The sequence below is a fragment of the Choloepus didactylus genome, chromosome 15 (assembly GCF_015220235.1).
Source record: "Choloepus didactylus isolate mChoDid1 chromosome 15, mChoDid1.pri, whole genome shotgun sequence".
Lineage (NCBI taxonomy): Eukaryota > Metazoa > Chordata > Mammalia > Pilosa > Megalonychidae > Choloepus > Choloepus didactylus.
Window position 1 is genome coordinate 5,164,680 of NC_051321.1, and position 124,043 is coordinate 5,288,722.

Below are 124,043 nucleotides of genomic sequence, written 5' to 3' on the forward strand. Positions count from 1 at the left end.
ACAACTCATTCAAGATTCAATGTAAGACAAAAATGAGTTCTTTAAGGCGGTGACAAAATATCCTATAAATGATCACCACTGCCTAATGCCTGGTTAGTAGGAAAATGTTTCCTTAATCACACTTCCCTTGACTTTTACTCCAAAAGGGGAGCCTTGCTTTGAAAAGGAACCACCAGATCCAATCCCTGCCCCTATCGTATGTACTGCGATATTTCCCAACTGCAAATGAATTTCTACATAAAATTTTTCTACTGAAGTTGAAATGAATGAAAATTTAAAAAAAATCACTCCCGTGAAATCCAATGATCTGCTCATTTTGACTGCTAAAGGAAAAAATCTTGGAAATTTTAGTTGTTCAAAGGATAAATTATTCTTACGGCTTTTAACAAATAGCTAGGCTTCTTTGTGATTACTGGAAAAAATCCTGGAGGAGGTTTTCATGAGCAAACACTTCCCCTGAAAATTGAAACACCAACTAATCAAACTTTTAGTAACAACTGTCTGTGCATTTAAGAAAATGCTGTGCACATATTTCATGCCCAAGAAACACTTATGGGGAAGATGAAGGTCTCAAATGGAAAAAAGGGGAATGCACCAATCCCTGCTTTTTAAAGAAATGAGCCTGTGTTAAATTCCTTCAGACAAGGGTTTTACTTTACTTGTTGCCATCAGAAGCTGGGCCATGTTTTAACCTCAATTTTCTTCCAACCTTTATTTCATTACAAACAAAGGTGCTAATATAGAACTGGGGATAATAAAGGTCTTCATAACGCCAAGAGAGAAAATTAAAACAATTATGAAAGTAGTTTCTCATCGTGGTCAATGATGTACAGCTCCAATTTAACTGCTGTCCTATTAAGAAGTGGCATTTATAACTTACCCTTTATTTTCATTTTGTTGAATAAAAAAACTTTTACAGTTTATGTAAGTTAAAACAAGAAGAAAGTTCTGCCTCGAGAGAGCCTTTCCTTGTGGGTGATGGTCAGGAGGTCAGAGGGTGCTCCCACGGCATCTGGGCCCAGATCTCTGGGATCTGTTCTGATTCCTTGCAGATGTCCCCACCACAAGGACTCCAGGTGGCTTTCCAAACCCATAAAGAAGCCACAGGTTCTCGGAGTTCTGGAGCACGAGAATGGCTTGAGAGCCTGTCAACATGCAGATGCAGAGATGGGCAGAGTCAGTTCCCAGGAGCTCCTAGGCAAGGGGACAGACGGGCGAGTGGACAATCGCACTGCCGTAAGCTCTGGGCTGTAATGGAGGTGTCCACGTGCTCAGAGGGGGCATGAGGTGTCAGAGGAGCCACAGAAATTTCCACCAGGAGGGAACTTATGAGCTCAAGCTAAAAGGACAGCAGAAGCTTGTCACTGGCCAGGGAGTGAAATGTAAGCCACGAAAGCCAAAGGCCACCCATACTAAGGCAGCACTGACCGTGTCTTTCCACACAGCGATTCCCAGCACAGGTGGCTGCAGCCCTCACTGGGAGGAAGCCACTCGTGGTCTCTGGATGTCAATGAGCAAGTTCTGGGCTGGCATCTGTGACCCGGGTCCCCGGCTGTCTAAAATCTGCTTCTCCTTAGAAGGAACAAGATGATAATGCAACCTCCTGGCCATGTGGATCCACCACGGAAGCATCTCTGATAAGCTCAGAAATAGAAAGTAAGAATCTGGGCACCAGTTGTACTTGCCGTGGTGGCTTTCCAGGTGTCCCAGCGAAGCATTAGCCACAGAGTGTCCAAAGGAGGACTTGCGGAGGGCACGCTTGATGGAGAGCCAACGTTCTCAGTACGAGACGCTTGCACTCCCTGACCTGGACAACGGGACACTTTGGAAAATATATTGGATACTACTCATATTTATTGGTGCCTACTCTGAGCTAATTCCAAGTGAGTGGGATGTATCAATGTACAAAACCATCTTAAAAAAGACAAATAACCCTGTCCTCAGGGAGCTTAACTTCTAATACGGGGCTCTATCAAATCTGGAAAGGTCTTTTGTTGGTTGGTTGGATGTTAGTTACAGCACCTGTTGTTCACAAGGATTCTGTGAAACAGGCACACTCGTTGCTGATGGGGGTAGAGGTTTTGAAGATGTACATGGCAATCCACACCCAATGTATTAGTAACATTTGCAATCTCTGACCCAACGATTTCATTTCTGGTCTTCTTCTTAAAGAATATCCCTAAATACGGAAAGGTTTTTCCACAAAAAAGATATACATTATCATGTTATTTGGATTAGGAAAACATTGACAAGAATTTGTATCCAATAAAGGAGATAGGGCTAGTTAAGTAAATTACGGAAACACCACTTAATGAAATACTTGTAAGAAGACTGTTCAAGCTATTTACAACATTAAATAAAACAGCAGGGTAAAAAGTTGTATATAGGTAGCATATGATCACAAGTGTGTAAAGGGAAAATTATTTTGACAAAGATTTGGAAAAATACACCAAAATATTTACTACCGCCGGGGGGGGGGGTGCGGTGCTATGGGTGATATTTTCTTCTTACTACTGTCCCAAAGTTTTAAATTTTTCTATAGTGAGCACATGCTTTAAATGGGAAAAAATAGTAAACCAGAAAGAAGAAAATCTGCAGGGAGGGAAGGAAGGCGCAATGGAAGAAGCAAGGGAGGGAGGAAAGAGGGGTTGGGTGGGCAAACACTGGGACATGCAAATACTCCGTGGAGCCATCATCGCCGGAAATTCCATTAAAATGCAGCTAAAACCAAACTCTCTCACGGGTGTTGCCCATGGAGCTTGCCAATGAGTTCCCACTCTTCCAGTTGCTTAAATACCACTTGGGGATTATGACACAAGGACACTGCTTGCACCAGCCGTGGTACTTCCCTACAGAGAAAATCCTTATCAAAAAAGAGAGAAACTTCTTAATCAGGGCCATTCTTTCAGGCCTGGGGAATTTGACAGTGACAGCTGAGGCTTTAGGCAACTTTTCTTGTTCTTTCTGCTGTTTTTGTTTGTTTGTTTGTTTTGATTTCTTAGTCCTCAGGCTGGAGGATAATCTCGTGGAGTCTTTTCTAATCATCACAAAGAGTCTCCCCAAATCCTACTCTCTGGCTCGAGCACCACTTTTCTGACGCTCCACTCCCACCCCACAGAGTGATTCACTTCCAATCTGGTGGCCCTTGGTTACTACACACAATTTTAAGCATTTCTTTAAGAACTGCGTCCCCAATAGGCTGTGACACTGAGAGGATGGGGACCATGCCTTGCGGGTGTCTGAGCTTGTACCTCAACTTACCAGGCCTGGGCCAGGGGACCTGATATCACCCCCTGGGGAGGGTAGTAGGTACGGGCGTGAGTGCCCTCTGCAGCCCCCCCGAGCCTGGGGAGCGAGGTCAGGGCAGCTCCCTTTTCCTCACCCAAAATGCCACTGGCAGGGGAGGCTTGCCGGAGGAAACCGCCTTTCTCCCAACTGCCCTTTCCCCACTTCCTTATCTTACCCACTCACTCCCTGGTGCCAAGGCCACTCCTGCCACCGCCAGCGCGCATGCCCGTGGCCAGAACTACCCCCGCCCCGCTGCAACGGCTCCGGCGCTCTCAGAACCAATCCTAGCCCCTATCCCTTCAATATTGCCATTTAAGGCTACTTCACCTCCTTTCCAGCCCTGCCCTTCTTACCAGCCTATATAACCTGTAATCACCCCTGAATAAATCTCTTTGGCGCATACTCCTACTGGATGAAGAGTGTCTTGTCCCTATCGCCGCCCTCCTTGCACGCCTCTCGCCGAGGACCCCGGCCACGTCCTCCGCCTCGCCCTCGCCTCCGGGAAAGAGCCCCCGCCGCCGGTACCCCTTGAGCAGCCCCGAGAGCTGAGGGCTCGGCTACCGGCCGCCTCTCCCCCTAGAAGTAGTAACCGCGACCGCAATGCCTCGGTCATCAGAAGGAATGTTGAAGAAAGGAATGGGTACATGAGAAAAAAAAGAAAAATGGACAAATGATTCTCTTTCCTGAGATTCAAATCTTTGTTGCTAGTTGCTGTTAGTCCTTCTTGAATGTTTAAGTCAACAAATATGAAACAAATACATAAATGAGACTTAAATTTGAATGCACAAAGATTTTTCATGATGATATTAGTTTCCGTTTTCCATTAAGCAAAGTGAGCATTGAGTTAAAACATCCCTCTAAGACTTTCCAGCTGGAGCAGTGGGCATCCCATCTGCAAAGGGGCCATTGCTTCTGTAGGTTCCAGTCTTGAGACATTTCCTTTTAACCAAACCTTATTCTAAACATTGGAGGGTGAACACAGATACCAGCTTCAGGTGGTTTTCCCTGATTCAGTCATATGTATGGTCAGAATGAAGAGGATGCCATTCCTGGGGATGGGGAAAGAGGATACCATTCTTGGAGGATGGAGCTGGAAATCACCCATGCGATGTTGCTTTCTATTCAGAAAATACAAAATGACCATTTGCTTAAAGTATGGCCCATTCCACGGTTGTCTCGTTGAGTTGATGAGTCGTCATTGCCAGCCTGGTTTGGTTCATGGTAATTGAATCCTTAGCCTATCCATGAAAGAAAGAATATGGTCTGTTCTTAAAATCATCTTTGTTTCTTTGTTGCATTTTTGTTTTTGTTTTGGAAATGGTTTGAGCAGGTGAATCCTTACACAATCCAAGATGAATTTTGTAACATTTTAATATGTAATAAATCATGTTATCGATGCGCAGTGCAATTACAATGGCTATTTTGAATAAATTTCTAGTGCAAATATTTAATTAATTTTTGCTGAAACATTTCTTTTCTCAGAGTCCTAAGTGTAAATAATTTATTACCATTTTCCCACTAACTTCCTCAGAGCTACTGATTATCTGGTACCATGCAAAAAGTAGTAATATTTTCTATTAGGCTATATTCAAATAAAAAAAATTTAAAAAAAAAAGAACTCGTATGTCAGTATTCAATTAGAAATGCACATATTTGAGCTGAAATCCTGCTCTCATAATGAGGCTCTGAGTTTAACACAGGGGTAGCCAGGGATGACTTTTTGAGCAAGACAGACTAAAACAGACAGCTGTAATAGCTGCTTGCTTGAGCCCTGTGCCCACTGTCCTCTGAGAGTGGGGGCCCCTACTGTCCCATTTTAGAGACAGGGACACTGAGGCTCAGGAACACTAAATAACTTGTCCAAGGTCACTTCTGATTCTAGAACCACCTCCCCCCTTTGAACTCCTCCTCCACACAGCTAGGCTGAGAATACACCAAACTGAGCGTTTGGGAGGCGTTTCCTTCCCGTTATCGAAAGAGGCTAGAGGATGAGAACAAATCCCCCTTCAAAGCCACTGAAACACCGAGAACTCCGTTCCTTGGAGAAGTCGGCGATCAATCGTCCTCATGGTACCTCAGATAAAAGTGTGTGCCCGGACCCTCCACCACCTGCTCATCTGTTTTAAATGTCACCAGCCTCTTCTCTCATAACTGAACAAACTTGTCCTGTTTCTGGTATCGCGTCGACTTGCAGACTCCCCTGCTTTTATCTGTCCCTGCGGCCATGTGCAGGGTGCTGCTGTGTGTCTTGGCATCTGGGATGCGTCTCCTCCCGCTGGTGACCCACTGGTCCGTGGAGAGCCATGCTGAGTGCAGCTGCACCCTCGCCCAGGCCCACCAGCAGCAGAGGGGCTGAGCCGGAGGTGTGGGCATCAGCGACAGGAGAGCCAGCAGGGGCAGATTCGGGATGGGCACCGGTCCGTGGCGGGCACACTGCAGAAACGGTCCCCTTGGCAAGTGGGAGGCAGGAGGCCGGAATCCGGAGAACCGTCCCGGGCCCATGGTCGCCCACCCAGCGGTGCTGGGGCCGGGGGAGACGGGGACCCTGCCAGTGGTCTGCCCAGGAACAGCGTGCAGTCACATCCCCCTCTGCCTCGGTGGGACAGACCAGAAAGGGGGGCTGCGAGGCTCCCAGCCTGCTCCCTCTTCCTCCTGGGGTGAGGCCTCTTCCCTACCCCAGAGCAAAACACCTGCCTTGCCCTCATGCTGCCACCCCCAGCCCACTCTGCTTGCTCGAGGTGAGTGACGGAAAGACAGCTTTCTGCAGCTGTGCAGCGCCCCAGCCCCTGCCTTTACCCACAGGCATGGGACCTCGGGAAAACGGTCATTATTTATAGTATTATTTATAGTATTTACAATATTTATAAAAATATTAGTATGTAAAGTAGCATTACAAAATGTTAATATTATTATTCTGTAACACAGATTAAAATACTGTTATCCTTCCAAAGAGGTAGAAAGGGAGGAGGGGACTTTAAAAAACAACCAGGCATTTACGCCGTTAAAATGGGGTCTCTTTCTAATGGGGCGGATGGAACAGAATAGCCTGGAAAGGCAGCACGGGTGCCCCAGAGGCTCCCTGGGACTGGAGTAGTAGGAGGTGAGGAAGTGGACAGCGAGCAGGGACCACTGTTTAAGACCTTGACCCAGATTGGAGGGGAAACGGGAAAGGGCAGCGCCTGAAAGGAGAGTAAGTGTGTGTGTGTGTCTGTGTGTGCATGTCTGGGTCTGTGTGTGTCTGTGTGTGCATGTCTGAGTGTGTGTGTCTGTGTGTGTGTGTGTGTGTGTGTTGAAGAAGGGAGAAGCTAGAGCCTGTAGAAATGCTGCTGGGGGTATCTGGAAAAGACGGAGAAGAACTGGGCTGGAGCATCTGTTGGAATGGGCTCGAGGGCGCAGGGGGAGGCTGGCCCAGGGGTCCCCGAGGCCACGCTGCCCCAGGGCGGTGGGCCACAGCCAGGAGGGGAGTGAGAAGTGCGCGTGTGTCCGTCAGAGCGGTCCGTGGCCGAGAACAAGGCTGCTTCCAGGACCGTGCTCGTGGGGACAAGACTGTCACATGGCTCTTTTGTTCCTGTTCCCCAGCAGGGCTTTCAAGAGCCATCACGGGGCAGGCTTCCATAGGGCAGGTGAAATCCCGCAGACGAGAACCCAACATGCCTGGGTGACTGAGCCCACCCCCCTGCCCTGGCATCTCCCCTCCCCGGGGGTCTGCCAGAGGGGGAAACGCAGACGACGTGGCCTCGGCGAGAAGGCGATGGGCCTTCCAGGAGGCACCCGGCTGCCCTTCCCTCGCCGGCCTGAGCACTGCTAAGATGGGGACACAGTTGTGCTCTGGGTTGCCTGCAGCTGGCCCTTGAGACAGACAAAAGCAATAACTTCCTTCTTCAGAAACACCAGTGAGACCCTGTTCCACTCAGGTGGGAAAGGATCCACTCTGGGGGAGGGGGCCCCCAACCAGAGACTGTGAAGGTGTAGCCGCCCCGACACCTCCCCCGTGCAGGTGCAGCCGCCCCGACACCTCCCCAGCCGCTGTCTGGGACCTCCCATAGCCCTGACCTGCTCCAGGAGGAAAGAACCCTGGGCTCCCTGTCCAGGGCAGGCCTAGGAAAAACTCCAGGCACGCAGGGCAAGCATCGCTCCAATTGATCCTCCCTTGGGGCTTGAAATTCCTGCCTTTCTTTAGTCCCTCTGGTCAACGCATCCACCACTCTCTGCTGAACTTCAAATAAAGTAACAGAAAAAGCTCTTGTCACAAATAGGCTTGAATAGGTTTATCAGCTCCATGCGCAGTCCCCGGTGGAGACGGGAAGGAATGGACGCAGGGCCGGGAGGAGGCCCAGGATGCAGGTGCTGCCTGGGAGGGGCCCAGAGACCATGGAGGGAGGGATGGAGGGGCAGGATCCTAACTGGGGAGCGCTCGGGGGGGTGGCTGCTTCAAGGGAGGCAGCCAAGGGGCGCTGTCTGCTCCCCTCCTGTGGCTGAGAAGTGGGCGCCGTCTGCGTCTGCACGAGATCGCGGGCTGGTCCCGGAACTGCACCCAGGGTCGTGCTCACGGCCAGCCCCAACAGCTGCGATGCTGAGTTTTGTTTCTGCCATACAAGCAGTGGAACTGAGCAGTCATTTGCTGAAACACCGCTAAGCTCTTCTTTATGGGTGAAAATGGTGGATTTTTTTTTTCTGAGCTCACCTTTTGGCCCAAGCAGGGAGATTAAAGAATTTAGGTCCAACAATTTGAAGGGTTTTCTGGCTTAAAAAGTAGAAAATACATCTGTAAGCCTGATTTTAAACATCATAATCTTCTTATTTCAGATCATCAAAAGCACATAAAATACGCACGGGCAGATAACCAAGCTATTTACCTTAGTCACCTTTTTTTTTCCCATTGCATTGCCAAAAAGATTAAATCCTAAAATGTGGGCAGACAGACTTTTTCCACTTGAAATTTAAAGTATTCAAACAAAAGCTACCACCCTGCATGTTAAAAAGCAGGCCCTTCTTTACTGTACCCCTTTTCTATAGGGTTAACCACTGGATGACCAAACTATTGCCCCAAAACACAGAATTAGAGTTTATTTGTTTTAATTCCCCCATTCTGAGACATAGATATAGACAGATGTGTGTGGATGTGGATGTGTGTATAGTCCCCATTAGCAAGCTAATTGCCAGATAATTGGGTATGTCCCGTTCAGAAGCTGTCATCTTCAGCCTTTCCCACCTGGTTCAAGCCACACGAATAAGCCAATCCATCTTTTATTACCCATCGCCACAAATCTGTAATTCGTGATTCCCTCTTAAGCATCCCTGGTGACTTGGCACTGATGACAGTTTGTCTAAGACAGATACTCCCTGCAGGGTCCTTTGGCCGGGCCCCCGTGTCAGCAGGCCGGAGGGGATGACTCCCACCCCGTTGGGTTATTTGTGAAGGAGGGTGGTCTTGACAAGCGGTCATGCGGGTCCACAAGGGCCGGCCCGGGCCGAGGCGGGGCAGCTGGTGGACGGCACCCCGGCATTGTGGCCGCCCATCTCACTGTTCCCTGGCTGATGGGTGTGGGGCGCTGAGCACCCGGCCTGGCAAACAGGATGGCATCTACCCTGACCGGTGGGGACAAAAGGAGGCCTCCTGCTTGCCCTCGCGGAGCACAGACAGCTGTTATCAATCCCCACGGGCAGGCCAGAGGAGGGAGAACTCCCTGGGGGGCACAGCCGAGCCCACTTGATGGTAGCACAGGTCTTGAAAGACGTGGTTTTAGCATTCCTCGTTGGGGACATGGTGCCAAACACCGCGCACTTGCTCTTCTACCATCTGTGTTAGGTAGGGGCACTGTGCTCTAAACTCCCTGCAAAAGGAAAAATGCATTTTATGCTCATTTTCCTTTCCCTCAGCTCAGGCAAGGGTTGGGGGCTCCCCAGACCCCATCCAGCCCTCCCACCCAGAGCCAGGCCCACGACGGCTGCCCGGGCCAGCGCTTCCCCCCTCAACAGATTGCTTTTTGCCATATAAAGATGGCAAAACCTTCACATAGAACAGGCTGATGAAGAAACCTTGAGAGCACTGTATTGAGTGAAATAAGACAGACACATAAGGACAAATATTGCAGGGTCTCACTGATATGAACTAATTATAACATGTAAACTCATAGACATGAAATATAAGTTACCAGGATATAGAACAAGGCTAAAGAATGGGGAGCGGTTGCTTATTTTGAGCAGAATGTTCAACTAGGGGGAACTTAAACATTTGGAAATGGACAGGGGTGATGGTAGCACATTGTGAGAATAACCAACAGTGCTGAAAGGCGTGTGAATGTGGTGGAAAGGATAAGCTCAGAGTCACGTACGTCACCAGAAGGAAAGTTGGATGTTAGAAGATGGGAATGTATAAAACAGTGAATCTTGTGGTGGACAATGTCCCTGCTTAACTGTACAAATATTAGAAATCCCTTTCATCAACCAGAACAAATGTATGACACTATAACTAGAAGCTAGTAATAGAGGGGCACGTAGGGGGAAAATATACCTGTTGCAAACTATATAATACAGTTAGTAATATTTTAACATTCTATCATCAATAGTAACAAATGTACTATACCAATACTATGAGTCAATTACGGGGAGGGGTGGTTAGGGGTTTGGGAGGGTTTGAGTTTTCTTTTTTGTTTTTATTTCTTTTCTGGAGTGATGAAAATGTTCTAAAAATTGAAAAAGAAATTAATCGTGGTGTTGGGTGCACAGCTGTGTGATGGTACCACGGGCAATTGATTGTGCACTTTGGAAGATGGTATGGTATGTAAACAACCTCAATAAAATTGAATTTAAAAAAAAAACCACATAGAAACTAAAAAACACAAAGGTCCAATGAGGCCAGGATGATGTTCCTAAATCAGCCTGCATGGAGAAAGTATCTTTTGAGTATGATTTTTTTAAAAGCAAAACCCAGTGCATTTTACAGCAGAACAACACGAGGCAGGAATTTTGTGACAAAGACATGCATTTAATGTTGTTACTACATATTAGCATAGGTTTGCGTCTTCCTAATAAAACCACATGCGCAAGCTCACACACACAGAAAGAGAGAAGATGTTAGAAAAGTAGCATAAACATCACGGGACCAGGAAATTTTTGACATGTTAGTAATTTTTAATAAGACGCCCGGTAAAGCTGGAAATGGATTCATAATGAATGAGACCACGGAGAAATGAGAAGCCAGTTTCCAAGTTTACCTACACCCTTTTAAACGGGCTTCCCCAACCCTCACGGACTCTGCCTCACAAGCCGTGGTGACAGTAAATTAAAGGTGGGCAGTTCACCAAATCCGAGCTTTCCTTCTCCTCTGCAGGCTGCATGCCCCTTGGACAGAGAGGATCACCTGCACCTCCTGCTTGTCTTCTGTCTTCTATTCTTCATTACACAGCAGATGACCTACCTGGTAGACGGCTCCCCTCCTACAGCTTCCCTGTGGCCAGCCTTCAGTGAGAATAAAGCTGGCAGCCCTTTTTCTCTTCATTCTGCCGCCGTTTCCGTCCTTCCCCTCGCTCGCTCTCTCTTTTTTTCCTAAAGATCGTTTGCCAGCGATGCTTGCTCAGTCGTACCCAGTAGAACAAGCAGTGTCTTCTGAACTGACAGTTCTGACTTTTTGCTGCTTGTGATTTTTCTGAAGCATGACAACTCCTTGCACAAAGACATGGTGAACCTTTTCAGATAAGGAAGGCAGCAAAAAGAAATGCCTTTCCAGAAACAGACGCAGTTACTGCGGGAGCTGAACAAAACCAGTCTCTTATGTATTCATTTAATTTGGCCATAACTTTTGGGTGGCAAGAGAAATTAGAGTCAGGCCATCCCTGAGTGTGTGTCTGTGTGCGTGTTTCAAAAGAGCATTTCATTTGGACAGACATTAAGAAAGCTCACATTAGCAATGTAAAGCCAGAGGATTTTACCTAGTCCGTATTTATACATATGCCAGACAGTAATTTTTTTATATTCATTGGAAATCACGTGCCTATGCCAAAGCAAAGGGAAAGTTTCTTTTCAGCATAATTCTTAATAAAAGTGTATCCTCCTGCAAAACAGATCAAGTCTAAATGTTGCTCTTTCCCCATGAGCCATACCTGGGGACCCTGCAGAGCCCTGTCCAAAACTCTAGAGGTTGGTAAGACCCTGCACTATAGTCAGAAAGACCGGGGATCAAATCTCACCTTGGCCCCTTAGTTGTGCGGCCTTGGCCGTCTCTCCAAACTACCATCTCTTCACCTGGAAAAGGACAATAAGCCCTCCGATGACATGATGTCAGTGCAACCTTACCTGAGTCGAGGCTCAGGTAACTCTGGCCACTGTTATCACCAACATCCTTGCACCCCTAGGCCCTCAGCCTCCCCAAGCCAAGAAACACGCCCCATAGGTTCCAGAAGCTTGGACTGCAGAGCAGAGAGCCCAGTCTGGGATCAGGGAAAAGCAGGTGTGCCCAGAAGTGGGGTGGCGGGGGTCAGACTGTAGGGTGCATGTAAGGATGAGGGCACCCAGCACCCAGGGAGAGAGGAGGAAAGCCAAGGTGGAGATTGAGGTGGGAAAACCAGCCCCTGCAGTTTAGAAATCCAGGGGACACCAGCCCACAAAGAGGGCCCAGCCACTCTTCCAAAGTGGCCAGAGGTGATCAGTGGCTACAATTCCAGAATTCTTTACATCATTGATGTTGGTTTTGAAATCAGCTTGAGTCCCAGGGCACAGTTAAATGTGTGTGCTGAGCATGGGGGATGCCTTCTCTATATTCCCACCCAGCCCGACACCCCCGCCAGCTGGCAAAGCTTGAAGGGGGCTCGGCCTGGGGGCACAGCTTCAGGGTCCCACGTCCAGGGCGGACCCACTGACCTGCCGAGCCAATGTCCCCTCCTGAGCTCAAAGGAAGGCAAGAACATCCTGGGACGCCCTGAACTACATAAAGGGCACCCAACAACGCCATAAACAGCACCCAGTCAGCAGGAATCAGAGTCGGATCGTGCTTCGGGCAGGAAGATATTTCACAGAGAACACCATTTGTGTTTGTTGTCATCAGACAGCATCAGCTGTGGTCCTGCACATTAGCAATTGCAACACGGGTCTTAGCCTAAAATTCACAGTGAAAAAGGGCTCCTCCAAGACACGCCAACCTCCTCCAACTCCAGACGACCTTGTAGAGGCTGCCTTGGTCGTGGCCCCATCCTACTCTGCTGGAGGAAGCCAATGGCTGTTTCCCTTCTCTTGCTCTCAAGCCCACCCTCTCTCCACCTCTTTCTGCACTGCAGGTATGTGTACACGTGTGTGTGCATGCAGGTGCGTGTGCCCCTATGCATTGTGTGTGTGTCTCTGTGTGCCTTGTGTGCATGTGTGTTCATGTGTCTGCATGTGTGTGTTTATGTATGTGTGGGTGTGTCTGTGCATATGCACGTGTACATGTGTGTGTGTCTTTGTGTGCATGTGTATGTGTATCGTGTGTTCATGAGCACATGTCTCTGTGTATGCATGTGTGCCTATACATGTGCATGTGTGTCTGTGTGTGTGCCTCTGTGCATGTAGGTGCATGTCAGTGTGTGCATGTGTGTCTGTGTATGCATTGTGTGCATGCTTGTGCACATATTGTATGCGAGCATGTGTGCTCATGAAAGTGTATATGTGTGCATGTGTGTGCACGTGTGTGTGTGCACGTCTATGTGTGCATGTGTAGCTGTGTCTATAGGTGTGCATTTATGTGTTGTGCATGTGTATCTACATGGTGCCTGTTTGTGTGTCTGTGTGTGCACCTTGTGTGTGCATGTCTGGGCATGTGTGTTTGTGTGCCCATGCATGGACATGTGTGTGCATGCATGTGTACCTGTGTGTGCATGTGTATGCCTGCATGTGTGCCTCTGTGTGTGTCTGTATGTGTACACATTGTGGGTGCATGTGTCTCTGTGCTCATGTACGCATGCATGTGTGTGCACATGTGTGTGCGCATTCACATGCTTTCCTTCCTCCTCTCTGTGTGTCCTCCTCCTCCTGTCATTATAAGGGTCTCTGCACCTGCTCGAACCCAGACTCAGGAGCCCCGCATGTGCCCCGTGTAGGCAAACCAGGCGCCCACTCCCAGATCCTGAGTCTCACCCACAGTGGGGACAGTCAGAGTCATCAGGAAGGGTGGTGGGCACCTAACACTCCTCGTAAAGCAAAACGGGCTTTGCAGCCTCTGGGCAGCCTGGGCTTGTCTGCAGGCTCGTCGGGGCAGGGCTGACACTACACAACCGCAAGGGTCCAAACTGGCCAGACTGCATTAGGCCTCCGGGGGAGTGACACTCGGATTAAAAATAACAGTAAAGCGAGGGTCTCCAGAATTAAAAAACAAGGGAATCGTCTTGCATGACTTTCTCTTAAATGTTTCCTGAGCCTGTGGCTTTGACACAGGCAGGTCCGGCCAGTCAGCTGCTCACTGTCCTTGGTGTGACCCCCAGTGCCAGCCCGTCCCGTGGACACAGAGGGTCGGAGGGTCCCGGCCCAGCAGCCCCGCTCTCCGACAGGCACACTCGGAGCAGTAACAGGGGAGCTCAGGGTTATTTTGTCTCCTCAAAGCATGTTATTTTTCTACTTTAAGTTTTTAATACCAGAAGCCAAACCAGCACAATTTCAGATGACGGGGTCAAAGAAACGGGAGAGAGAAGCTTTTTGAAGGTACACTGAGCTGAGTTTCAGATTTCCTGGTTCTGTGCTAGCTCCCTCCTTTCTGTGTTATCAAGCGCAAATTACTTACCCTCTCTGGACCTCACTTCCGTCACCTGTAAAATGGGGATAATAACATCACCTATCCCATGGGGTCGTGTGACAGATCAATGAGCTCATGCACGTGGGGTCCTTCAAACCAAGCCTGGCACCCAGACACTCTCGCTGAATGCTAGTCCCGAAAATTAAAGTTATTTAATGTTGCCTCAAATTTTCCAGCCTTAATGGTAATGTCTAGAATCATAAATGAAAGCTTCCAGGGCACTGAAAATGCTGGTGGAGTCACAGCATTAGCAGGAGCTCTCAAACAACTAGCTGTTCTTTACAGTGAATCGGGTTTGGATCAGAACCTTGCCAAGTTCACAGGCACTGGCTGTTCCTCAATGGCCCCTGCCCAGGGCACAGGGAACGGGGCACCACACCCCAAGGCCTAGCTGGCAGGTGCCTGTCGCCCTCTTTGGACACCTTCTGCCGTGGACCTTTTTCTCCCCCTAGTTCATCCCTCAGATCAATTTAAAGATAGTTGGAAATGTCTTCACCCCAACGTTCACTTTCCAAGCACGTAAACCAACCTACATCGTGTCCAGGAAGGTCTGGGCTACATCACACCCATAAAACCTCCGAAGGGCCTGGGAGCTGCCGTCTGCAATAGGCAAGAGCTGCACCAACAATAACACAAATTAACCAAGAATGTGCTGAGCTCACCCAGCGGGAGCCACAGGCCTGCCTTCCTCACTTTCCCAGGACCCGTGCCAGCAGCTCAGGGGCTGCAAGTAATTCGAGCTTAAGGCCCCCTGACCTGAGGAGCTCAGCAACCCCTCCTTTGGGGGAGGCAGGAAAACAAAGGGTGAAGTCAGAGGCTCCCAAGGGCCACAGGGCCTGAAATCAGAAACTCCCTGGGCGCCCAAGGAAGCCTGAAAAGGAACCAAAAGAAAGTCTCCAGATTCCCCGTGGTCCCCCTCAACGTCAGCCCTCTCCCCTGCCCCTCTCCTCCAGGCCCCCCAGGCTGGCCGCTTCCATGTCTGCTCCAAATACCGACTTGCTTGTTTCCGTGGCTCCCCAACCAGCAGGAAGCAGGAATGTGGCTGGTCCCCACTGCCCAAGTAGCATCTGATGGCCCCAGGAGCCAGGCATCTGACACCCATGTGCGCTGTGTCGCAGTAAAAGGAAAAAAAAAGGTTTTCATTCTCTCTCTTTCAATTTCCAGCCAGTTTTAAGGTGGTTAGTAAATTTTCTTCACCGAGCTTCTATGTGTTAAGGACCTGGGACAAGTTGTCTCATGTTCAAAATCTAGTTATATCCTACCTGTGATTTCTGCCCCAAATACACTTATGCCTGATAAGAAAGAACCTGAACTCAATGTGCAGGGTCAAGGTAGCGGGCAGCCCCCAGCACCCTAGCCAGCAAGCACCACCTTCTATGCAGGGAACCCCCTCTCCTGCTCCCCCTTCAGCCAACAAGCCACAGGACTCATGAATTCTTTCTCCAGAATAGTCTTTGAACATCCCTATAACTGCCTCACCTCAAGGTCTCGCTGTACCTTTAAGGTAAACCGTCACTTACCTGCTCAGCTCCCTAGTCCCCAGAAATCTCCCTCCGCCCACATCCACCTGCACTCACCCCAGCTCCCATGGTGGACAACATGCCCCTGCCTGGAGACTTCTGCTGATCTCCGGTCACCATCCTAAGGATAGCACCCAAACTCCCCAGCATGGCACTCGAAGGGCTTCTCTGTCTGGTGGCACCCACGTTTCCAGCCTCATCTCTCACCGCTGTCCACACCCATTCACCCGCACTCAGAGCTGCACAGGTGTGGTCTCACCTCCCTGCCTGGAAAGCCTACCACCCCCACCCACCCCCGGCAGAGAGTGATACAAGCAGAGGCTTGATAAGGACTTGCAAGTGGGGACTAAAGAGGTCCAGGACACCACTGGAGACCCAGGGGAAGACCACATGAAGAGCCACCTGGAAAGGAGATGCCCAAACCACGTGTCGCCAGAGAGACCCAGGCAGCCCACCAGCCCAGCTGAGTCTCCTGCTGACCCCAGGCCCAGTCGTGATTGTTAGGTTCAGAGCCGTTCAAGAATCCACACAACACAGCGAGTTAAAGTTTAAGTATAAAGTTTAAGATTTATTGGACGAAGAAAGCAGGTGGGAGCCAGCAGAAAAGAAGAAAAAGATAATGGCTCCAGCTCTCTATCTGAGAGCAGCGTTTTCTAACGAAAAAAGGAACCCACGTTGGGTAGGGTGTCCACTGTGATGTTCTGCACCTCGATTGGGTGAGTGCCTATCTAGTTTGGGGCTGATTGGTTGGTAGAATTCTGAGACAATATTCTTTTTAGGAAAGCAGCTGCGTTATCTAGCTAGGGAGGGCAGGCCTTCTTGGTTGTTCTCTTATGGGCATATCTGACTTTGCCTTACCCGCCTTTGAGGCGCTACTGTGGCTGGGAACGGCCGTGAACAGCTTTGAACAGCCTTCATTCTTTAGTTTATGGGGCACCTGTTTTCTTGTGAGATAAGCTGTGGGGCCCCTGGGTTAGAAACTCCTTCTACATGTTAGTTTCTTCTTCTGGGGTCTAACAGTGATCTAAGTGTGAGACCTCAAGTGGAACCAGCAGGAGAACTGCCCAGCTGAGCCTCATGACCCCAGAGAACGTGGGAGAGAACAAAACAGTTGTAGTAAGGCATGAAGATCTGAGATGGCTCGTTATGCAGCAAGAGATAACCCAAAACAGTCTGCGATCACTCAGTTCAGCTCAGAATTCAATGAACGTTTGAGAGCTATTGTGACTCTTCTGTGCTTCTTGGTATTGTAAAGGATTAGGTAAAAAGGGAACACAGGCTACTTCTTTGAGGAGGTCACCATCTTTTCAACAAACACTATTTTGAGCACCTGCTGTGCGTGAGCCCCAGTGAAGTTCTCTTGCCTCCACTCACTTGGCTTCCCCTCTGCCAGTTGCTTCCAGGGCCAAAACCAGCTGCTCCTCCAGAAGGAATGTGCCCCCAGCTCTCCCTGGAAGCCCAAAGCTGGAAACTCTCAGGGAAGACTGTGGGGTCTCAGAACATCATGTCTGTCGGGGCAAGTGACACTATTTGTGGTAGAATCAACACCACCTCAAGGGATGACAAACGCTCTCCCTCAAATCATTTGGGTGGGAAAGGAAGACATTTCTGCTCAGTTTCTGGAGATCCATTCATTTTTACAGGTTACAGAAATAAGGGGTCCAGAAAGAAAATCCCAGCCCAAAGCCTGAGCTGCAATGTTGTCCATTAGCAGGACACACAGCACTGGGTACAGGCTCGTGCTCCCCAGAAATCTCTTCAGTGTCTAAAGGACACAGCTGGATGGTTTCCTTATGGCTTCAGGTGGGAAATGCCCCTTCCCAACTTCTTCCTTATGTCTGCAGAGGAGCTGATGTCCCTAAGCCACAAGCATGACTGCCAAAAAATCACTCACTCTTCTAGGTTTCAGTGTCCTTAACTATGAAACTGAAAATTATACAAGACTGTTTTTGATGCGCTCACAAGTCTCAGCATCAGGTATTATCAGTCGAGTCTAGGTCAAAGACGCACATTAGGGTTAGTGTGGGTTTCTGAGTGGAGTTAAAACAACCAGAAGTTCATTTCCAAACACAAATGAGCACTGGCCTGGGATTCAGGGACACAGGTCTGGTCCCAGCCCTGCTCCAGCTGGCTGTGTGAACCCAGACAAGTCACTGGTGTCCTTGGGCCTTGGGTGTATAATAGCCTCAGCAACTGATTCTCAAACAGCAGCTACCTGCGGAGCACAGAGCTGGGAGATGGGAGGGAGGAGCCTTCCCAAGGAAGGAAGCTTCTGGGCTCCCAGCTCACACCAATCAATGGACGGCTCTATGGCTTCATTGAGCAAATAGCCCCAAGGCTAAAAAGAAAATCAACCAGTGTTGTCACAGACTGTTTCCTAGAGAAAGAATAAAAGTATACAATCCAGTTTCAATAGTAATTACCTAAGTATTCTTTCATTAATTCATTAAAGACCTGACTATCTACTCATTGCAAGAACAATACCAAGGAAAGTGAGAGCGGCAGACAAGGGTACTGAAAGGACATGCCCAAAGGAGCTGACAGGGGAAGCAAGACACAGAAGAAGGACCAAATGCAGAAGCCAAAGAAATGTACAACAATTGAGCTACAAAGACCTATGGAAAGTCAGAGATGACATAGAACATCCAGCTGGTGCCCATGGAGAACTGCCTGGAGGAGGCAGTGTGTCAGTGAGACTGCTTTCCATAAGATGGTAACAGAAAGCCAACCCAACAAGCCTTCAGTGTAAGGACACCTGGTGGCTCACACAATTAGAAGTTGAGTGGTATGTGGGCTTCAGGTTTGGTTTGATCCAGTGCCTCCAACATTATCCCTTTAGTTCTCTGGGTAATGCCCTCCTCATCATTTGGTGGTGAAATGGCTCACATCCATGCAAAAATCCAAAAGGAAAAAGCACATCTATTCATGATAAAACCCTCAACAAAGAATGGAAAGGAACTTCCTCAACTTGATAAATAGCATTTATGAAAATCTACAGCTAGTATCCACTTAATGATGAAATATTGAATTCTTACCCCTTAAGATCAGGAAAGATCCCCTCCTGTTACATACGTTTAGCACTTTACTGGACATAGTAGTCAGTGCAATCAGACAAGGAAACAAGATAAAAGGCATCCAGATCGGAAAGAAAGAAAGAAGTAAAATTATTTTATTTACAGACAACATAATCTTGAATGTAAAAAATCCTAAGAAATCCACCCAAAAAATATTTTAGTTGGTAGACAAGTTCAGCTAGGTTATAGGATATAAGATCAACATATAAAAAGCAATGTATTTGTACACCAGCAATGAAAAATACAAAAATAAAATTAAGAAAGAATTATATTCTCAATAACATCAAAAAGAATAAAATCTTAAAGATCTAAATAAATGGAGAGAAAATCCATGTTCATAGATTGGAAGAATCAACATTATTAAGAAGGCAATTCTCCCCAAATTGATCTATAGATTTAGCATAATCTTTATCAAATTTCCAATTTGTGCTTTTTTTTTTTTTTTTTTTTCAGAAACTGGCAAGCTGACTCTAAGATTCATATGGAAATGCAAAGGACTCAGAATAGCCAAAACAATCTTGAAAACAAAGAATGAAATTGGAAGATTTACACATCCCAATTTCAAAACTTACCACAAAGCTTCAGGAATCAGGCAGTATAGCCCTGGCATAAGGACAGAAATATAGACTGATGGAACAGAACTGAGAGTCCAAAAATAAACCCTTGGGTGATAGCTAATTGATTTTTGACAAAGATACCAGAGTAATTCTATGGGTAAAGGATATTCTTTAAAAGAAGTGGTCCTTGGAGTATTGGATATCCATGTGCAAAAAGATCACATGATACCCCAGAATTAACTCAGAATAACCTGCATGGAAAAATTAAAACTATGAAACTCTTCTATGAAAACAGAGGAGTAAAACTTCGTGACTTTTATTTGGCAAAGATTTTTTTTTTTTAACAGATACAGCACGAAAAGTACAAGTGGTACAAGAAAAAATAATAAATTGGACTTGATCAATGTTAAAATCTTTTGTATTTCAACAGATGCCATTGATAAAATAAAAGGACACACTACAGACTGGGGAAAAATATTTTCAAATCATATATCAGATAAGGGACTTGCATCCCTGATATATAAAGAACTCTTACAACTCAATTATGAGAAGACAACCCAATTTAAAAATGGGCAAAGAATTTGAACAGATGTTTCACCAGAGCAACTACATGATGGCCAATGAGCATGTGAAAAGATGCTCAGCATCATTAGCCATCGAAAAATGCAAATTAAAGCCACGCCACACTACCACTCCACATTCCCTAAAACGGCTACAATCGAAAGGACAGACGATAGCAAGTGTTGCTGAGGCTGTGAAGCAACTGGAGTCTTCACACCTCCCTGGGGAATGTAAAATTGTGCAGCCTCTTTGGAAACAGTTTCGCAGTTTCTTAAAATGTTAAACATAGATTTACCATATAACCCTGAGAGAAATAAAAATACACGTGCACATGAAGACTTGTACACAATTGTTCATAGCAGCATTATTCCTAACAGGAAAAAGTTGAAACAATCCAAATGTCCATCAACTGAATGGATAAACAAAATGCCTTGGAAAACATTATTGAGGTAAGTGAAAGAAGCCAGTCACAGAAAGACCACATCCTGTGTAATTCCATTTATGTGCAATGTCCAGAAAAGACAAACCATAGAAAGTTGCTTAGCAGTTACTTGGGGCCGAGGGCAGAAACAGGGAGAGACTGCAGGTGGGTGCCAGGTTTCTTTTTGGGGTGATGGAAATGTTATAAAATTAGATTATGGTGCTGGTTGCAAAACTCTGTAAATTTACTGAAAGTCATTGAATTATACACATAAATCCAGTCAATTTTATGATACATAAAGTACACCTCAATAAAGCTATTAACAAAAAATTCAAATAGAGAAAGATTACTTTTTAAGATTTTTCAGAGGAGCATAAAACATTTTCCTGGGAGCAAACTTCTTTGGCCTGATTTGGGGTGCAAGCCCATCCCTGAACTGTCAGACTCAAGGATTCATATGGAGTCCTGGACCAGTCAGGGCCATCCTTGGAGCTGGATGTGTGTGGGTGCCACTTAGATTGGGTAGCAAGGAGAGAACACCTGAGAAGTTTGGGGTTCTGTTAAGAGGGAGCCAGAGAGGACACTGAAGGATGTATTCAACCTTCAGTGTCCACTCTAGTGGCATTTGTGGTCCAGCTGCCCAGCCCTTGCACCTCCCTTAGAATGCCAGTTTCCCCTGAGGCTCTGGCAAAAAGAGTAGCATAGCCTGGGAGGGGTTTAAAATGGAAACACGGGCTGCAATGCACAGGGCAGGCAGCAGCTGGCTCCCTCTTTCCATTTGGAAGAGAAACACTTTGGACGAGGGTCAGGTGGTGGGGATGGGTGAAGAGAAGCCAGAAGAGATCAAGCGAAGTCTCCAAGGGGACAGACAGCACGACAGGTGGCTCTTTACTTCCCAGCCTGGTGCTGGGAGAACCAAGATTCCCTGTAGAGAGGAAGTGAGGAAGTTTGCTTTTATTGAGTTTCCGTGGAGAATGGGAGAGAGACGAGCAGCCCCATTGGGATATTCGGGGTTTGAAGTATCAATGGGTCATCGACTGATGTCAGAAAGGGTGGCCCTGAGCAGAAAAGAAGTCGTATTGAGTCCTTTCCCCTTTGAACCACTGAGCATCTTGCTGATACACTGATTGCTAATGTCATGTGACCTCCCAATACTTTTGGGACCCTGCTGGCTCCTGACCCTTGAGTCACTACCTAATGGCTCCCGGCTTTCCTTGCAGCCCTATTTCAGCCACCCTGTACCAGCAGCTTCTGCCCTGGACAGGCCATCCATCCCCCTCATATTTCCACATATTTCCACCTGTGCCCTGCACAGCCACCCTGACTCCCTGCTGCCCCGTCTCATTGGAGAAGTTTCGTGGGCTCACTCCAGCACCTGTTTGTTCAAGTTTTCAGACCTGTGCAACCTGTCCACGTTCTCTAACATGTGTATGGATGCATGGGTGCAAGGGTGCTGTGTGATGTGTGCTTGGGTGCATGCGTGCTGTGTGCACAGGTGCATGGGTGCTGTATGCAGGGGTTCACAGGTGCATGGTTGCATGGGTGCTGTGTACATTTGTGAATGGTGCATGGGAGCACGGGTGCTGCATGCACGTGTGCATAGATGCATGGGTGCATGGATGCAAGTTTGTCATAGGAGCTCCAGATTCAGAAAATGAATAGAATGAACTCAAACTGAATTATCTGAAATATTTATGACTTACATGATCTTTTTGGTGATTTTGCACTTATATCAAATAGCTGCGTTCTTATTACTAGTGTGGTAATTAGCCTTCATTTTTGTCATTCTTGGAAATAGGATCATTTGATAAGTGAACGTCTAAGAACATAATTGAATTCCATTGCCTGTGAACGTATGAAATGTCATTTTTATGTTCCCTTCCCGGAAGGGATACTCTGTCCCCACCACCACGCCCAGTCCCTCCGGGACCTCCCCTGACTCCCCTGCCTCCCCACTCCTGCTCCCCGCGGACTCATGCAGAGGAAAAAAGAGAAAGCCTTCCAGGTCGGTCCCTCCATCTTCCCCTGAACCACTGCCGTCAGCCGGCACTTCATCGCCGTCTTTAATGGCTCACAAGTGGCTCCTTCTGGAGCTGATGGCAGAGCCATCCACCGCTCAGCCAGGGGGGATGCGAGGCAGCAGCACTGGCATGTTCTGCTGGAAAGAGGACCAAATGCTCGCTTCTGAGACACGCTAAGTGCCCACTGGCCTGGAATCTGAGATCTGCGCTCGGGCTGCCTCTCAGCCGGGCCGTCTGCTGCCAAGTCTCAATTAGGTGGCCTGTAATACAGTTGGTTCTGGCACAAGCACCGAGAAAAATAAATCAAAGGATTTTCCCAAATAGGAGTGAGTCCCTGACCACACGATTTGGAGAAGCTGGGAGTAGCCCACTGCCCCTCGCTGAGGGCCGTTAGCACAAAAGCCCGTTGTAATGCCGTGCCCTCGACTGGCATTTCCAAAATGTGTTCAGGATCTGGATTAGACGCTGTCTAACACGTGCAAATTGCAGTGATGAAAGAATCCAAACAAAAGAGGCTTTCCAAGGGCATCAGCACAAATCCTTGCTGTGCGCACAGCATTCCAGGGAGGAAGGGGACTCTTGGATGCCCAAGCAGGGGCGAAGTGGTCTCAGAAGCTCAGGCCATGCCAGCTCCCACTCTCAACACTGCTCATTCAGAGACTTTATTGGACTGCGTCTGTTAGGAAGATGATTCACTTTTAAGCTCAGGGTCAGAGGGAGACTTGGGACAGAGCATGTTGCTTTCTTCCCAGTAGCTCTTGCAATTCATATCACTGCCAGCTTAACCTCTGTGTACCATTTTAAAGGTTTTCATTCAAGGCTCACTGCAAAAAGGAAGCAATCTAATACACTCCAGGGTAGAGGTTACTGGGCAAAAATCCCACTGCTTTTGTTTAAAAAAAAAAAAAATAGGAAGACGGTTGAAACCTACATAACCTATTTTAAAGGGTTTCAGTCTAATGACATTTTCTCTATTTCAGGAACAGTGCCACCAGTGTCACCTGCATTTCTAAGAAATCCAAAGAAATGGAGGGGGGGGGAGGCAGGAGAACCAAAGTGGAAGGATGGCCCACTCGAGACATCACCTCTAGATTCGTACGTCACATGGCACGTGATTAAATCAGCATTCGGGGGCTTTCAGGAGAGATGATTTTTTGAGGGCTGTTCCTGGGGGCATGTGTGACAACAGCTGTACCCTAAAAAGGCAAAGACTCCCACTCGGTGTGCAGTGATGCTCAGGGACATCTCACAGCCACGTCCTGGCCATACAGGGCATGAGGCAAGTCAGTTGGATCTGTCTGTAAAGAAAGTCGCCTCCTAGAGAAACGATCAGCTCGTTGACTGAAGGGTGGCCGTGAGAGCCGAGGGCACGGCTCCACATCAGGTGGCTGCATTCACATCCTCCCTTGTCCGTCCTGTCTGAGACTCGGCATGTGAACCCTTCAGAGCTTTAACGCCACTGGAAAAATGGAGATTTTCACAGAACTGGGATGGCACCCAAGAGAAAGCACAGAGAAAGATTTTCTAGGCCACAAAGCAGCCTATGCATCTTGGTGTACGTTGATTAATTCTAACAAATATTATCAAGACTAATAATACAACAGTCTCCAACTGGTAAAATATAACATTTAGAATTCCATAAGACCTCCTTATTCCTAGCTAACAAAACTTTTCCTCTTTCTTTCTTCCTTCCTTATTTACTTTCTTCCTTCCTTCCTTCCTTCCTTTCTTTTCCTCTCTCTCTCTTTCCTTCAATGACTCTATACTAGCCTGTGATGAGATAGCACTTTATACACTTCTAGGAAAACATACAAATTGGTGAATCTTTCTGAAAATAAAATAACAAATATTACCCTAGGGTATTATGTAACTGTTAACATTATATTCAAAAATAACCTTCATCAACAGGAGAAAACTTACTCAGAATAGCATTAATCATCCATGTTCAATGTTACACATGTGTGAACAGCTTCATCAGGGGTCAGCAAACTACATCCTGTGGGCCAGCTCCACCCCATGGCAGGTTTTCATAAAGACACCTGCTGAGCCTAAAGGATGTACTACCTGGCCCCCTATTAAAAAAAGTTTTCTGACCCCCAATCTATATATATATATATACACACACAGGGAAAAGACTGGGAAATACTCCCCATTGTTAACCAAGGTCTGAGTATGCAGTGGTAAGGCACAATACACATATGCACACACACATTTTAAAAATGGTGCTGGGGTTGGGAGGCATGTAGCTGGGTGGACGGAGACACGGGAAAGTCTGATGTTTGAAGACTGAGCAGAGGCGAGCCAAACGGGTCACACCGAGGACAGCACGGGGACTGGGATGAGGGAGAACCGGAGAGCCTGGCTGGGGCTGGGCCACTGGAGACTTCCTCGCGAGTGGTGTCACTAATGCAGTCAGGATGGGAAGAGAATGCAGATGTCCAGGAGAGCGGGGGAGGAAATGGGAGCAATATTTGTGGGCCATTTGGGAGAAAAAGTTTGTGAAAAAAAAATTAAAGACAAGGAACAGACGTGTCTAAGATGCGTTCCCCTCGGGGAGGAAGAGGCCCAAGCAAGGTTTGAAGGTGTAACAGTGAAAACGCAGAGGAGAGCAGTGCTGACGCATCCCACTAGCAAAAGGATTCAATCCTGTTTAAAACTGAAATCAGCTTTCCATGTAAATCTACTTGTGTGCTCTCGCATCTCAGATTTATTTCTGGCAATATCTTTTGTTTCTTCAGTTCTTTAAAAATGCGATTTAAACAAACAAGCCTATATTTCTCAATAAAGAGACCAAATAGCAATTCTTTTTCTTGACAAAATTTAGTCCTTTCCGGATGATAAGCATGAAACAACCCCAAACAAATGGGCTGTTCAGAAAAGGAAGCTATTATATAAGGGCATGTTGTGAATTTTTTTAGCATGTGAAAATATACACTTTAATTTCACAAGTTAGTAATTAGTATAGTAGGATAAAGTCATAATCCAAAACAATAATCTTTATTACCAAAATAGAGATTAAACACAATTAAAATGAGCAATATTAGCAGCCATAATTGCTAATCAATTAGCTGAGAAGTTGTATTACTGTAATTTTCCTAGTCCTCAACTTGCCCTTTGTATATTTTTTTGCTTTTTGTAATATAATATGGAAACAAGTTCAATGAATCTATCTGCAAAGCCCCTTTTTAATTATATAGCTGCTGTATCCAGCTACCTTGTCGTGGTTCACCAGGTATGTGAAAGCGACCACTTGAAACTTCACCACTGAAGGCTGAGGCTGGTTTCTCCAGGCATTTTCCAACTGCACTTAGTCAATCACTTTCATTAGTGTCTATTTCCCCAAATGCCCTTGAGTTTTCCTACTTAAAACAGCAACAGTCTGAAAGAACCACACCCAAGTACCATGTGCACAGCCTGTTTCATGAAGACTGTGATGTGATATAGCTTGAGAATAATGACTTGATTTTCACCACCAAAAACAAGCTGTAGGAAATTAACCCAGAGGGCCTATTAACCAAGAACTCAAACTTGCATGTTGAGTTTGTTTTGCACATTAAATTTCTCTCAATGTTAAAAAATAGCTTCAGAACCCATACCAAAAAGAATATTTCAAAAATCAATGGTCATGTCCTAGCTTATTTTTCTTTAAATGCGGCTAAAAATAATTTCCGCAGTCTGCCTCCTGTCTGTGCGTGCAGGTGGGATGGAGCTGTGAAGAGCTGGGTGTAACCTCGGTATTACTAGCCGAGGGACCAGCCTGGTTGACTGTTGAGTCTGGTCAGTACAGAGGGCCCACGTGGGGAGGGAAGGTCCCTGCTGCAGAGAGAAGCACTGAGGGGAGGGAGGGGGGAGGATGCAGAGGGTCTCGGAGAGCCCTTCCAATGGCATTCTGTGGGTCTGTGAAGATCAGCCTGGGGACAGGACAAAAGCAGGCACCAAGAACAGACTGGCCCTCAGAACTCATATGTCCCCTTCTCTTCTAGCTCCCAGAGAAAATGCATTCAAGTGTGGGTCATCTTTTGTTCCCTAATGTCGGCCACTACAGGTATAATGCAATGGGTCGCCATCCCTCTTCCCAGCTCCCAAGTCCCGCAGGGGTGGGCAGCACTGGGGGCCAAACCTCAGGACCCGTGTGGGGCGAGAACGGTCAGGAGACAGATGTCAGCTGGCAAGCAGCCTCTCTGCCTGGTGCTTGCTGGTTTTGTACAAGGTTTCCTTAACTGGTTGCCAAGTCCCCAAGGAGCTCTAGTCCCAGCCTGGTCCAATCTTAGAGCTGGCACGATGTGCCTTGCAGTGAGAAGTCCAGTGAGTTACAAAGGGGAAACTGAGGCTTGGAAAGAAATGGGCTTGCCCAAGACCACTTGGCAGGTGAGTGGAAGGACGAGACCCTGGCCTCTCCCTGTGGATCCGCTGCCCGCATCTCCCTGCCACCCTCTGTCATCACACAGGGGTCCCATCATCCCTGCTCGCTCCCTCCCCCTCCTCACCACCTCGGCCCCACTCTCCTCCACTGCCCGTGCACAGACGAAGGGGTCTGCAGCGGCCACAGGCCCTGCCAGAAGGTTCTTCCTCTAGTTTGGGCCCCACCCTCAGCCCGGAACACCATCCCCAACCCAGGCTTTCAGGGCCACAGGTCCGGCCATTCTGGGAGAACCTCTCAGAACATCCCCCACCTGGACCCAGACCAGGGGAAAGGAAAGGGCTGGGGTTTGAACCAGGGCTGGAGTGGAGGGCTGAGCAGGCAGGACCAACGCATAACCGTCAGCTCTGAAGGCCTCATAATTCTATTTATTCAGGGAAGGGAGGGAGCTGAAGATCAGACTTCCCATCAAAGTCAAACCAGAAGATTCACTCTGTCTCTGCCGTGGGTTGAACTGGGTCTCCCAAAAAGACCTGTTCAAGTACCAATCCCCAGTGCCACAAATGCGACCTTATTTGTTAACAGGGTCTTCCAAAATGTAATTAGCTAAGATGAGGCCAAACTGAATTCGGTCAGGCCTTGAACCAACATGACCCACATCCCTACAAGAAGAGGGACATTTGGACACAGAGACAGACAGACCCACAGGAGGAAGGAGCCAAGTGAGACAGAGGCAGAGACTGGAGTGATGCGGCTACAAGCCAAGGAGCACCAGGGATGGCCCGAGAGGCAAGGAGAAGAGGCTGCCCTACAGATGTCAGAGGGAGCACGGCCCACTGGCCCCGGGATCTCAGCCTCCAGCTTCTGGAACTGTGAGGCACAAACGTCTGCTGCTTTAGGCACCTGGTTTGCAGCACTTTGCTACGAAAGCCCCAGCTAACCAGGGCTGTCTCCCAGGGCTGCCTTTTCCTGTGAAGTTCAAAACCAACCAGCCACCCATCAGGAACGCGAGGAGTAAGGCGTGGGAGTAACGTGCTACGGTCCCGCCAACCCTGAGGGCAGATGCTTTGGGACAAGCAGCTCATCTGAAGCATTTGACTGTATTTTCATAAGAAGCATTTTGTCAGTGTTTAAATTCCATCTCAGCATTCATTGGATCCTGGACACTGGTTGGTTGCCAGTCCTATAAAGAGGAGGAGGCCAAATTCTCTTAAGGGGAAATATTATCTAAGGGCTTGGAAGGCTGTGGGGCCCAGGTAGTGAGAGCTGGATAAGTAGAAAATATTCAATATGATTCTTTAGCTGGAAAATGCTCAGTATAATCTTCAATAGCCAGTAGAGAAAAAAAAAAAAAGCTATTTATTAAGATCACTTCACTCAAGCAGCCTTGAGTTATTCTAAGCATAAAAAACCCTTGTTAAAATAACTTGCTATTGTTCTCATCTCAACATCAAAAAAATCTTATTCTCTGTCCCCAGGAACTTTCCCAGCATTGCCCGCAGTAGGATACAAGGGATGTAACCATGTGGTCTCATAATCAGGACCTTCTTGAAAAGCCTGAATGAGGGGAGGGCTTCGGGATGACAGAAGATGCTAACCAAAAGCTTTCTCTCTCCTATTTTTTCCCCTTCTGCTTTCTTCTGGATTCTGGCCATTTCTTTGTCTGTTTGGGGTTATAGAAGCCCGAACAACTCTTCTCAGTCAGAACTGGTCTTGGAAAGCTTTATTTTCCTCATTGATGCATCTTCAATAAGCTCACCTTTTCACTAAAGCAAAGAGACTTATTTCTCTGTCTGATGTGGGATCAGGTGGGCCTGACTATTCAGAACCGTGTTTTCTGATGGTATCAGTAGGACCCGACATGAAATAACTGGCTGAACTGCTCTGTTATTTTTTTAATTTGACCCTCTGCCACATCTCCTGGGACCACCATATCTGAGCTCAAGGTCTTTCCGGTGGACCTCAGGGATGATGCAGAGGGAGAAGGGAGGAGCATGACCTCTGACCCCCAGTGACCCCCAAGACCTCCCTGTCCCAGGGCCAGGCTCAGGGGCCATCCTGCAAACAGGAGGCTCCCACGGAATTCTCTTCCCAGCACCCTGCAAGAGGCCCACCTTGAGGACAGGTGCAGGTGCCAGCTGGGAAAGGGGGAGAGAGCCAGAGGACTGAAAACTTTGCTCATAGATATTCTTGCAGCGAGGTTTAATACCAGCCCCTTTGTTTGTTCGACAATGGATCTTATCTCGCGGTGAGGGCTGTGTTCCCGACTATTATTGCCCTATATAAAAGGCTCCCAGGCTTTCTTCCTGCCTGTTCAGCGGCGCGGGGTGGCGCGGCAAATTTAATCGAACAACCAGCTCCAGGGAGAGTCTTTGGAGACCCTCCCCTTTCTCCGAAAGCTGTTATCTCCCCTTCCTTGTGTCTGGAAGGCATAAAAATCACAAAAAAGTCATTCTGAGTATATTCTTCCTGATAATTATTGTCGGTCTCGGAGATAAGTACCCTACGTGATGTAAGGGGTGTCCGACTGGGCCCTCTGAATGCAAATCTCACCGCCGTTGCGGTGCCAGACAATGGCCACCCACGTCGCTGGGGCCACGCGTTTTGCCGCAGACAAGAGAGTGTTTTGATTTTTTGTGTTTTGATAAGGCGCAATCTGGGGGCCTTTATCTCGACTGTTATATTTAAAGATGACATTCTAGCCCCGCCGCCTCCCCTATTGTTTTGAACCTGATTATCTCCAAATGTTGTTGTTTAGTCAAACTCACCGGCTTAATGAAAGGCCTGCTCCCAATTTAAGGAAAATTATTTAAATGCAGAGTATCCTATACACTGTGGCTTCCAAAAGAACTAGGTGGTTAATCAAAAGTTAATTGTATAATTCTCATGCAGATGAGGGCCTCTTGCAAATGAATCCCAGGTCGTGAGAATTAAAAAAAGGAGAAAGTGCCGGAGCAACCACAGGGACCTCCAGCCTGGTAAATAATCAGCCACGGTTTAATTTGTGGTAAACAAAGTGATGATACACTAGGGGTCTCCAAAGGAGAAAAAAAGGTGAAAATAAATTAAAGCGCAACCTACAGATATGATCTTTTTGTTTGAGGCCATCTTTCAGAAACCTAAGCTAAATGAATAAAAAGCGACCCATTGATATTTACTGGAAGCCCCAAATTATACAAAGACCGGTGAGGCCGTAATTATTCTGCAGTTTGAGGAGGAGCCTGGGGGCGGCTGGTGGCTGCTCTCCTCCGCCACAGCACCTGCCCCTGCGGCCCCCCTTGCAGAAGGTGACCGAGGGGCTCCCCCTCGCTGAGGGCCGGAGGTGACGCACCTCACTACCTGGCTTTGTCTTCGCAGCGAATGTCCAGTCGCCCACCCTGCCCTGGGGGTGCCTGGCGGTAGAGAGTTTGGCCACCAATCGGAAATTAGCAACAGGGACCATTCTAGGCTCCTGGGAGAGGTGGGGCACAGTGTTTGCAACCAGCTGAGAACCCGCTACAGTGTGGCTTCTGATCAGGAAAAAGAAAAGAAAGGACATGAGCGTCTTCCTTTGGCGCCCAGCAGCCAGCTTCCCCCGTCACCTGGTCCAGCGGAGCCAGAACCGCACACCAGTCTGGGGACGCAGCCTGGGCTTGCCCCGTGCCGAGGCCCAGAGCAGAAGCCGGGGGCCCCACGCCTCTCCTGGGTTTTCAGCAGCGTGTCTGTCAAAGACGGCCGCCCCTGGGGAGGGGGAGGCTCCAGCCATCTCTGTTCAGCAGAGTGAGAGGAGGGGCACAGACCCCCGTGCACCTGTCTCTGCCCCCTTTTCCTTTTCCTTCGTCCCTTTCATTCCATCACAGGACTTGATGACAGGACCACAGAATAGGTTTGCAGCGTTATCTGCCAAGACAAGTGGTCAAGATCAGCTGGGTTCTCAGGACTTGCTGCCTTAGTTCAGAAGTTTCCGGGCCCCCAGTTTCTAACAGTCTCCCCACTCAGAAGAAATAATTCTGAAAAACATGAATAAAGAGAAGGTCCCTGCACTTACAAGGGTCACTCTGGCCAGCTCTTTCTCCTACCTTCCAGGAAACGACTCCTCGTTCCCTACCACCGCCACTCCAGCCTGGCCAGGCCAGCCACGGAACCATCACTCCCAGCTCAGGAAGCTGCAGTGCCTCTGATTTCTACAACTGGCAGTGGAGGGAGGCCAAGGCCCACCCAGGACCTGGGAAACAGCTCGTCTCTGCAGCAAACCACACAGAGGTTTTCCCAGAGGGCAGGCCACCCTGCCCTTACCTGTACAGCACTGTAGCTTGCATGCCCCCATTTTATGACTTTCTTGATTCCTATCTCGCATGCCATCCTCTGCTCTGCTGGACCTTTGCATGCAACCTACACCACCCCCAAAAAAGCCCTTTGGAGCTCCAAGACATAGCTCCAGCAGGATGGAGGAAGGTGTCAGCCAGGGTTGGGTTGGAGGCACCGGATGGGGGGGCCATGAAAGCAATCCCTCCAAGATGCCAGGCTTCAGAAGGGCAGTTTCACTTCCTTGTTTGAAATTACTTCCGGACCAAGCTAGCCCACCCACCCCTGCAAAATGAGGGTTAGAGGACCAGGAGCCAGGAACCCCCTTCTCCCTCCTTGGGAAGCGCGGCTTGGCTTTCTGCAGCCTCTGCACTGCGCCATCTGGTGGCCATGTCCGGAACCACACCTCATTATTTACTGCTCCGGCTGAATTAACTACCATTTATTTCCCACTGCCCCCGTGAAATGCTCAGCCACCTCTGGAGTAATGGAAAGCGTAACCCACAAACTGATTTTTCAAACTAGTCACCCTCTCCCTCTCAGGCAACATTACGCAGCTGTTAATTCATGCAGAGCAAATCACTGCGTCTTAATAACAAGCAGAGACGCACCCCGCTCACAGAGGAGATTGTGGGAGGCAGGAAACAGTGGCCAGAGCCACAATTTTATTCTTCGGGACTTTCACAAGCACTCAATCACACCGGGCGGCAACCTCATAAATCTTAATAAATCTTACATTAGGGAGAAACCTTTGAAACTAAATTGTCCAGTAATACACATTTTCCAATCAAAACACATGGGAGTCTTTAAATATTTACTGCACATAAATAAAATATGTTATCTATCTGATGCTTTTTATCACCTACACATACCACATATTAATTGACACCAAATGTCGATACTGATGTATGAATAATAATCTTAAGCACAAAGATAGCAAGTTTTAGCGAGCTCTAATCATCCTGGCTTGGGTCTGTTGGAATGAAACATTTCTCAGGGCCGTTTCTGCAGGTGGGATATTTGTCTCCCCATCATCTCTCTCCCCCAGGCCGTGATCACCTGCCTGCTTGATCATGTGGGAATGGGGACCGGGGCTGGGGTGCAGGGAAATGAAATGGCTCAGGAACCAGGAGCAATGTGTAAAGAGGGTGCCTGCTTCTCCCGTGGGCCTGGGAGAGACGGGGGCAGAAGGCGAGCTGGGGCGGAGGGGTTTCCCCACCCCCATGACAGGCAGAGCCGGACCACGCCCTGGCCGCCTGCTCCACGCTTCTCAGCCACACGGCGCGAGCCACTGGCCACTCTGGGTGCGGGGACCTGGGAGAGGAAGGTGAGAAGAATTCTGCAGTTTTTTTTTCTGAGATCACCTGGCGCAGCATAGGTGAGCAAGAAGCTGACTTCCCTGCCTCCGCTTCCACGTTCGCTGCTGCAGCTCCCCCGGGCACTCTTGTTCTGAGGCTGTGGACAGGAGGAAATGCAGAGCTGCCTGTGGCATGGCCTGGGCACCCATGACTTCTGGGGAGGAGCAGCACCCTCTGGGAATTTCCATCTCATAAATCAGTCTCCAGTTGGGGAGAGGCTGCAGAGGAGCTTCCCCTCGGAAGGAGAAAGGCAAGCAGAGGAGAAGGTGCAGAGAGGCTTTCACAGGAGGACACAAGTCAGGGAGTTTTCCCTACTTTCTTGGAACAGAAATGGGACCCAGTTCCAGGAGGGTCACAGCACAAAACACTTGCCTTCGGAGAGGAGCCAGGAAAACTCTACTTCTCTGTAAATGTGATGAATATTACTCCTTTGGCTTAAAGAGTGGGAATTATCTCTTAAAATGCCTTGTGGGAAGGACAGCCCATAGGGCCGTGGACCCCCGTGAGGGAGAGAAGCTACAGCAGGACCCCCACAGGGAGGTCTTGGAAGCCATGGCGGGGCGGGGAGTCCTGGGGACAGGTCACCCGGGGCCACACGAGGCCACCTGCAGAGCGGCCTGCTGCAAGAGGAGCTCCATGGGCAGGGAAGTGACCAGAAAGCAGGCTCTCTCTTCTTGGCCATCTTGCCAACAAAAACGTAGCCCAGCAGTCCCCACCTCACCAGTGAGGAAACTGAGGCACAGAAAGAAAGGTCACGAGCTAGCCCACAAGGAGTAGCAGCATTGAGGCTCACAGGCAGGGCTCTTCTCCCCATGAAGTCCACTGCCCCTGGGGGATGGAGACGGGGACATTTGGGTAGCACGGCCATCCCTGTGCAGACACGGTGGCAGGGGGTGGGCAGTGAGGTGCAGGAGGGTCACAGAGCTCCCGGCCCAGGAGTGGTGTGAGCCCAGAGAGGGGGCCAGATGGGAAGGAGGGTCCCCACACACCCTGGGCCGTAGCAGAGCCATGTCCTCCCTGCAGCCCGGGAGGTGGGTGCATGCCCTCCCTTGTGTGTGGGCAGCAGAGCCCCAGAGGGGGCACCTTGCTCCAGAAGAGGGAGGGCAAAACCCACCCAGGGCCGGGCCCCCACCCTGGCGGTCAGTCACCGGCCCAAGGGCACCAGCCAAGCGCACTGCCCACCCCCGGTGGCTGACATTGAAATGGACACGGCCCACCTTGCGGGGGCCACGCTTCATCGTCCCCATCAATAAAACTGAACAAAGTCAACCGGGACATATTTTTAAATGTCGCTTCTGGGTTGCTATGGCAACTGGAAAAATTGTTAAACCCAATGTGTGATTAAGCTTCTCATTGTTTCATATTAATTCAGAAAAGAAAACAACTTCATTTCCACTTTTTCACACTCTGGCTTTTTGGTACTTGTATTTTCAGGGTTTCAACAAGTAGCGCAGCTCTCCTCCAACTCGAGGTCCCAGTGGGTCTGTGTGGGCAGCAGTAGGACCGGAACAACAAATTCCCGGTCAGCTTTTGACGTGATGAACTGGTCTTGAAGAAATTAGCCTCCCTCTTCACTACTCAGACCCTCCAAACAGTGGGCAGTTACCACTGAGAGAAGGTTCTGGAGCCTGGCCACCTTGCTTTGATCCTGGCTCAGCCATCTGCTTGCCTTGGGGCCTTGGGCAGAATCTGCTACCTGTCTGTGCTCAAGCCCTCATCTGCAGAAGGCTGCAAAACCCCAAAGATTACCTGGAGAATTAGAAGAGAGAATAGACAGAAGGCACTTCTTAAAATTTTATTTTATAATTTTTTTACTTATAATAGCTTCAGATTTATGGATAAGTTGCAAAGAGAGAATATACCCTTCACCTATTCCCCCTATTGTTAGCATCTTATGTTAGTACCACACTTTTGCCACAGCTAAGGAACCAATATTGATACAATATGAGCCAAATCAATAATTTATTCCAATTTCTTTAGCTTTTACTTAATGTTCTTTTTCTGTCCAAGGATCCCATCCAGACTAACATATTATGTGTAACCTTCGTGTTCTTAGAGACCTCTCTTGGCTGTGACAGTTTCTCAGAGTTTGCTCGTTTTTGATGACCTTGACAGTTTTAAGGAATGATCAGGTAGTTTTCAGAATGTCTGAAGGTTTTCTCATGATTGGACTGGGCTTGTGGGCTTTGGTGAGGCCCACAGAGGTGAAGTGTCATATCAAGGGGCTGTGCGATCACTGTTGATGTTGACTCGATCACCTGGCTGTGATAGTGCCTGTGCGGTGTCTCCACTGTAAGATTATTCCTTCCGCCCTTTTCACTCTGTGCTCTTTGGAAGGAAGCAACTATGTACAGCCTAGACTTAAGGAGCGGAGAGTTTTATGTTCCACCTCCTTGAATATAGAGTACCTACAAAAGTTATTTGTAAGTCTTGTGCATGGGAAATTTATCATCCCCCATTTATTTATATTGTCAGTCATTTATTTATATCCTTATGGAATCGTGGACTTTTACTTAATACTTTGGGCTATAATTCAATATTATGTAATTTATTTTTTGCTCATATTGTTCCAGCTTTGGCCATTGGGACCTCTTTCTGTTGGTTCCTGTGTCCATTTGATTGCACTCTTTTTATTTTGCTTTTTGAGCACCTCCTTACTTTCAGACCCTATAAGATGCTCCAGGCTCATTTTACATGTTCCCTGCCCAGTGATAGAATAAGCCATTTCTCCAAGGAGCCCCCGTTCTTCTGACTGGAAAACGAGACTGGGAACCAAGATCCAGGTGCCTGGTATGCTCGTCAGTACTAGGATGTCATTGCTTCGAGAGACACTTTTAAAAATCTGACACACAGTGACCAATAATTACCAGTTGTTAATATTAGAATTATATACCAGACACTGTGCTAAATGCACGTGACATCAGTCCTCAGCAGGCTTATAACCATCCTCCCAATGGCAAAGGTCCATTCATGAAAAATTACAAAGCACTGTGAGAAAGACTTGGATGGATGAACAAGGCATAAGGGGCACAGCAGGCAGTGTTTGGAAAGACACCACCACCCACACATCCATGGCTGAGTGATTTTTCAACAAGGGACTGAGACCATTCAAAAGAGAAACCATAGTTTCTTCAACAAACAGTGCTGGGTCAACTGATCTCCACAGGCAAAAGAATGAAGATGAATCCCTACCTCACACCATGCAAAAAATTAACTCAAAATGGATCAGCAATCTAAATATGAGTTAAATCCAAAAACTCTTGGAAGAAAACATAAGGTAAATCTTCATGACCTTGGCTTTGGCACTGATTCTTAGATGTGACACCAAAAGCATGAGCAACAAAAGACAAATAGATAAATTGATATGTGAATATATTTCAACTAAAAAAAATTTTTAACAAGTAAATGAGAGGAGAGGAGGGATATGGGATGTTTTGAGTGTTCTCTTTTACTTTTATTTTTATTCTTATTTTCATTTTTTTTTGGAGTAGTGAAAATGTTCAAAAATTGATTGTGGTTGTTGAATGCACAACTATATGATGAAACTGTGAACAATTGTACACTTTGGATGACTGTACAGTATGTGAATATATTTCAATAAAATTATACTAAAAAAGATAATTTGTACTTTATCAAAATTAAAAGCTTTTGTGCATTATAGAATGTTAACAAGAAAATGAAAAGACAGTCCATGGAATGGGAGAAAATATTAGCAAATCATATATCTGATAAGGGTCTAATATCCACATATGTACAAAGCACTTACAACTCACCAACAAAAAGACAGACAACCCAATTAAAAATTAGGCAAAGGACTCAAATAGACATTTATTCAAAGAAGATATAAAAAAGGCCAACAGCACATGAAAAAACCATAATATTAGGAAAATGCAAATCAAAACCACAGTGCAATACCACTTCCCACCCACTACGATGGATATATATATATATATATATATATATATATATATATATATATATTTTTTTTTTAATGGAAAATAACAAGTGTTGAAGAGGGTATGGAGAAATTGGAACTCTAATACATTGTTTGTAGGAATGAAAATTGTTAGCCACTATGGAAAAGAGTCTGGTGGTTCCTCAAAAAGTTAAAATGTAGAATTACCATATGACTCAGGAATTCCACTTCTAGGTATATACCCAAAAGAATTGAAAATTGGTGCTCAAACACATAAATGCATTTTCATAGCAGCACTGGACAGCCCAAATGTCCACCCGCGGATGAATGGATAAACAAATTGTGACATATGAAAAGAACGGAATATTACTCATCTATAAAAAGGCATGAAGTTTTGGTACATGCTACACCTGGTTGAACTTTGAAAACAGTACAATAAATGAAAAAAGCCAGATACAAAAGGTCACATATCGTATGACTCCATTTATATTAAATCTCCAAGATAGTTAAATCCATAGAGACAGACAGCAGGTCGGCGGTTGCCAGGGGCAGGGGGAGGGAGGAAGGGAGCGACAGCTTAATGGGGACACGGTTTCCTTTTGGGGTGATGAAAATTTTTTGGAACTAGGTAGGGGTGGTGGTTGCACAACAGTGTGAATGTACTAAATGCCACTGAATAGTTCATTTTAAAATGGTTATTTTTATGTTTTGTGAATCTTACCTCAATTTTACAAAGGCTAAAAATGTAATGCCACAGAAAAGTATTTCATGTAAATATCACCTACTGTACTGTAAGTGAAAATTACACACTAAATAGCTTGAATCGTACAATTCCACATTTGTTATGTGAGTACACACACATTCACTTATACACATAGCTATACACATGTATAAATTCTTGTACATATTACATTAGGTATTTATTCTTATTTGTGCTTATTTAAATTTTCTAAGATAAACTCATTACTTTGGTTAAAAATTGTTAAAGAAGGTTTGGGAGCTAGGAGAAGAGAAGAGCATGCGGTGGTCCCAGGGGTACCTCGGACGGAAAGCGGGGACGTGACACCTACACGGGGCCGGGCGCAGTGGGAGAGGCCAGCAGTGTCCAGTGAGTGGGGGGCTGCTGGTCTTTGGAGGTGGGAATGCTGAGGGTCCAAAGGGCGGTGGGTTTGCTGTTTTGTTAGGAGCTCACAACATTTCTTTGAATGAGTTTATTTGAGAAACGCTGAAATGCCGATACTGAGAATGCTCATAATCAAAACTCAAAATTTTACTTTCAGGCCAAGGGGGCTGCCCTCAATCTCCTTTCATTGACCCCCATCTGAAGTGGGTTCTCTGGGTCCGAGCCCAGTGCTCTCCATTCAGTCTGGCATCCTGGGCACTAAGCTCAGCAGCACTGTTCTTGGAAGTCTAGAGGGTCTTGGGCATTGCATAAATTTGTAGATGCTAAGGGGAAGCTGCCTGAGCTTGTCTCCTGCTCCTTCCATGGTTGTTCCCTCTGTACCAACCACACACTCAGGGAAAGAACACCCCTGAGCTCAGTGCCTGGGCCCCAGCTGGACTCCCCCAGGGCAAAGAGAGAGCAGAGAGTGGCCAGGCCTGGAGATCAGGGTCCACCTCTCCTCCAGCCATGGCCAGACTCCAAGGGGGCCTAATTTGGAGGCAGGGGTGAGGACAGGAGCTGGGCAGAGCCCGATGGTCTGAAGGAGAGGGAGGGCAGGGGCAGGAGGTCTCATGCAGGGCACATGGATGGGTGACTCATGTTGGCAACGAGATGGGAGACAAGGATGGGGTACCCTTGGGAATCACACAATTTCGTGGGCTCCAGAGCTAGAGGCAAGAGTAATTCCCGAGCCCAAGGAGGTATAAGGATGTCCCCCACTGGGGTGGGGCACCCTGAGCTCACTGGATGGGGGTCTGCAGGGCAGCCAGGCCAGGACAAGGCCTCAGGCTGATCCACGTGGGTGCAGAAGGACAGCGTTGGGGGACTGGCCTGTGCCCACTGGGGACAAACACCCAAAGTGTAAGGAGGCACTGGCCCAGAGCCCTGCCCCTTTGTAGGGCATTTTGGCATCCACAGTAATGACACTTCAGTCTCTTGCTGTTCCCCACCTGCTTGTCCTGCCATCTTGCCCCTTTGGATCTGTCTTGGTTCACCAGAGCCACCATGACACACACCACACATTGAGTTGGCTTAAAACAGCAGCACCTATTGTCTCAAAGTCCAAAGTCAAGGCATCTTCAAGGCCCTGCTTTCTCCTGGAGCCTGCTGTGTTCTGGCTCTGATTTGCCACTATCCTTGGGGCTCCTTGGCTTGACCTCAGCCCCCGTCACAAGGCCACCTCTTTCTCCTTGTGTCTTCTCTTTTGGTTTCCACTGACTTCTGGTTCTCTCTGTGGCCTTCTCTTGAGAAGGCCTCCAGTGACAGGGATTGAGGCCCACCCTGATTCAGGCCACACCTTAAGGAGACCTCAGAAGACAAACGAGCCCACACATTAGCACCTGCAAAAGGCTCCTGTTTGCAAATGGGTTCACATCCACAGGAATGAGGAGTAAGATTAAGAACGTGTCATTCCTTGGGATACGTGATATAATCCACCCAGGATTCCAGAGGGGAAATCCTTTAGAATTCACTCCACCTGAGGACGAAGTGCGTCCGCGCAGTGTGGCTGCCATCCACATCCACTTTGCACAGAATCCACAAGGCACCAGAGCGAGGCCCGCTGCCCGGGTGAGAATGCAGCCTGGAACCTCCAGATTCCACCTCGGTCCACTGCTCCAAGGCTCGCTCACCGTTGCTCTAAAGCTCACTATCCGAGCTGTGTGCTTAAACTGCGATTTCTTCTACCTTTTCTACACTTGATTTTTCTGATTGCTAAAGGCAGTAACTCACATGCATGTGGAAAAAAAATTTTTTTTTCACATTTGTGGTTTGCATCTAATTTTGCTTGTTGTTCTTGAGGTACAGAAGTTCAAAAATTTTGGTAGCTAAATCTGTTGAACTTTTTCTTTATGATTTCTTTTATTACACAGAGATTCAACTCTCCCTTGGGAAAAAAGTAATAAAATTATATTCCCTCCCTCATATCATAGACATAAATTAATTCTAGGGGAATTCATAAACTAATTTTTTTAAAAACTAATCAGTAGAAAACAAAAATATTGGGAAACATTTATATTGTCTTGGGCTGGAGAAGTTCTTTAAAAATAAATAAGAACTCATAGAGAAAAAAAAATCTCATCACAAAAATTTCTAAATGGTGGAAGGCGCTCTACATACGTACATTACCAACCACCCATTAATATCTACTCTGCAGAAAGCATCTTAACACATCAACAAGAAAAAGGGGTAAGTAAAGGATAGAGATAGACAATTCACAGAAGAAACTTAACTGGACTCAAGTGTTCAGTCTTACAAGTTAATGAGAAGAAAATTGCAATTTATTACAAAAATATGATAACACTTTTTCATCTATCAGTTGGCAAAAGTAATTGAGAATGCCTTTTGTGATCAAAACTGTGAAGAAATGGGTTATACTGATGGGCATTTAAATTGATGTCACCTTTTTAGAGAAATTTGCAAGAGCTATTAATATTTTAAAGCTACACATCCTTTGACCCAGGAATTACACAATTAGAAGCGTCAAAAGTTACCTTCTTGAAATACTCACGTGTCACATGAGATTATCTAACAGGATGCTCGCTGCAACACTACTTGTAATTGAGAAAACATGGCAGTGACATAAATGTATGTTCTTACGGAGCTGGTTTAAATAATCTATAATACTACATGTTAGGATATCCTAGCACTAACCAAAGGAATAAGGTATATCCACATGCTCTAAAGAGGAAAGATATTTATGATGGGTTAAATGGGGGGAAAAAAGCAAGTTGTAGAATACCTACGATTGTGTGAGATTTCTTTTAACCTTGTATGTGTACTTCACAGTCTTCATTCTTGTTAGTTAAAGAAAGTTTTAAGGGTGTGCACTGACCTCTGCTTTCCACGTTGGCAGACACCAACATATTTTGATGCCTAAGATTCTCATTTCAATTATTTATAAATTTTCTATGTCTAACTGCATTCTTATTTTCTCTTTGGTGCAAGTTGTATATGAGAGAGCGGTTTTTAATGTTCTGATTACAGGTTGGAACAATTTTTGTTTGTTCAAACACTTATCCATAATTACCAGTTTCATTGAATCCTGATCAGAGAATGCCACCTGGTCAATTTCCACTTGTGGGAACCTTCTGAGATTTTCTTTGAGTGCTGGTTTACAGTGTTGTGCATGTGCTACGAACACTTGAAAACATGACAAGACTTCTTGTAAATGTTACACATTGCTGTAGTGAGGCTGCGGGGAAACAGGCAGTCTTGTAATTGCTGGTAAGAATGAAAATTGGTGCAAACCTTGTGTAGGTGGAGTACGGCAATAACTAACAAAGCTCATATGTGTTTCCCTTTTTTTCAGCAATCCCACTTCTATGAATCTTCTCTAAAGATACTCCTCCAACAGTACGAAAATGCATAGAAACAAGGTTATTTACTGCAGCATTGTTTGTAGTTGAAAAATGTGGGAAAGAGCCTAAATATCCATATAAACAGGAGTGCTTGAACATCATCTGATGTCTCCACTCAATAGAGTCCCATGCAGGTGTGAAAAAGAAGGAGGGGAACCCTATGAACTAGAGTGACACTCAGACACACTATCAAGGGAAAAAAAGGAACATGCAAAAAGTATCTATACTCTTGTGTAAGAAAAAGGAGAAATTAGAAAATGTGTACACCTACTCATTTGTGCAAAAAGAAATGCATGAAGGATCAACCAGAAACTAACAAGATTGGTAACTACAGCGAGAGGGAAGGAAAGAAGGAGAGGGACAAAGGGGTGAGAACAAGGTAGAAAGGATGGGGCTAGGGACACTTCACTAAGCATAATATTTGCATAGCTCTGACTTGTAGAATGACATTAGTGTTTCATATACTCAAAAGAATTCAACAATAGTGGGGGAAATGGAATATAAACTATAAACAGAAACAAATGAACCGACTGTATCTCAAATCAACAACATAACCATACTGAAGATAGAGGGGGGGAGAAAGAACTAACCCATGTAACTTCTGAACCCAGTGTTGTGCTGACACTTTAGCACCCAGGATTTTCACTGCTGGAAAACGGAGTTACAAAAGTGTGAAGGAGAAAAGCTAGAATGGACCCTGCAGTTTGGGGTTGGGATTGGAACTCTCAGTATGATCTCAACATTTTTACATAGATAGATAGATGAAGATAGATAATAGATAGATAGATAGATATTATAGACAGACAGATAGATGAGATAGAGACAGATGATAGAAAAATAGATGATAGAGAAACAGTAACACACACACACACACACACACACACACACACACACACATTTCCTAGCTCTGGCAGCAGAGACAACCTAGATGAAAGCAGCTGCAATAAGCATACCCAGACCCTAGATCTTGGTTCTAGATACCATTTTCCAATAAAAGGAGCCAGAGCTCCTTGGACAAATGATTGATTTCAAGGATGGTGCAGGGAAATTATATGATGAGCCTGGAATATCTCGTTGCCCCAGGAATTAAGGAAGTGTACAAAGAATGACAGCTACCTGTCAAAGGTACACAGAAGCCAGCTTGAAGGGATCCCAATGACCAAATCTAGGACAATTTGAGCATCAAAAAAAAAATTAATGGCAGTAATGGATTGTAACCCTTGGAAAGAAATAAGAATCCATGTGTCTATACAGATTCAGATAAATAAATTAAAAAACAATAAATGGGAGAAGGAAAAACTCTTCCCTCCAGTAGAATTCTATCTAAATGTAGATGGAATGATGGGATTCTTTAAAAATCACCATTGGGCAACCATTATAATAATTGTTTTAGGTAGGAATCATCAATGTGGGCTAAAACTATTAGGTGAAAATTTCATGAGATAAAGATCATTACAAGGTTTCAAAAAATCACTCCCCAGATACTTATTAACTATGAAGGGAAAATAGTATTTTTACATTGGAGAAACCTGGCAGATACCCCTTTTAACCAAGTAAAAGATAACGTCACCAGTAATGGGACAAATAAGACATTTGTTTCCTGATATGATGCCCTGAAAAGAACAGATCATATCTACAGCTTTCTTGTCAAAAATGCATAACCTGAATTTCATCAAAAGGAAGCTGCAGACAAACCCAGATTGAGGGACATTCTATGTACAAACTGGCCTGTCCTCTTCAAAATTGTCAAGGTCATGGAAAATGAAGAGAAACCAAGGAACTGTCCAAGGTTAAAGGAGACTAAAGAGACATGACAACTAAATACAGTGGATAATTCTAGAATGGCTCGTGGAAGAAAGCGGTGGGAGGAAGGGTTTGCAATAAAAGACATTAGCAGGATAACTGGTGAAATTTGAACAAGATCTGTAGATTAGTATTATTGTATTGATGCTAATTTCTTTATTTGGATCATAACACTATGGTTCTATAAGAAAATGTCCTTATTTTTATAAAATACTCACTGAAGTATTTATTTAGAGATAAAGTAGCATTGTGTCTATTATTTACTTTCTAACAAAAATGCTATTAAAAAAGGGAGAGAATCATAAAGAAAATATGGTAAAATATCATTATTTGGGGATTACAGGTGAAGGGATCTTTTGTTCTACTTTTTGCAACTCTTCTATTCTGAAGTTACTTCCCAAAGAAATTTCTTTTAAATGCAAGTATCTCTGCTTGTGGTGCATAGGAACTCACACCCTGTAGGCTGCCCAGCAAATACCCTAAAAATAAATTGTTCCTCTTAGACAGTCTGTGTAGGACAGAGGAGTTATAAGAGCTCATTGGAAAGGACTTTGGTCACAGTTCCTCAGTAGAATCTTGCAGAGCAGTCAAAGAATGCCCAGATTTCCTATTTCCTAATGCACATAGACCCTGCTCATGATGGGACCAGTTGGGTATGAATCTGGTACACTCCAAGAGCCCAAGAGCTTCGTATAACAATGTCTAAAGACAAAGAAAACAGCATAAGTCAAGCTGTCTACATATTAAAGGTAGATCCTATCATTCCCCTAGTTTCTAATTCAAAGTCTTTCTTTCCAGCCTCAAGACTTCTCAACCACGGACTATTGACATTTGGGTTCAGTAATTCTTTGCTATGGGAGCTGTCCTATGTATTGTGGGATGTTTGGCAGCATCCCTGGTCTCTACCCACTAGACACCAGTAGCACCCCCCACCCAGTCAACCAAAAACGTCTCCAGACATTGCCAGATGTCCCTGAAGGCAAAATTTCCCCTAGTTGAGAACCACTGCCTTAGAGCCATCAATTTAGCAGTTTTATAATAAAATTCAAATTGATTTCATTTTTGAAAATGCTTCTCAAATACAAGTATCTCAGTTGATGTTCTAACGAACATTCGTGGAGGTTCTTGGGGACTGAATCATGTCCCCCACAGAAGGCGTGTCAGGTCTCAACCCCTGGTCCTGAAGGTGTGAACCCACTTGTAAATAGGAGCTTTGAAGATGCTGTCAGCTCAGGTGTGCCTAAATTGAAAGAGAGTGGGCCTCAATCCAATATGGCTGAAGTCCTTACAAGCAAAGGAAATTGGACACAGAGAGAGCTCGAGGGAGCAGCCAGAAACTGGAAGTGAACAGAACCTGGAAGAGAAAGAAGAGGATGCCATCATGTGCACTGCCATGTGACAGACAATCTAGGAGCCAAGGATCACCAGCAGTCAGCCCCAGAGTGCCACAGTCTTTGGAGAGAAAGCATTGCCTGGCTGTTGTCTTTATTTTGGACTTCTCCTAGCCTCAAAACTGCAAGCCAATAAATTCCTATTGGTACGCCAACCCTTCATACAGGATTTGGTTTAGCAGCTGAGAAACTAATGCAGAGGCCTAGGACAGTACCTACCAGCATTTTTAGATCTTTTTTTTTTTTAACGTTTACTGAGAGCATAGTAAGAACCAAGGAATGGACTAAGCACTATACATGCATTTTCTCTTTTAATCCTCACAGTCTCATCTAGGAGGTAGGTCCTGCATGGCAGCCCCATTTTATAGATGAATCAATAGGGGCTTAGGGAAGTTAAGAGGCAAAACTGGGAGTTAAAGGTCTGCTTGATTCTGAAACCTGTGCTTTCAACCTGAGTATCTGTCCTTCCATTTGTTGAATAAAGTTAATTTTCAGCCAACTGTCACAGGGTAAAACCATTTTTGAATGGTGTGGAACACTCTTCTTTGACAGGTACTTGCCCACTCTTTGACCAACCCATCCTGGTTGGTGCAGGACTTTCCAGCTCTAACACTGAAAAGCCCTGATGCTGGGAAAGGCAGGAGGGTTGGTGGCTTACAGCCTGCTTCCCTGGGCTGCTGTACAAAGGCACCACAAACTGGAAGGCTTAAAACAACAGCTATGTCTTCTCTCACGGTTCTGGAGGCCAGACGTCCAAGACCAGGGGGTCAGCAGGGCTGTGCTCCCCAAGTCTGCAGGGTTTGAGAGGTAGGTTGCTGGCCATCCGTGGTGTTATCTGGCTTGTGTCATAGCTCATTATCTGCCTCTATCACATGGTTGTCTCTGCTGTCTGTCTGTCTGTCTGTGTCCAATTTCCCCTCCTTATAAGGCACCAGTCATATTGGATCAGGACGCACCCTAGTCCAGTGTGGGCCCCTCTTAATGAATCACATCTTCAAAGATCCTGTTTCCAAATAGGATCACATTCATGGGACCAAGTTAGGACCCGAACATATCATTTGGGGGGACCCAATTCAATCCATAGCACCGTCCTAGAACGGCTGCCCACATAGTGGATTTTCCTGAATAAGCTGCACCCCCTTTTCTAAGTGCATTCATTACTGGGGCTTCTCTCTAGGCAGAGGAGTTGGTTCCGGCAGCGAAATGCACCTGCAAGGCCAGCAGTGATGGCTTGACTCTGTAGAGAGACTCTTATTTCCAATCCCTGTAACCCAAGGGGGAAGGGGCAGGGGGCAGCTGTGGCTTCCAGGGGATGTGCTGAGGTGGGCAACACACAGCAATGACAAAATGCAGATGCTGCTGCAGGGAAGTCCTATTCAATGTGACTCTGTAAGTGACAGATGCAGTGAGCACTCTGCTCTGAGTAAATGACAGGCAGTCAGAATCTTCTCAAAATGCTGAGAATGGAAAGGGGGAAAGGTAGTATTCACACCTGCTGGGACAACCAAAGCCACCTTAAAAAGCAAGGTGAGACTGCTACAATTGGGAATTCCTAGGTACAATTCAATTTGCTTTCTCCCCAGAATCAAAACAAGAAAATGGAAATAACCATATTATCTGTGCTGTGGGAGATATTTCTACCATTGAGAAGCATTCTACTACTGCTAATGTTCTGGTAATAATGATTCATATCAATAAACTTTTACAAGTATTGGGTTGTGCCCAGTACCACGCAAAGGCCTTGACCTGAATTATGTCACTCAGTCCTCTGCAAGCCCCTTTTTAAAGATGAAGAGCCTCCAGTTTACAAATCAAGTAACTTGTTTGAAACCGCACAGTTAGAGGTTGATCCAGGAATCATAGGTGAGCCGCCAATCTCAGAGACCCTATCTTTAATCAAAGGTTCAGCTGGCATCTTGTAGCAAACTTCTGAAATCCATTCCAGTTTGTCAAAGATTGGATTAGATTTATGTACTGTTGGTGCTAAGTACATTTCATTTCCCTTTAATTTTTGACAAATGGCAATAAGTATTTATGATGCCTCTTCGTGAACCAGAATATTCCATCAGCTGCAACTGCACATGCATCAACCCTCCGTTTATTCATGTGGCATCATTAATTCAGCCCCACTTCTCAGTGCTTTGAAAACAAAAAGATGGACATCAAAAATCAAGGACCTATCATCTACAAGAGGAGAAGACAAGAAAACAATTCCGATAGACAGTGTTACTGAAAAAATGGTATAGGTGTAAGGAAAGAAAAAACAACCCAACCCAGAGAAGTGTCATGAAAAGCAAAAAAGAAGAGGTGACAGTTGAGTGATTACTGAAGAACACGTAAGAATTTGCCAGAAAGAGAAGCTGAGAAGGATGTCCCAGGCAGAGGAAACGTATGTGAATATCTTGGGCATATGAGAAGGCACAGCAGATTCAAAAATCCCCCAGGGTGTGGCTGGGACCCAGGATACCTGTGGGGGAGTCACAGGGGTGAGGATGAAGAGGAGGTGGGGCCATATTGAAAGACCTCATTTGCCATAGTAAGGGGACTTTGGACCTCATCCAGAAGTTATCAGGAGCCTGTTTTAAATCAGGGAAGAGACATGTCAAATCTGCATTTGGGGTAGATTCTTTGGCAACAAGGTAGAGAGAAGAGCATAGAAAGGGGTGTAACTGAGGGCATGGAGACCAACAAGATGCAGTAATCCAGAAATGAAGAACTGTTGGGAAAGAAAAAAAGGATAGGGATATATATATACACATATATACATATATATATGGAGAGAGAGAGATAGTAAGAGAGAGAGTTTCTCATATTCTAAGTGGAAAATATGTAGAACAAATCTGACAAATAAAAGATTGACGTGTTTATTACTTGTGCTTCATCACCTGCCCTGCCAATAGCTCCATCTAAAGAACCCGCCCACCTGTGGACCTGGAAAGGGCTGATGGAACCAGAGATGGACGTGTGGCCTCGAGACCCACTGTCTGCCCAGGGACTTTAGTGGCTGGGCTTATGGAAGAGATGGGCTGGTGAGAGTCTGTCCTTAAAGACACGGACTTTGAATGCACCAGAGTGGAAAGGTTACAGAGCGGCAGCCTATCGGGCTGGGGGCCATTTTAGGTCACTCACAAGATGAGATGGCAGGAGGAGGGAGGAGGATGGAGCAGCCTCAGGAGAATCAGAAGGTGACGCCAGGAGCCCTTTACGAGTGAGAAGAGGCTAATGAGCTGCTGACGGCTCCAGTTCAGATGGGACTGAGGTTTCCTGTCTTTTCCATTTCCTTGATCTGGCTGCCTCCTCACAGCAGACTCCCATTTTTACTGCCCTAACTCAAGTGTGTTTCTCTTCCTTATATCCCAAAAGTCTTAATTAGTACAAGTCCTTTTAAAAACTGTCAAAAAAGAAAAATGCCCCAATAGAAAAATGGACAAAAGACATGAACAAGCAATTCACAAAAGAATACAGCTAGCCAATTAACATATGAAAAAGAGTTAATTCTCAATTGTAATCCAGAAAATGAAATTTGGCAAAGATTTCAAAACATGTAATAACTGGAAAATTGTCATTCATTTGTGGTGGAAATGTAATTTAGTATATTTTTCTAAAGAACAATTTTGCCACAAGTAACAAAGCCTTAACATTTTTCATATCCTTTGACCTACAAAATCCATTTCTAGGTATTTATCCTAAGGAAATAGTAATAAATCAACTCTAAATTGTTACCAATTATAAGTCAAACCTGAGCTAAGGAAATACAAAGATTTTAAATACTGAATAAGAATGTTCATTGCAAGAGCTGTTTATGGGTGCAAAAATTCAGAAACAACAAATTTTTTGAACAACAAGAATAAGTTACGTTAAGTATGGCATGTATTTATATAGCCATATTAAAATAACTTTTAAGAAAACACTGAATGAATTGGAAGAGTATAGTGTTTCTTAGACTAAAGGTACATATATGTAAAATATGAAGCCTATTTTTGTGAAATAAAAATAAAGAAAATTCATAGACACCAAAGTATTAAAAGTAATTATCACTGAATGGTGGAATTAAACATATTTTTCTGTCTTTCTTTTCTACATTCTGTGTTCTACAATAAACATGTAGAACTTTTAAAATCAGGAGTTGTTTTTCAAAGAAGTCGAAAAACGTACAGTCAGTTGGAACCAGCCACCAACTGGATGCAAGAGAAGACGAGAAATCCTGACTTCCCCCATTCCTTGCGTCCACCACGAGCACACTGCACCTGGCTCCTGACCACACCCCCTGAACATCTGTCGATCTTGTCCCTCCTTCCCAGCCTCACCACCCCTGCTCTACTTCAAGCCCTCATCGACTCTTGCCAGGAGCAGTGTGACATTTTACAATGTCCTTTCCACAAGTCTTGATACCTTCAAGTCTTGATACCTTGAGGCCAATCCCTCGCCTGCCCTGCAGCTGCAGTGATCTTCCTAAATAAAACCACACGATGCCCCTTCTCTCTATCCGACCCCACTTAAAATACTTCAGTGGTTCCCTTTGCTGAGGAATAAGGTGCAGACTCTTTAGAATGGCCTGAAATGTCCTCCACCAGCTGACCCTTGTGCATCCCCAGCACCTTCTCTGCCACAGAGCCCCACAGCAGCCGGACAGGGGTAAGGGCACATGCTCCAGAGATTCACAGCCTGCGTTCCAGCCCAAGCTTTGCTGCTTCCTCGCCTTCCCAGGGCCTAACTTTCTCCATTTCACCCACTTTGTGAGAAGCACTGAGAACAGCGCCTGGCACCAAGTAAGCACTCAGCAAACATCTGCTGTCGTTAGTAGTTTCTAAGCCCCTTGCACACGGATCGCCCCACGTATGGCTCAGGCATCTGACCTTGTAATTAGCTGGAGCATGGAGCTGGTTACCAAAGTACATGATTCCAGTGGGGGAGCAGGTTTGACAAGCTCAGGTTCAGACTGGAGGCAGCTGGGCTGGGGCTCAGGCAGGAAGCATGGTTCAGAGAACTGGTCTAGACTTAGGAGTTGGCAAGTGGTCGAGGAAGCCGGGTGTGGGTGGGCTCACCCCAGGGAAATGGACAGGCGGAGGGAACAGGACACGGGAGGACGCCAACTTTTAAAGATCCGATGAAAGAAAAGAAACCCAAGAAAGAACTAAGAGGAAATGGTCAGAGAGAGGGGAAAGCAAGAGTGGTGTTCCAGAAGAAAAGAGAAAGGAGAATTTCATGGAGAAAAGAGTGGTCAGCAGTGTCAAATCCTGCTGGGAGGTCAGAGAGTGGAAGGATTCCATTCTCTGGTTTGAACAGCCCAATAGGTTTCAATATTTTCCTCTAATTGATTACCAGTAATCAGGGCTCACTCTTCTCAACCGTATTGTCCTCACAAAGGTTGAAACTCGAGCCCACAAACCCACATGTTGCCAATAAGTGGTGAATGGTTCTTGTTCTGTGTTTTTGCTTACATCTCATCTTTCCAATAAGGCTTATCCCCACTTCCTTACTAACAATGTATTGCTTGCATCCCCTCTGTCCCCAGCACTCCTGCTTGCTTGCCTTGCCCAGTTCTATTTTTCCTTTTTCTATAGCATATCACATTCCAACCGGCTCTACAATTCACTTACTGTGGTCCTGGTTTATCCATGTCATGCCAGCAATATGAGGGGCGGGATTTTGGCCCATTCTGCTCACAGCTCTCTTCTAAGCGCTATCACGAGGTTGGTACCTAGTGTGTATGCAACAAATGTTTTTATTGTTGTTGTTGTTTTAGTTCATCTCTTTTAATCAGTTTCCTGACTTTCTTTAGGCCACAACTGTCTAAATAAGTGGAACAACATGCCACAAATAAAGTTTTTTTTGTTTGTTTGTTTTTAATTTTTTTCAATTTTTAGAACATTTTCACTACTTCAGAAAAGAAATAAAGACAAAAAAAGGAAACTCAGATCCTCCCATACCCCTAACCACGCCCCCTCCATTATTGATTCATAGTTTTGGTCTTGTACATTTGTCACTGTTGATGAAAGAATGTTCAAATACTACTAACTGTACTACATAGTTTGCATAGGTATATATTTTTTTCCTATATACCTCTCTATTATTAATTTCTAGTTATAGTGTGATACATTTGTTCTAGTTCGTGAGAGAGATTTCTAATATTTGTATAGTTAATCACAGACATTGTCCACCACAAGATTCACTGTTCTATACATCCCCATCTTTTAACCTCCAGCTTTCCTTCTGGTGACATGTGTGACTCTGAGCTTACCCTTTCCACCACCTTCACACACCTTTCAGCACTGTTAGTTATTCTCATTATGTGCTACCATCACCCCTGTCCATTAACAAATATTTAAGTTCACCCTAGTTGAACATTCTGCTCATAATAAGCAACCACTCCCCATTCTTTAGCCTCATTCTATATCCCAGTAACTTATATTTCATGTCTATGAGTTTACATATTATAATTAGTTCATATCAGTGAGACCCTGCAATATTTGCCTTTATGTGTCTGTCTTATTTCACTCAATATAGTGCCCTCAAGTTTTCTTCATCAAACCATTTCTTTTAAGATGGTTTTGTTCACACACCATACATTCTGTCCTAAGTAAACAATTGGTTTACAGTTGGTTCCCTGTAGAGTCACATATTTATGTATTCCACAACATCGCCACTCTCTGTATAAGGACATCATTTCTTCCACAAAGACGAAGGAAGAGTCAAAGAAGGCAGAGAGGCAAAAGAAAAAGAAAAGAGAAAGACAGAAAAACAAACAAAAAAAAAAACCTGATAGTTAGAAAGCAACAAAAGGGAAGACAGCATTAACCTAAAGTAGAATAAAGAGCCAGAAAACATCACCAATGCCAGGAGTCCCATACCCTTCCCCTGTCCCCCATACGCATTTAGCTTCAGTGTATTGCCTTTGTTATATTAAAGAAAGCATAATACAATGTATCTGTCAATTATAGCCTCTATTTTGCATTGATTATATTTTCCCTCCAATCCCACCCTATTTTTAACACCTTGCAATGTTGATATTCATTTGTTCTACCTCATGTAAAAACATATTTGTACCTTTTATTACACCCATTGAGCTCCCTAGGTTTCCCTGAGTTACACAGTCCCAGTCTTTATCATTCATCTTTTGTTCTGGTGTCTCATATGTCCCAGCCTTCCTTTTTCAACCATATTCACAGTCATCTTTGTTCAGTGTACTTACATTGCTGTGCTACTATCTCCTGTCTTTTCCTTTCTGTCTGCAGTGCTTCCTTTAGTGCTTCCTGTAGAGCAGGTATCTTGTTCACAAACTCTGTCATTGTCTGTTTGTCAGAGAATATTTTAAGCTCTTCCACATATCTGAAGGATAGTTTTGCTGGATATAGGACTCTTGGTTGATGGTTTTTCTCTTTCAGTATCTTAAATATATCACCCCACTTCCTTCTTGCCTCCGTGGTTTCTATTGAGAAATCCTCACATAGTCTTATCAAGCTTCCTTTGTATGTGATAGATCACTTTTCTCTTGCTGCTTTCAGGATTCTCTCTTTATATTTGATGTTTGATAATCTGATTATTAAGTGTCTTGGCACAGGCCTATTCAGATCCATTCTGTTTGGGGTACGCGGCGCTTCTTGGATCCGTAATTTCATGTCTTTCATAAGAGATGGGAAATTTTCATTGGTTATTTCCTTTATTATTGCTTCTGCCCATTTTCCCTTCTCTTCTCCTTCTGGGACACCAATGACATGTACATTCTTGCTTTTCATTTAGTCCTTAAGTTCCCAGAGATGTTGCTCGTATTTTTCCATTCTTTTCTCTATCTGTTCTTTAGTGTGTAGACTTTCAGGTGCCTTGTTCTCCAGTTCCTGAGTTTTTTCTTCTGCCTCTTGAGATCTGCTGTTGTATGTTTCCATTGTGTCTTTCATCTCTTGTGTTGTATCTTTCATTTCCAAAGATTCTGCCAGTTGGTTTTTCAAACTTTCAATTTCTACCTTATGTATGCCCAATGTTTTCATTAGATGGTTCAGCTCTTTCACCATATCTTCCCTAAATTTTTTGAATTGGCTTATTATTAGTTGTTTCAATTCATATATCTCAGCTTAAGTGTAAGTTTGTTCCTTTGACTGGGCCATAACTTCATTTTCCTTAGTGTAGGTTGTTGTTTTCTGTTGTCTAAACATGGTTTCCTTGCTTACCCCAATCAGGTTTTCCCAGGCCCCAGAAGGAAGAAATATTCATTATCCAGTTTCCCTGAGGGTGTGTCTTAGAAAACTGGTACACCTGTGATGCCTCAGGTCACTGTGCTTTTCTGCCCAGCAGGTGGTGCCTGTCAGCCTGTAATTCCAGACTGGTGTAAAGAGGTGTGGCCCATGGCTGTTTTCCCCCAGGCTCTGGGGTCTGGTTCTGAACGGAAGGCAGGTAGTAGAGCTTGGCCCCACCCCTTTCTTCTTAGAGAAGATAGACCCCTTGGGGGGTTCATTAGCATTTCAATGGTCTCTCTCTGCCTGTGCTATCTCCAACCTTGTCTGGGTCAGAGCACTGGGAACTGAAAATGGCTGAGGCTTTCTCCACTGAACCAAACAGGTACAGAAAACCCCCTTCAGGGCTAGTCCACAGTGACCCTCCAGCTCTCCAAGGTTGGTCATCACCCAAAGCCTCTATCTGCTTGTTGGGGATTCATAGTTCGTAGTGAGCAGTTCATACTCACTAATTAAAACCCCAGTTGGAGCTCAGCTGAGCTATATTCACTTGCTGGAAGAGAGCTTCTCTCTAGCACCAGGAGGCTTTGCAGCTCGGGCTATGGGGGGAGGGATCTCCCGGCTTGGATCCACAGTTTTTGCTTACAGATTTTATGCTGTGATCTTGGGTATTCCACCCAAGTCAGGTCGGTGTATGATGCGTGGACAGTCACATTTGCCCCCCCACAGTTATTCCAGATTATTTACTAGTTGTTTCTGATTTTATTTTCAGTTGTTCCAGAGGGACTAACTAGCTTCCACTCCTCTCTATGCCACCATCTTAGATCCTCCCAACAAATGTACAGATCTCTTGATCAGAGCTCACAGGAACTGGCTGGGAGAAAGAGCTCAATGCCCCAAACCTTTCTCCCATTTGGAAAAACTCTTTGAGGAAGCTTCCAGGACCATTCCTCTTTTCCTCTTCGTGGATACTGACAATAGCCATGTCATCCCATCATCTTCATTAGACGCTGCTGCCTCCCACAGATCACAGGGTCCACTTGGATTTGAGGTAGGAACCTCCATAAGCCCTGGCGGGGAGGATCAGGCAGAGCGCCAACTGAGGAGAGACCCCCAGACCTGACACTCCCCCCAGCACCCCCCAGTTATCGCTCAAATGAAGGAGTGGGGCTGAGGGGTGGAACCGATGAGTTCACTGTCCCCAAAACAGGGGTGCAAAATGGACAGGTCACTCCATCACAAACCACCTGCCCCCATTCCTCCATTATATTCCCAGGAACAAAAATAATTCTCCAGCGATTTTCTTTTTTAACCAAACACAAAAACTGTTCTTTATCAAGCTCTAGCAGGCTAGCCATGTGCTTTTTATGAAACTGATTGCAGAGACCAGATGAAAGAAGTCGATGAGGTCAACATGCATTTCAAATTCCCTCAATTCACTAGGATGGAAAATGGTTTTTATTATATTCATTAAAAGTTCACCACCACCTGATAAAAATCTTGAGAAATGGCATGTGTGTTGCTAAATTAGCTCTAAAAGGGGACAACTTAAAGTAAAATAAATCTGAGTTAAACATGAGCTCAAATTACCTGTGCCAGACTTCCAGAAAGGGATGGTTCCAAGGGAAAGTTTGAAAGGAGCTTATCTAGCCAACCAAAACAGTTCCCCAAGGACCAAATGGGCCTGGAAATCTTTCCATGATTGCAATGCTTACAGCACTTATGCTTGTGTATAGCATTTTACAAGCTGGAAAATCTTTTATGTTACCTTAGTAATTGTAAACCGCCTCATAGATTTTTAATCCCTAACTAGCAATTTTTTCACCACTATTTTATGTCATGTATTTATTCATTCACCAGTAATGACCAAGGCCAGGTCTATGCTCTATGCCACATGTACAAAAATCATAGTCCTGCCCTCCTGGGACACAGTCTATTGCAGGGAGGCAGGAAGTAACAAGGAATTTAGAGAAGCCAAAAAAATATAAAATAAAAGTCATCCAGAACTCCTCTCCAAAATAACAACTATTAACATTTTGGTAAAGATTCCTCTTGATATTCTCTGGGCATAACCATAGAAGGTAAATGGGTGATTGCAAAAATGAAGTACTTTGCATCACAATGTAGAGCCTATTTTCCCATAGAATAATATTTGTTTTATTTCATTAAATATTCATCTGTAAGAGCATTTCAATTCCATGCATCTCAAATTATTCTCTAGTGTTTTCATTCAGTCAGTCAGTTAAGAATCATTTCTTGTCAATATACTATTAGGCCAGACCCTTTGTTAGTTTCTACAGAAACTGAGACCTGGAGGCTGCACAGACCATTCAGGGAGGGCAAGAACACCCCAGCCCCTACTCAAAAGAAAGAGAAGAAAGGATACATTTATTTACAAAGCTGTGTGGGATGTCCCAGAGGTATGACAAAGGGCTGGAGAAGAACTTTATGGGGAGCAACTGGAGACACTTTGGTCTCATCTACAGCTGAGTTTAGGTAGTAGGTGGGAAGTCAAGTCAGCAAAAGAAAATGCTGGAGGATAGATTCTCTTTTCTCTCTGCCTCTACCTCAGCATCTTTCCAGCAACCCTAAACCATTCTATACCTTGCAACTTTGCTAATTCTGCTCCCTCACGTTGGAATACCTGCCCTCCCCATCTATAGATGTCAAAATCCTCATATTTTTCCCTCCACCTGCAATGAGATGAGGTATCTCTGACCTTTCTGTTTGGCACCAAATAAAGCTTCAAAATGACCCACATAACTTCCACTCCAAAATAAAACAGATGAATCCAAACAGAATAAAATGAGAAAAAGTATGTAGAGTGCACTAGAAATAAGTATTGAGGAACCTAATGAACCCCCAGAGAATGAACATGGAATTTTGAAGAACTGGCAAGCTCAGACGTTTCCAGACAAGATAAATAGTACTCTTCTATCACAGCTCCAGGTGTTGATGTCAGAAACTAATTGAAGAAATGTCTCCAATTCTTCAACAGTTGTTGTCAAACATTTCTCCCCAACACATGTAAGACTTATGACCCACTTTCAATAGGAACAGAACTTGGAAGAAAGTAACATTTGAAAAAGTTCCCTGCGACCCCCCACAGAGAATTACTGCTCTGTACCCTATATATAATGATGTTTAAAAGCATCATTAGTTCTCTAGCAAGTCAGGTCCAAGATCTTCCAACAGCTTAGAAGTTTCGGGAGTACTTTCCTGATATATGCCTATATGCTGAAAGGAAACACAGAATGTTTTGCAGTCAACGGAACTAGAAGGGAGAAGGCACTGTTGGCCACTGCCAAAACTCCAGAGATGAAACAATTTCAGTGCCTGAACCATCAAGGGGGAGCACGGGAAATCCTTGCTCATCAAAGGAGACCCAAAAAAATGCAAATCCTTTGGAAGCATGTAAGGCAAGGGCCCCAGTAACTAACTGCTCTCCAGTTCTTCTTAAAAGAATTCAGAAATATAATTTTAGGTATAGTTTGGATTTATCTCAAATAAATTCTCATAGGCATTGAATTTCCTTGGGAACACTGAGTTTCCATCTTGGGAGTAGGAAATGTTTTTGGACAAAAACATGGTGTTCTAGTTTGCTAATGCTGCTGGAATGCAAAATACCAGAAATGGATTGGCTTTTATAAAGGGGGTTTATTTGGTTGCACAGTTACAGTCTTAAGGCCATGAAGTGTCCAAGGTAATGCATGAAAATTGGGTACCTTCACTGGAGGATGGCCAATGATGTCCAGAAAACCTCTGTTAGCTGGGAAGGCACGTGGCTGACATCTGCTCTGGGGTTCTGGTTTCAGAATGGCTTTCTTCAAGGACATTCCTCTCTAGGCTGCAGTTCCTCAAAAATGTCACTCTCAGTTGCTCTTGGGGCATTTGTCCTATCTTAGCTTCTCTGGAGCAAAAGTCTGCTTTCAAGGGCTGTCTCAAAATGTCTCTGTAAACTGCAGTTCCTCTCCCAGATCCTGTGCATTCTTCAAAGTGTCCCTCTTGGCTGTAGCAAAGCTCAGTCCTTCTGTCTGAACTTATATAGTGCTCCAGTAAACTAATCAAGGTGCATGCTGAATGGGCGGGGCCACACCTCCATGGAAACTATCCAATGAAAGATCTCGCCCACAGTTCAGTGATCACATCTCCACAGAAACATCCAATCAAAGTCTCCAACCCAATCAACACCAATACGTTTCCTGCCCACACAAGACTGCATCAAAGATAATGGTGTTTTGGGGGACATAATACACCCAAACCAGCACACATGGTAACACACTGACCACCTAGCAGTGAAGAGTTTTCAATACTGGAGACAATAAGTCAAATTAGTGGCACTTGATGTAAATCTTTTAAAAATATAGTATACATTTATTTCATGATATAAGAAGCAGAGCCTACAGAACAAGATTTCACCGTTTTTCTTTCCTTCAAGTCTCAAAGTCACACTTATGCCACAGATACTGATGGTACAGAATGTCTGGAAGATTCTAGGACCTTCTATAGCCCCTCACCCTATGCACACACAACATGAGATTTTTGTGATTTTTTGAAACTGAATTGGCTGAAAGAAACAACCTAGAATTTTCTTTCTTAAAAATGACTTCTTACTATTTACCCTCTTTTCATAAAACAGAAGAAATGGCTTAGAAACAAATTTGTAGCATTAAATGCCTTTATTAGAAATTTTTAAAAGTTTCTGATCAATAATCTAAGCTTTAATTTAAGAAAAAAAGAACAAAATAAGCACAAAACATGCAGAAGGAAGGAAAAAAATAAAGATAAGTACAAAAATCAGTGAAATTTAACACAGGAAAATAGTACAGAAAATCAATGACACCAAAAGTAGGGACTAGGAATTATGAACCCCAGAAAAAAAGATTCTTAATTTTAATCCATTTCTATAGGTATGAGCCCATTTTAAATAGGACTTTTTGATGAGGTTACTCCAGTTATGTCATGGCCCCTCTGAATCAGGATGAGTCTTAATCCCATTACTGGGGGCCTTAAGGAGAAGGACACAGAGAAAGAAGCTTGAAGTCAAAGGAACCCAGAAGAGAAAGGAGAAGATGCGTCCATGTGTATTGCCATATGACAGAAAAGCCAAGGAACCTCAAAGATTGCCAGCCAGCCAGAAGATTCTGGCCCCAGGAGGAAGCATTCCAGCCTCTGAAATCAGGAGCCAATAAGTTCCTGTTGTTAAGTCAACCCATTGCATGGCACTTGTTTTAGCAGCCAGGAAACTAAAACACAGATTCTTTGAGAAGACTGATAAACTTCAATCCAGACTGACCACCCCTACCCGAAAAAGAGGAGACTCAATTATCAATATCAGGAATGAAAGAGAGGATATCACTATAGACAGACCCAGAAGACATTAAGAGTATAATAAAGAAATACTACAAACAATTATACTGACATATATTCAAGAATTTAGAAGAAGTGAACCAATTCCTTGCAAACCACCAACTACCAAAACTCACCCAAGATAAAATAGATGACCTGAATGGTGTTACAACATTAAATAAGTTGACTTTGAAGCTAAAAGCTTTCCAAACAAGAAACAGGCCCAGATAGTTTCACTGGTGAACTCTACTGAATACTTAAAGAGAAAGTAACAATTCTGCACCATCTCTTCCAAAACATAGAAGATTAGGGATCATTATCAAAATATTTTATGAGGTCATAATTACCCTGAAGTCAAACCCAGACAAAGACAGAAAGAAAAGTACAGACTAACATGCCTCATGAACATAAATGTAAAAATCATCAACAAATAGTATCAAATTAAATTTAGAAATATGAACAATGAATAATACATCTTGATCAAATGGGGTTTTTACTGGAAATGCAAAACTGGTTCATCTGAAAGTCAACCATTATAATTCATCATATTAAATGTATAAAAAGAACTACATTACCATATTAATTGATGCAAGAAAATGACAAAATCCAACATTCATTCTTCATTTTACAGAAAGAAACTCTGAGCAAGCTAAAAAGAGAAGGGAACTTCCTCAGCTTAATAAATAGCATCTGAACAGCACCTTCAAAAAGACTCCAGCAAACATCATACTCAAGTATGTGAGACTCAATACCTGCCCTAAGATAAGAAATAAGGCAAGACATCCACTCTCACTAATCCTCTTCAACATTATATTGGAAGTCCTATCCAGTGCAATAAGGCAAGAAAATGAAATAAACGGTATACAAATCAGAAAAGAAAAAAATCAAATGTACATATTCATAGACAATCCCAAGGAATACACACACACAATTCATAAAAAAAAAAATTGTAAATGAGTTTAGCAAGGTCACAGGATACAAGGCCAACATGAAGAAATTACTTGTATTTCTATATACCAGCAATGATCAATCAGAAATGAAAATTTGATATATGTGTGTATGTGTGTGTGTATAATTTACAACAGCTCGCCCCAAAATGAAACATTTTGATATAAATTTAATGAAATATGTATAGAATCTGTATGCTGAAAAATACAAAATATTGATGAAACAAATCAAAGGTGCTTAAAGAATGGAGAAACCATGTTCACAGGTTGAGAGACTCAACATAGTAAAGATGTCAGTTCTCCCCAAAGTGATCTATAGATTTTACATAATTCCCATCAAAATCCAAGCAGTACTTTTTATTGGTACAGACAGATTGATTCCAATATGTACATGAAAGGCAAAGAAATTGGGATGGAAAAAGCAATTTAAAGAAGAAGAAGAAAATTGCAGGACTCATACTACCCAATTTTAATATCTATCATTATTATAAAACTATAGAAATCAAGATAGTATGGTGTTGGCAAGGAGATAGACAAATAGATCAATGGAAGACTGTAGAGTCCTAAACTAGACCCAAAAAAATATAGCCAACTGATTTTTTACAAAGGTGCAAAGGCAATTCAATGAAGAAAGGATAGCTTTTTCAACAAATAATGTTGGAATAATTAGACATCTATAGGCAATAATAATAATGACATCAAAATAAATCTCATGCTTTATGTAAACTTGAACTCAAAATAGAAGCTAGATATAAGTGCAAAATGTAAAACTATAAAATTTTTGGAAGAAAGTGTAAGAGAAAATCTTGATGATCCAAAGTGAGGCAAACAGTTCTTACACATAAAAACAACTCAATCTAGAAATGAAAAAAAGTTGATAAATTGACCTTCATAAAAATTAAAAAAAAAAAAAAACTTCTGCTCTATGAAAGAGACTTCTAAGGGAATGAAAAGACAAATTACAACCTTTGAGAAATCATTTTCAGATTACATATCTGAAAAAAGACTGGATCAAGAGTATATAAAGAACTCTTAAGAATGAACAATAAGAAAACACACAACCCAATTTAAAAATGAGTAAAAGAATTGAATAGACTCTTTTTCAAAGAGCATATATGGATGGCAAATAAGCACATGAAAAGAAGTCCATCACCACTGACCATAACAGAAATATAAATTAAAACCCAATGAGGGGGACCCAAGATGGCAGATAAGGAGAGACAGAGCAAAATTCTCCTCCATGAAAAACATTAAACAAAAGAGAGAAAGTGCTCCAGAATGGCAGTTCCAGAGTTCCACCAGCTGGGCAGGGACTTCTACACCCATAGTGACTGTGTACCTGGAGAAACTGAGAGACTGTGTTCAGAGACATGTGAGTGTTCCTTCAGTCCAGAATGCTGCCGGAGAAATGGCAGCCAGAGTCACAATCTAGCACAGCGGGGAGAAACTGAGAGACTGTGTTCAGAGGTGGGTTAGTGTAAGACCTGGAAACCTACCAGGGAACCAGAAGCTGGAGCACAGTTGAACATGGCGGGAAGTACCGTCCATGCCCTGGGCATCCACCTCAGTATTTGGTGCACACCTTCAGCTAAGAACCCCCAAGCCAAGGATGGGCCATGGTGGCAAGTGGATGATTGCAGGAGTGGGTAGTTTCCATGTCCCAAACAGCCGTCTTTGCAGCTGGCTGGGAGACACCCCTTCGCAGCACTGCAGCCAAGAGCTTCCTTCAGGGAATTCAGGATTTGGCTGACTTGTGACAGCGCACACTCCTTCCTCTGCAGAAGCCCACAGCGTGCACAGCCTAGAGGCAGGGGTGCCACACAGAAGTGCCAGGAACCCTATACCAATTCCGGGGACTGTGGGCCTATGGCAGAGAGGGACTTTGGGGAACCTGAGCTGAAGGGTTAGATGCGTTCTGCAGCCCCAGGGTATTCCAGCCGCAGTACTGGGAATGGCTGGGAGTAGTGGGTTTTACAGCTGCCTCTCTACTAATCTGAACAGGGCACACCACCCTTCCACAGGGCTGGTGGTCCCCACTGCACATGGAAAATTGGTGCACTGGTTGGACCCCCACATGGTCTGGGCCCCCACTCAGTGCATAGACAAATTTGGAGAGAAGTGGCTTGAGGGTAAGAGGTGACTTAGGAGCATTATCTTCTGGTAAGTCATGGAAAGTACCCCCCACCAAGCTGTAGCTCTGTCAAATTATATATAATTGTTTTTAAAAGCCTGCATATAACACTCGAGCAAGATGGCGGCATAAAGAGGAGTGGAAGCTAAGTAGTCCCCCTGGAACAACTACAAAAAACCAGAAACAACTAGTAAATAATCCAGAATAACTGCGGGGGGACAAACGAGACCATCCATTCATCATACACCAACCTGAATTAGGAGGAATGCCCGAGAACACAGCATAAAATCTGTAAGTAAAACCTGCCCAACCAGGTCGGGAGACCCCCTCCCCCATAGCCCGAACTGTGGAGCTGCGTGGTGCCACAGAGAAGCTCTCTCCCAGCAAGCAAATACAGCTCAGCTGAGCTCCAACTGGGGTTTTAAGTAGCGAGTGTGAACTGCTCACTACAGGTGCGCAGCCCCAAAAAACAGACAGAGGCTTTGGGTGACAACTGACCTGGGAGAGCCGGAGGGTTGCCTTGGACTGGGTCTGAAGGGGACTATCTGTTTCTTTTTAGGCTCAATGGAGAAAGCCCCAGTCATTTTCAGTTTCCAGGGCTGTGACTCTGGGAAGGGTGGAGACACCACAAGCAGAGAGTGAGACCATTGAAATGCTAATGACCTCCACTTGAGGGGTCTGTCTTCTCTAGGAGGAAAGGGGTGGGGCCCTTTCCATTCAGAACCAGACCCCAGAGCCTGGGGGAATACAGCCATACCTCCTCACGCCAGTCAAGAATTATAGGCTAGAGTCAGGCAAGATGGCGGCATACAGAGGAGTGGAAGCTAAGTAGTCCCCCTGGAACAACTACAAAAAAACAGAAACAACTAGTAAATAATCCAGAATAACTGCGGGGGGACAAACAAGACCATCCATTCATCATACACCAACCTGAATTGGGAGGAATACCCGAGAACACAGCATAAAATCTGTAAGTAAAACCTGTGGAACCAGGTCGGTAGACCCCCTCCCCCATAGCCCGAGCTGCAAAGCCTCGTGGTGCCAGAGAGAAGCTCTCTCCCAGCAAGCGAATATGGCTCAGCTGAGCTCCAACTGGGGTTTTAAGTAGCGAGTGTGAACTGCTCACTACAGGTACTCATCCCCAAAAAACAGACAGAGGCTTTGGGTGATGACTGACCTTGGAGAGCCTCGGACTGGGTCTGAAGGGGGCTGTCTGATTCTTTTTCAGCTCAATGGAGAAAGCCCCAGTCATTTTCAGTTTCCAGGGCTGTGAAGCGGAAAAGGGTGGAGACAGCACAAGCAGAGAGCGAGACCATTGAAATGCTAATGACATCCACCTGGGGGCTCTGTCTTCTCTAGGAGGAAAGGGGTGGGGCCCTTTCCATTCAGAACCAGACCCCAGAGCCTGGGGGAACACGGCCACACCGCCTCACACCAGTCAAGAATTATAGGCTAACAGGCGTCACCTGCTGGGCAGAAAAGCACAGTGACCCGAGGCATCAAAGGGTAGAGCAATTTTCTAAGACACACCCACAGGGAAACCAGATACTGAATATTTCTTCCCTCTGGGACCTGAGCCTGTTCTGGTCTGAGAAAACCCAATTTGGATAACCAAGGAAACCATGCCTAGACAACAGAAAATTACAACGTACACTAAGAAAAACAAAGTTATGGCCCAGTCAAAGGAACAAACGTACACTTCAACTGAGATACAGGAATTTAAACAACTAATGCTAAATCAATTCAAAAAGTTTAGAGAAGATATTGCAAAAGAGATAGAGGCTGTAAAGGAATCACTGGGCATATGTATGGCAGAAATCAAAAGTTCAAAAAAACAACTAGTAGAATCTATGGAAATGAAAGGCACAACACAAGAGATGAAAGACACAATGGAAACATACAACAGTAGATCTCAAGAGGCAGAAGAAAACACTCAGGAACTGGAGAACAAAACACCTGAAAGCCTACACGCAAAGGAGCAGATGGAGAAAAGAATGAAAAAATATGAGCAACGTCTCCGGGAACTCAAGGATGAAACAAAGTACAATAATGTACGTATCATTGGTGTCCCAGAAGGAGAAGAGAAGGGAAAGGGGGCAGAAGCAATAATAGAGGAAATAATTAATGAAAATTTCCCATCTCTTATGAAAGACATAAAATTACAGATCCAAGAAGCGCAGCGTACTCCAAACAGAAGAGATCTGAATAGGCCTACGCCAAGACACTTAATAATCAGATTATCAAATGTCAAAGACAAAAAGAGAATCCTGAAAGCAGCAGGAGAAAAGCAATCCATTACATACAAAGGAAGCTTAATAAGACTATGTGTGGATCTCTCAGCAGAAACCATGGAGGCCAGAAGGAAGTGGTGTGATATATTTAAGATACTGAAAGAGAAAAACCACCAACCAAGAATCCTGTATCCAGCAAAGCTGTCCTTCAAATATGAGGGAGAGCTCAAAATATTTTCTGACAAACAGACAATGAGAGACTTTGTGAACAAGACACCTGCCCTACAGGAAATACTAAAGGGAGCACTACAGGGTGATAGAAGACAGGAGTGCGTGGTTTGGAACACAATTTTGGGAGATGGTAGCACAACAATGTAAGTACACTGAGCAAAGGTAACTATGAATATGGTTGAGAGAGGAAGATGGGGAGCATGTGAGACACCACAAGAAAGGAGAAAAGATAATGACTGGGACTGTGTAACTTGGTGAAATCTAGAGTATTCAACAATGGTGATAAAATGTACAAATATGTTCTTTTACGAGGGAGAACAAGCAAATGTCAACCTTGCAAGGTGTTAAAAATGGGGAGGCATTGGGGGAGGGATGCAACCAGCATAAACTAGAGACTGTAACTAATAGAATCATTGTATTATGCTTCCTTTAATGTAACAAAGGTGATATACCAAGGTGAATGCAGATAAGAGGTGGGGATAGGAGAGGCATGTTAGACACTTGACATTGGTGGTATTGTCTGATTCTTTATTCTACTTTGATTTAAGGTTATTTTTCCTTTTGCTGCTTCCTAGCTGTCATTTTTTTGTTTCCTCTTTCTTTTGCCTCTCTACCTTCTTTGACTCTCCCTCCTGCCTTGTGGAAGAAATGTAGATGCTCTTGCTTAGTATGAGCAGAATGTTCAATTAGGATGAACTTAAATGTTTGGAAATGAACAGGGGTATTGGTAGCAAGATGTGAGAATAACTAACAGCGCCGAATGGTGTGTGAATGAGGTGGAAAGGGGAAGCTCAGAGTCATATATGTCACCAGAAGGAAAGTTGGAGGTCAAAAGATGGGAATGTATAAAACTGAATCCTATGGTGGGCAATGTCCATGATCAACTGTACAAATACTAGAAATCACTTCATGAACCAGAACAAATGTATGACAATACAATTAGAAGTTAATAATAGAGGGGCATATAGGGAAGAACTATATACCTATTACAAACTATATACTACAGTTAGTAGTATTTCAACATTTTTTCATAAACAGTAACAAACGTACTATATCAATACTAGGAGTCAACAATTGAGGGGGGTTGGTTAGGGATAGGGGAGGTTTAGAGTTTCCTTTTCTTTTTTTTTCTTTTTTCATCTTTCACTTTATTTCTTGTCTGGAGTAATGAAAAGTTTCTAAAAATTGAACAAAAATTAAGTGTGATGGATGCACAGCTGTATGAGGGTACCCAGGGGCAAGTGATTGTACACTTTGGATCTTTGGATAATTGTATGGTATCTGAACAATCTCAATAAAAATGAAAAAAAAAAAAAGCCTGCATATCCTAAAATAACCCTAGCAAATTATGCAAATGCCAGAAGGTCAACAACAGAAAAATTATAAAGCATATGAAGAAACCAGAAGATATGGATAACCCAAATGCCTGAATTAAAAAGCCAGAGGAGACAAAGAACTTGGAAAAATTAATCAAAGAAGCAATCACAAACACCAATACCATGGCTCAGGATGTAAAGGGCATAAAGAACACCCTAGAAGACCATAAAAAAGAATTCGCAGGAGTAAATTAAGAAATAGAGGATCTTATGGAAATAAAAGAAACTGTTGATCAAATTAAAAAGATTCTTGAAACACATAGCACCAGATTAGAAGAAGTAGATGAATAAATAAGTGAACTGGAAGAAAGTGTTTTGGAAAGTGAAAGCACAAAGAACGAATGGTTAAAAAATGAAAACTTTGCAATGGATCTCAGGGATATGATAGACAACATGAAGCACAAAAATATCAGAATCATTGGTGTTCCAGAGAGGGAAGAGAATGGTAAAAGACTAGGAAGAGCATTCAAAGACATAGTTGGGGAAAATTTCCCAACCCTTCTAAATGACATAAATACACAAATCATAGATGTCCAACAAACTCCAAACAGAATAAATGCAAATGAATCCACTCTGAGACACATTCTGATCAGAGTGTCAAATGCTGAAGAGAAGGAGCAAGTTCTGAAAGCAGTGAGAGAAGCAATTCACCACATACAAAGGAAACAGCATAAGACTAAGTAGTGACTACTCAGAGGCCCCATGGAGGCAAGAAGGTAGTGGTATGACATATTTAAAATTCTGAAAGAGAAAAATTGCCAACCAAGGATTCTTTATCCAGCAAAGCTCTCCTTCAAATTTGAGGGAGAGCTTAAAATCTTCACAGACAAACAAATGCTAAGAGAATTTGCTAACAAGAGACATGCTTTACAAGAAATATTAAAGGGAGCCCTACCAGCTCAGAAAAAAGAAAAGAGAGAGAGGTCTGGAGAAGGGCACAGAACTGAAGAGTTTTAGTAAGGGTACATTAAAGGAAATAAAGAGAGAGGGGGAAAAATATATCTAACAAATAAAAACCAAAGGATATGATGGCTGATTCAAGAACTGCTTTCACAGTAATAATATTGAATGTGAATGGAATAAACTCCCCCAATTAAAAGATATAGATTGTCAGAATGGATTAAAAAATATGAACCATCAATATGTTGCTTACAAGAGGCTCATCTTAGACCCAGAGACACAAAGAAATTGAAAGTGAAAGGATAGAAAAAAATATTCCATGCAAGCTACAGCCAAAAGAAAGCAGGAGTAGCAATATTAATCTCAGATAAAATAGACTTTAAAAGCAAGGATGTCATAAGAGACAAAGAAGGACATTATATTCTAATAAAAGACAATTCAACAAGAAGAAATAACAATCATAAATTTCTGTGCCCCCAATCAAGGTGCCCCAGAGTACATGAGACAAACATTGGCAAAACTGAAGGAAGCAATAGATGTTTCCACAGTAACTGTGGGAGACTTTAATACATCGCTCTCTCATATAAATAGATCAATCAGACATAGGACCAATAAGGAAATTGAAAACTTAAACAATGTGATAAATGAATTTGACTTAACAGACATATATAGAGCATTACATCCCAAATCACCAGGATACACATTCTTCTCCAGTGCTCACAGAACTTTCTCCAGAATAGACCATATGCTGGGCCATTAAACAAGCATCAATAAATTTAAAAAGATTGAAATTATTCAAAGCACATTCTCTGATCACAATGGAATATAATTAGAAGTCAATAACCACTACAAATGCTGGAGGGGATGTGGAGAAATTGGAACTCTTATTCACTGTTGGTGGGACTGTATAATGGTTCAGCCACTCTGGAAGTCAGTCTGGCAGTTCCTTAGAAAACTAGATATAGAGTTACCATTCGACCCAGCGATTGCACTTCTCGGTATATACCCGGAAGATCGGAAAGCAGTGACACGAACAGATATCTGCACGCCAATGTTCATAGCAGCATTATTCACAATTGCCAAAAGATGGAAACAACCCAAATGTCCTTCAATAGATGAGTGGATAAATAAAATGTGGTATATACACACGATGGAATACTACGTGGCAGTAAGAAGGAACGATCTCGTGAGACATATGACAACATGGATGAACCTTGAAGACATAATGCTAAGCGAAATAAGCCAGGCACAAAAAGAGAAATATTATATGCTACCACTAATGTGAACTTTGAAAAATATAAAACAAATGGCTTATAATGTAGAATGTAGGGGAACTAGCAATAGAGAGCAATTAAGGAAGGGGGAACAATAATCCAAGAAGAACAGATAAGCTATTTAACGTTCTGGGGATGCCCAGGAATGACTATGGTCTGTTAATTTCTGATGGATATAGTAGGAGCAAGTTCACAGAAATGTTGCTATATTAGGTAACTTTCTTGGGGTAAAGTAGGAACATGTTGGAAGTTAAGCAGTTATTTTAGGTTAGTTGTCTTTTTCTTACTCCCTTGTTATGGTCTCTTTAAAATGTTCTTTTATTGTATGTTTGTTTTCTTTTTAACTTTTTTTTCATACAGTTGATTTAAAAAAGAAGGGAAAGTTAAAAAAAAAAAAAAAAACAAGGAAGAAGTCAATAACCATCAAAGATTTAGAACATTCACAAATATCTGCAGGATAAACAACAGACTCCTAAACAATCAGTGGGTTAAAGAAGAAATAGCAAGAGAAATTGCTAACTATCTAGAGACAAATGAAAATGAGAATACAACATATCAAAACTTATGGGATTCAGCGAAGTTGGTATTGAGGGGGAAATTTATAGCTCTAAATGCATACATTAAAAAGGAAGAAAGAGCTAAAACCAAAGAACTAATGGAACAACTGAAGAAGCTAGAAAATAAACAGCAAACTAATCCTAAACCAAGTAGAAGAAAAGAAATAATAAGGACTACAGCAGAAATAAATGACATAGAGAACAAAAAAACAATAGAATATATAAAACCAAATGTTGGTTCTTTGAGAAGATCAGCAAGATTGACAAGCCCTTAGCTAGACTGACAAAATCAAAAAGAGAGAAGAACCAAATAAACAAAATAATAAATGAGAGGGAGGACATTATTGCAGATCCTGAAGAAATTTTAAAAATCATAAGAGGATACTATGAACAACTGTATGCCAGCAAACTAGATAATGTAGAGGAAATGGATGATCTTCTGGAAACACATGAACAACCTAAACTGACGTAAGAAGAAATAGAAGGCCTCTACAAACCAATCACAAGAAAAGAGACCCAATCAGTCATCAAAAAGCTTCCCAAAAATAAATGCCCAGGGCCAGATGGCTTCACAGGGGAATTCTACCAAACTTTCCAAAGAGAACTGACACCAATCTTACTTAAACTCTTTCAAAAAAATCGAAGAAAATGCAACACTACCTAGCTGATTTTATGAAGCTAACATCACTCTAATAACAGAACCAGGTAAAGATGCTACAAGAAAGGAAAACTACAGGCCAGTCTCCCTCAGGAATATGGATGCAAAAATTCTCAAGAAAATACTTTCAAATCAAATCCAAAGACACATTAAGAAAAACCATACACCATGACCAAGTGGGGTTCATTCCAGGTATGCAAGGTTGGTTCAACATAAGAAAATCAATTAATGTAATACAACACATTAATAAATCAAAAGGGAAAAATCAAATGATCATCTCCATAGATGCTGAAAAAACATTCAATAAAATCCAGCATCCTTTTCTGATAACAACACTTCAAAAGGTAGGAATTAAAGGAAACTTCCTCAATATGATAAAGGGCATATATGAAAAACCCGCAGTCAGCATAATACTCAATGGGAGAGACTGAAAGCTTTCCCTTTAAGACCAGGAATGAGACAAGGATGCCCACTGTCAACACTGTTATTCAACATTGTGCTAGAAGTGCTAGCCAGAGCAATCCAGCAAGACAAAGAAATAAAAGGCATCCAAATTGGAAAGGAAGAAGTAAAATTGTCATTATTTTCAGATGATGTGATCTTATATTTGGAAAACTCTGAGAAATAGATGACGCAGCTACTTGAGCTAATAAAAAAATTTAGCAAGTAGCAGGAAACAAAATTAATGAACATAAGTCAGTAATGTTCCTATAACTAGAAATGACCTAACTGAAGAGACAGTCAAGAAAAAAATTCCATTCTCAATAGCAACTAAAAAAAATCAAGTACCTAGAAATAAACTTAACCAAGGATGTAAAAGACCTATATATAGAAAATTACATAACTTTACTAAAAGAATTAGAAGGGGACCTAAAAAGATGGAAAAATATTCCATGTTCATGGATAGGAAGGCTAAATGTTGTTAAGATGTCAATTCTACCCAAACTTCTCTACAGATTCAATGCAATTCCAATCAAAATTCCACAACCTACTTTCCAGACTTGGAAAAACTAGTTATCAAATTTATTTGGAAGGGAAAGATGCCTCAAATTGCCAAAAACATTCTAAAAAGAAAAACGAAATGGGAGGACTCACACTTCCTGACTTTGAAGCTTACTATAAAGCCACCATAGTTAAAACAGCATGGTATAAGCACAAATATAGACATATTGATCTGTGGAATTGAATTGACAATTTTGAAATAGACCCCTAGATCTATGGTCAACTGATCTTTGATAAGGCTCCCAAACCCACTGAACTGAGACATAACAGTCTCTTCAACAAATGGGGCTGGGAGAACTGGATATCCATATCCAAAAGAATGAAAGAGGACCCCCACACACCCTACACAAAAATTAACTCAAAGTAGATCAAAGACCTCACTATAAGACAGTACCATAAAACTCCTAGAAGATAATGTAGGGAAACATCTTAAAAGACCTTGTATTAGAAGGTCGCTTCTTAGAGCTTACACCCAAAGCACAAGCAATGAAAAAGAAAATAGATAAATGGGAATTCCTCAAAATTAAAAGCTTCTGTACCTCAAAGGAATTTGACAAAAAGGTGAAGAGGCAACTAACTCAATGGGAAAAAATATTTGGAAACCATGGATCTGATAAAAGACTGATTTCCAGCATATACAAAGAAACCCTACAACTCAACAACAATAGTACAAAGAACCCAATTATAAAATGGGCAAAAGATATGAAAAGAGATTTCTCTGAAGAGGAAATACAAATGACTGAAAAACACATTAAAAAATTTCATCTTCACTAGCTATTAGGGAGATGCAAATTAAGACCACAATGAGAGGGAGGTCTCAATTTTAGAGATATATTCACATGCCATACAATCATCCCTGGTGTACAATCAGTTGTTCACAGCACCATTATATAGTTGTGCATTCATCACCACATTCAATTTTTGAACATTTAACTTTTGAATAAAAGTTAAAGTGGAAAAGAACACCCAAAATAATCTTAATATTATGGGAATGCTCAGGAACAACTACGGTTTGTTAATTTTCTTGGGGTATCATAGGAACATGTTGGAAGCAATGTAGTTATTTTACATTATTTGTTTTTCTTATTCCTTTGTTTTTTCTTATTTGAAATGTTTTTAATTGTTTTTTTAATTTTTTGATGAAGTTTAAAAAACATAAAAAAATAAAATAAAATAAAAACAATGAGTCCTCTTTTCCTCCTTGGCTGCCTGAGGGTCACCCACCATCATAAATGACATGGTAACTATCTGGACCAGAAAGTTCATGACCAACTGACTGCTTCAGCAGAAACAAATGGTCATCAATGTTCTTCACTCTGGAAAGACAACAGTACCTAAGACAGAAATTTGGGAAAAAATAGCCAAAATGTACAAGACTACACCAGATGTCATCTTTGTATTTGGATTCAGAACCCATTTTGGTGGTGGCAAGTCAACTGGCTTTGGCATGATTTATGACTCCTTGGATTATGCAAGAAAAATAAACCCAAACACAGACTTGCAAGACATGGCCTGTATACGTAGAAAAAGACATCCAGAAAACAGAGAAAGGAATGCAAGAACAGAATGAAGAAAGTCAGGGGGACTGCAAAGGCCAATGTTGGTGCTAGCAGAGTGAGCTGGAGATTGGATAACAGAAGGTGTAAAGATTCTGCAATGACTTGATCTGTGATTGTGCAGATTTTTCACCAGAGGATTAATAAAACTATAAAAACTTTGATATATTTGGCTTGAAATATATTTGAAGTTTACTGAAAGTGTTATAAAATCAATCTGCCGTTATGGCAGATTTAGATTGATGCTCAGGGTTCACATTGTCCCATTAAACATTCCATGAAAACCAGTCTAATGATGGGAAAGTATTTGTCCTTCCTTTAATCGCATGATGATCTCAGGTGCAGAACATTGGCAATATGGGATCACTGAGGCCAAGCTGTTGTGTTCATGGTGTGCTCACCAGTGTGCAACTGGTTCGTTTCCAAAAGAGATCTGAATCATTTTTGGTCTTCTGGACTCCCAACTTATGTTTTTGTTACTTAAATTATTTACTGATCACAGTGGAAATTAAAATTGCTGGAACACATTTTCATCATTTATCCTGAAGTAAATAGGATGTCAAAATTAAAAAAAAAAAATCCAATGAGTAATTCCAGACAACCAAAATGGTGGCACAAGAGGTTCCAGGATTCCATTCCCCCACAAAATCTTTGAACAACTAGCAAAAACTCTCAGAACCATCTTCCTCAAATTTCCAGAAACCAGTTAAAAGGTTGCAGCTTTAAAAGAAAATACAGCCTTAAAAATGATAGGAAAAGCTCATGGCACCCTTGCTGACCCCTTGCCTTCCCCAATGTGGTATGGAACCAGCCTATGCCTAGGGGGTTCCCTGGCCCTGTTCTGGAGGGAACAGAGTAACCCCTGTGCACATACTGGGGCACCTGTATGCCAGTGCCAATCTATGTGTGACAGCCTGAAAGACTGAAGCAGGACACTCGTCTCTGGCTCAACCTCCCAGAACTTGCTCTGCAGGCAGAAGCAGCTTGTGGACAGCTAAAGTATTATAAGAAACAATTAAGTCAAAGCAGCCTGGGACAAAGAATTACTGGCTTTCTTAAGAAATACAATAAAGCATCTGGGACAAAGCGGCAGTCTATTCTATAGAGAGAAGAGGGGACATTTGGATTCCTCCAAATAGAGGATTTCTATGGCCACCAGTGAGCATAAGCCCAGGAAAAGGCACAGGCTCAGAAAAGACAGAGGACTCTGCACTTCACTCTCACTTTGGGCTGCTCTTCTTGGTAGGATGGCTAAACTTTAAAGGAGAGCACTAGCCAAGCAGACCCATTTTGCAAAGATCATAAAAGGAATTTGTTTGTTTGTTTTTGGTGTTTTTTGCATTGGTTGGTTTGTTGTTGTTAGCTCCTGGCATTCAAGGAAATATCTGTCATATCACTAGCTGAATACAAACTTAAGGAATTGACAGCACAAGGACTAAATCCCAGAGTTAATATATTAAAATGTATAGTGGAAGAAAAGATTACAAAAGAAAACAAGAAATAGGAAATGATGGTCCATCCAAAGGAACAAGATAAAAATTCAGAAACCGTCAATGAAAAAGACTAGACTTTGTACACACCAAAGAGTGTTAAAAAATATTCTTCAGTATGTTCAAAGACATAAAGGGAAACACTGAGAAAGAACTAAAGGATATAAAAAATGGCGAATGAACAATATGAGAATCCAGTAAAGATATATAAGTTTTAAAAAGGAACCAAGCAGAAATACTGGAGTTGAAGACCATAATTATTGAAATAAAAAAATTCTGTAGAGGGTTTCAACAGCAGTCTAGAGCTGGCTGAAGAAAGTATTAGTGAACTTGAATACAAGACAATTGCAATGATTCAGGCTGAGAGGCAGAAAGAAAAAGAGTGAACAGAACCTAATAGACCTATGGGACACCATCAAGTATACCAATGAATGCATTATGGAGTCACAGAAGGAGAAGAAAGAGAGGAGACAGAAAGAATTTTCAAAGAAATAATGGCAGAACACTTCCCTGGTTTAAAAAAAGCCAGGAATATATACATTCAAGAATTCCAGTGAACCCCAATTCAGGATAAACTCAAAGAGAACCACATCCAGATGCATAGTAAACAAACTGTCTAATGCCAAGTACAAGAAGAAAGTTCTGAAAGTTGCAAGAGAAAAGCAGTGAGTTATGTACAAGGAGCCCTCACTAGATTAATTGCCAATTTCTCATCAGAATCCATGGAGACAAGAAGGAAGTAGGACAAAATATTTAAGGTGTTGAAAGAAAATAATTGCCAGCCAATAATTTTATATCTGGTGAGACTATCTTTCAAAAATGAGGGAGAGATGGAGACTTCCCTAGGTAAACAAAAGCAGGGGGAGTTCATCAGCAGTAGACCTGCCCTACTAGCAATACTAACAGGAGTTCTTCAGACTGAGACAGTGAATCGAAGTGGCATCAATGAAATAGTGGCTCAAAGCAGCACAAAGAAATAAAGATCTCCAGTAAAGATAACCATATAAGTATCTATAAATGCCAGTACTATTGTATTGTATTTGGGTGGGGGTGAGGGGTATGTAACTCCACTTTTTACATATTACAGGTTCTAAAATGCAAATGCATAAAAAATAATGATAAATCTATAGTTTTGGATATACAATGTACAAAGAAATAATCTGTAACAAGAACAACAAAAAGGAGGATGGAAGATATAGGAATAGTGTTTATGTATACTATTCAAGTTGAGTTGGTATGAAATCAAAGACGATTGTTCTAAACATAGGATATACAAAAATATATACAGAATGAAATGAGGGATTAAAAAAGGTAAAGTACAAAAAAATCAAATAAAAATGAAATCAGGGATTAACAGAAGAATTGAAGGACAGAAAAGATATAAAGCTTACAAAGACAAAATATCAAAATGGCAGAAGAAAGTCCTGCATTATCAGTAGTTACTTTAAATGTAAATGGATTAAACACTCCAGCCAAAAGGCAAAGATGGGCAGAATGGATAAAAAAGCATGACCCAATTATATGCTGTTTACAAGAGACTTACCTTAAAATCAAAAACACAAATAGGTGGAAATAAAGGATGAAAAAAATATTCCATGCAAATAGTAACCAAAAGAGAGCTTGGGTAGCTATTTTAATATCAGATAAAATAAACTTTAGGTCAAAAACTGTTACAAGGAAGAGAGAAGGACACTATATATATTGTTAAAGGAGTCAATTCAACAAAGTAGGCATGACAATTATAAATATATATGCACCTGACAGCAGAACCCCAAAATATGTGAAGCAAATATTGACAAATTTGAAGAGATAAACAGATCTAATAGGAGAAGACATCAACACATCATATTTAATAATGGATAGAACATCTAGACAGAAGAACCATAAGGAAATAGAAGACTTGAATGATGCTATAAACCAACTAGACCTAACATACATATATACAAAACCCTTCACTCAACATTAGCAGAATACACATTTTCATGAGTGCACATGGATCATTCTCCAGGATCGACCATATGTTAAGTCACAAAACAAGTCTCAATGAATTTTAAAAAATTGAAATCATACAATGTATTTTCTCCAACTACAATGGAATAAAACTAGAAATCAGTAACAGAAGGAAAAATGGAAAATTCACAAAGATGTAAAAATTCAAGAACATACTCTTAAACTATCAAAAGATCAAAAAAGAAATTGCAAGGGAAATTAGGAAATATCTTGAGGCAAATGAAAACAAAAATACAACATACCAAAACTTACAGGATGCAGCAAAGAGAGTACTGAGAGAGAAATTTATGACTCTAAATCCTTACATTAAAAACAGAGAAAGATCTCAAATCAGAAACCTAATCTCACAATTGGAGGCTCTAAAAAAAAAGAAAAAACTAAACACAAAGTGAATAGAAGAAAGGAAACAGTGAGTGAAGCAGATATAAATAAAATAGAGAATTTTTTTAAAAACAGAATCAACAAAACTAAAATTTGTTCTCTAAAAAAAGACACCTTTAACTAGACCGACAAAGAAAAAGGAATTAGGACACAACTAAAATCAGGAAAAAAGGGGGGCTGGCATTACTACTGACCCCACAAATATAAATAGATTATAAGAGGATACTGTGAACAACCATATGCCAACAAATTATATAAATTGGATAAAATGGGCAAATTCCTAGAAATACAGAAACTGCCTCCACTGACTCTAGAAGAAATAGAAGATCGTAATAGACCAATAGCAAGTAAAGAGATTGAATCAGTCATCAAAACCTCCCAACAAAAAAAGCCTAGGGTCAGATGGCTATGGAAAATGATTTGGTGGTTCCTCAAAAGTATGGAATCACCATATGACCCAGATACCCCACTTCTAGGTATATACCCAAAAGTGAAAGCAGGGAATTGAACTGATATTTGCATACCGATGTTCCTAGCAACAGTTTTTCCACAATTGTTAAAAGTTGGAAGCAACCCAAGTGTCCATCAAGAGATAAAGAGATAGACAACATATGGTATATACATCCAATGGGATGTCATTCAGCCATAAAAAGGCATGAAGTTCTGCTATATTCAACAACGTGGGTGAATCTTTAAAACATCACGTTGACTGAAATAAGCCAGACACAAAAGGACAAATTCTGTATGATCTCACTGATATGAGATAATTAGAATAAGCAAATCATAGAGCCAGAAACTAGAATACAGGCTACCAGATGTCAGAGTGGGTGTAGAGAAGGGGAAGCTGATGCTTAATTGGCACAGAGTTTCTGTTTGGGGTGATGGGGAAAGATTTGGTAATGGATGGTGATAACGGTAGCACAATATTGTAAATGTGATTAACACCATGGAATTAGATATTTGAATGTGGCTATGAGGGGAAATTTTAGGTTGTGTGTGTGTTACTAGAATAAAAATTTTAAAAACACAAAACAGAACTCTACAACACAAATAGTTAACCCTAATGTAAACTAGGGACTATAGTTAATAGTATAATTATAATATTATTTCATCAATTAGAAAAGTTACCACACTAATGCGAAGTGTGAATAATAGGGAAAACTGTGTGTGGGTGGGGGGGAGGTTAATGGGAACTTTGTGCTTTCTGCATGATTTTTCTGTAAACATACAACTTCTCCAATAAAAATAAGTAAATAATAAAAATACCTATTTTTATATACATATATCACATTGAGGACAGACAATAAAATCAATTCTTGTTTCAAGGAAAAACCAACAAGATACCATTATACAATTATTATAATGCTAAAATTTTTTAAAAAACTGAAAACACCTAGTGCTGGCAAGAATGCAAAGGAACTGAAATTCTCGTACATCACCGCTGGAGATGCAAAATGGTGCAGCCACTCTCCCAAACAGTTTAGCAGTTTCTTATAAATGTAAGCATTCACTTAATATACACATATGTATATTCTCAGTATTTACCCTAAAGAAATGAAAACTATGTTCACACAGAAACCTGTATATGAATGTTTATAGCAGCTCTATTCATAATCACCCAAAACCAGAAACAACCCAGAAGTCCTCCACCTGGTGAGAGAACAAACCGTGGTACCTTCCCCAAATGGGATGGAATAAATTTCTAGAGCACACTTCTGTGGATTGACCTCAGAGGCATCATGCTGAGTGAAAGAAGCCAGTCTCAAAAAGTTACATACTGCATCCGACCATTTGTCTGTCCTTCTCCAAAAGACAAAACTATAGTGATAGAGAAAAGGTGAGTGGCTTCCTGATTATGGCAGTGATTAAATGAACCTGTACATGTGTTAAAATTCCTAGAACTATATGCACAAAAAAGTCCCTTTAACTGTGTGATACTTTGAAAAACATTTTTTAAAAAACGGAAATGTAACAAGGATTCCTGTCTACAAAATGAAAGAAACATGGATGAAACAGTCAAATGATGAAACGTTTGCTCAAGTTCTTGATTTTCAGTCTCATTTTCTGTGCCCTTTGATATTGATCAGAATTCAGCACATCCTCTTACATTTGCACCCATGATTATCCAAGACCAATGCCATTAAAAGCATGGATATAACATTAACCTCATTAACCCATTTTTTAAATTGACTTTATTTATCAAAAAATTTTAAAAAAATTAAAAAAAACATTTCAAGATAAAATAAAACCCATTTCTAATATCTTAACCCATTTTTAATATTAACCCATTTTTAATATCTTATGTCGAGATCTGCATTTCAATCAGCCTTCCAGGTCTTTGTATAAATTACTCAAATGAAAACACTGCCATTTTCTCATCCCTGGAGATGCCACCACCATAGATACTAAGACATGTTTGGAGCAACTATCAGTAAGAGTGGAAACTCACATTTCTGGCTATTCTTCAAATTCCTGATTTGTACTCAAAGATAATTGAGGGTTTTGAACTCCAACATACTATACAATTGATTCCCTGCTTTATGAACTCACATTTGATCCCAGGTATAACTCTTATAACTTTATAAAACACATGTAACAAATATGCTTTATAGTGAAATCGTTACTATCAAAAACATTTTTTAAAGATCTTTCTTACAGCTAAAATTTAGAATTCAATGAACTAATGAATACTCAGCTAATGATACTCAGGGGACCTGTTTATCATTTACTGGATATTGATCAATCTTTAAGAGTTAGCAAGAATCCTAGTAGGTAAGTACTATAGAGCGTTACACAGTTGTTAAATTCCTGCTAAAACTTCCATTTATGGGAACATCTTTTACTCCTTCAAACTTCGATACAGATGCAACCCCAGAGGCCGTTTTTCCTAATTTCACTGTCTGTTGCCAATCCCTTCCATGAGCACTCTGCACAAGTACCATTGTATATTCAAGGACAATTAAGTTGCTAATAGCCAGCTATTTCCAAAGTCGCCTGCTGCAGGTGATGATATATTACGGAGCATCTTATGCCAGAAAGGTAACTGAAAGAAGAAGGCTATGTTATTGCTTAGCTCTTGTTAATAAAAGAATCCTGCACATCTGAAATGAAGAGCTGAAGTTTTTCACTAAGTGCTTTATGTTGAACTTAAGGTACAATTAGGCGTTGCCATGCGAAGTGGCTTATTTTACACGAGGGAAAGAAGAGACCAACATATTTTTTATCCATTTAGACTTACAAATATTCTGCCTCTTTCCTTACAAATTTCTTCTGAAACACTTAAGCAAGATAAGATGCTCTCCCTACTCCAGATAGAAATGTTTTAGCTCATTAAGCCTTTTTTTCTGGAATACTAATTCTGTACTTGACTGGTGCTTTTATTACAGGTAAGAGAATTCAAAATTAAAAGACATGAAATAGAGCTCTTCTAGGTGATCACTTAGGCCACTTGAGGGGAAAAATACCTTTATCAAAAGCAATTTTTTAAGAATAAAATGGACACAAAGATTTCTTCAAAGTTCAGTTAGCCCAATTTTACCTCATTTTCGGAATAGCATGTAATGCAGAACGTAAATAGCTTTGTGGATTCCTAAAGCTGCTGTCTCCAAAGATAAGTTTTCTTGAGTTCCCTTTCCTTATTCTTTGCTAAAATCTAGCTATATTCTTGGCTCACCCTGAGACGACTGGGCTCCCCTCTGCTGGTCATCTGGGGAGTGTCCTCCTTGCCCACCTCTGACCCACCGGCTTAGCTTGGGTGCTGTTGGGGACTGAATCATGCTCAGATCTACCCAGTGTCCCTGCGGGTGTGAACCCATTTATAAACAGGACCTTTTGACGATGTTGTATTAGTTAAGTTGTGGCCAAATTAAATGACTGGAGGCCTTATAAAGAGAGGAAATCCAGGCACCATCAGTCAGTCAGAGAAAGCCACAGAAGAAGCCAGAAGTCAGAAGAAGACAGAGAGGAGAGAGAGATTGCCATGTGGTGGAGGCCTGCCATCCCCAGACCACTACCAGCCCCGGGGAAAGCACGGCCTTGCCAATGTCTGCTTGTCATTCAAGGTAGCCCATAGCGTGGTATTTGTCATAGCAGCCATGGCAAACTAAGACAGGTGGTCAACATCAGTACTGTTTAAGCTGAACTTTTCATCCCTTGTGGTTTTGGTATTTGGTCCTTAGGACAAATTTGGTGTGAACTTTTGTCTTTAGTTGCTTACAAGGCACTCCAGTGACAGCGCTGGGTAGACCAATGTAAGATGTGAAGAAGGCTCTCCTCTAACCCTTCCCAGGGCCATCTCCCCATCTTCCCTGGTGTTCTCACAGCCGTCATTTATACTGCAGGCACCATAGTGGTAAAATGAAGCCACTTTGAGAAAATCCAGGATTTTAACCCAGCAATTGAAAAGTGAAGCATTTCCAGAATCTCCCTACACTTGGAGCACCCCTTCACCCACCCAGAGCAGCTGAACGGCACTGAGGGACTGAGCCTGCTGTGTCCCCATGGCCAGCCCAGTTAGAGGCCAGATCAAATGGCCATCCCGCGGCCTGCAGCAGAGATCCAGGTTATGGAGCAGATTTCTTTGTCCTCCAATATTATGCAAATAGGCAAATCAAATTAAGTACCTGAGATTTTTTCTTAATTAAGAGTTTTGATTAGATGCAGATCTGTTATAGGCAGAAGAAGAAGAAATTTTATCCCGAAGCCCCAGACACCCTGGCTTTCTGCAGGTCGTCAATCAGGGGAGATCTCCCAGAATCACAGGGAGCTCATCTTTTTATTTTCAAGTAGGTAAACACTTGGGACCCCAGGGTAAGGAGAGGGGAAAGTCAGATATCTTCTTTCAAAGTCAAATTCAGCTCTTCAGCTCCTCTGGCTTTTTAACGTGCAACACAAAAGAAAACATTCTAACAGGGAATACGAACTTAGTCAATACCTCTCTCTGGAGCAGCAAGCTACTGTCATATTTTTCCAAAAGAGGTTCACTGAGTCTCATAAACCAGAACTTGAACTTCAGAAGTCACTATAGCCTCACTCAAGACCAGAGAGCAGATTTCAGAGTTGAAGAATGTTTTAGCCAGGGTGTCTTGGGGACCACTGGTGTGACCCCCTTCATCAGGAGATTGTTTTATCTTCTACCCCCTTCAAGTGGTTTTAGTTACTGCAGGAGAAAGCAGGCAGAGGCCAGGGAGAATGGCAGGGGGTCATTATGACCTGCTGTGCAGTAGCCAAAATAGCTCTCAAACCACAAAGCCAACTTTCACTCCATTCGACATGTGCCAGGCAAAGCACTTCATTTGCATCATCTTGTGTAGATTTCACAAAACTCTATGAGATAGATATGGTGACCTTAAATTCACTCTCACTTTACAGATGGAAAAACTGAGAGCCAGGCAATCAGTATCTTGAAGACAATCAGTGAGTAAGGAACTTAGATTCAAACCCAGAGCACACCTGGCAATAAATGAGTGAACAAATGAATGAAACGTAGGTGAGATTTAGGCTAAGAACACAGACCCTGAGTCAACATCCCAGACATAATGATTAGGCCATGGAAGTTGCAATCCAAGGCACCTCCACAATATGAGAGACAATTTCATGCAGGAGAAAGGGAAAGAGAACCTGGGTTCTAATGGCAGATGCTTCCAAGCTGGTCATGTGATGTTAGACAACTTGGCACCCAACTCTCTTTCCCTGAAGTAGCTGGAGTGTCGCTTTGGGGAATCCCAGCTGGAGTGCGGGATCCCAGATTTTGGACGGGCAGATCACTTGGAGTCACTCTCGGATGGTCCCATAGAGCTGAGCAAGAGTTACTAATAATAGCATCTCCAGGAAATGCAAAATCAGAGCCAAGAGGATGACCCAGAACCAGATCTCCATTTTGAAGATGTCTCAGCTGATGAGGCACAGAGCCCAGCTAACAGCTGGTGAGTTGAGGAGCGGGCCCATCATCCCCCTCTTCCTACCACCACCCTTCACCACCATGGTGGGGGGAGCAATACAAGCTCCTCAGGACGGCCTTGAAGCAGCCCCCTCCCCTCTCAGAGCTTGTTCCTTGCCTGGGAAATAAGGACTAGCTGGGCCTTTGTCACTGGGCTGAGGTTAGCAGGCCACGTGGTGACGGACACGGAAGAGAGTGACCATATCATTCATCGTCCCTCCCGGGCTGCGTTTGAGGGTGACTGTGTGTTCTGTTGACCAGGCCTGCTGTAACAAATGAAAGAAAACTGGTTGATGTGAACCACAGGAATTTACTGGCTCACAGACCGGAGGCTAGAAGGTCTGCACAGGTGATGCCTTCTCACTGACATCGGTAGCATTCTGGCGATGGCTTTCTGACAGTCCATCTCTGCCTCTGTCACACGGCCGTCTTCCCCCTTGGTCTCGTCCTGCGGCTTCCACTTCCGTGTCCAATGTCGTTGCTCACAAAGACTTCAGCCATATTGGATGAAGGCCCACCTTAGCTAGTCGCACCTTAGCTAATAACATATGTAAAGATCTTATTTACAAATGGTGTAACACCCCAGGATTCGGGTTAGGGTGTGAACATTTCCTTTGCGGAGGACATGATACAATCCCCAACAGTGGGGTTCCAGATAGTAACTAAGCCAAGACACAAATAGAACCTGGGACTTCTCTGAGCAAACTGGGATGGATGAGCTCGGGCCGCCCGATAAGGACCCGCCGTGAGAGCTGGGAAGTGCGGGATGGACAGTACCTCCTGACCTGGGAGCCCTGGCTTGGCCCCACGTTCAAGCCCTCTCTCCTGCCAAGCCCAGTGTGCCATCCCAGCCTCGGGGCCACCTTCCACTGGGCAGTTCCAGGGTCGGACCTCGTCTTCGCTCAGGGGAAGCATACACACCATTTTTCTACTTCAAAGGATATTCTGATATGGTGCTTCCATATGGCAGTGGACTAGCAAGAAATACAAGATGGAGATTATTTTGAACAAAGAACTTAAGCGTGTCCTCCACAATTACTGATGGGGTCCATCCCAGCTCCCCATGCTGAACAAACTACACCCCAACTTAATGATAGGCACATCCACCAAAACACCCCAGGGCCTCGGAGGAGACCTTGAACTGCAGAAGAAGCAAAGTGATCAAAGCACCAGTAGCCAGTGAAAGTCATTATAGCAAATACGAGAAATGTTAAGAAAATTCTAATTTGTATTCTCTCAGTGAGAGTCAAGAAAACATTACATTGATAAACTAAAAGTATAATTATGGGAAAAAAAGAACATTCTGGGAACAAAAGAGTTTCATCTTAAAGACAAAAAGCACAATTGCTGAATTAAAACATTTGATAGAGGCAGTGAAAATCTGAATGAATACAGAAAAAAAAAAACCTCAGTGAATAGAGACAAAGAAAATTAATAACATGGAGCTGAAGTTACTTATCTAATTTTTAGACTAATTATTTCAACCAAAACTGAGAGGTAAAAGTGGGAAAGCAGATGTAAAAGTGTGATGTTGTTTCTCACCCCATTCAGAAGGGATTTTTTTTTACTCCATTTCATCCTTTACCTGATAGAAAAATACAGATTTAAATACAGAAGAAAGACAAATGGATGGTATGTATACAGAAAGATGTTCAACCTTCCTAATAATCAATTAAAGATAAATCAAAATAATGATAGTATGTCACCTATCGAACTGACAAAGATTAAAAAGACTAAGAAAGTCCAGTACTGATTAGGGTACAGGAAAAAAGGAGGTGCTTCTATTTTGCTGGTGGATATATATAATGGTACAGCTTCTTGAGACAGTAGTTTGGCAGCATGTGACTCAAGCCTTCACAATATAAATACATTTGATCTAACAATTGTAAACACACAGTAAGGAAATAATGGAACCTGGATATTCCTTGTGGTATTGTTTTAAAAGATACAAGCAAGCTAAATAACTACCAATAGGAATATAGATAAATAAATATGATGGAAAATTCTGTGATTGTTAAGGATGAGGATACACAGTTATATTTATTTATATAGAAAGAAATTCATGCTGTTTATTACGTAAAAGGGAAAAGAAACCCAACCAAAGAGCACATGTGGAAAGAAGTGCCAGGATGGGAAGCTGGAGAGGCTGTCAATTCCACCAGTGGGCAACCTGGGTGATAAGGTAATGGGTGATTTTCATTTCTTTCTTTTATGTTTTTAGATATTTTCTGATATTTTTAAATACTCAATATTATTTTTATAATCATTAAGCCAATAAAGCTATTTTAATTATGTAAAACAAAGAGAAGAGAGACTTGAGAGTAGATACTAATTGACAAGAAAATGAACATGTACAGCTTCTAAATTACCAGAAGAAAAAAAATGTTTAGTTACTAAAGGAAGTTTGATCAGTATGGCAAATAAAACAGTAAAAGAAAAAAATGAGAAAAATATGTATTCAGATGAAATGACAAAGTATAATACAAATAAACACAAATCTGAGCTTTTTATAAGCCAAAAATTTACAGTAAGATGGTAGGTGCAGCACATCAGATCACCAGGCTTAACCCCAGCCTTCCTGTGCATTAGAGGACATTGTCAGGTGACGTGGTAGCTAACGCCGTGCTGGCACAGGGAGACAGAACAATATACGACAGGACAGAGGATCCAGACAAGATCCAAGAACTTAGGGGAATTCAGAAAAGGAAAAGGAGAAAATTCTCTTCACTCCCCAGCTGTTACCCTACACCGAAATAAATTGCAATTTAACAATTTAAATATTTTTAAAAAGTGAATCCTTACAATATTAAAACAAAACATAGGTAAATATTTTTATAATCTCTTTATAATCTTGAAGCATGTCTTAAAGCCTAATAATAAAATTGCAAAACAACTAATGAAAGGCAAAATTGTGCTGTCTTCTAAATCTCTTCAGAATTATGTTATGCCTTATGCTATGACCCCAATTTTTGATGAGAAAATGCCCAAGCTTGAAAATATAACCACTGCTGCCACACAGGTTATTGGCGCTATTTGCAAACATCTCTCTTGGTCAGCATATATATTAATTGAAACATTTCATTCATGTGTGATAAACAGGACAGATCAGTCAAAAGTTGGGCGTCAGTTTGCTAGGAACGGTGTTAGAAGCATTCCACTTTGACCACAAAACTCTCGAAGAACAAATGAGAAAAATTCAGAATGAAGAAAGTGACTTTTGCTGTTTACGAGACTAGACACAATAGAAGTGATTGAGTTACCAGAGCATGAAGCTGTGGAATCAGAGCACACAGATGAAGAAGAGAAGGGAAACCTAATGCCGCTGATTCTGAAGAGACACCAGCTAAAGAATCCGAGGGTATCACAGAGTCCTTCTCTCTCCTTCCTCAGAATAAGGAAGAATTGGAGAGAACAATTAAAAATATCCAAGGAACAGTAACTGGGGATATCCTTCCCAGGCTACATAAATGCCTTGCATCTACAACTAAAAGGGAAGAAGTACCCAAGCTTATAAAGTTGAAGGTTGTTAATGATGAGGAGGTGGTTCGAGTTCCTTTAGCTTTTGCCATGGTGAAATTAATGCAGTCCCTTCCACCAGAAGTTCTGGAAGCTAATCTGCCAAGTATTTTGCTGAAAGTATGTGCCCTTCTCAAAAACAGAGCACAGGAAATTAGACACATTGCACACAGCACTCTTGCAAAAATAATACAGGATTTGGGTGCGCACTATCTACAATGTGCATTAAAAGAATTACAGATTACCCTTGTCATGTTTGTCCTGTCCATGTGCTAACTTTCACTGTTTACATGTTGCTGCACAGCCTCACCAACAAGCTACATGTTGGGGATTTGGACTCTCGTTTAGACATAACGATTGAGATTTTTTACCATGAAATATTTGGTGCCGTTGCTGAAGAGAAAGGAGTAAAGCAGATCTTCTCCAAAATCATGGAGGCACAAAGAAGCAAGAGTTATGATTCTTATGAAATCCTGGGCAAATCTGTAGGAAAAGATCAAGTGACAAAACTTACCCTTCCATTAAAAGAGATCTTACAAAATACCACAAGTTTAAAACTGGCCCGTAAAGTTCATAAAACTTTATGCTGAATTATAGCATTGTAAATCAGGAAATGACAGCAGAATCCATTCTATTGCTCCATTATGGTTTGGTCAGTGAAAATCTCCCTGTTAACAGAAAAAGAAAAAAGTCCAGCAGTGCCTCAGAGCTGTCTTCTGCTCCCCTCAACTCCAGTTCCAGGTGGGCAGAAAGCTGTTGTGAGCAGGAAAACCAACATGCACATATTTATTGAGTCTGGGCTTCAGCTGCTGCATCTGAGTCTGAAGAATTCCAAAATCAAGTCTTCAAGTGAACATGTTTTGGAGATGCTGGATCCTTTTGTGTCCCTCCTCATAGACTGCCTGGGTTCCGTGAATGCCCAGGTGATCACAGGTGCTTTCCAATGCCGATCTGGGTCTTCAGGTTGTCCCTGCCCTCCACAGAGACAAAAGCAGAGCAACTGACAGGACACCTCTTCCTTTTGCTGTAGGATTATGCAAGAGTCATGATTCCAGGGGCCAGAACTTCCACCCGGTGGTAAATTGTTTCAAGTGTGTGACCATCCTTGTGAAGAAAGTGAAGTCTTATCAGATAACTGAGAAACAGCTTCAAGTCCTTCTGACATATGTGGAGGAGGACATTTATGATAACTCAAGACAAGCAACTGCATTTGGTCTTTTGAAGCCATTTTATCAAGAAAGTTGTTGGTCCCAGAAATAGATAATGTCATGCGGAGAGCATCCAAGTTGGCAATTTCTGCACAAAGCGAACCTGTCAGAGTCCAGCGCAGACAGGTTTTTCTGAAATATATTCTTGACTCTCCCCTTGGTGACAAATTGAGGCCAAACGTAGAATTCGTGCTTGCTCAACTGAATTATGAATACGAGATGGGGAGAGGGTCCACCTTGGAAATGATAGTGCATCTGTTTGACACCTTACTTCAGGGACTGCTCCATGAGGACTGCGGAATGTTCTTTGTTCCTCTTTGTCTAACAATGGTGAATGATGACCCTGCCATGTGCAAAAAGATGGCATCCCTGACAATCAAATCCTTGTTCAGTAAAATCAACCTTGAGAAAAAAAGATTGGCTGTTTGATACGGCCATCACCTGGTTTGGAGCAAAAAAGAACTTGAATAGACAACTGGCTGCTCCGACTTGTGGCTTGTTTGTGGAAAGTGAAGGCGTTGCTTTTCAGAGGAGACTTGGAACTGTTCTTCCTGTCATTGAAAAGGAAATCAATCCCAAGAACTTTCAAGATATAATGGAAGAGACTGAAGAAAAAGCTGCAAATCACCTTCTGTTTGGTTTTCTTACACTGATAGGTAAGCTCATCAAGGAATGTAATGTTATTCAGTTGACCAAACCCTCTGAGATTTTGAGTAAAATCTCGAGCCACGTGCACGCTCACCTGAGACATCCGCACAGCTGGGTATGGTTCAACGCAGCTCAGATTTTTGGATTGCTCTTTGCCTCTTGCCAACCAGAGAAGCTTGCTAGAGAATGGGCTGCCAAAAAGACAAAGGAGATACTCTCACAACCTGTAGCAGGAAGGTTTCTAACAAGCAATCTGGACCAAAAGATGAGAAGTAGCTCTCTAGCCTCTTGCCATCAGTTGCATTCCAAATTCTTGGATCAATCTCTAGGAGAGCAGGTTGTTAGGAATTTGTTGTTTGTAGCCAAAATTTTGTATTCACTGGTAACTGATTCTGAGGATAAGCAAGATGAGACAAAAGAAGGCTTAGAAGAACAAGAAGCTTTGGGACATGGTGTAGCCAAAGAGGAACTAGAACACGAGGCCCATGCAGATGAAAAGGTGGAATCCAGAAAAGACAGGAACAAAGAGGCAAAGGACGAGCCCACAAGCCAGCCACGCTGCTGTGGTTGATCCAAAAGTGGTCCCGGAGAGCTAACTGGAAGCTGCTTATTCACCTCGAAACCCAGTAAAGAGAACAAGCATCTTTAAATTTCTTGGAGCCACAGCAATGGATCTTGGGATAGACAAGATAAAACCATATCTCCCAATGATCATAGCACCTTTGTTTTGAGAACTGAACAACACCTATTACCAACAAGACCCTTTGCTGAAGAATCCATCCCAGGAAATCACAGAATTGCTCAAAAAGCTGGTTGGGTGGGCTCGAGAGCCTCCCATTAGCCTTTGCCTCTGTGCAGAAACCGGCTAGTGAGAAAAGTGTGCTCTGGAAAAAGAGGAAGGCTTTGGAGTTTGTAACTAATTCTCATATTACCGCCAAGAAAAAGCTGAAGAAACATAAAAATGAAAATAAAGCAAAGAAGAGAAAAGTAGAGTTCCTGCGTCCAGACTATAAGGCGAAGAGACAAAAAAGCCACAGTCTGAAAGATTTAGCAATGGTAAAGTAAAGTGCACCCTGTGCTAAGACCCAAGAGTGATTGACATCCAAGGTCTCAACTCTCCCCAAAGCAGAAACTTGCTGGTATATTCTGCTATTCTGAAATCACACTGGGTTTTATTGTTATTTATTTTAAGTTAAACTTTGGCATAGATTGTATAATATACAGTTTAATATAATCATGTTCATGATTTTTTAAATTAAAACAAAACAAAACAAAAAGCATAATAACAAGACATAAACCATCAAGGAAAAGATTGATAGATTTTTGCTATATAAAATTTTTAAAACAACTTTGGTATTAAAAAAAAACACTACAAACATAAAAGGCAAAAATAGAAAAAATATTCTCTTCTCATGCCTGACAGACCCTAGTTGCTATCCTCAAAATATAAAAGCTCATATACAAATCAATAAGAATGGGTATGACCAGAAAATGAACCAAGAAAAGCACAAATGCCAGTAAACATAGGAAAAGACAAAGCTGAAGGAATGCACATTTAAATGATAAAATAACACTTTTTGGACTGGTAACAGGAAGCAAAGTAAAGTCTATTTGATAATAGACCTCCAGATAAGTGTGCCCAAGCCCCATGCAGCTTGCTCCCTATTAGATGTCCTACAAATTTCAAGGAATCTCATTACCTTACTTTTAGGCCTGTTCCCTAACTGCACCAAACAAGCCTTGGTTTTCCCTGTAAAATGGAAATAAAACCCATTAATACCAATGTAGTAGTTTTCTATCACTGCTGTAAGAAACTTAGTGGCTTAAAACAACACAACCATATTTGTTCAGGTGGGTCAAAAGTCCAAAATCAGCCTCTATGGGCTGAAATCGAGGTGTCCGCAGGCTGCTTTTCTTCTGGAGGCTCTAGGGGAGAGGCCGGTTCCTGGGCCTTTCCACCACCTCATGGTCCCTGCCTCCATCCTCAAAGCCAGCAGCCCGGCATCTTCACACCCGCTCTGACTCTGGCCTTCTGCCTCCCTCCTCCACCCTGTAAGGGCCCGTGAGATGACCTTGGGTCACCCAGTTGACCCAGGATAGGCATACTATCTTCGGATCCTTCATCACATCTGGAAAATGGCACATTTTCAGGATTCAGGGATTAGCACCTGGGCATCTTTGTGAGATGTTATTCTGCCCACTACAGTGAACTAAATGAATCAATATACAAAGAGCATCAGACTCAGAGTGTGGCAAGCTCTACACACTCAAAAACGTTAGCTATTAATATGAGTTACTAATAATCAAAGAAATGCCTCAGACCTGGGGCTGACAATAAAGAGGGAAATAAGCACTCAAACACAGCCAGTGGAGGAGAAGAAACTGAGGGACCAATTAACGTGGATATAGACTCTGAGCAGGTTCTGTGTGTAAGACCTGGGCCGATGGGAATTGTTGGACTTGAAGGTCCAATTTAACAGAGGTGACCATTCATTGCAGCCCTGTTTATAATCGTGAAAAATGTTCATAAATACATCAGAATATCCATGTCATGGAATAAATGCACCCATCAGAAATTATGTATGCATCTAATTATTGACATAGAAATTGTTCAATAGTTTCACAAAAAATGGTTCCAAAAGAATAACGTCTCATTTAATTCTATTTCTGAAAAACAAATACATGTGACACCTTGTGTGTGTGTGTGTGTGTGTGTGTGTGTGCAGGTGGGGGTTTATGCAGGAAAAGCAGATAATTCCACACACAATGGATGAACAATGTTTGTTCCTGGGTGGTAGAATTCCAGATGATCTTGACTCTCAATACTTCTGACTGTTCTGCAACTTGTGCATGAACCAGTTTGCCTGACCGTACAGGCAACAGCACACCCCATCTCGGGTACCACCAACAGCATCACGGTGGGAGAATGACAGGAGAGCTAAGAGCCAAGAGGCTTTGTGCAACTAACTTTTCTTCAACGCATTCTCTATGTATATAGGAAACCTCTCCCCAACTTTCATGGGGTTGTCATCGGAATAAAATGAGACAATCAGAAGATAATACAAAAATAAAAGGATCTAGACCATTTTAGAAGTTATTCCTTTCAGAATCTGAGCACAAATGGCCCCAGCTTCGTGAGGGAAGAGGCCTTGTATCCCCATCACCTGGCTCAGGACCTGGGCATTGTAGATGAGTAAAATATTTGGTTTTTCTGTTCCTCAAACACCCAGCTCCTTCACACTTCACGCCTGTTGGGACTTCTACTTGGAATCCTTCTGCCCACGTGTACAAACCTCCTGCCCCTCCTCGCCTGGCTAGCTCCCACTTCCTCTGAGAGCACTTGATTTATATGTCACTCCCTCATCCAACAGACCGGCCACAGGTTGTCAAGCACCCTGCAGGTCTGTCTTTATTTTCAAAATAAAGTGGGACACGGGAGTTTCTCATGGGGAAACCCTGGGAAAGAGTGAGAAACACACACCTCAGGGTTTTCCTCACAAGGAACAAGGGAGCTGGGGTATTTATTCACCAGCTCCCACACCCACGGTTGAGATGGGGAGGGGAGAGTTAATCCACAGGCACGTCCAGTCTGCCATGCCTGCTGCGGCCAGCTTTATTTGGGGAAGGAGAGGAGAAAGAGAAAAGCCCACAGGCACAGAGGGGGGGATACTTGTAGCTGGAATTTGGACACCCTGGAAGGCTACCCAGCCACAATAGCAACTAACAAATTGGTGATGACACAGGGACTTGGGTGTGTGTAATGATGCCCAACTTCAGCGAGCCTCTTTAGACTGTAAGCGCCACGAGGGCAGCAGCTTTGCCTGACTTTCTTCCAGCTGTATCTACTTCTATGGTACACAGTAAGACATTCAACTAATACTTGTTCAGTGAATGAATCAATGAACGGATGGGTGCCTGAGATAAGCTCTTATCTAAACACTGCATAATACCAGCCAGACAAGATGCAGAGTCCAGGGAAAGCCTTGCGTGTTGTTGAAGCTCTGTGACTCACTAAGCCCTCTCGATTCTTGTCTCCTCATTAGTAACCCACCCTTTGCTGCAGTTTTGTTCAAATAAAACAGAAAATTCAACCATTAGAGTTTAAAATACATGAAACCAATCAAGTAGGAAATTTGCCAATGAAGATTCGAAGGTATTCCCAGGCAGCAGCTGGAGCATGGGTAGCAAACTACAGAACACAGGACAAATGCTGCCCACTGCCTGTTACTTTATGGCCCACGAGCTAAGTGTGTTTTTTACATTTTTAAATGTTTGGGGAAAAAACAAGATGAAGAATGTTCTAGTTTGCTAATGCTGCCAGGATGCAAAACATCAGAGATGGATTGACTTTTATAAAAGGGGCTTATTTGGCTACACAGTTACAGTCTTAAGGCCATAAAGTGTCCAAGGTAACACATCAGCAATCGGGTACCTTCACTGGAGGATGGCCAGTGGTGTACGGAAAACCTCTGTTAGCTGGGAAGGCACATGGCTGGCATCTGCTCCAAGTTCTGGTTTCAAAATGGCTTTCTCCCAGGACATTCCTCTCTAGGCTGCAGTTCCTCAAAATTTCACTCTTAGTTGCACTTGGGGTATTTGTCCTCTCTCAGCTTCTCTGGAGCAAGAGTCTGCTTTCAATGGCCGTCTTCAAACTTTCTCTCATCTGCAGCTCCTGTGCTTTCTTCAAAGTGTCCCTCTTGTCTGTAACTCCTCTTCAAAACATCACTCACAGCTGCACTGAGTCCTCTCTGCCTGTCAGCTCATTTATATAGCTCCACTGATCAAGGCCCACCCTGAATGGGTGGGGCCATCCCGCCACGGAAATAACTAATCAGAGTCATCACCCACAGCTGGGTGGGGCACATCTCCAAAGAAACACTCAAAGAAATCTAATCAACACTGATAATGTCTGCCCACACAAGATTACATCAAAGATAATGGCGTTTGGGGGACATAATACATTCAAACTGGCACAAAGAATATGTCATGACGTGAAAATCATATGAATGAAGTTATACTGGAACACAGCCATGGCTATTTGTGTATGAACTGTCTACGATTGCTTTGGAGCTACCATGGTGGAGCTGAGTGGTGGCAATAGAAGGTATGGCCCTGAAAAAGCTAAATTATTTATTCTCTGATCCTTTACAGAAAATGTTGGCCAGGGATGCTTGGTCCATACTACTGGAGAAACAACGCAGGGCCAAGCCCTCTCAGGCACAGAAGCTCACCACTCTCTCTCTTTGGGCACAACTCCAACCACCCACAAACAATCACACCCAGATCTTCCACAAAACCTCCTCTCCAAACTCCACCTAGTAGACCCCTCTCCATCCTCACAAAAATATCAAAGCTGTACAGTGTCTTTTCCTTGCCTTCTCTGAAACATTCCTGCATCTCCAAGTATTTTTCTGACCAACTCATTTCATCAAATTCTCTTGGTTCAGTGCATTCTATTCTACTGACAAAACATAATGTGGAAAATAGCACCACACATGCATGGCCACACACCAAGTTCTTATGAGATACATTTCCCATGAATATTGCTTAATCTAATAATTTTCCCTGTTTTAATACAATCAATTTCCCTCCTGATCAGTGCTACCCATCAGGAAGTATCTTCAGGTAATTAACGTTTTTACATTTTTAATTATGAAATCTTTCCTGAGCTGGCAGGGTGTCAGAGATTAGATGCATGGAGCATCAGTGGAGCTCAGATGTGAGGGTTCCCTGCAACTTGGAAAATCAGAGCTGGCATGAGTTAGGGCCACAGGCCATGCCAGCCTCTTTCTCTGCAATGGAGCTGGACATTGGTGCAAAAACCGAGGTCAGTACAGGAAATTGGGCTTTATGGCCACCTGTGCTCTGAAAGTCTGATTCCAAGCAAATGGGACTTTTGTAAAAGTGCACCAGCATTCTGTCTTTAAGGGACTGAGCAAGCCAGCACACTCCAGACTACCTCTGCACAGGGACCCAGAGACCAAGCAGGCTGTACCCCAATAGCCAGTTGGGCTCAGCCCCCAAATCCCCATCTCACCTTTGTCACATTTCAACGTTTACCTCCCTCAACCCTGCTTCTTCTTACCCTGGAGCTCTCTTTATTTCATATTTTATTATAAAACACCCTACTCAATACCCTGCACACACCAAAAAGAGTTTTGGTGGTTACCAAATTCATATACTGCTGTAGAACACGCATGCATTCATATAAGTCTCACAGAAGGCAAGGAAATTAGGCCAAGAATGGAAAGAAAAACAGAAAAGCAGTATGCACATACAATCCTGTTTTGTAGTGATTTACTGATGTGGTTTTCGTTAGAACCCTCCTTGATTTGACTTCATCGCAAGCCCAAGACAGGCTTAGACCTGCAGGTTTTTCTAAGAGCTTTCCTCGGCATCAGCCGGCTGGGTCTTGACCATGCTGCCGGGAATGGGCAGGCTGGGGGGGACACCCTCCGAGGTCAGGGGGAGGCCCCGCTCGTCCACGTTTCTCCATCTCCTTGTTTTCCTCCATCCGTCAGATTACAGCCCAGGCTCTGCTTAAGGCACTTTCCTTCCTATTTTCTCCATCTTTTCTCCCTCTACTCCATGGCTCCTTCCCAGAGCTCTGTATGTCCATGCTTTCTGACCCCACTCTCAGAGGTAGGAGGTCAATCCATGCAGCCGTAGGGACCGGTGCATAAATTCCTGTTGAAGAGAAATGCCCAGTGAAATGGGAAGCACAGTCCTGCTGAAGGGAAAAACTTTCCTAAGTCAAGGTCTTGTGAAATGGGATCTCTGCCCCCTAATTTCCGAGGCATCCAGGCTGCCCTGCCCATGGGCTCTGGGCTACACAAGGCTAACAAGTTCACATACTGGTTTATGAGTTTAGTGGGAAAAGAAAATTAGTCTGGTTTTTGTCTGGTTTAAATAATCTCACCTGTTAAAGAGTTGAACTTGTCACGCAATGCATATATGCAATTGCTAGACAGGAATATGTTATAGCATCGTGTAATTAATCCATTAAGTGCAGAGTGTTTGTTTCTGGGCCCCCATTTTTCTGAAAACCCACAACTTCTCTAAAAACAAATAGTTTTAAAACAAAAGCACAATTCTGGACATTCAATAATTTTGCCATAAATACACCGAATGGATAAAAGGTCTGTCAGGAAATCCATCATACTTTTAAAAAAGATATTCCTACCCATTTAAAAATGGACTAAGGATTTTAAAAAGACATTTCTCCAAAGAAGAAACTCAAATGGACAGTAAGTATATGAAAAGACACTCAACATGATCAGCCTTTAGAGAAATGCAAATTAAAGCCACAAAGAGATACCACTTCACACCCATTAGGATGGCTACTATTTTAAGAAAAAAAAACTGAAAATAACAAGCTTCGGCAAGGATGAAAGAAATAGGAACTCTTGTACATTGTCAGTGGTGATGTAAAATGGTGCAGCCACTGTGGAAAACAGGTTGGCAGTTCCTCAGAAAATTAAACACGGAATTACCACATGACCCAGCAATTCTACTTCTAGGTATATCCCCAGAAAGAACTGAAAGCAAGGACTCAGACAGATATTTGTACACCAATGTTCATCACAGAATCACTCACAATAGCCAGAGGGCAGAAGCAACCCAACCTTCCATCAACAGATGAACAGATAAACAAAATGTGGAATAACTGTACAATGGAATATTATTCAGCTATGAAAAGAAGTGAAGTGCTGGCACAGGCTACAACATGAACGGACCTTAAAGGTATCATGTCGAGTGAGATAAGCCAGATGCAAAAGGACAAATACTGTATGATATCTCCTTTATGAAATACTTAGAATAAGCAAATTCATAGGAGCAGAAAGTAGAATAGTGGTTAGCAGGGCTGGCAAGAGGTGGGGATGGAGAGCTATTGCTTAATGTGTGTTAGTTTTGGTTTAGGATGGTGACAATAGTCTGGAAATAAATGGTGACAGAAGTTACACAGTATTGTCCATGTACTTTTTGTCAAAGAATTGTCCGCTTAAAATGGTTAGAATGATTTTTTTATGTATATTTTACCACAATTAAAAATAAGTATATTTTTTAATGTATTCCTAAGGTCCTTGTGTCTAAATCGATCACTGAGTTTCTTGGTTTGGGTATCAAGAAAGTACAAGTGGCCAAAAAAGTCCAGAATCACCAGAAACAAACTCCCTATTGTGAGCGGAATTAATGTTGAAAGATAGTGGTTTCAGTTAAATTACAACTGTTTAGCCATTTTAGGACAGTGACTTGGTATGGCCGAAGACAGGGCCTGACAATGCCCCCAGCAAAAGGGCATCACATCTTTCCAGAACATGGATTTGGGAATATGCAGTTCCGTCCACTCTTGTAAGCCACTGATACATTGTTTCCACATTTTTGTTTTTAAAAGTCTTAAAAATCACTCACAACCAACTAAAATCATGTCTACCTACTTCCCTGACTCCCAAATGTGTAATGATTCCCCTTTTAACTTCTCTGGTTGGAAGAGAGAAGAAAGTAAGTGTGTACTATATCACTGTGAACAGAAGTGCAGGGGTTTTTTGTTTGTTTTTGTTTGTTTTAACTCAGATTAAATTGTTAAACACACTGATGGATGTGTCACAGGAAAAGCATTCAAACGCTGCAAACCTTCATCACTTTGTCTCATCTTGTAGTTACCAAAAAATGTAGGAACAATCAGTGCACATGAAGGACCCAGAAAAAGCCAGGGACGTGAGCAGTCAGCTCCCACTTGGCCAACAGATGGAAGGTGGCTCTCCTTTGCTCGCTGTCCCCAGGATGTACCCAGCAAGACTTCTTCCTTTTCTTTTCACCAGGGAAACCACCTTTTCTAAAAAGAAGAATCAAGCTAGGAGATTATTACACTTTCACAAAGATACTGGAATTACTAACGCGTGCAGACCGATGGCTTTGCTTTCATTAGTAGGTCACGGTGACTACTTCACGCAATGCCTACCTACAAGTTCAAAAAAGAACCAGAAACAAATCCAAACACCACCAACTTGATTCTTCCTGTCCTAAAGCTGTTACACAAAGCCTAAGTTTCAGGCCGAGAAAAATGTATGCAGTTAAGGTAAACAAAGCTATTTGAACAATACCTTCCTTCCTAAGAAGCAACTTTTAATCTGGTGTTTCAAAAGATGATACTTGCAAATATGGTTAAGCCATGTATTCAATTCTGTTCGACTACTGGTGTGAAATTTTAATCAAAAAACTAGAGAGCTCATTCAAAAAAGAAATTAGTGAAAAAACTTTGGTCGTCTCTCATCAGTGAAAACTGATTTAGTTATGCAAATTACTGCTATGAATATTAAACCACTGATGAAAGGTTTTTAATGAAGGGATCTTTTGTTTTGGAAATGCAAGGGTATATGCTTTAATTTCTTGCTAATTTACTGTTCTTTGATAATGTTCACATTTTCCCCAAAGTGGCTCTGCTGATGGGTTTAATACTGTGAATAGAACTACGACCAACAATGCTGGTTTTGACAAGCCTTCCCCTGTGTAACTGTAGATCGTGATTTGCAGCCCCTTATGCACAATTCTATTAGGGTGAATTTTGTCTACAGGGCTTTCCCTGAAATGAATTCTCATTTTAATGTTAGCCTCCTGCAGTTTTTAATTTTTAATCTGTAATATGAAATTGCAAATTTTACAAACATCATTTGAAAAAGCCACTAGGACAGAACCGAATGCCAAAGTTTACATATTGCCTAATTAGAGTGTTATGAGAGGCAGCTTATCAATGTCACGCCAAAGATCATCAAAAAATCCAATTACTAATTTGAAAAACACATATATTTATAGGTTCATTTTGTTTAATTTGCGTCCGGTTAGCTCAATAATTGTTTTAAGATTGTATTAAGGCTAATAATTTGGGGTTAGCTGGTAACGTACCTGGACCGCAGAGGGGGGCCATGGCAGGGCCACGCGGAGCAGACCTCCTGCCACGGAAAGGTATCTCGAGATAAATCTTTTCTAAATGAAAAGACCTCCCAGCGCCTTCCCAGGGAGGCCCAGTGGCTGCAGTCTGGCTTCCAGCATTCTCCAGATAATTAGAATAAGTGGGGAAGGAAGAGGAAGCTTCGAGAAGGGGGCACGGGAGAGTCCCCCACCGAAAGTTAGGCAGAGACCTCAAGCCGGGGGAGCTGGTCTGAGTGACTCCACAGAAACAGAAGCAGCTTCCTTAAAACTTTCTTTTTATTAAGGAAAATGTCAACATGTATGAACGTAAAGAGAGTGGTGGCAAGAACCCTGTCCCCCAGGGCCCAGCTTCAGTCTTCAGCCACTCGTGTCTGAGCCTGAGCCACCCAGACCCCATCAGCAGCCACCCTGGGACAGCGCACCATTTCAACTGCAAATAGGCAGGGCATATGTCAGAAAAGAAAGCCTTTTCAGCATATAAAATATCATTATCATACCTTAAAAAATAACGATAATTCCTTAATATTATTAGACAGCCAGAGTTCAGAATGATTCTTCTTTTTTTTTTTTTTTTACAGCTTGAGTCAGGATGCAAATGAGTTTCACACATTGTAATTGGCTGACATGTTTCTTAAGTCGCTTTTTAATTTCTAACTTCCACCTCCATCTTTCTCTCTCTCTCTCTCCAGTTTATTTCTCTATTGACGAAGGCAGGTTGTTTGTCCTGTAGAGTTCCCACAGTTTGTATTTTGCTCATTTCATCCCTGGGGGGTCTTCAACAGGTCCCTCTGGCCCCTGTATCCTGGGAGTTGGGAGATGAATCTAGATTGTTGATCAGATTCAGGTTTTATCTTTTTTTGACAAGTCTACTTCTTAAGTGGTGGCACATATTTCCACTAAGAGTTACATAAAATTAGCATTTTTTTCTTATTACCCAAAAAACGGTAATAAGATAACACTACAAATAATTCAAAAGAGGTAAAAAAGATATTTTAATATGCACATGTGTTGTGTTCTCTTGTTTTTATTTTTTCCCTCAAAAATGATCACACTGCACATTCCGATTTCAGAAATTGTTTTTTCTTCACTTAACAAAATATCTGAATTCTCCCCCAAGCTATCATGAGTGGTCTTTCTAATTGTTTATTTCATTGGCACGGCTTTGCAAAATATTGTGGAGTTTGGGATACTTTCTGTGCCAGGCACAAAATTTTATACACATTCTGAAGAACAATTTCTTATCTTGCTTATTCTACATTCCAACTTTTAAATTAATAAAAGCAATCATTCCTTTTGAATATGGGTTTTCTTACAAATTACGAGAAAATAGCTATCTAAGATTGGTGTTTTCACCTCATATAAAATTTTGATGCTGCCTTAAATCTTAGCAACTGGAAGTTGGACCCTTAGGCCGCCTGGTGATGGAGCTGCTCTCCGAGATTCCCTACAGCCCCAAACGTCCTGGTGAGAGGCTCCTCAGCTCTAACTCTGTTCCTTTCCGTTCTGCTTTCTCACACCACCATTTCCCTCCTGGCCCGTCCAGTCCCAGAACTGGAGCTTTGTGGGATCACAAAGAGTAAGAGACGGGAGGGTTTGGAGCAGAGACCTGCAGGGGGCTTAAGGGGAGAAAGAAATGCAAAAAAACGCCTGTGGAGTGCCTGCAGTTTGCTTGGATGCTTTACAGGTTGGCTCATTTGATTCTCACAGCCTCCCTGAGAAACATGCCTTTCATTCGCAGATGAGAAAAATCCAAATTCACCAAAGTTAAGAAACTGGCAAAAGACTACCCAGCACATTGCAGAGGTTGGATTCCAACCTGATCCACCTCATTCCAAACCCCATGCTCCTTCCTCTGTAGCATCCAACCTGAGTCTTAAGAAATCTGTAGGCTCTGCTAAACAAATTGAAGTTCTCAAACCAGCTGGTCCAAAACCCCAACAGGACAGCCCTGAGAGTTCAGGGGACTCACCTGCTCTTCCTCTCTAGGGGACTTCATAAATGGCAAACCAAGAGCCAGATTCAGATAGAAGGAAAGCACTAAAGCTTTGCTAAGCAATGACCCAGTCCACGGAGGCTCCAACCACCCTGCAGGGCCATCACGATCCCCATTTTACTGATGGAGAAACCGAGCTCCAGGCAGGCTGAGCAGCTGTCAAAGGTTGGGCAGGTGGGATCCAACTCACCCCAAGTGCCTGGTTCTATCCCAGCAGCCCCAGTGAAGGGACACTCTTCAGGAGGGGCTGTCATCTCAGATAGCTGGCCCTGCACCCCACTTCTCCACATGCCCTGATGGGTCCCCCTCTCACCCAGGCCGCTCCACCTGCAAAGCCAGGGTCCATCTCCCCACAGAACTTGATGGTCCATACTGCACGTGCAGCTGGGCGTGCAAAGGAATTCTCATAGACTGCCGGGGAGGTTCAGGGCAGGGGACAGAAGCTTCTCTTGTACTGCTCATGATTGTATTTTCCTATCATCCCCAGCATGGCACTTTGGAAATAAAAGGTGGACAATAAATACTTGCTTCAGTGCCTCGTCCTTAGGAGAGGTGGCAACCCCTGCTAACATTAACGAGGACTGTCTTAGTGTCTGTAGGATATTTCAGTTTGCTGGAAGAGGAGCTGTGTTTCTCTACAACTGTTCCATCACGTTCTACTTTATGTAGAACAGACCAGAAGCACTGAGGTATGTTTTGAGATTACACCGTTGTAAACTATTTTGGATACCTCCATTCTGCCATTACTGTGAGCTCTTTTTTTTTTTTTCTTTTTATCAGTGAAATTTCATATTCTGAGGGCTCCACGGTAGTGTCACAGGTCCCTGTCCTCCAGCTGGGAGGGTGGACCCCAGGAGAGCTGGCCAGGGACAAAGGAAGGGGCCTGATGATGAGGAGCAGCCAATCTCGTTCCTCCTCCCACCCCACCTCAGCCCATCCTCCCCCCACATACACCCTCTTCTTTATCTTTGCATCTTCCTTTCTTCTTTTTCCTGCCCCTACTCATTAAATCCTCCTCCTAAACCAGTCTGGCTGCAGGTGAAGAAGAGAATCAAGAGCCAAAATGGACAAAACTGGAAAGACAGGTAGCACCTGGAGTGAGCTCAACCTTAAATGACACATGAAGGCGTGGCATCCTTATTTCACTGGGAGGCTGCTGGGAGTTGTCGAGGAGGAAGGTTACATGTGAAAAGTTCTGTTTTCCAAAGGAAGCTCTGGGCATGATCGGGGAAGGAAGACCAAGAGACTTAAGGATAGAAAAGAAGTTGTAAGGAGGCCACTAGAATTGTCCAGCATTGCAGCTATGAGCACCCGAGCTGACATGGTGGAAGTGAGAATGAGAGAGGAAACACAGCTGCAAGGAAGGCTGTGGACAGAGGAACAGTCAGATCCAGCCCTGGAGGGTGAGGATGACTGAGACCCCTCACTGGTAGAATCAGAAAGCTGGGCCTGGGAGGGGTTGGGGTTTGCAACTGCAGAGGAGCACAGGAAAGTTCAAGGAGGCAGCTGAGCTGAGGCTGAACTTGATGGGTTTGATTTTGGATGTGGACCTTTAGGCCCAATGAGCACCAGCCTGCAAAGGATCTTGGGAGCCACCTGGACTAGAGGCCTTTGCACCTGCTCCTAGGATCCCCGGGTCTTCTGGCAGGTCTCAGAGGCCCCGGGGCAGGTGCACAGGGCTACCATGGAAAGGCTGAGCTGGCTGGGGTCTGCTTCCTGTCCCACCTCCACCCCACCCCCATGAAACACCCTCCTGTTCTTATTCATTTGAATAAAGGGCTTTAAGGAGAAAAGAGCAAAGTTGGAAAACCACATCGATGTTTAAAGATGGAAACCTGAGACCCAGAAAGGAGAATAATTTGTTCGATGCCCTCTCCTCTAACCCGACAGGTTTGGCACAGTTCTCGAACATGCCAGCGGAGTGTCCAGCAGTCAGCAGGAAATGTGGGGACCTGCCACCAGGGCCGCAGTGATGTCCTTGCCTGCTCCTTTAGTGAGCACAGCGTGTGGCCCCCCATGCACCCATCACAGGGAGAAACCTCTGTGAGGATCCTGAGACGAGGGCCACCACGAATCAGCAATGGCAGAAAGGGAGACAGGACGATGAAGGAGGTAAAGAACGTGAGAATCAGAGTGGGATATGCAGGGGGATCAGAGGGAAGATGGGGGTGCAGGCATGGTGCTGACCTACCCTTTCCAGCTAGCTTCATTCTTTCATGTTTTCTGCTTTCCACGCATTTGCAGGGTAGTCCTTTGTGGGAAAGAGGTGAAAGGGGGATGGTGCCCATGAGTGTGCTTGAAGTCGAGGTGCCCACCCACCGTCACCCCTACTTGGAACCTGTGTATACCAGAAGTCATCAGCCCCAGCAGGAGGGCATGGTCCAAACCCCGGTGAGCTCCCCAGCAGGCTCTTCTGTAAAGTCTGATGTGCTTCTCTAGGGCCCAGGAGGCAGAGAACTTTCCTTACGGAGCCAGTGAAGTATTCACATTGATTTACTGTTTGCAGTTGAAAGTAATAACTTTCGTTTTTAATAATGACCATGTGCTGAGCTCTGGAAAGACCTGGCCATGATTGAGCTGCTGTTAAAAAAAAATGCAAAGTAAACAGCCCCCCAATCAGCTGCCAATGAGCAATTTATAAAATCACCTTCTGCATTTACAAAGGAAATCACCTCCGAAGAAGTGTCATAATGATGTAGAGACAACTCCAAGACGGTCATTTAACTTCAGCCTCAGCCGACCTGCCAGCTCCCAGTCTGAAGAGAGGCTGCCTCAGGTGAGAAGATGCTACAGGTTGCAAACCTGAAGGGGGTTCTGCTCTGGGAGCGATTTCTTCCCAGCACACCTGAGGTGCCTGCTCCCTCCCGCTGCCCACCCTCCCCAGCTTGCAGAAGGCAGCCGCTCACAGAAAAGAGGCATTCAGCATCCTGTGCTTTGTTAGTGCACCCAGTATCCTAGCAGTTAGGAGTGAGTCAGAGCCAGGCCACCGAACCAGAGAAAGGTAAAGTTTTACAAACAAGAGGGAGGTGGCATGGCTTCTGAAACGGAAGGTCATTTTCATAGCAAATGATGCTCCTCTCATGCTGGGGGCGACTGGTGTCTGCTTCAGACATGTCCAGCAGCTGAGGGGGCCAAAATGGAAGACTCTGGCAGGCCACGGACGGGGGCTAGAGCTAAGCGGAGAGACCACTTCCAAAAGCACTTGTGTGATTGTGTGCCCTCTTCTGATTTGGGAGAAAAGGGAAATGAGGTCGTGAGAGCCCAAGACAGGGGACTGAGGGAGAGTAAGGAAAATGATTCAAGCTGGGCTCCTTGGGAAAGCAGAAAGCCAAGCTTGTCATCTCCGTGCTGCACATGTCCAGAACCCCTCTAACTCAAGGTGCTCCTTTACCCTCAAAGACGGGCATCAAGCTGGGCCTTCCTTCTTTAACTGTGTCTCTCTCTGCCTCCTCTCCTCTCTGTTCCCCCTGCAAGCTCAAGGAGAAGGGGATTTGGGGTGTTTTCAGCACCCCAACCTGGCAGTGCTCTCTTCTGACACCTCCTGGCTGGGCCCTCACACTTCCTCCACCCCCACTGAATCTATACCGCTCAGGGTGCCCAGCTCCTCTCCACTTCCAACTGCCCCTGGGTCTCTGCAGAAATATCAGGCCCAAACTCCTCATTCAAGCACCCAAGACTCCCCAGATTTCAGGTACCCCTCTCCACACTACCCCCTCTCACTCTCCATCACACACCCCTCCATTTTCCCCTGTCCCCCGCAGCCTCCTCCTCTCCAAAGCCACCCACTCTTCCTGGAAGCCCTCCAGGACGTGGGCATGGGGCCACAACCACCGCAATGTAAAGGCCACACGGTTCCTCTGCCTGGAATTCTTGCCTCCATACTAAAGGTTAAATTCCATAAGGACTGAAGCCGTGTTCTCCACCTCCTCCACAGCACCCTCCACAGTTAGGTGTTGGGTTGAACTTTGATTAATTTATCCAGTAGCTGGGAGGATTTAGTCTGCATATACTGATCAGTTACAACAATGCTCAAGTATATCAATAATGACACATTCTCAGGCTCTTGGGATGTGGGAGCCTCTCTTCTAAATGCTCTACATGCATCGACTGCTTTCATCTTCACAACAGAGCCCATGATGTGATACACATTATCCCCATTTTACAGATGAGGATCCTGAGGTTGAAGAACCTGCCAAGCTACTAAGTGTTGCAGGCAGAGCAGGCAGGGATGAAGAAAATAAAACCTCCTCCTTCCCGGGTCACACAGCATCAGGACCAGAGAGAACCCCAAAGGGCCATCTGTCCTAGGTCCCCCAACACTTCTGCAGGTAAATTTCCAACTATCTAGAATGGAACATTGTCCATTTGCTGTTGTTTTCCATGTCTTTGCGGTTAGAAATTTCATGTGTCTGCCCTTAACTGTTCTGCCCCTGTTTTTAAGGTTTTGAACTTAAAAAAGACAAGCTCTAAAATATTGTATTGTGTTTTATTTATGTGTGTATGCGTGCACATATGTACGCATGCATATACATATCGTCGTGTTCCGACAAGACCACAGGTGGTGAGGATTGAATCAATCGCAGTTGACCGCAAGGGCTGGTGAAGCACGGCCACGAGAGGATTGCGCAGGCTGGTGAGATCTCAGCTGTCTACTGCCCATGTCTGCCATGGGAGTGGGATTGGCAAATGGTGGCCTGCATGTCACTTGGGTGTCTCTAAGATGTACTAGGTTCATCCACCAGTTTCCCATTGGAAATGAGTTTATAAGCTCTCTGAAGATGCCTCCACATCCTCCCTAAGCTACATCAATGACAGAACTATTCAAACCTTTACCGAGATGATTCTCCACTATTTCCATGTCATGGCGCACACAGACAATGATGGCATTTGTGTGCCACATGGGGCACACAGACACATCTGACCTCCATGGAAGGCATCGCAGGCCACCAGGACCCAGGGGGCCTCACAAGGACCGAGAAAACCAATGTCCCAGCCCACCTTCAACATAAAGCCCGCAGGTGGGAAACCCTGTCCTAGTGGAAACTTAACGCCAGCTGGGAGTTCAACAGCAGAACTGCTTTCTGCTTCTTCTTTGAATGCCTTCTCATTTCAAGTCAGCTTTTTAAGACAGCTGCTTATAACCAGCCCCGTGTAGGGCAGGACCCTCAGACCTTTCTCATCAAGACCATGCTTGGCTATCCTCCCTGATTATGTCCCCTTGTCCATACTGAATTCTAGCCAATTGGTCTAGTAAGGCCATTTCTTCATTTTGGATTCAGGTTCACGTCACTATTCTGCTCATCATCTCCCATGAGCTGCATTCTGCATTGCTGACCTTCCTCTCTAAGACCACCTCACCCATTCATGCTCTGTTCTGCCTGTCCTGGTGTCCTGGCTTCCAGACATTTGACTTTCTCTCACTCTCACACACCCCTAACATTTCACCTGACCTTGTACTTTCTGTGTCCCTTGCTTGTCCTTCTGTCCAGGTTAGGCTTACACAGGTGGCCCCAGTCCCAACTGATTAGACCTGCCTGCCTCTCTGACTTCCATCTCCAGTGGGACAGAAGCACCAGAGAAGCACAGCTCTTGATTCCAAGTCCCAGAGGTGGCACCCACAGGAAGCTGGGTTTATAATGAAATCAAAAAAGATCAAACATAAACGCACCTAGAGGTGGGAAGAGAGGCTAAGGTGGGGTGCCAGAGGTTCAGCGAGAAGTACATTGCATTCTATCTGGGGAGAAAAAGAGTCAGTCATAAGTGAATTAAAAGTGTGCATTACAGAATTAGGGATGAAGAAAATGGAAAGAGCATCAGTTTGTCATGAGGGCACTGTCACCCAAGAATTAAGAACTTTCCCAAAGTCATGCAGCTCATAAATCTAAGAGCAGGTGCTAGAAAATGTCAGCCTAAGGATGGGGGCAGGCATTTCCAAACAGGTACAGTTGCAAATTGTGCACACTCTCAGGCTCAAAAAGCAAACAACAAAAGGCCTGGTGTGAGAACAAAATTAGAATTCAAAGTATGACGATGCAGACTTGAATTAAAACAGGTACAGAACTGTACACTTGTGCAAATGTCACTTCTAAGGAAAGTCAGAATCTGCAAGGCATCCACTGGGGTCAAAAGCTACAGAGCGATCTAGAAGAATATGAAAATAGAAGTAATATTGGATTTATTAAAAGGAAGCATGATAGTCTCTGGGAATGGGATTCCTGTCAGTCAAAGTCTGCTACAGCACTGAAAGGGTTAAAAAGGGAATGACTGATGGGGCAATTGTGGCAGTCAGTATACATAAACCTTCAAAAGGCTTTCTGACACAACATTTTTGAGAGAACTAATGATAAATGAATGGAGATTCCATGATTTGGAATTAAAGACTGAATACTGTTAAGGTGTCACTTCTTCCCAAATTATTTATGAATTCAATGCAGTCCCAATCAAACATCCATGGTAAATAAGACAGTGCGGTGTTAGTCAGGGATAGACAAATTGACTGATGGAACATAACAGAAAGACTCAAAACAGAAGTATAAATATGTATGTATGCAATTCATCTGACTTAGGACAAAGTTGTCGCACCAGTGCAGAGAGGAAAGGATGGTGCTAGGTCAACTGGATATCCATTTGGGGAAAATATATATCTGGACCCCTACCTCAGGCCATTCACTATAACCAATACTAGAACTAAGATGAAATAAAGCATTTAGAGGAAAACCTAGGAGAACATTTTTGTGACCTTACAGGACACAAAGACTTCTTAAACTGAACCAAAAACAAAGTGCTGACCATTAAAGAGCAAAATTAATAAATAGCGTTCTATTACAACAAAAATTAAAATATAAAACACCATCAAGAGAATGAAAAGCCGACCCACAGAGTAGAATATTTTATACACACACACATACACGTATATAACTTTATATATCACAAAGTACTGACATTCAGAATATATTTTAAACGTAAATTAGTGAGAAAAAGACAGACAAGCCAATCAAAAAATGTGTTAAAGAATTGAACAGACACTTCACAAAAAAGGAAATAGTCAAAGGTCATTGTTCCAGTTTGCTAATGCTGCCATTATGCAAAACACCAGAAATACAAAAAACCAGAAATGCAAAAAACCAGAAATGGCTTTTAAAAAGGGGAGTTATGTGGTTACAAAGTTACAGTCTGAAGGCCATGAAAATGTCCAAATGAAGGCATCAACACAAGTAAATCTTCACCAAAGGAAAGTCAATGGCATCTCTGTTAGCTGGGAAGGCACGTGGCTGGCATCTGCTGATCCCAGGTTGTGTTCCAGCTCCTCTCTCAGCTCCTGTGCATTTTTCAAAGTGTTTCTCGTGGCTGCAGCACCTCCTTCTGTCTGTGAACACTTTTACAGGACTCCAATGACTCAATCAAGACCCACCCTGCATGGGCAGGGTAACACCTTCATGGAAATTATCCAATCAAACATCTCATCCACAGTTGATCGAGTCACATCTCCATGGAAGCAATCAAAGGATTCCAACCTAATCAACACTAATACATCTGCTCCCACAAGATTACATCAAAGAACATGGCGTTTTGGGGGACATAATACATCCAAACCGCCACAGTCATTAAACATATGACAATGTACACAGTAGCATCAGTCATCAGGGAAATATGTTGAAAGCACAATGAGATAACACTGGCTCACATAAGAAGGGCTCAATTGGAAAACACCATGTATGGGTGAAGATTTGTAGCCATGGAACATCTCACACACAGCCAGCAGGAGGGTAAATTGGTACAACCACTTTGGAAAACTCCTTGGCAGTATCTACTAAAGATAAACATACCCAACAATTCTATTCCTAGATATAACCCAACAGAAATGAGTACATATATGCTCCAAAGAACATGCACAAGAGTGTTCATAGCATTGCTATGATAGTCCACAGTGGTACCCAAATGCCCGTCAATAATACAATTGATAAAAAGAAACCATGGTCTCTTCACACAACAAATATGACACCACAATGAGAATGAATGGTCCACAGTCACACACAGCAATCAGGAGAGCAGGGTCCAACGAGAGATGTGGGGCTGGAGGTGTGTCCAACTGTGCAAAACAAAAGAAAACCGTGTTCTCAATTATCCCTAAGACTGAGGGGCTCTTGGTTTCATTTATCTACTTGAACAATTTACATCTTCCCACAGAGAGCATTTGTAAACTGGACATGACAGTTTTCCCTACCCAATTTTTAACATCTCACCCAGTCCCTCAAGTGCTGGTTCACCGCCTCATGGGTGGGCGTTGCTTGCTGACCTGCCACTCAGAATCTCCTGGCAACCACCCTGGCTTCCTCCTGACTCTGTCACAGGGCCCCCCACATGGTGACTCACGAAGAGCAGACGCCTCATGGTCATCGGCTGACTCAGGCCTGGGCTCGGTTCTGCTGCCCTTGTTTGAGGTTTAGAGGAGAAAATCCACCTCAAGCATTCTCAATCCCGGCTGCCCCCTGAGGAGTTATTAAATCAAAGATTCTAATTAAATAGGTCCAGGCTTTTTATTGTTGTTGTCTAAAGCATTCCAGGGGATCCCAGTGTGATGCCGCAATTGAGGAACACTATATGGTTCTTAGCCCACCATCAGGCATACAATAAGCACTCCAAAAATGCCAGACCATTGTTATCATTAGCATGATACTATCCTCCTATCCATTCATTCAATCAAGTGGCCCCTTGAATTTCAGAAGACAGCAGCAAGTCACGGGAAAAGCCAGGGGAAATTCTGCTCATTTCATACCCATCACTGAACATCTGAAGTGTCAGGAACTGCTGTGGAGAGCAGCAAATAATTGATTAAAGAAAAAAAATGTGTAAGACTTCTCACAGGTAACACCTGCTGTGTCTGTTTAATTCCAGCTCCAACAAGCCCTCCACTGAGGCCCCGGGTGCAGTAAACAGAACAAAATCTCCACTGGCCTGAGGAGCGGACTGGGTGCAGGTATGAGGTCTCCAGCCTATGGCGATGAGCTCACTGTGAGGAGGGGTTATTCTAGTTAGGGTCCGCTTTGCCAAGCAAGCTGGCCCCAAGTTCACCCACACTGAATTGAGGGATCGATGGAGATGTGCATTCTCTGAGCCAAGAGGTTGCGTGCACACTTCCTCCTGGTTGCTCTCAGGTTATCTGTGCATAGTTATGACGTAGCCTGGAGGAGCCGGATGGCACTGAGGCTCTGAAATGGTCAGAGTGTACACTCAGGGAAGGCTTCCCCCGTGTCCGACTGGATTTGGGTCTGGAATAAGGCACTCCATGTCAGAAAGCCCCAGAGTCACAGGGCCACCCCTGACATGGCCCATGACGGGTGTGTTCTTTTGGGTTGGTGGGAAGGGGCTGCCCCATAAGGAGGTCCACCAGGTAGACATTACTGGAGCATCTGATCACAAGAGCTATTCAACTTAGTGTGTAACTTCAGTCTCTTTCCCTTATTCTGATGAGAGCATTTGACATTTGTTTGGATTTCATTTAATTACCATTAGCACCTCTCTGTCATAGGTACTGAAAAAATGTGGGACTTCAAGGAGAGATGAGCTCAGTTTAAACCCCAGAAACTTGTGGGGTCCTGTCTGGGTAAAGAGGGAGAGTTAAATATATGCCTCCCAAAAATCTACTGAAATGGCAGTGGGGGTTTTCATTTTCAACTAAACAAGCAAGCTAGCAAACAAAAACACTAATAAGGATGCAAAGAACAGGAGGAAGGAGACCATGGCACAGGCACTGTAGAAGCTGGAAGCAGGTGGGCAGGGGGCCCTAAAAGCCCTAAAGGTCGAGTTTTAACTTGGCCAGGGAAAGCCAAAAGCCAGCCTGGTTTATGCAGAGATGCCCAAGAGGCTTGGGAATTGATGGCACAGGGTCCTCTGGAAATGGAGAGGATGGGAGGAAAAAATTTGAAAGGAGGTGGCCTTGAGGGTCTGCCACAAAGCACTGAGACCCTGATTCCCTCCCCCACTCACTCTCCAGGAGCCTGACCCTCCCCACTCCAGCAGGAGGTCGATGACAGAGGTCCCTGGTTTAGGACACACCAGGCACAGTTGAGGGCTGGGGACACAGTTGAGACATAAGGAAAAGGAAATATAGAATGCAAGCATTGTATCATTGTTGAATCTATTGTACTTCTTAGCTGCACTTAATGGGATTGCATAAAAGAATGTTCTTGTTCATGGGAAGTACATACGTGAATTATAGTGTATGTTTAAGGACGTGTGCAGCTAACTCTCATATGTTCAGAAGACAGAGCAACAGATGATGGATGATAGATGGGGAGGGAAAGAAATAGCAATGTGACAGCATGTTAAAGTTGGTGGATTGAGCTATCGGGGGAGGGGGGTCAGGGTATGATGGAATTCTGTGTATGGGGCTAGTATTGTTTTTGCAACTATTCGTGAAACTTTGAATTTATTTCAAAATAAAAAAAAAAAAAAAGAGCAGACAAGAACAACCAGACTGCTGCTGAAAACAAATAACGTGAAATAGAATGACCAAACAAATGAACAGAAAGAAGCAACTTCAGGGAAACTGAAATTATATGAGAAGAAGGGGAGAAAATAAGCTATCATTAATATCATCAGAGAGATGAGAGAAGATGTTACAACCATAGAACAATACAGGATATCACAAAAGATATTTAAAGAATAAATGAGAGTTATTAGAAATTGAAAATATCGTAACAAAGGTGAAAAATACCCAACAAAAAGATTGGAACAAAAAATCAAGGAAATCTCCCAGAAGAGAGAGCAAAGAAAAAGGAAATAGTAGCAGAGAGATAATACCAAAAAAAAAAAAAAAAAAAAAAAAAAAAAAAGGAAATAATAGTAGAGAGAAAGGATAAGAAAATTAGAGAATCAGTTCAGGAAGTCAAATATCCAAATAATAGAAATTTCCAGAAAGAACTGTGAAAACTCAAGGGGAGGAAATCAACTGACTAAACCATTCTAGAGAATGTCCCAGAACATGAAATTCTACATTAAAAGGGCTTACAAAGAGCCAAATATAATCAGTGAACATAGACCCATAGAAACACACATCACGATGAAACATCAGAGCTGTGAGGACAAACTGAAGGTCACTCAAACTTCCAGAGAGAAAAAAGAAAAAAGAAAGAGGTCACAAATAAAGGATCAGGAATCAGAGTGGCTTCAGGATTCTTGACAGCAAAAACCAGGAACCAAAAGACAATGGGCTGAAACCTCCAAAGTTCTGAAGGAAAATTATTTCCTGCCTAGAAATGAAGCAAAGCTAGGGGTAGAATAATGACATTTTCACTCACAAGATCTTCAACTCCTTACACCCCATGCACCTTTCTCAGGAGACCACCAGGGGGTGTGCTTGAGAGTAAACAAGGAACAGGGAAACATTTCCAGAATAGAGGAGGAGGGGAGACAGCCAGTGGAAGGGGAGAAGGGGATCTCCAGGATGGAGGTGTCCAGGAACCCCAGATGCAATGGCACATGAGTTCTGAGGGCAAACGGTGCAGGACAGAAGATCCTGGAGAGATTTTGCTCAAAAAAAATGAAACTGATAGAATACCAGGTGTCTTGATGGCTAAGATAAAAGTCCTTGTGATGAGTGCACAAACCAAGCTAATGAAAAAAGTTTTTAAAGATAATTGACTCCAGGAAAAACAAAACATTGTACAATAAAGAAAAAAGTAATCGTAATTTACTACATGGCTTAGCTTTGAATAGTCTTTATGTAGTTAAAATAAGGTATGCTGCTCCAACCACAATTACAGTATAAGCATATTAAGAGGATGGATGGATATGAAGAATATGAGTGTGTATGATGGGGGCAGAGGGAAGAAAGGGGTGAAAATTATCTTCCATAGTGGAAAGATAATGCTTAGAAGTGGGACATCAAGAGGTAGTAGCACAAACACAGAATGGATTAATAAAATGGTGTTCAGCTAAAAGAATCAGCTAAAAGGATTGAAAGTGGTGACCTCTGGGGAAGATACAATGGATGGGGGAACGGACAAGGAAATTCTGAGTTGTGCGTGTGCCTTTTGACAAGTCTGGTCCAACCATTTGATTTTTAAAAAATCAGGTGCCTGTACAACTTTGATTAAAAAAAAAAAATCTCTACAAAATTCTTGTCCCTTAACTGTTGGCTGGTTGACCACAAGCAAGGTGATAGCTTTATGAATCTGAGTCCTTCCCCACAAAAGGATCTTCCCCATAGGGTCTGTGCAAAGATAAAGTGAGACAATTCATTTATATTTGGCACATGCTTGACACATACTTTGCACTCAGCAAATGCCAGTCACTTTTTTTAACAACTTCCAGGTGGACAGGGGACCGCGAGGGCTGGGAAGACTGCTCTCCTACCAACTTTGGGGCTAGTACAGAGACTGCTGGGAAAGGGGGATAAGGGACCCCTGGCACTTTGCTCCCCCCACCTTAACTCAAGCCAAGGCCACCAATTATAGGTTGCCCTACACTTTTACCAACAAAAAACCCAGAGAAACCCCTCTGTGGCCAAGCTGCACTGGGAGGAGGGCACTAACAGGGATATGAATTGTCTCTAAAATAAAAGAATGAAAGGCTAGAGAATGTGAGGTAGTTACTGGCTTTAATTTAAAAAAGAAAAAGAACACCATTCTTAGGGAAAAATGTGTAGGTTAATTAAAACCTACAAAACGTAATTAACACAAGTCTTTTAGCTCTGAATAAAGCAATCTACATTTGCAAACGCAGTATTCTGAAGACAATAGCTGGGCAGATCCACATCCTATTTAGAAAGGAGACGACAACTAAGCATTGCTAAATTCCAAGTCAATTTAGACCATGTTGGACCACAACAGATGACAAATAAGAGAAATGCAAAGAAACCATTCCTAGAATGCTAAATCAGCTGTACTGGTAGGATTTTTTCCACCATGAAAAAGAACCTTCAAGAAAACATCTTTGGGTCACAGTAATCCTAAACTCAACTAGGAGACAATATATATCAAGCAATGGGCTACATTTTAAAAATTAATGCAATCATCTTGGCTCATGAATTTTGTGATGTATTTTAAATAAAAGTATGCAATATAGTTTGGAGCCAAAATTATAATCTTGCAACTATAAGAAATTATGTGATGAGGGGGATGGAAAGATGTAGTACCCAAATTGTCAATAAGTTCATGAGTAAGTTTTGAGAAAATACCAGCAAACTGGGGGAAAAAAACTTTAAGCAAATTTATTCATCTAATTTCAAGTTTCGTCAGCCGATGCTCATTATTAGACTCCCTTAAATAAATGCAATAATTATTTCAAAAAGAGAAAGAGCTGGGATCTCAGTAGCAGGTGTGATTGCCAAGTGTCGCTTTAGTTACTGCAGCTCCCCCCTTGTCATGAGATGTCACAGGACCCCTAACTGCCCCTCCTGGAGGCCCCAGCACCCAGCCCAAGGCCCAGCTCTCAGGACAGGTTCACAACATGTTTGCTGAATGCATGGATGGATCAATGAATGAACCAACTACCTAAGTTGGAGGGAGCTGGAAAAACAGTAAGTTGGTAGGATCCTTCTCTCCTTAAGAAAATTGGTAACTTCTTCAGGAAAATGAAAATGACCTTTGAAAAATGTATTTTTCTAACAAAACAGCTAAACTAGTTTCTAATGGACCAGGACATCTTTGGAGTGTAACATCTCTGGGAGCAATGTCCACCTCCACTGCTACAGGATCTTTTGATGAGGTGACCGCAGATAAGGTGTCTGGGTTTCATTCCAGGTATAAAGGACTCAGATCATAGGATTAAGACCCATCCTGATTGAGCTGGGCTGCACCTTAACTGAAGTCACCCCATCAAAAGGTCCTCCTTACAATGGGCTCACACCCACATGATTGGGTTAGATTTAAGAACATACTTTTCTGAGGTGCACATGGCTTCAAACCACCACAGTGATGTTTGTGAAACACCTCCACGCTGTTACAGGGACTTGTGGGTTTGTTCACTCTCACTGCTATCTGGCGTTTGGGTGACAGGTTTGGGGAGACTTTCTTTTATTTGTTTAAAATATGCCTCCTTCATTTGTCTTTTGTGGAAAAATACTTTCTAGAGAGGATTTTGAACTGGGATAGAAAACTTTCTGCCTGATGTTAATGGGGAAAATGGACAAAATAAGTAGTCCCCATTTCAATGTGTTGCTTTAGATGCAGAATGTGAGAAAAGAGAGGCCGTTTTGAGAACTAAATGAGATAAAACTTTAAAAACAACAAATAAGACCCAGATCTAGCCCAAACATATGACATTGCCTTTTCACTAAAATGTGTCCAATTAAAAACTGCCATTTAAAACCACGTGTGAGTCAAAGGCAGGGCCTCCAGCTGGCAGATCCCTGTGGGAGACGGAAGTCATCAATTCTGCTGGCCCTTTAGGGCTGTTTGACCCGACTCCAGAAGACTACGTTTCCCAGCATGACAAAAGGGGTTTTGTAAAACAGTCCCATGGCCAACTAAGCTTGGGAAACTTTGGGCTCAACGATATATTTCTGTACTACAGAACCTCTTAGCGAACTTCATGCACTCCAGGCAGCGGCACGATAAATCTTCAGGCAGGAGATGGGGGTGACATGCTTCCCAAAGTCATTTGACCAGAGGACCCTTTTTCAAATGGAACTTCTTACCAGACTAGACACCAGGGAACACAGTTTGAGAAAGTGTCTAAATTCATTCCTGCCACAAATTTTGAGTGTCTGTTAGACACTGCTGATACCAAAAGGCCAGGATTTCATAAAAACTGGAGGCTTCAAAAAGAGGATGGGAAAAGAAAGCAGAAATTAGGAGTTCTTGAGGGCCTAATACATACTAGGACTGGGATAGCCATTTCATATATTAGATCTCATGTAAGACTCAAAGTAAACCCCAAAAGCCAGTATTATCATTGCTGCTTGGTAGCACGGAGATAAAAAGTGGAAAAGGAACTTAAATCTGCTTCCACTTCTCTCCAAAACCCACTCTCTCAGCCTCCAAAACTAGAGCTGATTCTTTGTTTTCTTTATTAGAGAAATTGTGGGTTTACAAAACAATTACACATAAGACACAGGATTCTCACAGGGCTGACTTTTGAAGATGCATTTCTATGCAAAGACAATTCAGGAATATCATGCAGAATATGAAAAAAACTGAGAGTTTATCACCTTTGTCATATTTTAGAAATAAATCCAACCCTTTACACTCCTAACAGTAGAGCAGTTAATAATGGTTAACAAGCCCTTTTAGAGCCTGATCAGATAGTTTCACTTTTTGGAAGAGATGGAATAATCTGATCATTATTCCTAATTGGAATAAATATCCAATTACAAATGGGAATTGCCAATGTCTCAAAAAGAATATTTCCAAAATTTTAATAATATGGTTATTTTAAACAAGTCCCCGTCTCACACGAAGAGCAGGGGGTTTCCCTGCTCTGCCATTTCCTTTAGCCTCTTCCCGGGCATTCGGATCTGCCCCGGGGCGGTGGACACTGGTGGCAATCCCCAGTGCTGGAGGCTCTGGTTTCTCACTGGCCAACAGCATGACTCTTTGAGCACTTCTCTCACTTCTTTCCACACGGCTTAATCAACCCCCTTTGAAAAGGCCTTGGTGGAGCACTCTCCTGAGAACTAGAAGAAGCAAATGAGGCAACGGTGACGCCCCCTCTTTTGGGGCTAGAGTGGCAGAGTGGCAGGAAGGCGTGCTGGGGATGCGGCCCAAGCTGCTTCACCCCTGAGCCTCGATTCCCCATCTGTACAATGGGGATGATTCTTCTCCCTGAGATTGTATTGAAAGTTGATGACACACAAAATGCAAGCCATGCCTGAGATCCCAGGACAGTGGCCGTCACTACTGTGACATCACCATGATCAGCCTTATCAAATCATTATTAGCACTAAGTTACAATACTAAATGAAGCTTCCAAGTGTTTGATGAGCAGCAAGGTGAAGGGCGGCAGGGGCAGGGGATGGGCAGGTGGGGGGGGGGTGAGGGAAGCTTGCAGGCCGGTATCCCACAGGCAGGGCTGCTGTGCACGGCCAGGTGAACGCTGTTTGAGGCCCCGTCCACACCATGCAGAGGCCCTTCACCTGCCAGGCTGGGCACTCAGCCCAGAGCTGGCCTCCCAGCCCTGGCGTCTGAGCCCCCACCAATCCCAGTCCAGGCAGACTCACAGCTCAGGCCAAGGCACACCCCCACCCCCTCCCCATCGCAGGCCAACTCCACAGCCTCTGTCTCCTGGCTGTGTGATCAGGTAATCTGCTTATAGTGGAGGCATCTGCCAAAAAATTAAAAATTGGCAACTTAGCCTTATGGCAAAGCCCACACAACTTAGGTGTTAAGAGCTAGGCCTCCCGAGTCAGAGGGCACCACAGGGGTCATGTCCAGGCTTCATGAGCCTGGGAGAGTTTTTAACCCCTGACCCCAATGGGAATAATCACAGAAGCTGTAGTACAGGTCAGTTTTATAGACTAGGAATGCCTCAGTGCTTAGCAGAGCACAAGGCACAGGGCGGGCCCTCAATAAAACAATAATTATGCTATTAACTCACCCGCCTTAACCTAATGAACACCAATGCGAACATCTCCATACCTCTCCCAGATTAATCTATCTCCGAAGTTTACCTGAAAAACATTTCCAGGAGCACAGAAGTAGATTGTAACCAAACTGGGTCCCTTCCTTTCCAAATTCCAATATTGTGTATTACCAGTGGCTTATTGTGCTAAGTGTGATACAAGGAGATCTTGACGAGGTGACCTTTTATTCTCACCACTCTAAATGCACTCAGTTCCTCCAATGCAGGTGACACAAAGTCTTCCTAAGTCACATGGGTGCTCTCCCCAGGGCAGGCTGGGTGCCTCTTGACAACATGGACCATTTTATTTAACTTTTCAGCACAGTATAGGCATAGAGTAGACACTTAAAGCCTAAAATATAGAATGGCTAATGAAGCAGGTATGTCTAAAGTTTTCAAACTAATAAGTTTATAATTAGAGGCAAAAGTTTCCAAAATAATCATTTCAACGGAAGTAAATTAATCAAAAGAAATAGCTCAAAATTGTAACATTGGCCCAGAGGTTTCAAGACACAATGAAGAGGCATTTGTCTCCTAAAATGTTGTAACACAATTGCATTTCATTCATTCAGCTTCTCCTCTGTAGCAGTTGATGTTCCCATCAGTCCCTTCCCGGCACCTTGGTTTGGGTTTTGTTTTGAGGAGGAGTCGGGATTCCGGGAACCCAAGCAGACAGGAATCTCAGGGTCTCCGGGCCCCTCTCTGGGCGCGGCGCCGGCTGCGGGCACCCACGCGCTGGCAAGGCCTGCCCTGGTCTCCATCCTCTTGGGACAGACCTTTTGGGACAGCACATCCCAGCAGAGTGCCATGACTCATGCACACACGATACGTGGAAGCATGAAATCGTCTTCCTTTTAGTGTCGCACTGACACGGGACGTGGACAGTCCACGCCAGTCCGGGGCTGGACAGCACCTGCGCGCGCCTGCGCCCACCGCCACCCGCGGAGCGAGCATCCCCAGCCTCCGGGCGCGGGGGCGCTGCGTGGGCGCCAGAGGGCGCTGCGGTCCCGGCTGTCGCCCTGCTCGGCGCCGCGCTCCGGGGACTGCGGGCTCCGGGCGGCGGGTCCCCTCCGCGCGGCGGGTCAGAGGGCGGCTGGGGGCGCCGGCCACTCGGCTCCAGCAGATCCTGCGAGCTGGGCCCGGAGAAACCACAAGTCTGGACTTGTGTTTGAAATGTTGGCAATTAATGCATTTTTGAAATCTTTAATAAAAACCGCTTTTCTAAGGAGTGGGCCTGGCGGAGCTTGACTCCTGGGAATTACCTGGTGGGGAAGGAGTTCATTCTGACATTTCCATCTCAAAACTTAACGTAATAGGAACTCTGACTTCAATTATTTTTCAATTAGAGAAATTGTAAGTTTACAGGAAGATCATGCAGAAAATAGAGAATTACCGTATACCCCCCTCTTTCCCTATTAGTAACAATTTGCATTAGTGTGGTGTGCCGGTTTGAATGTATTATGTCCACCAGACAGACGTTTTTGGTGCTGGTTGGATTTGCTTGGAATGTGCCCCACCCAGCTGTGGGAGATGATTCTGATGAGATGTTCCCATGGAGGCGTGGCCCCGCCCATTCAGGGTGGGCCTTGATCGGTGGAGCTATGTAAATGAGCTGACTCAGAGAGAAGGAACTCAGTGCAGCTGTGAGTGACCTTTTGAAGAGGAGCAAGCTTGCTAGCAAGGAACATCCTGGGAGAAAGCCATTTTGAGGCTGGAGCTTTAGAGCAGATGCCGGCTGCCTTCCCAGCTAACAGACGTTTTCCGGACGCCATTGGCCATCCTCCAGTGAAGGTAGCCGATTACTGATGTGTTACCTTGGACACTTTATGGCCTTAAGACCGTAACTGTGTAACCAATAAACCCCCTTTTTATAAAAGCCAGTCCATCTCTGGTGTTTTGCATTCTGCAGCATTAGCAAACTAGGACATGTGGTATCTTTGTTATGATTGATAAAACATTATTATTATAATTGCACTATTAACATAGTACATTAGGGTTCACTGTGTTGTAGGGTTCTATGATATTTTTAACATTTTTAACATAGTAACATATATACAACCTAAAATTTTCCCTTTTAACCACACTCACATATTTCAGTGACATTAATTACATTCACAATGTTGTGCTATGATCAGCACCACTCATTAAGAAAACTTTTCCATCGCCTCAAACAGAAACACTGTACCAATTAAGCATTAATTAATTAATTAATCACTCCCTACACCCACCCTGGCCCCTGCTAACCTGTATTCTAGTTTCTGACTCAATGAATTTGCGTATTCTAATTATTTTATGTCAATTAGATCACACAATATTTGTCCATCTGTGTCTTGCTTATTTCACTCAACACAATGTCTTCAAGGTTCATGTATGTTTTTACCTTGTATCAGACCTCCATTCCTTTTCACAGCTGAATAATATTCCATTGTGTGTATTCACCACATTTTGTTTATCCATTCATCTCTTGCTTCCATCTATTAGTTTTTGTGAATAATGCTGCTGTGAACACCAGTGTGCAAACACTTATTCTAGTCCCTACTTTCACTTCTTTAAGGTGTGTGCCTAGAAGTAGAATTGCTGAATCAAAGAGTAATTCTACGCTTAATGTCTGAGGAACCGCCAAACTGTTTTCCACAGTGGCTGCTCCAGTTTAAATTCCCACCAACAAAGGAAATTCCTATTTCTCCATATCCTCTTCAACACTTGCTATTTTCTGTTTTTTAATAGCAACCATTCAAGTGGGTGTGAAATGGTATCTCACTGTGGTTTCGATTTGCATTTCCCTAATGGCTAATGATGTTGAGCATCTTTTCATATTCTTATTGGCCATTTGTATATCTTCTTGGAGAAATGTCTATTCAAGACTTCTGCCCATTCTTTTTTATTGGCTTGTTTGTCTTTTTGTTGTTGATTTGAAGGCTTCCTTTATAGACCCTTGTCCAATATATGGTTTCCAAATATTTTCTTCCTTTCTTTAGATTGTCTTTTTATTTTCATAGTAAAATCCTTTGATGAACTTTTAATTTTGATGAAGTCCTATTTATCTGTTTTATTCTTTTGTTGCTTGTGCTTTTGATGTATAGTCTAAGGAATCATTGCCTAAAACAAAGTCCTGAAGATGCTTCCCTGTATTTTCTTCTAGGTGTTCTGTGGTTTGTGTTCTTATATTTAGATCTTTGATCCATGTTGAGTTTAGTTTTGTATGTGGCATGAGGTAGGGGTCCAGTTTCATTCTTTTGCATATAGATCCACTTTTCCCAGCATCATTTGCTGAAGAGACTATTCTTTCCCTCAGTGAGTGGACATAGCCCTCTTGTCAAAAATTGGCCATAGGTTTGAAGGTCTATTTCTGAACTATCAATTCAATTTCATTGTTCTATATATCTTTACTTGTGCCAGTACCATATTGTTTTAATTTCTGTACCTTTGTAATAGGTTTTAAAACCAGGAAGTGTGAGTCCTCCAAAATCATTCTTCTTTTTCAAAATGGTTGTGGATCTTTGGGGCCCCTTTCCCTTGGCATTTAAGTTTGATGAGTAGCTTTTCCATTTCTGCAATGAAGGCTGTTGTAATTTTGATCATGATTCTGTTAAATCTGTAAATTGCTTTGGGTAGAATTGGAATCTTAACAATATTTAGTCTTCCAGTCCATGAGCACAGAATATCCTTTCATTTATTTAGGTTTTCCTTGATAGGTTTCAGCAATATTTTATAGTTTTCCATGTATACATCTTTGCATCCTTGGTTAAATTTATTCCTAGATATTTGATTTTTTTAGTTGCTATTGTAAATGGAATTGTTTTCTTGATTTCCTCTTCAGACTGTTCATTCCTAGTGTATAGAAACACTAGTCACTTTTGTGTGTTGATCTAATACCCCATCACCTTGCTGAATTTATTAGCTCTAAAGGCATTTTGGCCTCTTTTCTTGGGGGGGAGGTGGATTTTCTATATATAAGATCATGTCATCTGCAAATAGGGAAAGCTTTACTTCTCCCTTTCCAATATGGATGCCTTTTATTAACTTTTCTTGCCTAATTGCTCTGGATAGAACTTCAATACAGTGTTGAGTAACACTGGTGGCAGTGGGCATCCTTGTCTTCTTCCTGATCTTAGAGGGAGTGGTTTCAGTTGTTCACCATTGAATATGAGGTTAGCTGTGGGTTTTTCATATATGCTCTTTATTGTGTGGAGGAAGTGTCCTTCTATTCCTAGTTTTCTAAGTGTTTTGTATCAAGAAGGGATGCTGGATTTTGTCAAATGCCTTTTCTGCATCAATTGAAGTGATCATGTTTTTTTTTTCCCTTCATTCTTTTAATGTGGTGTATTACATTAATGATTTTCTTATGTTGAACCCCCTTGCGTATCTGGGACACATCCATCTTGATGTGGTATATATTTATTTTAATGTGCTGTTGAATTCGGTTTGCTAGTATTTTGTTGAGAATTTTTGCATCTATATTCATAAGGGATATTGGTCTGTAATTTTCTTTTCTTGTGGTATCTTTTTCTAGCTTTGGTCACTAGTGGGTGACTTCATTTTTCAGTGTTTGTTGACAGATGTTAAGCCCCACCCTCCCTCTTCTCTGCCCCACATCTGGGCAGGCTGATAAGGAAGGCCAGGTGCTTCCTCCTCTGGTGCCTGTGGGAGACACAAACCACACAAGCCCCCGACTGTGAGTGGGGAAACCTACTCAGGCCCCACCCCCTAGCCACGGTGAAAACCAGGCCCCTCTCCTTTCCTCATTTTGTTTCTCAAGCCGTTTCAGATCTGCCCTACTCCCAATTCCCTGTAGTCTTCTCAATTATATAAGTAATAAAACTTTTCATACCCTCCTGGTGTGTGTGTGACATCATCAGTCTCAACATTGAAAGTAAATTTGGGGGTGGGGGTGCCACCTGATTTTGTAGGATGGTCACAGAACTCATACCTTCTTGATTTTGTGTTTATATCACTAAAATGCTTGATTCCTAGTGATGTTCATGAAATCATTTATTTGCTTGACCCTACTGTAATATATGGAGTTCAGCATAATGATATAAATATTGCTACAATAACCAAAATCTGTTTAATATTATTTTTCAGTTCATTTTATCCTTAGAGAATGTTTTCAATGGCTTTAAATGATTCTTCTCTGTTTGTCTAAAGTACTCACTTGATATATAGTTAGTTTCATTTTTATTTGTACTTTTAGGGATTACTTTTTTTTCCTTTTCTGATTTAACTGGTTTTGTATTCATGTAAATATTTTCATGGTTCCAAAGTCATATATACCAAAGAAGGTAAGCTTAGAGAAATCTGGTTTCTATCCCTATTTCCTCTATCCTCTGTTTTCATTGTATGGTTTATCTTTCCATTGTGTCCTTTTAATAAAAGCAAATATGCACATATGTATCCATAAACCCATCTCTTAGATAAGCCTAACATGGTATACATAATTTTTCCACCTTACTTTTTTCATTTTATGATATTTTGAGGCAATCACTCCATAGCAGTTGTGCCAGTTTGAATATACCATGTCCCCCAAACGCCATTATCTTTTATGTAATCTTGTGTGGGCCGATGTTATCAGTGCTAATTAGATTGTAATTCTTTGAGTGCTTCCATCGAGATGCACCCCACCCAGCTGTGGGTGATGACTCTGATTGGATAATTTCCATGGAGGTGTTGCTCCACCCATTCGGGGTGGGTCTAAGTTGAGTCACTGGAGCCATATAAATGAGCTGACAAACAGAAGGAACTCAGTGCAGTTGAGAGTGACATTTTGAAGTGCAGCTGTGAGTGACATTTTGAAAAGGAGCTACAGCCAAGAGGGAAACTTTGAAGAAAGTACAGGAGCTGCAGATGAGAGACAGTCTGAAGACGGCCATTGAAAGCAGACTTTTGTTCCTGAGAAGCTGAGAGAGGACAAATATCCCAAGTGCAACTAAGAGTGATGTTTTTGAGGAACTGCAGCCTAGAGAGGGATGACCTGGGAGAAAGCCATTTTGAAACCAGAACTTTGGAGCAGACGCCAGCCACGTGCCTTCCCAGCTAACAGAGGTTTTCCAGACACCATTGGCCATCCTCCAGTGAAGGCACCCAGTTGCTGATGTGTTACCTTGGATGCTTTATGGCCTTAAGACTGTGACTGTGTAACCAAATAAACTCCTTTTTATAAAACCAGTCCATCTCTGGTGTTTTGCATTCCAGCAGCATTAGCAAACTAGAACAGCAGTATTTAGAAATATTATAATCTTTTTTGTTCTAATAGATTAGTCAAGGCCACTTACATTTGCTGAATCAACTGAGACATTTGGCATCACCTCTGTTACATTGTTTTCTAGGTAGATGTATAGTTTTGCTATGCTGTCTGTGCTTTTTGCCTTTTTCCTGTGTATTTTGGTTTTTAAGAGTATTTGTGTTCCTACTGATATCTTATATAATACCTTAGCCCCTTCCTTTCAAGGCCACTGATTCTGTAATATGAGTAATATTGAAAAGTATCAAAAACCTTCATCTCTCTACCCTCCTTCTCTCACCAAGTTTATTTGAAGCAATATCCTTTTAATCACAGTTAATACCTATAAGGCAAGCAGGAGCTTATTTTATTTTCCATATACTCCTTTATCTCTCCCCCACCCCCAATTATTTTTTGCTGTTCTCTGTCTACATGGTCAGAATTTAAGCCCACAATGTAACAGACTCTTTTCCTTAAATCTGCTATATAGTCTTAGTAGTGTGGGTGAAGATTTATTGAATACTCACTGAGGCTTTTTAAATGTGTCCAGTCATTTTGGTTTTTCAAAGTTCATTCTCTAGTAGATTCTTTAAGTAGGGATTATGGAACCCACAGCCACCAAGTCCTTCTATGTTCAAAACAATTTTTCTGCAGCCTTTAAACTTGGCAGTCTGTTTGCCTGAATAGTTAAACAAACAAACAAACAAACAAAAAACCACAAAATTTCGCCCAAGTTTTCTTTCCTTCGGAAGCTTACATATGTTACTGCAAGTTCTTCTCACAAAAGGTTCTGTTTTTGAAAAGTCTGATACCAATCTGAATTTCCACTTGTAGGTAACTTGATCTTTTTGTTTGGGTGCCAAAAGGTCTTTAAAGTACAGTCGCTTTACAAGAATATATCTTTATATTGGCCATTCTAGATCAATTTTCCAAGAATACAACAATTACTTTCTAACTGAGTTTCAAGTAGACTTTTTATTTGAAGAATAGTCTCTTGAAATACAGTTTTTGGGGTTTGTTCTGTTTCACTGCCCTCGTTTTCTTCTTGGAGGACTCGTTATATAAATGATGGATATTCATTGCCTGTATTCTATACTCTCACTTGTTGTCTCTTTATTTCTTATTTTTTCTTTCCATTTCCTATTTTTTAATGCAATTTTATTGAGATATATTCACACAATATAACAATCCTTCAAAGTGCACAATCTTATTTTTCTTATGGCATTATCCAGTGACTATTTGCTCTTGTGTTCCTTTTAGTTTATTATTCATTTCTGAAATATTTTGTTCTTTTATTTATAATTCTTTATTGATTTCCATCAACTCACTTTCCAAATCTTCCTTTCCTCAGTCAGCTCATTTCTGAAATTTTCCCATCCTGACATGTACTATTACTTCTTATTTTTATAATGTTCATAAGTTCTTATGCCTTTTTTGAAATATTAGGTTATAGTTTTTAACCTGTGTTGTGCAAATATCTTTCTAGTGTGCTTTCATTGTCCCCTAGGGAAGTTATTTTGATCGTTATTCTTTCTTTTGTTGTTTTAAACATGGAGGAGATTCCACTGCAATTCTTCTCTGTATTTCTTAGGTGAGAGGGCTCCCTATACTGTTAGGCTAGCAGGTTAGGCCAGGTGGCTTTTATGGGTTGAGAATTGGAGGTGACCCTATTCTGTTTTTATCGAGACGTGTTCAAAATGGACTGTACTTTCCTCAAGTTGCCTTCTACCCTCCCTGACTTACATCTTGACCTCCTCTTACCTTTGTCCCATTCTTCCTGTCCCTGCTGTATTTGGATTCTTTCCCCAGTGAGAACCATAATATTTGGAAATTTGACTGGCTGCTGGTATCCTATATTTGTAAAGCAAATTTCCAAGCCTTGCCAAGTTAGTAACTTTTCAATACATCACAGAACAATCTTCTTGTACAAGTGGCCATATGTTCATTTAAAACTGGCAAAAGAGAAGTCAGTCGCAAGGAAAATTATCATTCCCTACTCAGAAATTTCCAGTGTATCAATGGCAAATTTTTGTTTAGGATTACAGTAAGGGCTCTTACCAATTATAGTATATACTTAGGGTTGTATAATCTTATAATAACTACATGTAATTTATTATTGATTATCTCCAAAGATCCTATTGAAGTAAAATTTTAAAAAAGAAAAAATAAGAGAGAAATTTGTCTGAACTAATTATTAGAACACTGATCGTTATTGTTTAAATTCTCTTCTCACACAGTATAAATCTCTAAATTCAAACTCATAGATCCTTCCCTTTAATTTGTAAAAATCTGATAATAAAAAAACAGTTTGTGAAATCTCCTTTCCACAAGAATGTCAATAACGAAATACCCCTCACCTTCAGGAAGGAGGATCTGTGGGTGATTTCTAGAAACAGTCTTCAGCCCTAAGAGTCCAAGAATTATCAAGACTACAGACTTGAGAGTTTCAAGTTGTTAGTTATTCAAACATTTGGTGTGGAAAGAATGACTGCATTAGATTGTTCATTATATTCTTAATTCAACCACTAGGGACATCATTTACATATAGAGATCATATACATTCTCCATTAAATTTTTGCTTCTATTTCAGTTGCCCTTTGAAGCAGTGATTTCATTCAGCATTTTTTTGAGTATCTACATATACTTGTAGAGTCCTGTGCTGTAAATTACCTGTTTATGTGGCAGTCTCTCTCACTTGAAGAGAAGCCATCCCTGGACCATGGTGTACCCTAACGGCCTTTCTAATCTTATTTTACTTTTATTTTTCCATTTTATACTCATTATACTATGGGCTTTTGATCATCTTTGAAAAATGGCTTTTTTGGTCTCACTCCCACCCCCTTCACTGCCCATGATATATGTCAGTCACACACAGAATTTTCTTAAAGTGCTGGATATTTTGTATTCCTTACACACATTTTTCCTAGGACTCCAGCATTTGGCTTTAAATAGTATTTGGTCTTCTGGCTGACTTTTAAAATTCTACAACTCTGCAGAATAAGGATCTACATATTGATTAAATAAATTGATAAGGAAAGTTCTAAGACATTAATAGACAATTAGGCAAATGACACAAAAAGACCCAAAGATGAAAATTTTTAAAAGATAAGAAAAAGCATTCAACCTTACTAGTAATTTTAAAATGCAAATTGAAACAATATTCCCTCTTTAGCTCATCACATTAAGTTTTAAAATAAGAATGCAAAGAGCTGTTTTTAAAACGGGCATGCTCATGCATGGAACTGGGTGGATGAGTCTTTACAACCCTTTTGGAATGTAAGCAATTTGATGTATATAAAGCAAATGCCACTTGATTCTGCAACTAGATTTGGGGCGCTCTGTAGTAAAAACATAGTGTATAATATGAAAATAAGGTTTTTGCTCAAGATGTTCATCACAGCCCTATTAGTACTAATAAAATGTTAGGAAAAACAGAAATGTAAAAAAATGTTTTTTTATTTCATTCGTTTTTTTTGTTGTTGTTGTTTTGTTTTGTTTTGTTTCGTTTTACACCAAGTTTTGCCCCCATTTCTTTATCTAAACTCAGAGTTGAGATAAACGTCCTGGTCCCTCTTTCCTCCAGACTGAGTCTCCGGGTTTCTGCAGAACCCCCCAGGGCAGGAGCCGGCCTTCGCTACGCAGGTGCACGCTCTCCAGGAGCCTTCTCAGAGTGCCTGTTCCTGGAGGGGTCCGTCCAGCTTCTAAGGCCCACCGCCCCAGCCCCAGTGAGGACGGAGAGACGGCGCGGACCCCGGAGCGGGAGGGGCCTCTTAGCTCCGGGAAAGAGTTTGGTTTCTGGCCCAGGAGGAATGAGGAGCCACTGAGGCTGAGAGAGGGTGGGGGTGGAGCCACCGGATCCGACGGCAGGAGCGCGAGTGCAAATTTCCCCGAGGGCTTGTTGCTCAGCCACCCGCACCATCCGAGCAACCCTT

The 124,043-nt window shown here is 43.0% G+C and overlaps 1 pseudogene; it reads left to right on the plus strand.

Annotated features, from left to right (window-relative positions):
* Nucleotides 1-8,732: 8,732 nt before the first annotated feature.
* Nucleotides 8,733-86,470, plus strand: LOC119509819 (annotated as a pseudogene).
* Nucleotides 86,471-124,043: the final 37,573 nt, after the last annotated feature.